Source organism: Eublepharis macularius, chromosome 12, assembly GCF_028583425.1.
Source record: "Eublepharis macularius isolate TG4126 chromosome 12, MPM_Emac_v1.0, whole genome shotgun sequence".
Taxonomy (NCBI): Eukaryota; Metazoa; Chordata; class Lepidosauria; order Squamata; family Eublepharidae; genus Eublepharis; species Eublepharis macularius.
In genome coordinates, this window is record NC_072801.1 from 14,456,944 (window position 1) to 14,578,839 (window position 121,896).

Here is a 121,896-nt window from a genome sequence, read left to right on the forward strand (position 1 = left end):
TGAAAAGAACTAATGTGATCTTTTCCTTGGATTTCCGAACAAGCAAAACTGCTGCCACCACTTACTACGTGTTCCTCATCCTGATGGTTTGTCCATAATTTGGGAGGTGTCCTTGGTGGAGACAAGAGTTGTGCAAGCCAATGAACATCCCTCTGTCCTGCCTTCAGTTTCATGAATAATGTGAAGGCAAAAAAGGGCTGAAGAGCGTCGGTGACAGATGAGATGATGGGTAAGTTGCTCAAACATAATAGCGCAATGATAGTATTCACCCTCAGAAGTTCAGAAGCATAGAGTGATAAAATGAGCCCATATTTGGAACGCTGGCAGTTGATGAGAAAAAAATAGAAGCTATTCTATATCCCTCCTCCCTTTTTTGTGTCTGCCCACCCCCATAAAAACATTAGAAGACCCCGGGGAATCAGACCAAGAGTTCATCTAGTCCAGCTTCCCATTGCTCAAGGTGACCAACCAGAGCCCCCTAAAAGACCCATAGGAGAAGCAAAAAACCTTTCCTGCCGCTGCAACTGGCAGTCTGTGGTATACTGCCCCACAGATATAGAGGTAATTCAGCTGTCATTGTCAGGGCTTTTTTTCAGCTGGAACGCGGTGGAACAGAGTTCTGGAACCTCTTGAAAATGGTCACATGGCTGGTGGCCCCGCCCCCTGATCTCCAGACAGAGGGGAGTTTAGATTGCCCTCCGAGCCGTTGAGCATCTCAACTCTCCTCTGTCTGGAGATCAGGGGGCGGGGCCACCAGCCATGTGACCATTTTCTCTGAGGGCAACCCACTGAGTTCCGCCACCTCTTTTCCCAGAAAAAAAGCCCTGGTCATTGTTAATAACCATCTTCCATGAAACCCATGTTGTTTTACATTGTATGTTGAATCTAGCAAAAGCAGAGCTTTAGCACAAGCGGAAATGCAAGACAAAGGCCACTGTTGCTGCTTGTGCTAAATAACAATAACAATAACAATGATAAATCAAACTTGTTGTAGCCCCATTTGCGTTTTTACTTGTGCAAGATCTCGTGCAACCAATTTCTGGGCACTATAATATGTAGGAAGGAAAGTGTTACATGTTGCACAAGTTCTTGTTCAAGGAGAACTGCACTAAATCTGTTTATGTTTCTGCTTGCATGTTGCTGGATCCAAGCCTGAAGTTTCTAGGGGGGAGGGAATTGGCTTTGTTCTTTTAAAAATCTTTATTGGGTTTTTATTTTGAGAATGTTGTTAGAAAAGCCCATAGATTATGGATCCACATTGAAAGTCTCATTCCTTAGTGAGAGCTTAAATGGCTCAATGGAAGGAAGGAAAAATTAGGATATGTGTGATTGCAATTGATCTGCAATTAGCCACTTTATCTCATTCTCTCCCTCCCACCCCTGGCATGGATAACAGCTGAATTGCCCATCATGTTAAACAGCGATACCTCCACTCTGGAGGATATTTGTCTGTGTTAATGCGCAAAGAGCTAACCAGATTTGTTTTACTTGGCTGTGGAGGGGAGGGTATGGGCTGATGGTTTGTATTTGAAAGAGAATGTGTGCGTGCGTGCATGGATGTAAGAACCCTCCTTGCACACCAAGCCTCCCCTCAACTCCCAGCGAGGCAGAACCCAGAGAAAGTGGATCAAGGCAAACTTCTCTTCACATCTTCCAGGCCTCGAACGGGACTTGAAAGAAACTGCCAGGAGCCACAGATACAAAAAGAAGGAATCCAAAAGTTTGGGTCAGGCAGGGATTTCTGTCTTGTGGGGTTTGCACTGGGAAATTCTCTCCACCTCTCTTATGATTAAAGATTCCCTTCTCTTTCTCTCTTCCCTCTTTCTCCCCCCCCATCCCACATCCCACATATCTCTTCTGTTCTATGTCTTCTTTCTTTTTCTCTCCCCCCCCCACACCCCTTTTCCTATTTTGCCATACGGATAGCTGGGAGCAGCAAGGCATGTGACAGAATCTTCCTTATAGGGGCAGAAGTAAACCACAGCCGTGTGATGGACGCCCTAAGGCCACACTTGCAGACAATATATACCTACCGCACAATCTCAAATGCTTCTCATTTTCACAGAGAGAACATCAGGCAGAGCGCAGAGAGAGAGAGAGAAGAGACCAGCACAGAAAGTCCTGCTTCAAGGTAAGACTCTTTGCTTTTCTTAAGAGGCTCCACGAAGGTGGGAATGAGACCAAATTTGGGAGGGGCGGAAACTGCAGCAGGTGAATTAAGCTCTGGTTTTTGGCTAGGATATTTTGGGGGAAGAGACTCTGCCCCGCTTAAAGTATGCGTGGAACAGGTTTGAGATTATGTGAAGCTATGCAAACATGTTATAGAAGGACATCTGGGGTACCTTTTGATCATTCACAGTGTCAGAAATCCCTTCCCTTACTTCGGGATATGCATAGCTTCAGATTTCTTATTAAATGCCGGGGAAACAATCTGTCCTAACTTTCTGCTTCTGACACATACTCTTGCCAAACCTTTTTCTTAGGGTGCTCAAACAGCACAGTCAATTCCTGAGTGCACAGACTTTCTTATTTTGTAGACGGGATTGCCACTTCCTTCAAGGATGTATAGGAAACTGCTGTTTGGGGGCTGTCGTAATTTAGCCAAGGAGTTTCTCTAAATCGGGAACTGTCTGCTCTGAACTATACCAGAAGTCCCACTCCTTGAGAGCTAAGATTGCTAGAATGTGTATAGCTGAGGACTTTTTGCAAGTGACTTTTAATTTTATTTGTTTTACATTTTCTGCTTTGATGTTTCAAATGCAAAATCTTAACGTTTGTTCAAATGCTCACACTTCACTTAAAAATGGAACTCTTCATTCATTAACAGTATTCACAGGTGCTGGACCCGAGACTTAAAAGGCATTCTTAGCACGTCCTCGGAATATAAACCCAATCAGGGACTGGAGCTGAAGTTTTGTGTATGTTGTTTTAATTCCACTTAAATCAGTAGGATTTAAGCAGCTTTGCTTACGTTCAGGAGCGCAGGTTTGGACTGTTCTGTTCTGGAAGGATACTTTTCTTAGTTTCCTACAGTAATGTGCGTACAGTTCAAAAACTTACCAATACTTTGGTCAGAATAGATAAATAAGCCGTAGCTGATCTGTAGCTTGCAAGTCTTCTGTGGCTTCTAAGAAGTTCATGGGAGTGAGCAGAAATGAACAAGTGTTTATGTCCACAGATCCACATTAGCTACATGTTGGAACCGAGGGAACCTCAAAAGGAAAAGGACATCTTGGCCGATGCACATTTGGGAGGGACTAAGATTTGTGGGTGCTTGGGGGTCATGAGCTGGGGTGGTAGGGAGAAGCGGCATTGTGCTTGGAGCCCTGGAAGGGGAAGGAAAGAAAGGGGGTGCACAGATGACATACATACACACACACACCTGCTGTGATGAATTTCATACTGGTTTTAATTAATTCTGGGTTGCTTCTCCAGTGTGGAGGAGACTGTAGGAGAATGAAATGAAAGCACATAGGAAGGGGCATTTGTTTGGGAGGGAGGATTGTGGAGTCTTTTAGGGTGTCTTTCAGTGAATGAGACGGAATAGTTGCGGGAACTGCCGATCATACGAAAAAAGCTCTTGTAGGTATGTGGGTGTGGGCGTAGAAAGTGTGACAGCCACTGCCTTAGATAACTTCCAAATGCACCGCTATCCACAGTTGATAGATAAAAGGGTATTAGAGAAAATCAAATATCCTGGACTCTCCAGTTTCAGTGGCAGCGTACTTGTGAATGCCACTTTCTGAGAGACAAGTGCCTGCAGGTTTCCTAACAACAACAGGTCAGCCACAGTTGGGGAATGGACTTAAATGGGCATTTTCTTTATTAATTTTCTGATCTACAGAAAGGCGAGAGGTGCACACGCTCCATGAATAAGAGAATTGTTTCAACAGACATACCCTTAATAACCGTATCAGCACATTGTCTGAGCAGCGGCGGTGCACTGTGTTTGCTTTCTCCCAGGCAGCATGGCAGAAGTCCTTGGTTCTGAGCAATGGATGCTGTGCCGTGTTTTCTGAGCTGTTCCAGATGATTTGAGTTGGGTGCAGAACTGCTGTGGATGTAAACAGGCATACTAAGTAGTAAACAAGAGGTGTTGTGATTCTGTGTGCATGTATGTGTAGAACAGGCAGAAAACATTTTTCTGCTAATCCCTGAGAAATAACACAGATTTGTGGCAAATGAAATAACAAAAGTAACCACACTTGGCTCTTTAATGCTTTCAGCTCCGACTTTGTCTGCACCTGTTGAATTCACCTTTGCTGCTATTTATTCCCATACACTTAAACTTGTATTGGATATTTGCCTGCAAAGCCACAGGTTGCAGTAGAAACTTGACAACATACACAGCAGATGGAGGAAAATCTTTAAGAAGCATGAATTGGTAGGCGATGCCCTCCACCCCGGCCATCAAAAAATAGCAGCTTGTAAATGCTGCTGAGCCAGATTCAGGAACAATTATTTGAAACCTGTTATCTTGCATGTAATTGTGAACAGTCAAAAATTGGCTGGATGCTAAAGGAAGCCCCATGTGTGGTGGTTAAAAAGAAAAAAAAAGAGGGAGGAATTGGTAACTTCCTTTCCCTAGCAAAGAGGTTTCAAGGTGATACAGCTTTCCTATTCATCAATGTCTGCTTATGATTTTGGGGATTGCATCTGTCTTACTGAGATGAATCTGGTGTGGTTCCTATTGCTGGCATTTAAATCTTTTGCAGTGCCTACCCCAAGTGTAGTGCAAAAGCTCAGGAGCCACACTGGGTTACAGTCCTGATTCCAGAGGAGTTAGCCGGGTTAGTCTGTAGTAGCAAAATTGAAAAGAGTCCAGTAGCACCTTTAAGACTAACCAACTTTACCGTAGCATAAGCTTTCAAGAATCACAGTTCTCTTCATCAGATGCGTGACGATGCACATCTGACAAAGAGAACTGTGATTCTCAAAAGCTTATGCTACAGAAAAGTTGGTTAGTCTTAAAGGTGCTACTGGACTCTTTTCAGTCCTGATTTAAACAGACAAACCAGGGCAGATGGCCGATAAAATGAAGTTACTCAAATTTTCATCTTGCCACAAAGAGATGGCCAAATTAGAATCTAGGTCAGCGTTAGGAAGACTATTGGAATTTGACCCCCAGAATAATACAAAGAGAAGAAACAGAGTCCTTCCCTTTCAGAGACTCTCATATTGTATTTTATCAAAATTCTGGCTGCCAGTTTCCAGGATAAGGGCATTCCTTGCTTAAAACGTACAGCAATTTACAGTTCCTGGTGACTCTGTTTTAGTCAGCAATGGGCAGAGCAATCGCAATAACATGTTAGCAAGCTAAGCACCACCATCTTCTTTCTGGACCTGCTTTCAAACTTATCCATTCCTGGAGAGATCAAGACATTTTGAATACGTTGATAAAAGCCAATCAAATAACTCGTGAATCGGAATAATGCAAAGACGTTTGCTTGTTATGAACCCCAAACAAACTCTCTCTCCGCTAGCTCTTAAATGCTTGCAACTGGATATTTCTGTGCAAAGCTAGTTCCAGGCTGGTTTTGGTTCATTGGTGTTGCTTTGGAATAAAGTGCCAGGGTTGGTTAGTTGTAGATCGGGAAGGAAATATCGACACTGTTGTAATTGTCCTGCAATGGCTTAATTCTACTAACAGACAACCCACTGTGTTTTGCATCTGCTATAAGTGGCATGCTGTGGGGTCTGTGTGTGCTTGTGTGTATTTTATGCCAGATGTGTGCTTCTGTGTCTCCCCCCTAACCTATTCATTCAAAATCAAAAAAGAGATTAAAACAAGTGTCACTGAATTTTGGAGTATGGGCTGGGTTCATTTGGTCTCTTTCTGGAAATACAGCCCTTGTTCTAAATGGCTTTTTTTTTTTTTAGATTTTTAGCACGTTCATCCTAGCATGTTTTCTGAGCTGCTTGGTTGGGCAACTAAGTTTAGGTGGACGGGCAATTCTTTGCCACAGTTTGACAGGGAAGCCTCATTCTTACCTCTAAACAGCTTTCAAAATGTATCAAAAAGGGTTTTAAGGACAAAATTAATGAAGGATAACTCTGTTGGCCTTATGGCTAAACAGAGCCTCCATGTACAGAAGCAGTGTGCCTCTGGAAGCAGGGTGCCTCTGAATGCCAGTCACTGAGGGCGAAAACATCAGGGAAGGGGAAGTGTCATCTTGCCCTGCTTCCTGGCTACTGGCAGATTGCGTTAGACATACCTTTTGGTGTTGTCCAGTGTATGTTCTTAATGTGGGAATGTGCCAATGTTTCTCCTCAAACTCTTAATAAATCAAGACGATTGGTTTTCCAGCATATATTTCAAGAAGAAAGCAGACACACCCATGCCCTTTTTCTCCATGCCATATTTTTTCTGGTAGAGGTCCCCTGTCCCTTAAGAAATAACACTCGGTATGGTAGTAGTAGTTTTCCACAAGGAGGTCTTTGTGATGGTGACAAGCCAAAAACCAGAGAACAGGATTTTGTACCAACCCAGATCTTTCCCAACAAACTCCCTTCCCATCACACCCCACACTGAAAGATGACATGAATCTTTGCTGGGTGAGGAAAAGACAGTATCCATGTTTTGCCAGCTTCTCTGGTGATCGGATTTTACGAAGAAATGGAAAGTATGTTCTGTTAAAAGAAGGTGGTGTGGTTTTTGGCAAGAGAAGAGAATCCAGCACATGCTGGTTACTTCAGCAACTTTTTTCAAAAATGCATGCAGATGTTGTATTCCAGCATAACCTCTTATTCTTTTTTCGGCTGCGTGCCTTGTGCATATTCTTCCATGGAGGAAAAGATAGATCTTCAAGGGCCGGTGTTAGTGGGAAGGGAACATTTTCTCCCGCATGAGATGTCAGTGATGGAAGCTGACACACAGTATACACTTTGTATACACAGTATACACAAAGTATACACTTTGAAAAATAAGAACAATCCTGGTAATCTTTGGTTTACAAAATCTCTTGATAAAGAGACTAAATATTTTTGATTTTCCCATTGTGGCTATAATAAACTGTACTGTTTATTCTTGTTTTAATGAAAGGTGAAAGAATACATATATGGGGACACATTTCAAATTAAATTAAAGAAAAAATCTCTAGCCATTTTAACTGCACTATAGATGCTAAATACACTGAATGAATTCATGAAGTCTTAATTTTGCTTTGTTAATTACTGACTTAGGTGCTAAGTCAGGGTATTTCTTGGAGTAATTTTATTTCAGTGTGTTTTGGTTTTTTATTATGGCATTTTAAAGGAATATTTCTGTTCATTCGCATTGGTTGGCCGGAAGGGGGAGAGCAGGAAAAATAGAATCTTTCTTTTTAATCTTAATTTTTTTCGCTTAGATTAGATTGCTATAATTGGGGCTCCATATTACCAATACATGTTATTTTAAAACAGGAATTTGGGACTAATTTTCTTTTTTCCCTTGGCAATGAGAAAAAGTTGTTTTATATCTACTTCGGAGGGTAGAGATGTCCCCAATATATATCATGCCGTGTTGAGAGTGTTGTTTCAGTGTCTTCTCGCTGTGATCTTTGCTTTGCTATCGTTGAATGGAAAGCTGTCCAAAGCGGTCCAACAAGCATCCTTCTTTGCCATCTGGGGAGGGGGGGTGGATTTCTTGAATTAATTTTATTATGAGCAGAGGTTGTAATTTGTATTTGGCTAAAATGTAATTTGCTGAAATGCGTTTCCCCATATTTCTATGCTGCTTTCTTTTTCTTTTAAAATTCTTTTTTTTTTAAAGTCCAAATCGCATTCTGCGATTGACTTCAGTCTTATGCAAAGATACTCCTGTCTAAATCCATTGACATCAGTCTGCTTACGATGGGAATAACTGCATACAGCTGCAGTGCAAAAATGCTACAACTTGCAGGGGAGCGGACTATAAATTAGATAAAATAAATAAATATATGAGTTCTGCCTATTCTCTTGTTTACCAGAGACAGCCTGTTTTTAAAAACCAGGTCCAAAGAATCATTATCCTTATTCTGTCCTTAGTGTGGCAAATGCGGTATAGTGGTTAGAGCACTGAAGTAGCATCTGAGAGTTTGAGGTCTGAGTCCCCATTCTGCCATGAAAACGTGTTGGATGACCTTAGACCAATCACGCTCTTTTAGCCTAGCCTATCTCACAGGATGGTGGTTGTGAGCAATAAATGGAGAATGATGTTGCAAGCTGCTTTGGGTCACCATTGGGGAAAAAGCAGAGTATAAATTAAGCAAATAAATAAATTAACATTGGTTAGTATCAGTTGCTTGAGCTGCCAGTATCTAGGATGTGGCTTCCTCCCCAGGGTCTCTATAGAAGTTACATTTTCTCTAGCAGACATATGTACAAGTCAATGCCATGAACACAAAAGCACCCTGCAAAGGCCTTCCATACACTGCAGATACAGCGGTAAGTTTTTTGAATTTAGGATATAAGTCTGTATTTCTAGCACATATTTGTCCAAAAGAATCCTCACATATTTGTCCAAAAGAAGCTATTTCAGAGCAAATGAACACAGCACTCAAGTGGCTGAGTGGAGACTTCCAATGACATATGGGGGGAGCCTGTACAGTGAGCCCTGGGTTATAATGGGGTTAAAATTATGTTCCTGTGAAGGAGAAGTGGTACTCCCCAAGTCAAACAACCCGTCCTGTCCCCTGTCTGTTCACGTGAGGGCTGTGTGGAGGTCTAACCCTTTGGCCTTTCACTGCTAATCTATAGTTGGCATTCAAAGCTAACTAAGCCAAAGTCAGCCAGGCCAAATGCAGCTTAGGTTACTAGACCAAGATTGCCATGCCTTAACTAGCATGAAAATATTTTAGTGGTTTTGGATTATGTGTTTTCTTTTTGAGAGAGAGCAGTACCAATCTGAAATCTCCTTGGTCAGGACTAGATCTTCCTTGTAAACAGGATTTCTTGAATTATGTATGTGTCGACTCTCAGGTTTCTAAATTATGTTGATCTACCCAAACATTTGGATACCCCTTATGTCGATTTGCCACTCGCGAGCAGCATTTGTAGCACGCACTCAAAGGATCAAAGCATTTCCCGTACATTAATTTGTTGTAACCAGGGGTCATTTTGTAGAAAAAGAGCTGGAGGAACTTATTAGCATAACTCATCAGCATAACTCATTAGCATATGTCATGCCCCTTGCCATTGCCTGAAGTGTGTCATTGGCATAACTGATTTGCATATGCCACACCTCCAGGTATCACCTATCCTGGCTGTTTTGGACCCAATCCTGGCCATTCAGGGCCGAAATTGGGCCCAAAATGGGGAAAGGGGGCTGAAAATGGCCGAAAAGGGGCCCAAAATGGTCAGGAGCGGCCCGCTGCTGAGCGGGAGAGTGATCCACCACCCGTCAGAGGCCCGATCTGGCCTCTGATCAGGTGGGCGGGGCCACCTGACATGTGACCTCTTGGGGGAACTGCCGGAACTGCATTCCTGGGCGTTCCCCCTCAAAATGAGCCCTGATTGTAACCCTTAACAACAACCTTATAGGAGAATCATAGGGTTGGTAGGGACCTCTAGTGTCATCTAGTCAACCCCAAGAGGTAAATATTTATCATCCCTGTATTGCAGATGTGGAGGCTGAGCCTGAAAGGTGGTGGCTTGCCCCTAACACTCTATGGCCAAACCAAGAGTAGAACAAGCAACTGCCTGATTCACAGCAAATCCTTTTTGGTTAGCTTCTTTAGGCCTCTTGTACTGGAGGGAAAAACAGGATATACTTTATACTGACGTGAGATTCAGGCCGATTTTGCGCAAAACTCCCGAATAACAGCGTCTTCCTGGTGCGATTTCGCACAAGAAGACGCTGTCTTCCGGATTTTTCGCACAATGTTCCGCAGGCAGGTAAAACATGTGGAAACGGCCTCAGTTTACAAACTGTTCTTCAGTTTTTCTTGGTATTCGTATCTTGGGGATAGGATTTCCAACCAGATGGTGATTTGGTGGTCTGACCATAGGGAACTTGTTCTTACAAGCCTGAGAGCCAAGCTACAAGAGATGAATTACACGAGGAGGAGCATGTGAAGGGAATAGTTGCAATGTTAGCCGGGAAGCTGAGTTTTAAAAGAGATTGGAAGGCTTTGTTAATTTCCCCTCTCTACAGATCCAGGGAGATCTCTGCTCAGAGGATTTGTTAATTTCCTTTTTGCCTCCCTAAGGTTCTGTCAGTTTCACCTCCCCTTCTAAGAGGCGAAGAAGAAATAAACAAACCTTCTGAGCAGAGATCTATAGAGAGGGGAAATACAGGTCCCAAGTTGGCTTCAAACCTCTGACAGGCCAGGTTCTAAAACGACACCACCCCTGATGGGTTCCAAGATGGTTCCACCCATGACAGACCAAATTCCAAAAGAACTCTCCCTGTAAAGGTTCCAAGGTGGATCTGCCCAGGACATTCCAGATTCCAAGATGGTTCCACCCATGACTGGCCATAGAGATACCCTCCTATCCAAGTATGGAGTGCAATGGCTCTTTTCCCATACGTAGGACCATGAACAATACTGATCCAGAAAAAAGAATGTACTCATGTCTGTGTATGAATGCCAACAATAGAATGATGTCACTTAAGAAAGGGGGATTATATTTACTTATTTATTTATTTATGTCATTTATAGTCCACCTTTCTCACTGAGACTCAAGGCGGATTACACAGTATGAGATTAGTACAATCAGTATCAAGTACATTTCAATACAGTATCAAGGACATTTCCATAAACAATGCCATAGGGTAAATAGATACAAGTTTAAAAGATATAGTATTAGCAAGAATCCAATACAGAGTAGAAAAAAATACTGAAGCAGAACATAATTCTAGGACTGACATTAGGCAACATGGAGCACTGGTGGTACATAGGAGTACATATTTAAAGCAGCAGATAATAAGGCAACATAGTGATGAAGTCTATGGTCTCTAATTAATTAGCGAAGCATCTGAGACCCCATCCCTAAAATGCAGCCCTCCCATTTGAGTAAAAAGCCTTTTTTTGAATAGTTCGGTTTTGCATCGTTTACGGAAAGCCAGCAGAATGGGAGCTCTTCTGACTTCCTCAGGCAGGTCATTCCACAGGATAGGGGCCACCACAGAGAAAGCCTGTGTATGGGCTGCTGCTGACTTCACCTGTGTGCAGCCTGGCACCTGCAGGAGACCCTGTTCAGATGAGCAAAGCTGCCGTGGAGGAACACAGGGAGGGAGGCAGTCCCAAACCAAAGCCGTGCAGAACTTTGTATGTAATAACCTTGAACTGAGCACGGTAACTGATGGGTAGCCAGTGGAGCGACTGTAGGATGGGAGTGATGCTCATGCTCCTGATAACAGTCGAGCTGCAGCATTTTGCACTAATTGGAGCCTTCTAGTTAACTTAGATGATTATATAGGTTAGTTTGGCTCAGCATTGAATTGTAAATCTTTTTAAAAGGATACTGCCCCAAAAGATATAGAATCTCATCCCAGGGATTTTATAACATTGCTTCTTTAAACACACAAACTTTTTAAAAACCTGACACGTGACTCAGATTAAGACCTAAAAGTTGCAAAGGATCGAAAACAAATTATCTTAACAGCAACACTGAGGCTATAAGCAAGCAATATCTTATTATGCCAGTTTGAAAGTGGCACAGGAGAGGAGACCCATTACTGTTGAGCTCACATATATTTCTTTTCTCTCTGGCCAAATGGGTTTTGTGGGTTTTTAAAGCATTATCAAAAACCTGCAGAACCTGTTGAACCAGTGATAACAGAGAATGGGGGAGAGAAATAAAGACTGCGCACATCACAATCAAAGATAACTCAAGCCATAATTTCAAGCTAATATTTTATTTGTGTGTTGTCTCCAGATTGAGGTCACCCGCCTGTCCTCTGCTGTCCCCTTCCTGGCAAAATTTTCTTCAGTTTGGGTGGCTCGGCTGTGCAGTTTCACAGAATAAAAACCCACCGTCCACCTCTGAAATTGATAAAAACAGCCATGGTACAAAATGCAAGGAAACCGGCACAGCTGTGTGGCCTTTGGAGGTAGTTGATCGATAGCTTCTTTCTAGCATCCTACCCTTCTCCGGATCCTCACATACATTTTTCATACTAACCCCTCCCGGGCAATGGCTGTCTGTCTCAGAAATAAAATAAAACACCACGCACACAAAAAAAACCAAAGCATACTTTGTTTCTCTGGGCCCTGGAGGTTGTTTTCGTTAAAGGGCCAATCTATACATTCCAGGCTGGGAATTCCTTTACTGTGTGAACAAAGAAACCACGTAACTCCCCCGCCCCCCCCCGCCCCCCCATCGTGTTTCATTTTTTTAAAGAAAGCTCTTCTGATTAGCCCCAGGCTATGGATTGGTTTATAAACCAAGCAAGGCCATATAAATATAAGCTTGTCTGTGTGGGCCAGCGTCAAAGAAGGATGCAAAATGTAAAGGAGTCTAAGTGGGTTGATTCAACTGGTTGCTAGTTTGGGGGTGGGGGGGTGTTGCAGTTGACAGGTTTGTACTTTGCCGCATGCCAAGCACCTTTTTGTGCAGGGAGCTCTCTTTTGTTGTTCTTTGTGTGACTGATGTAGGAGATGAAGCAGAACTGGCAGACTGCGATGCAAATGAGCATTCTGAAGGGCATCTGATGTTTCTCTCTCGTGACAAGTCCACATGAGAAGGGAGCCACCTGTGTGGAGAAATATCCTTGGAACAACTGAATAACTGTGCTGTGTACAGAAGAAAAAAAACAGTTAGTGGTAGATTCGGGTTAGGCAAAAAGGAAGTACTTCTTGCACAGTGTATATAGTTAAATCAGGAGCCCCCAATTTGGTGCCCGTGGGCACTGTAGTACCCACCATTGCCTTTCCACATACCCTCCCAGTGTTTTTAGAAAGTGGGTGAGGCTTTTGCCCAGCAAGGCTTCTGATTGGCCATTGGAGATTTGATTGACTGTGCAGATTTTTAAAAACATTGCATTGACCACAGTTATCACCACTATACAAGGATCTTCGTTAGGGTTACCAGGTCCCCCATGGCACAAACTGTGGGACAGGGAGGGGCATGGGGACCTGCGGTAGGAGTAATTACTTTGAGTGGGTGTGTGCCCCAGTATGATTCTTCATTGCACCTGGCGTGACCCCGCAATTCCACATTGCACCAGGAATGATGTCAGGAGGAACACATTCCGGGGGGATCTTGACCATTTCCATGCCTTTCCGCCCTGCTGGCCAAGTGAGAGGTGGGGGCAGAGTGGCAGATTCCCCCGCCCCCACCTGGGAATGGGAACTCTAATCTTCACTGTGTGGCTGAAGGTAAGCCGCGGCAGCCATTTTGTGGCAGCCATTTTGTGGCTGCACCCACCACTCTATGTCACAATTCCAAAAGTACCCACAGGGCCAAAAAAGTTGGGAATCCCTGAGTTAAATGATGGGATTTACAGCTACCGGATACAGGGGTGACAGGTAGTTGAGATGGCTTTGACAGGGGGAATCTGATGGCCGTTCATGAAGGAGACGTCCACCCATGGCTATCAGCCTGGATGGCTAAAATGGGAACTCCGTGTTCAGAGGCAGAGTATTGCTGACGCTGAATCCCAGTTGCTGGGGTCAACATGGCAGGGCTTCTGTTAAAGGGAAATGTAGAACTGCATATCGGTATGTGATTGCAATTCATCTACATAATGCACACAATGGCGATGCCATAGGGCGCTTTCCTGCTGTGTACATGCGTTTTGTTGCTTATAGTCACATTCTATGGCATTTGGAAGTCTGTGTCGGCCCTTTTCAAATGTTTGATTTTGGTGCAATCAGAATCCCAGGTTTTCCAGAGAATGTGTTTGCACATGCCAAAACTGTACTCATATGGAAGATACACGCGTCACCCCATTCACACAATATGGCAGCTGTGCTTATTTGGTGGGTTGCATGTAGCAGTTGGAGCACCAAAACTTTAAGTCTGAAAAAGGGCTTTAGAGCAAGAGAAAATCCCCAGAACAAATAATTTAACAACAGTAACATGGAAGGATGGTCATATAGTCAAGCAAACATACTGCAAGTTGGTTGTGGCATGAATTGTTTTATATGCAAAAATGTTATTTTGCATGTGACAGAATGTTGTGGAACCTGGATGGAGTGTTAGGAACAAAGTTCATTATTATTTGCCATGTACATGAGAGGCCTTATAACAACAACAACAACAACAACAACAACAACATTTGATTTATTTGCCACACTTCAGGACAACCTAACACCCACTCAGAACGGTTTACAAAGTATGTTACTAATATCCCCACAACAAAACACCCTGTGAGGTGGGTGGGGCTGAGAGAGCTCTGAGAGAGCTGTGACTGACCAAGGTCACCCAGCTGGCTTCAAGTGGAGGAGTGGGGAATCAAACCCGGTTTTCTAAATTAGAGTCCCACGCTCTTAACTACTATGCCAAACTGGTTCTCTTACCCAGCACCCCCTCCAAAGTCAAGCCCCTGACCCAAGACATTTACAATCTAAGTTACGTTTCTCTCTCATTTGAAGAAAGATTCTGAAACCTGCCAGAAATGTCACCTGATTGGCTGGCTGTAGCAGACCCTTGATTTTTTTATACCTGCCGCCTTCTTGGCAATTCTGTTCTCCCTCCAGCTTGATTTTAAACAGCAGGTATGGTGAGTTTTGCTTTTCCTCTGCCTGAAAGGTTGAACCAGCAGGGCCAGTCAGAACCGAGTCATTAAGGAACATTCAGAATGGAACGTATCTCCTCTCAAAGTACAAAGGGCACTGTGTAGAAAATTGGAGCGGGGAGGACACCCTGACCTTTCAGGCAGTTGGAAAGGAAGAAAACTTTTGAGCGACCTGTTCTGGAAATGTACCCAGTGAGTTTCGATATCATCTCATCCAACGGCAGCTTCCCCGGGCGACCAGCGGCCCCACCGAACCTCCCCTTTGGGTTTATCGCGCAAACACTGATGGGTTACGAATTAACTCAATTTAGCTGCCCAATGCAAGTTACAGATAGAAAGCTATTTAAAAGCCAACTAAGAGAGCTATGGGTAGAGTGGGCTCTCTGGGGGAGGGGAAATATCATCCCGAGAAGCCATCATCCAGGTCAGCTTGTGGAGCTGAACGAAAGAGACGTTCTTCCTCCTGTTGGGCGTGGGTGGAGGTGAGTCACAGGCCCAAGAATAAAAACAAGCAACAGACCTGTGACACCTTTAATGAAAGATTTTAATTTTACTGTTAGCTTTGAAGTCAATTCTCTATCAATGGTTATTGCAGTGTATTGTCGAAGGCTTTCACGGCCGGAGAACGATGGCTGTTGTTTCGCCAGCAGCTGGGGCTGGCATCTTCAGAGGTGTAGCACCGAAAGACAGAGATCTCTCAGTGTCACAATGTGGAAAAGATGTTGGCAGGTCATTTATATCTACTCAGTAGGGGTGGGGGTTCAACAGGAAAGAAAAGACTTTAAGAATGAATAGAGCATGGTTTCCAGTCCTGAAAAACACCAGGCTAACAAAACATTCTATCCCCGACAATAGCCCTGCAGAGAAGATTAGCACATCAAGCACCAATCCATATACAAAAGAACCTCCTCAGGATACAGTGAAGCCTCCTGCCATTAGCCTTCCACACCCTGGGAAACTCTTACAGGATGACTCAGCTCAACCACACCCCTCCTGAATAGATATAAATGACCTGCCAACATCTTTTCCACACTGTGACACTGAGAGATCTCTGTCTTTTGGTGCTACACCTCTGAAGATGCCAGCCACAGCTGCTGGCGAAACGTCAGGAACTACAATGCCAAGACCATGGCAATACAGCCCGGAAAACCCACAACAGCCATCGGTATTGCAGTGGTGTGAATGGCCATCATATCTTTTCTGGATCTCATTTGAATTTTAACATGATAAAATCCTTGCAAAATTCTGGCATGTCTTGCACTTTCCAGCTCATTTGCAACATTTTGCTGTTTGCAGTTCCCACTCCCCACTGTTCCATGTTCATGTACGTGTCTGCCTCCTGAAGATCTATCTCCTGCACCTGATGAAGTGAGCTCTAGTCTATGAAAGTTTATGCTAGATTTTTTTTTTACTATTAATAGTTTTCAAGGTGTCATAAGAGTCCTGTTTGCTTTTGCTGCTGTAAACTAACATGGCTATCCTTGTGGAGCTGGAGGCAGGAATGAAAGCATCACCCAAGCAGGGACTGACTTCCACTCTAAATGGTATGCATGCAGTCGACAGCTACATCCGTGGTTTAGTTCCGTGTTCTAGGAATCCTGACATTCCTTAGAAACTTAGCTATGTCACTGAGTGAGAGAGGCTCTCTCAAAGCTAGCTTCTCTGCCAGTAACAATCTTCCTATAAAATATGCAGTTGCAGGGCAAGCTGGACATATTTTAAAGGGTACGTGGGTAAGCTTCAAAATGTAGGCATGGTTCATGCCCTTAAATCTTCTGCCATATCCAGAATTTGTGTAATCTGTTTTTAAAAAGCTGCCTACGCTAATGGCCTTCACTGTATCTTGTGGTGGTGAGTTCCGCAAGTTAATTTTGTGTTGCATGAAGAAGTCCTTCCGGAGTCCATTGTTCTGTGCTATCTGAAAGGCTGGAATAAATGCTGAGAATATCTCAGAGTTCTGGCAAGAGGGTCTTATTGGTGGAGGAAAAGGACCCTGAAATTTTGATACTTCAGATTAAAATCGCAGGTTTTGGCAACAGGATTTCTCAGCGACAGGCTTAGCTTGAGCAGTAATTGATTGAGGAATGTAAATACTGATATTTCAGGGAGATAAATCGCCTTGTCCTTGGAGGAAAAGCTTGCCCTGGGGAAGGGCAGGAAAAAGTATTTCTTGAAATACTTAATGGTTTCCCATCAGAAAGGAGCTGACAAGCCCAGTTATGAGAAACAGAAAGCAGAGCCAGCTTTGCAGCTTAGAAATGGACCGCTAAAAATAGCAAAACCAAACGATGACCACCAACACCAGCGTTCGCTGTTCTCCTGAGTGCCGTTTGTTTACGGATTTTGCCCACCTTTCCGTCTTTAAAGTTGTCAAAAGAAGCCTTTGTATACGTTCGAATAAAGTCTAGGGAATACGCTTTCACATGGAGGTCTTCAGAACAAACTATCACACTTCCTTGCCATCCCCTGCAGTCCGCACACTGGAGGGCCATGCCCAAGGGCCCAGGCTCTTTGACATCACCCTTTGGCAATGCCTCTGCCGCGGCATTTAGATGAAAAGTGAGCCCTCCCCAAAAGCATCCATTTGTCAGAATAGCCTGGAAGTGAAGCAGATAATGTCGAGGATGCGGCTGCTGACACGTTCTTCCCATAGATCGCGGGTAGAGGACCGAAGTCATTTTACTGTCTGGTTCCTTGCAGCCAGACTCGTGTGCTCTGTAGGTATAGTTAGAGCAGCAAGGAATGTTTGTAAATACTTTACTCAGACTGCTGAAATTTTGAACTTCAAAATACAATTTTGCATTTTTAATGTGAACATTTTTATTGGAAATTCAGATACTCTAGACAGGCTGAGGTCTCTTGTTTTGGCAGGCATGAAACATGGGCTCTCTTAAATCAGGAGTCTCCGAGTTTGTTCAGCCTACAGGCCCTTTTGGAATTGGAGAATGTTGAGTAGGCAGTATAGCAAAATGGCTGTCACGAGGGGGGGGACCAATCGCAGAACGGCTGCCGTGTGGGAGGTTCCACACATTGATATGAAGTTCCAGGCCAAGCATCCTCCTATGAGGTGGAGGCAGCTGTTTCCAAATGAGCGCTCCCTGCAGAGATTAAGGTGACATCCTGAGATCTTCAGAAGCATTTCCTACCCCAATTAAGTGGGTGAAAGTCAGGCTCATTGCTTTGAGGCACAGATTCTTTTGTCAAAGAATCCAGTAGATGCCAAGAAAAGACAGTCGATTCCGCACGGCTTACCTGAAGCCGGAACGTTGCGGAACATGGTGGAAAAAACCGATCTTCCACGTTTTTTCCGGCATGTTCCGCAACGTCCCGGCTTCAAGTAAGCCGTGCGGAATCGGCCATTGTTGGGCGCCGTAGGGGCCAAAGGCATCACACTGGAGATTGTTGTCTTAAATTCTATATGGCAGATACCCCAAACTGGAAGCCAGTTTGGTGTAGTGGTTAAGAGTGCGGGACTCTAATCTGGAGAACCAGGTTTGATTCCCCACTCCTCTACTTGAAGCCAGCTGGGTGACCTTGGGCTAGTCACAGTTCTCTGGAGCTCTCTCAGCCCCACCCACCTCACAGGGTGTTTTGTTGTGGGGATAATAATGACATACTTTGTAAACCACTCTGAGAGGGCGTTAAGTTGTCCTGAAGGGCGGTATATAAATCAAATGTTGTTGTTGTTGTTGTTATTGCATGGTGGTGATGGAGAATGCCCTCAAGTCATAGCAGGCTTACCCCTTGGCGGGGTTTTCATGGCAAGAGACTAACAGAGGTGATTTGCCATTGCCTTCCGCTGCAACCCTGGTTTTTGTGAGAGGTCTCCCCTCCAATTACTAACCAAGGCCTAACCTGCATTAAGCTTCTGAGATCTGACGAGATCAGGCTCATCTGGGCTATATTATTTCATATAAGCCATCAAATTCTAAAACTATTGTATGTCAACCATCAAATACTATCCGTTTTTTTTTAATGAAATCAAATGTCAAAGGCCCATCCTGAGACTTTTTGGTACCTGAAGCAATCCAAATGACATCTGCCTCTATACCAATGAGTAAGCATGAGACATCATAATAATTGGTAGCATTTCTGTGTTAAAGTGTTCCGAATGCTTCATATACATTAGCACAATGATTTTTACAACAACTCTGCAAAGGAGGCCAATACATATTGAGGCAGCAGCAGGGGCTGAAGCTGAGAGAATATGTCTTGTCTAAGGGCCAAGCTACAAGTGACGAATGACACTTGCCTGGCAAGTGAACAGACTCACGTCACGTGTATTCCTCCCTGTTCACTTGCCATTCGCTTGCGCTCCACTTGATCATGTGGAGCGCAAGTGAATGGCAAGTGAACAGGGAGGAATGCACGTGAGTCTGTTCACTTGCCAGGCAAGTGTAATTCATCACTTGTAGCTTGGCCCAAATATTATCCTTGTACATTTGTGAATGAGATTCAATCTGTTAACTTCCCAAATGGCAGCTCTTTCTCTTTGTAAATATTCTCCTCGGTCAATCTGTTTAGAAGTTGTCTTGCACACCCCTCATGACGGTGGTCAGGAATGGCACAAGAACTATGTGGTGTTCTTGAGCAGTTTCTGTATGAAACCGACTTACACCAGGACAGACAGTTTGGTGCACCTATCTCAGTATTGTCTGTTCTGACTGTCTCTGGAATTGTAGGATCTCAGGCAGAGATGGATCTCCTTTTGCTTGCAAAACTTGAGTTCCTGTCACTGATCCACACCTCTTTGCCTCTTCCTTTCATCACAATGGGGCTCATCCAGGGGACAGATTTTGTCCCAGAGTTCAGATGAATTTGCCTCCCGCTGTGCTGCCCTTAATAGCCCCTCCCCGATTTTATTACCAACTTAAGGATCCCTCACCTTGGAAAGCTTCAGCAGCAGTTTGAGATCCTTACCTTCGCCCTGTTTGTGTCCCTCATTCTCTGGTGGGCTTCTGTAGCTTATTACTGGCCTCTGCCCCATTTCCTTTCTCCTTTGGGCATCTCTTCTGCCAAGCTGTCATAAGGCTCGGCGAGAGCTCCTTCCCGGACTGCACAGAAGCTCCACTTTTTTGCCAAGCTGTTGCTGCTTGGACGGCCACCTGTGCTGGCTTAAGGTATGCCATCTGGGAAAGTGAAGGTCAGTAGAGAAGGACTGCCACTTCACTGGGACTTTGGAGTCAGTACAGTGTTAAAGGATATTGCCAGTTTCATTGACAGCTTTGTTCGTTTGCTAAAACAGATCAAGCAAATGTATGGAGGAGCCATCCAGGCCTATCTGCACCTATTGGCCATGATAGCTGCTGAGAGACCTCTGCTCGAAAAAAGCAGCCATGATAGCGTAACAGAACTTCCATGTACAGAGGCAGTATACCTTTGCAAATACCACTTATTGCAGACAAACATCTAGAGAAGACATTTACCTTCATTCTCTGTTTGCAAGCTTCTAAAAACATCTGGCTGGAGTAGATGGACCTCAAGCCTGTTCCACCGCTTTATGTTCTCACTTTGGGAACCATAGGTTTTGTTGACAGGTATATTAACTGGTGTAAACAACAAACCGCCCAATTCCTTCCCTGATTATTATTCCACATACCAATTTCTATATTATTGATACAGAAAAGAAGCAAATTATGCAAACTATAAATTGATGAATTTTCTCATGCCTCTCTGTCTGTTGCAGCTCAGGACTGCAGATATGGTTCTCTCTTCCCCATTTATCCTTACAACAACCCTATCAGGTAGGTCAGGTTGAGAGAGAGCGATGGCCCAAGTTACCCAAATCAAAAAGAGTCCGGTAGCACCTTTAAGACTAACCAATTTTATTGTAGCATAAGCTTTCAAGAATCAAGTTCTCTTCGTCAGATGCCTGATACAGAAACTGGTCAAATATAGAAGAGGAGGGGGGAGGAGGGGAGGAGAGAGAAGATGCAATTAGGGGGGGAGAGGGAGGATGCAACCCAAACATTCCTTTGCTAGTAAATGTAAACATCTCCTTTTGGTGTGAGGCTTCAAAGGAGTTTGCTGTGCAGTAAAACAGCTAGACCATCCAATTCCAATGCAGTATAAGCCTTCGATAACCACAGCTCTCCCCGCCAGTTTCTGTACCATGCATCTGACGAAGAGAACTTGATTCTCAAAAGCTTATGCTACAATAAAATTGGTTCGTCTTAAAGGTGCTACTGGACTCTTTTTGATTTTGCTACCACAGACTAACACGGCTAACTCCTCTGCATCTATGACCAAGTTACCCAATCAGCTTCCCTGTCAGAGTGGGGATTTGAAAAACCAGTTCCTGATAACACTCAAATGCCGAATGCATCAACGCTGACTACCTGCACCCCCTGCATAGATTGTATTCTCTATGGCCTTGAGGCACCACCGCGTGGATCCAAAGTACACAACTCTTGTAGCACATTTCCTACCTGCATATATAACAAAACCCTAAATTCTGTTCCACTTTGGAAGGTGTGAGATATCACTTTGAACATTGTTTTTAGAATGCGTGAGTGTGGCTACCTACGGATTTCCTTATGCTTGCGGGGAGAGCGGAATATAAATTGAATAAAATAAATAAAAGTCATTGCCTCATTAAAGAACTATTGTTAACCTTTCCCATGCTGACGCTCCTGAAATCTACTGAAATGGAAGCTCTCAGATCCTAGCCAAAATCCTACCCCTTTACCTTGGGGTATCCAACTTGTGTTACTGGCCTGTGTAGGGCTGACCATTGGTGCCCTAGGCAAAAAATCTAACATCCCCCCCCCCCGATCACATTCAATATAGACAAAAATGAGAATGAACTTTTACCTTTATTTACTTGGCATTCGAAAGGAATACTGTAAAAATAAACATAGAAATTCACTTCTGTTGAATTTGGTGCCCCTGAAAGCTTGTTGCCCCAGGTGGCCCTGGGTGCCTGCGTTATTAAAAGCACAGGTATAGGCCTGATTCCACCCCCCACCCCCCCAATTTTTGGCCTTGGGAACCTCATTCCACTCCGCTATAAGGCTTTTCAAATTTGGCCGGGGCAGCATTTCCATAGGGCTGAGCCGGTCCTGAGCAAGGTCAACACCAGATCAGCCTGGCCTCTCCACTCCACTCCTGCCCTGGCATTCAGATGGGATCCTGCACCTTCTGTGTCCATGAAGGTACTTTGCTGGATCTGAGGGCCTAGCTAGAAGTGACAAATTACACTTGAATGGCAAGTGAACAGATTCACATGTATTCCTCCCTGTTCACTTGCGCTCCACTTGCACTCCACTCGATCACTACGTGATTGCTACGTGACCGAGTGGAGTGCAAGTGGAGTGCAAGTGTACAGGGAGGAATACACGTGAGTCTGTTCACTTGCCATTCAAGTGTAATTCGTCACTTCTAGCTTGGTCCTGAGCTGCTGCTTCTGACAAGTGAGACTTCTGTGTACTGAGATGTCTCTTCCTCCCTCTCCCCGCTGCCTGTGTCCTTCTGACAAAATCACAAAAAAGCCTAGAGGGCAAATTGGTACAAATGGGTGCTGGAGGAAGAGGGCAGATCGGTTGGCTGCTTTTGCCCTTTTTAAAATTTGGCTTTGTGATCTAGACTTGATGGGATTCTGCCAACAGCCATATCAGTGTAACAAAAGGCCTGCTCTTTGAGGTCCTTCACAAAGCCCACCTTGCCAGCGGAGCTCCATGGAGGGGGCGGGAATGTCTTGGCCCTCTCTCTAAGCCATCTGCAACTTTTGCAAGTGGGGAGAGCTAAAGAATCTGCCTGCTGTCCAGAGGAAGCCACGAGCCAGTTGGATTGTGGATCAAGCCGTATGTGTAAGGCAAGACAATTTAATTAGGGCTTCCCTCCCCCCCCCCCCGCCCTGGCTCATGGGGAGGTGAATCAGTCCGGCATGAGACGGTTTCTCCAGGGCAAGAAGGAAAGTGAAAAGTTTGCAGAAATCGTCACAAACACAGTGCGGGGAGTTGTTTTCCAGGAGAGCTTGTGCACCTGCAAGGTAGGCAGAAATGCGGAGGGCGAAACTTTTTCTCATTACGTTATCCCTATGGCAGGAGAAGCTTTCCCTGTCAAATTTCTGCCCATCAGTCAGCTTAGGAAAACACTGGGGACTTTTAAGCTGCACATTGCAAGCTGCATGTGTGGGCATGGAGACTGGGAGTGCATTTTTGCAACCAAGATGCCAACAAATCAAAAAGGACAGATTCCTTAGGTGGAAGAGACGTAGGGCTGCTAATCCAGCCAGGGAAATTCCTGGATATTGGGAAGTGGTGCCTGTGAAGGGGGGATTGGGGGATGGATTTCATCTAGAATCTATATTATATGATAGAGTTTGTTCCCTGAAGCTGCTGTTTTTTTCAGGGGACCTGCTTCTGTAGTCTGGAGATCAGCTGTAATTCTGGGAGAACTTCAGGACCCACCTGGAAGCACCATAGATAGCAGAGCTCTGGTGCCTTTCATAGAAGGGAGATTTGGATAAGTGCTGGGAAGGATGATGGTGGTTCATTATAGTTCAAGTATCTCATTTGGTTGATAGAACCTCTTGTGTATTGGGACGGAGCATTGTTGGTACACAGGGGTCATTTCATAGAAAAAGAGCAGGAGGAACTCATTAGCATAAGCGACACCCCCTTGACACCACCGAAAATGTGTCATTAGCATAACTGATTTGCATGTGCCACACCCCCTGGCATCATCTATCCAGGCTGTTTTGGACCCAATCCTGGCCATTCAGGGCTGAAATTGGGCCCAAAATGGCAAAAGGGGGGCTGAAAATGGCTGAAAAGGGGCCCAAAATGGTCAGGATCAGGTCACTGCTGAGCGGGAGAGTGATCCACCACCCATCAGAGGCCTGATTCAGGCTGTTTCAGCCCCAACCCAGGCCGAAACGGGCCCCAAATGGCCGAGAGTCAGGTGGGAGGGGCCACCTGACATGTGACCTCTTTGGGGAACTGCCAGAACTGCGTTCCTGCATATTCCCCCTGGAAATGAGCCCTGTTGGTACTACAGGGTGGCATTCTGTAAGTGGGTAAGGTTGGCGACTGCCTGTACCTGAGCATTCTCTGTTACGGCTCCCACCTGATGTAACGGCCTGCCTAAGGAGGTTAGGAAGGCTTCCACCCTTCTCTCTGCCTGCAAAGTGTGTAAAATGGAGCAGTTCCGGAGGGCATCCTCACAAAGGGGTTAAAGCGATCGTGCAGTGGAATGTTCAGGAGGGTGCTTTTTCTAACAAAGGGAATAGGATTCCATTTGAATTCTGTGTGAAAGGTTTTAGGCGGTTCTTTCTCTGTCTTTTTCTTTCTCCCCCTTCAGTTTGCATCGTTGATACTATTTTATTTCAGTGTCTCTCTAGCGGTGCAATCCAGTTTTACTTTATTTGGCTGGTATTTATTGTGCTGTGGTGTTATAACGCCATCACCCGTCTGGAGTCTCACAAATAAAGGCAGGTGAGATGAATAAATAGGCCATTCGAAAGGGGCTTGTGCATTCCAGCGGCCCTTTGGAAATTCAGTGTATTCCCGTACCTGTTTCAAAGGGTGATCTGACTGCTGTATTTGTGTGGCCATTTGGCTGGGAACCACTGCCTTGCAGTGATCGTTGTCAGTTCTTTAGTAAGTAAGCAGGAGACCAAGTCCATCCGTGAAGGCAAGGAGGCCCAATCCTACCTGCCCCAATTTTGGCCGTAAGACATTATTGCCTCTCTATATATTTCAGACCCTGCTGGAATGGCAAGAGTCTTAGAGGCAAGATGTGTATCCCCTCCCCTTAAAGGATTTTGCCATCACTGCCAGAGCCCTCCCCCCCCCATTCTGCTGCTGTAGACCACCCCCTCTATTGCCCATTAGTCTGTCCCAGGACTGAATTTGGAACATTCAAAAAAGCTGCCCCACCCAGGAATTCCGCAAAGGTTTTTAACTCCTTGTGGTTTCCGGTTTGTGGCACAGGGGAGGTCAGCTTGGATCCTTCTGCTTGAATTCATCGCCTAATGATCTGTCCCACTGTTTTATCTGATTGTTTGCTCACAGGCGAGCTTTCCGCAGAAAAGTCCCCCCCCCCACCCCGCAGGTTATTTCAGAGAGATGGGGCGGGGGGGGGGGAAGCAACGTTTCCATTCATCTGGAAGCACGTGTGTTTATATAACCACATTTTGCATATAACCTGATACCACTGCAATCAATTATAGGAAATGTAAGATATGCTTTTTCATTTTATTTATTTAATGTGGAGCTAGGAAATTAGACTAGGACTCCAGACTGTGTACGAGATGAATATGTCTTGGGAGAGAGTTCCATAATGAAGGAGCCATAACTAAGTAGGCCTTGTCATGTAGCTGCCCACCCTACTTCACAAGAGCAGAACATGCTCTGTCATCTCTCCTAGGGATGCAGGCCTCAGTTTGGGAAATTTCTGGAGATTCGAGGCGATGCCTAGAGAGGGGCAGAATTTGCAGAAGGGAGGGAGCTCAGCAAGGACGGAGTGGCATAGAGTCTACCTTTTGAAACTGCTATTTCCTCCGGGGGAACTGATCTCTGCCGTCTGGTGATCAAGTTGTACTTCCACAAGAAATCCTGACTGAAAAAGCTAATCCCGCCCATGCACATATATTCATCTATCTATCTACCATATGTTTATCGGGGCATTCTTCTATGGAGCTCAAGGGGATCATGCATTATTCTCCCTTCCCCACGTTGTCCTCACAACAACCCTGTGAGGTAGGTTAGATTGTGAGAGTGTATGACTAGCCCAAGATCTCTCAGAGAGCTTTGAGAAAGGGTAGGACAATATAGATGTATTCCCTTATTGATGGAAAGGTGAGGTTTTGCTTAGAAAACTGAGAGCCTGTTTGGTGTAGTGGTTAGGAGCGGCAAGACTCTAATCTGGAGAACCGGGTTTGATTCCCCACTCCTCCACTTGAAGCCGGCTGGGTAACCTTGGGTCAGTCACAGCTCTCTCAGAGCTCTCAGCCCCACCCACCTCAGGGTGATTATTATTGTGGGGATAATGGGCATTAAGTTGTCCTGAAAGGCAGTACATAAATCGAATGTTATTAAAATGTTCTATTAGAAGAACGTCATATGATATATATGATATGATATATGATATGATATGATATATGACATGACAGGGGTGGCCAAACTGCAGCTCGGAAGCCACATGTGGCTCTTCTAGACATATTGTGCAGCTCCCAGTGATCTCTGAGTATTGCCATGGCCATACATTTTATTTTAGTTCAGTTTATTTCCCTCTCTCCCTCCCCTCCCTTTCCTCTTTTGTTTCCATATCTTTCACTCCCTCCTTTTCCTTCTTTCTTTTCATGTCTTTCATATTTTCAATAAAAATGTTGGGGTCACCAGGTCTGACTGAGAAAAATACCTGGGGCCTTTGGGGGTGAAGCCTAGCAAGGATGTGACATCACTTTTGTGATGTCAGAGGTCAGGTGATGGCTCTTCCCAAGCTCCACCCCTTCTGATGATGTCACTTCCAGCATACTGCACCAGAACCCCACCCCTTCCTGTGATGTCACTTTCAGGACACTCCCCCAAACCCTCCTCTTCATCTGAAGTCACTTCAATGCATCACGTCTTGCGGCTCTCAAACATCTGACGTTTATTCTATGCGGCTCTTACATTAAGCAAGTTTGGCCACCCCTGTGATATGATATGATAATCCTGCATTGCCCCAGACCCTGAACCACCCAGGAGTGCATTGTTGTCCTGTCCTATGTAAGGAAACGTCAGCAAGGCAGGCTATGCATGTAATCCATTGGTAAAGGATGTTGCAAAAAAACAGGTACCCTTTCCATGTACCATTTCCAGTTTGGCCATCTCAGCCAGGGGTATTTAGTGCCCTGGGAGAATGACTTTGCTGCCCCTTGTTTTGCAGAGAAGCTGCTGCCTGCCCGCCCCCCCCCCCCCGCCCCGTGAAAGAAAGAGGCAGGCTCCCCGCAGTCTGGGGTCAGTGGTGTTGCCCAGGGATGCCACTTGTCGTGACAGAGCCCAATATCATGGGTGGCCAGGCAGTGTCAACACAGTTGGTTTGGGCTCCCCTCCCCCTCTGCCACCATAGGTGCTCCTAATGGATGGGCTGGCCCAGATCTTACCCTGGGAAGGCTGAACTCCCACAAAAAAGGAAGGGGCCATCCTGGAGTGAGGAACTGAGAGATGGAAGGGCCATAACAGGGTCAGGCGGCCGGAGGTAACAAGGAGGCGCTCACTGCATGCACTGCCTAGAACTGGTGGCAGCATCTTCTGCTTGAGCACATGGAGAGCTGCAAATGTAGCAAGGCACATTCCAGAGCTCTAATGGTGGCTAGAGTGGTTGCTGTTTCTCCCTTTCCTTGGCCCTCTGTCCTGCTTATCCATAGGGCCAGGGCTTTTTTTCTGGGAAAAGAGGTGGTGGAATTCAGTGGGTTGCCCTCGGAGAAAATGGTCACATGGCCGGTGGCCCCGCCCCCTGATCTCCAGACAGAGGGGAGTTGAGATTGCCCTCCGCGCTGCTCGGCGGCGCAGAGGGCAATCTAAACTCCCCTCTGTCTGGAGATCAGGGGGCGGGGCCACCGGCCATGTGACCATTTTCAAGAGGTTCCGGATCTCCATTCCACCGCGTTCCAGCTGAAAAAAATCCCTGCATAGGGTGTATCAAGGCAACCACTTGTAGGATCAGCTTTCTTGTAAGCAGACAAAATTAGAAGCTGGTGGGTGATTCTCTAGTATCTGGTTTAAAACCTGTAGATCTGACCATCAGGGACAAAGGTGGCCGAACTTTCTAAGAAGGCATCCGTTTCTTCCCAAAAGCAATAGCATCCCCAGGCACACACACCCAGACTCTCCCTTGCCAACCAGCCCGATCAAGTGCATAAGTCCTACTATACCTAATGAGTCTCATTTCCTAATCACTTTGTTTAGGGTTGCAGATTTATCCTCTTGACTATTTTTTAAAAAACTACCAACCCTTTTCTCTCCAACTCCACGTCTCCAAGCAGGTTGGGATGTGTCCAGTAGCTGGTTGTCACCAGCCATCAAAGGGCCACTGCTGCTCAGGTAAGTGATCATCTTATAACCAAGGACCCATTGAATATCGGTTAGCTAACAAAGTATACAGAATCTTAGAGAAAAGTGGACTTCTCTGTTTTGCAGTACAGAAAGGCATTCCTATTACCAGTATATAATGATTACACTGGGTACCATGCGCCTGTTGAAATTTGGAATGGATCCCTGCCATGGCTGCAACTCTTGTCATGTTCCATTTGCTCATATCACAGCACCTGGAGAGATCTGTGGAGTGAAGGTCTTAAATAAATGCTTCTACCATCTGAACCGAAATTTTCTGCTCGCCGTTTCAGCCCTCTAAGCTCCATCCATGAATGGACTAGAGCAAATTTTACCATTTTATTCATTTACTGCATAGATTATCTATATTTCCTCCAGAGAACAAAAGGAGACATATATACTGCCCATCCAGACACTGCCAAGATCCTCTTAACTTCAACAAAGTTAACGCATTATACATCTTCAGAGCTGGCTTCAGGTTGTTTTCACCCTTTGGGGTTTCCCTCTGTTTATTCTGTATTCTTCCTGTGGGGGAGCAGAGGGCTCAGTAAATCCTTGAGGGCTCTTTAATCCTTATAGCATCCCTGCAAGATAGGCTATAGCATATTATCTCCATCAGGAACTTGGGCTCAGATATGCTGGTTTTGCCAAAGGACGCACTAGAAAGCTGAGATTTGAACCAGGCTCGCAAGTCATCCTCTTACCTAGACTCATCCCTGCTCAAACCCATCAAGGTCCACATTGCGGAGCCTCTTGTTTCCTGCAGTGGCCGAAGAGATGCCCCCGAGACCATCATTTTGCCCCCAGGAACTGGTGGTGGCCAGAAGTAGCAGGTTCCATTTAGCCGTATGGTCAACCCCTTCCAAGGGATTCTGTAACAGGTTATTAACCGTGTGTTCCTGAGCAGACTTACACCCTTCCAAGTCTATGGACTTCAGGGAGCTTGGGTGTAACATCTTGCTTGCTTACATCTAGCCTTCCTCATGGCTCAAAGTGGCTCATGCTTTAAAACATGCAGAATAAAATAAAACTCAAATAATCCCTCCTCTCCCCCTAAAAGATACCTGCAGCCTATATCCCATTAAAAACTCTGGCAAATAATATGGCCTAAATTTTTCTTTAAAACGTTAGGGTGGCATTCTTATCTACCTTAGCCGGTAAAAGTACCTCTGACTGGTGGTAGGAATCTGGGGTCTTCTGCCTACATTCTCTTACTGAAACATTGGCCGCTTTTATGTTTCAAGACTGGGGGTCTGAACACAGGCTGAAGGCAACTGCAGTATAGCAGTGATCTTCAACCCATGGATTTCAGACCTCGGGTGGGCCACACTCCAGAGCCCTGTCTGCTCTGTTGTAAACCTCTTTAGGGTCACCTTTTGCAGGGAGCTCCCTTAGCAGACTGGGACCAGCATATCTGTGGTACCACCTCTCACCATATGTTCCCGAGAGGGTGCTTTGTTCAGCCAAAAAACAGCTGCTGGTTATCCCTGGCCCAAAAGATGTTCATCTGGCCTCGACCAAGGCCGTGGCCATTTCGGTCCTGGCTCCAAACTAGTGGAACTCTCTATCTGTTGAAGTTAGGGCCCAGCGAGATTTGCTAGCCTTCCATCAGGCCTGTAAGACAGATATGTTCTGCCAGGCATATGGTCGAGCAGGGCTTTTTTTCTGGGAAAAGAGGTGGTGGAACTCAGTGGTGGAACTCAGGACCACACAATGACGTCACTTTGGGTCAGCTGGCACAAGGTTTTTTTTTTTTAAGTTTAAATTGCCCTTGGAGAAAATGGTCACATGGCCGGTGGCCCCGCCCCTTGATCTCCAGACAGAGGGGAGTTTAGATTGCCCTCCACGCCAGCTTCCCTCAAGTTTTGCTGGGAAATGTAGGCATCCTGGTCTTGCAGCTTGACTCTCTGACTGCTGTCCAATGGACTTTTCAACTGTCACTTGTCCAACATTCCGCCAAGCTGCCTACATTTCCCATCAAAACTTGAGGGAAGCTGGCAAGTGTCCAACCTGTGTCAGGCGTCACTTGTGGTCCCGCTCTCAGATTGCGCTCCACACCCCACCTCTCTGCTGATATTTAATATAGTCTGCCAGTTCCCATCTCATGGGATAATTGGGCCGGGTTAAGCAATACGGGCTGCTGCTTACGATTTTATGCTCCCTGAATCTTAAGTTTTCTTTTAATGTGATTTTATTGTCATTATATCATACATTGATGTGATCTGCTCTGAGCCCGCTCACGGGCACGGCGGACTATACATTTAATAAATAATAGTAATAATTATTGTGGGAGGACTTGTTGGAGCCCTGCATGGTGAGCAAGGGTGCCAGACCTCCTGACTCTCTGTCCATGCATGGATGGCAAAATGAGGTCACTCAGGGCCAAGCTACAAGTGACAAATGACACTTGAATGGCAAGTGAACAGACTCGCGTGTATTCCTCCCTGTTCACTTGCCCTCCACTTGCGCTCCACTTGATCACAGTGGAGCGCAAGTGGAGGGCAAGTGAACAGGGAGGAATACACGTGAGTCTGTTCACTTGCCGTTCAAGTGTCATTCGTCACTTGTAGCTTGGCCCTCAGCCATAGAGAGGATTTTTCCATGGGTCTGGCCCTATTGGCCTGTTTCTCACTATAGTTCATCTTCTGATGCTCGTCCTCCTTTTCCTATCCATGGTTTCCTTGGTCTGCTACCTACAGCCCTGGCCGTGATGCTGGGGAGGTCATAACCCTGGCTCCTTCTCTTCCTGTCATGCAACAACCACATAACTTGGTGGGTCCGTGTTGCTCTCTAGGGGTTGAATCTGGGTCCTGGGTTTGGAAAAGATCACTGCTCTAGGGTAATGAGAAGCTGAGAAGGTTTTTGCATGGAGTTCTCCACAACTAATAAGAAGAAGGGAACACACAGCTCACTGGTCAAGCACTTGTTTTGCCTACATAAGGTCTCAGGTTCCAGCCCTAGCATTTCCAGTTTGAAAAGATCTCCGAGCTGGCACCTATTAGATTAATTCGTCCAGTGGCCTGACTCTGCAAAAATACAGCAGCTTTGTCTTCTGCTGCTCTTCCAGCTACTGTAACATTCTCTGTAATCCCCCCCTCCCATCCCTTATGTCTGTTCTGTTTAATAAACCACACTTTAAGGCCAATAACTCTTAACTGCCTCCGACAATAAACACTTTAAAAGCTTGATTCGTTTCCACCCCAGGCTATGAAAACAGCAGGAGTGGAACGTTTACTAATAGCTCAGGAAGACCCATCGGCCAAGAAGCCCCACAACTCATTGGCACAAATGGTTGATATTGATCGGCATTTAATTCAGCCGAGTATCAGTTGGAGGAAAAAAGCCCTTCCTGCTGTTCCTATCCACTGCTTGGTGTTTTGCTTTTGCTCTAGAAATTGAAGAGGAAAATGACCCCCAGAACGATCAAAGGCCGGGAGATGTTTCTTGACTTTTGGCGGGACTCCTTGGAGAAACGGTGTAGATAAAAATGTTATAGGATAGACATTACCTCTGATTAGGGAGGTAATGGCTGATTACCAGGGCTTTTTTCAGCTGGAATGCAGTGGAACGGAGTTCTGGAACCTCTTGAAAATGGTCACATGGCTGGTGGCCCCGCCCCTTAGAGGTTTGTCCTTGATCCTCCTCACCCTTCTGAGAACACGGAATAGCTGCTCTATTAGGCCTGCAAAAAAACACAAGGCAATTATAAGGTGATGAGCCCTGCAGGATCAGACCCAAATGTCCATATAACACAGCATCCTGTATCCCAATGGCAACCTACCAGTTGTTTCTGGGAAGCACATATGCAAGGCATGGCCCTTTGTGCACGCAGGCGGTTTAGTAGTTCGAGTGCCACACTAGGACCAAGGAGACCCAAGTCTAAACCCCCACTCAAGCCATGAACTTAGAGTGGCCAACCTCCTGGAGATTTCCCGAAACTACAACTGACCTCCAGACTTCAGAAAACAGTTCCCCTAGAGAAAATGGCTGCTTTAGAGGGTGGACTCTATGGCATTATACCCTGCCGAGGTCTTTCCTCTCCCTAAACTCCACCCTCCAAAACCTCCAGTAATTTCCCAACACAGAGTTGGCAACCCTAACCATGATGCTCACTGAGTGACCTTGGGCCAGTCACCATCTCTCAACCTGACATACCTCACAGAGTCATTGTGAGGGCAAAAGAGAGGAAGGGAGAAAAATGTAGTCCGCGCTGTTTTCCTTGGAGAAACGGTGTAGATAAAATGTTATAGGATAGATATTACTTCTGATTAGGGAGGTAATGGCTGATTACCAGGGCTTTTTTTCAGCTGGAATGCAGTGGAACGGAGTTCCGGAACCTCTTGAAAATGGTCACATGGCTGGTGGCCCCGCCCCTGATCTCCAGACAGAGGGGAGTTTAGATTACCCTCTGCGCCGCTGAGGGCAATCTCAACTCCCCTCTGTCTGGAGATCAGGGGGCGGGCCACCAGCCATGTGACCATTTTCTCCAAGGGCAACCCACTGAGTTCCACCACCTCTTCTCCCAGAAAAAATCCCTGCTGATTACTAATGATAAGCCCTGCTCTATGAATTTGTCCAATCCCCTTTTAAAGGCAGTGGCCCCCACAATTTATGACAGTGAATTAATCTCAAATATTATCATCAGCATTTCCAGGATCCGGCTTTAACCACCTAATTTCAATATGGGAGCCATCTCTTTCCAAAGATCTGAGAGTTTTACTCAGTGTTAGTAAATTAACATAGTAGCAAAGAGTCCAGTAGCATCTTTAAGACTAACCAACTTTATTGTAGCATGAGCTTTTGAGAGCCACAGCTCTCTTCGTCAGGTGCATCTGATGGTGCATCTGATGAAGAGAACTGTGGTCCTTGAAAGCTTATGCTACAATAAAGTTGCATCTGATGAAGAGAGCTGTGGCTCTTGAAAGCTTATGCTACAATAAAGTTGCATCTGATGAAGAGACCTGTGGCTCTCGAAAGCTTATGCTACAATAAAGTTGCATCTGACGAAGAGACCTGTGGCTCTCGAAAGCTTATGCTACAATAAAGTTGGTTAGTCTTAAAGGTGCTACTGGACTCTTTGCTATTTTACTACTGCAGACTAACACGGCTAACTCCAGTAAATTAACATACTACATCTTTATTGGACTGATTGGTAAGGGGGGCACATTTTAACTGGGAAAGCTGAGAGTTTAGGGCACCTTTGTTTATTCTGTTTAGAATATTTGGGATTTTAAAAATCTGTACCATATCCTTGGATGTCCAAGACAGCTTACACTGAGCGTCTCTCTACATGAGACATCTTACACGGGGATGCTGACATGTAGAGAGACGTAACGTTAGTAGAAAAGCTTAGTTTAAAAAGCCAGAGCTGGCAGAGAATGCTCCTTAGAGGGTTGGTTAATTTCATCTTTGCTCCTGGAATGCTCTGTCAATTTCACCTCCCTTTCAGGGAGGCAAAGAAGAAATTAACAAACCCTCTGAGGAGTGATCTCCACTGGCTCTGTCTTTTTAAACTACACTTCCCTGCTAACATTGCGTCTCCCTACACTTAAGCATCCCTGTGTAAGATGTCTCATGTAGAGAGAGACTGTGAGAAACAAACAGTGGATCTGATGTCACTCTCAAGGCATCTTCATCTTACAGAAGGGCCATTTTGCACCTCTTGTTAGTATGCTTTGTGAGAAATTTGACACTATACCCACAAATGTATGTCTGGAGGGGGTCTCAGATGTTTCACTAATGAGTTAGGAACCATAGACTTCACCATTATGCTGCCTTACATATTATCTGTTGCTTTAAATATGTACTCCTATATACTTCTTGTGCTTCATGTTGTCTAATGTCAGTCCTAGAATTGACTATGTTCCAGTAATTCTTCAACCCCATATTGGATCCTTGCTAATGCTATGTCTTTGTAAATATGTATTCATTTACCCTGTGACATTGTTTATGGAAATGCCCTTGACACTGTATGGAAATGCCTGCCCTTGTCCTTGCTACTGACTGTACTAATCTCACACTATGTAATCCGCCTTGAGTCTCAGTGAGAAAGGTGGACTATAAATGACATAAATAAATAAATAATAAAGATCTTCCAACAGCATATCACCTGCTTTGACGGCAGAAAGCCACCAGTTTGGTCCCTGACATTCCCAATTGAAGCATCTCAGCCAATGCTTTTTAGGAAGGGCCTTTTTCTGCTGCCAGTCAGATCAGACATTACTGATCCAGATGGACCAATGGCCTGACTCCATGTAAGTCAGCGTCATGGGATATGGAGGAGCCCTGTCTTAGTGGCAGGTCCATGTGTGCTGCTTGTAGAAGGTCCCAGGATCAGTCCCTTGCATTTCCACTCAAAGGGTCTTGAGCGGGAGGTTTTAGAAAGACTGTATTCTACCCTAGACCCTGGAGAGTTACTGCTAGCTCAACTAGACACGGTCTAAGGCGCTTCACACCAACAGAAGGGCAAGAACTGCTGCAGAAGGCTTCCTATTGCAACGTCTCCCAAGCTCTGGAACAAGCTCTTGCCACAAACGTTTGGTGGGAAAGCTCTAGAAACTGTTTTCCTTTGGCTCTCAATTGCCTGCGTGCAGTCTCGTTTGAAGTTTCTCTTGCAGAAGTGGCAGCACAGCTCTGTAATTGTGGGAGAAAGAGATCATGACAGAAGGAAACAGAGGAACTCTGATACCAAAATATGGAGAGTTGTTGGTATTATTACTTCTAACGAAGCAGCTGTCTTATCTGAAGTAGGAGTGACATCTAGTGTGCAAATGAGGTTGGAGACTGCTCTGATTCGAACTAGCTTCCTCCGAGACATCAACTTCCTTTGAGTTATGTCCCTTTAAGAGCTGCTGTACCTATCTGTTGTTTTTTTAACTTCTGCACTAGTGGATGGGGTGACTTGCTTCTAGAAGACCAGATTGCTTGGAACAAACATTCTAGTCCTTAAGAAGCTTGAAAATAAAAGCTACACATTCTGGAGAAGCGGCCACCAAGTTAATCCTTCACAGCAAAAACTTGAGGGGGATCTTTAAAGACTAACAGATCTATAGCATAATCCCAAACCCTGTCCCTGAATGGCTTAAGATACCAACTAAGCATGCCACTGGTCACGCCACACAGATGCATCCAGGGCTCATTTCGAGGGGGAACGCACAGGAATGCAGTTCCAGCAGTTCCCCAAAGAGATCACATGCCAGGTGGCCCCGCCCACCCGACCCTCAGCCATTTTGGGCTCGTTTCAGCCTGGATTGGGGCTGAAATGTCCTGGATTGGGCCTCTGACGGGTGGTGGATCACTCTCCCACTCAGTAGCGGCCCAATCCTGACCATTTTGGGTCCCTTTTCGGCCATTTTCAGCCCCTTTTTGCCATTTTGGGCCCAATTTTGGCCCTGAATGGCCAGGATTTGGTCCAAAAGAGCCAGGATAGGTGATGCCAGGAGGTGTGGCATATGCAAATCAGTTATGCTAATGACACACTTCCAGTGATGGCAAGGGGGCGTGGCATACGCTAATGAGTCATGCGAATGAGTTCCTCCAGCTCTTTTTCTACAAAATGACCCCTGCCTACATCTCAAGGGTAGGATGTACGACATGGCACTACGTCTTTCTGTCCTCATATTGGGCACACTCAGAACACCCAAAGGGGGTGGGAGACTTTGGTGATGGGGAACCCCATGGAAAGGGCACTTGGCACCAGCAAGCCAAGAAACGGAACCAATCTTACTGTTGCATATTCCAAACACTGCTCTGCTCAGACCTCTTACAGGTACTCTGCCTCAAGGTGCAAATACCAAATTGGGAGCCTCTCCTTTCTGCAGCTTGGTTGGGGTGCAAGGGTAATGTACCCCACAGAGGTAAGCAGTGAGTGTTTCCCAAGGACCCACTCTGTGTATTACCTAGTGACCCTTCCTCAGCCATTACTAGCCATTACTAGCCGAGAAGAGAGCGGTGCTCTGGCATATACACTGGCAGCAAATCACTGTGATGTTAGGTCTGTATAACACACATGTCCCATTCCATCCTGCAGATGGGAGGCACAGGGAGGCCGACCACAGCCTCTGGTGTCACTCTGGTCTAAATGGTCCCACTTCAAGGTGTACATTTATGGCACCCGTTGCCTTGTGGGTGGGAGCCCCCCCCCCCCGGAGCATCCTGTTGGGCAGACAGGTTCTACAAGGGATGGGTAAGCATTGGCTTAAAGGGAGACGGAATGCACGTGAATTGCAAAAGCAGCCCTTGCAGGGATGGAGAACTCAGTTTCTGTTTGTGGCGGCTGCAGATCATGACTCATTACTGCACTTCTGACTCTTCACAGGCAGCCTTTCAACAGGGTCAGAGACCAGGATGGACTCCATTGCAGTGGTTGGTACAGTGGCCGACCACCCGCTGAGCTAGCAGCAGGACCAACAGCGGTGTGCTTCTAGTGGCTCCACAGTGTGGATGCCAGTTCTCTCTTGTTCTACCTTTCTCCTGCTCACAGCGAGTTGCTTCACAGACCATTCTTTGACTGGTACTGCTTTCCTTCTTATGGGCATTCAGGGACAGCTCTGCCTGTGGCCCTGCAGTCTGTCAGTGCAGCTTGAAAAGGCACAGGAGACATGCCAAAACAAGAGAGTCAGCAGCCCCTGATGCCACTTGGTAAAGTTGCAAATTGTTTCTCAGCTCTGCCTCTTTGGCAGATAGGAATTGTTTCTTGTGCCTGATGGACCGTGGCTGTTGTCCAGGCGGGGATTGAGCATGGCTGTGAGGGGGACGAGGGCATCGTCCACTGTCTGAGCAAGGGGGAAGCAGGAGGCAGTATCCTCCTCCCCTCCATCACAGCTGGGGTCCGATAAGCCATGCGGCCTGCATGAGAAGGTTGGAGGGGGAATGGAGTGCAACAATTGCTCTTGAATAGGAGCTCTTGAATGGACCCCTGAAAGCAGCAGAGGGATTGTGCCCAGGAGATTCGCACGTGGGGCAGCCAGATGGCAGGAGCAGCCCCTCACAAATGATCATCTTTGGTGCAAAACTTCAGCTATGCCTTGGATTCCTTCCAGGGCTGTTGGGTATCTTGTCTTATACAGGGCTTGAACTTGGGGCCACTGGGTGTGCCGCACCTGTGCATTTCCACTGCCTTTCTCTGATGCCCTCCCTGCCGTGCTAGAAACAGTTGGTTTCGATTTCAGGGCTGATAGGGGATTTCTAATGCCCTGTGCCGTGTCTGCAGCTGTGTGGGCTCCACTGGGTGTGTGGATGGAGGACAGCTACTTCTGGGTGGGTTCTAATCTGGTCTCTTCCCTTTCTACCTGCAATTAAATTAAAATATAATCTCACATGTGGCATGATGATCCATGTGATGGCTGCACACCTGAACAGTTGCATACAACCAAAGTGACATTGCTAAGCAATGAGGACTAGTTTGTGCCTTGGCGGTGCATGCACACGTAACAGTTTACACATGAGAAATTAGCTGCAGCATTCTTTTGGATCTTCTTCCACGTTGGTTAATAACAGGAGTCCTCAGAAGGAGGACAGGAAGTGGCCGAGTCCCCCTTCCCTTGGGCTGGATCTAGTCCAACTGGAAACCGCCTCCTACCACACTGCCAGAACACTTAGGCCGTTTTAACACTGCTTTCCGGCCACGGAACATCGTGCCGAGCTCCCGGAACGACAGCGTCTTCCTGGTGCGATTTCGCATGAGAATTCTCATGTGAAATCACACCAGGAAGACGCTGTCGTTCCAGGAGCTCAGCGCGATGTTCCATGGCCGGAAAGCAGTGTTAAAATGGCCTTATACTGAATTTTAATGTTGTTTGCATTTAGTTCTGTATTCCAGTATGTTGCTTTAGAAGCCAGTTTTGCCCCCAAACAGGATAAAATAAGGCTAAGTAAATGAAGAATTATTGCTTGGAGAGTAGGGAGGAATCCATGTGGAGTTACTGCTGCAGGCACCAAAATATATTTGCACAGCTCTTGTTGGGGGAAAAATAGCCCAACTGAGTGCCCTGAAACTGCAGAGAAATATATACTTGAACAATTCTCTCTTTCCTCATGTACTTCCTGCCTGCTTCCCGCATTTTGAGTCTATTTTTTGTGCCCCGTTCTGTAACCTTCCCCCTCTTGCCCTTGCCCTGCTTTGCCTTTTGGGGGGGCTCTTTTCTCCAGGCTGCTCTTGGCAAAGGGATTCTCTAATTCCCATGCACAGGTGCAAAGTCTCCTGGCATGGTGCTGGCCCCTGGGCATGTCCCCATAATGCCGTGTCTCCGCAGCCCAGTGGAAATAACATGTTGTGGCAGGTAGAGGAATTCAACAGACCACAAATATTTGCTAGTGTGGGAATCGCTCACAAAGCAGGCCTCCAAACACCTGTCTCTCTCTGCGCCGTGCCCTCTATGCTTGTTCTTAAAGCTACGGGTAGTCCAAGGAAGACCCCTGCAGACCGTGATGTGGCGCAGTTGGCCTTCTTTCCCCTTCTATTCATGCTTGCCATTCTTCAGCTATATTAAAATTTGCATAATGGGTTGAGTAGATCCCTGGCAAGGAGCTTATCTAGGCTTAATTCAGACATGGTTTATAAACCCCAGTTTAATTGTGACATCTGAACGCAGACTGTACAACGAAACTGGATTTGTTTAATGGCACTAAAGCAGGATTTCCAACTAGGGATTTTGTGGCTGGTTTGTTGACTGTAGCAGTTTGCTATGACATCTGAATTCACAAAGCACCGTTTTATGAACAACACCCCCCTTGCACGCACCCCTCCCCACCACAGGGATGGCTGCCCTCCCTCTTGGCAGGCAAGCGCAAGGCAGGAAGCAATCAAACCTGAGTTTGCGCAAAAGCCAGGATTGCTTGCTTGTTCTGGCAGGCTAGAGTTTGTTATCATGCTGTATGAATGCACCCCTATTCTGAATTTGACCATTAATTCATTGACCCCAGTATTTACTTATTTATGTCTGTCTACCTTTCTGCAAAAGCATTCAGAGTCTTTAATGTTTTTCACTACCAAGCAAGGTAGGCCAGATTCTAGGAAGGCAGCTGTTCTCTGGTCAAGACAGGATTCGAACTCAGATCCCCTGATCCCATTGTAGTGTTCTGACCATTACAGCATGTTCAGGTCCAATCTGCATGTTACAAAGTCCACCTGTTGGTTGAGGGATTACACAAAGACTGCATCAGACATGTGGTGGGATTTCTGTGCCTCCTAGTTTCCCCTGGCCCTTTTCTGTTGGGCCCACAGGGAGAAACAGCTCCCGTGCCATTTTCACGTCTTCGTACTGCCTCATGAAGTCACTATTGGCTGTGTTGTGAAAATCTCAGTCCTTACATGGTGACCTGTCTGATACCAAATCTTTGTGTTGTTCCCCCCAACAAAGCTCTGTAATGTGTCAGTTGGCCCCAGGGCTTTTTTTCAGCAGGAACGCGGTGGAATGGAGTTCTGGAACCTCTTGAAAATGGTCACATGGCTGGTGGCCCCGCCCCCTGATCTCCAGACTGAGGGGAGTTTAGATTGCCCTCCGCGCCACGGCAATTTAAACTCCCCTCTGTCTGGAGATCAGGGGGCAGGGCCACCAGCCATGTGACCGTTTTCTCCGAGGGCAACCCACTAAGTTCCACCACCTCTTTTCCCAGAAAAAAAGCCCTGGTTGGCCCTAATCATACTGGTAGGATCAACACAAGCAGGAATAGAAAAATGATTTTAGTATGAGGACCTGAAAGGGGAGGGGGTTCCCAAATTCCAATATTTGTGATAAAAATCATACTGTTTTTGGCAGAGAGTTTCTGGGCTTAGTTTCCCACCATGCCTGAAATGGCAGAGGTATGTGAATGCTGATATTTCAGTAAGATAATCACCTTGTGCTTAGAGGAAAAGTTTGCCCTGGGGAAGGGCATGAAAAGTACTTCTTGAAACGATCAGGGGAACTGTATGGTTTCCCCTAGGAAATCTACAAGGAGCCTGAGACCAGTTGCTAGCACAGCAATGGAAGTGTAGGCTGAAATGGACCACTGTAAACACTATATGAAGATAGGAAACTATGCTTATGACCAGCTAGACTGTTGAGCCATCTAGCCAGCTGCAGTTTTCCAAGGTCCAAGGCTTTTCTTGTCAGAAAAAGGAAAGTGAAAGAAAGAAAGAAAGAAAGAAAGAAAGAAAGAAAGAAAGAAAGAAAGAAAGAAAGAAAGAAAGAAAGAAAGAAAGAAAGAAAGAAAGAAAGAAAGAAAGAAAGAAAAGTGCTGGCCTTGGTCAAATGGTGGAAACCACGGCCTGTGTGGAGCAGTTTAGCATAGTGACCTGCAATGGAACTGACACGAGGGCTCTGCCTTTTGTGCTTTTATTTTCCTGGATATTTCCACAGCATTATCTGCAATGGTACACCCTGTTCCCCAATGCAGCAGCATTCCAAAGCGTAAAGACAACAGCATCAGTTGATAGAGGCCTAAATTATTGTTGCACACAATGTGCAAAACTTGGTTTCATTACACAATGGTTTGGACGGTTTACTCCCTGCCTTGAGTGTATATCTGTGTGTATTTGCATATTCATTATCGATATTCACAAGTGTGTGGCCTGTGGGTGACAGTTATCTGCAACAGCATATGTGTGGCTTTGGAGACCAGAATATTACACATTATCTGTGATGTTGCTGGCCTGTTTCTTTACATTGTAGGCTTCGCTGACATTGCATGGTGGCAGATAGAAAGTGCAGCAGTTTTGTCAGGAGATGGTTACCGTTCGTTTCAGAGGGACTTTCCCAAGAATCCAGTGGACTGCAGCTCATGTTAACGCGGGGAGGAGGAATTCCATTTGAGATTTCTACTTCAGAATGATAGCATAATATCTTGGGACTGACCATATCTACTGGCCAATACCAGCAAAAATATTGTCAATAGTCTGTCTGTCTGTCTGTTGCTGGTTATACGAGTGAAATTGAGGTTGTCTCTTCCCCTTGCTTCTGCAAAGTTGCCCGCCTAGTAAGTGGAGATGTTGGGAAATCCAAGGGAAGGTCAAGTTTTTGTGGTGTGAATGCCCACCTAGAAGGTGACAGGAAATTCGAGGGAAGGTTAAGTCACATGAACCCAGGAAGCTGTCTTGTACTGAGTCAGACCATTGGTCCATGAAGATCAATATTGTTTACCCAGACTGGCAGCTCTTCAGGGTCTCATGTAAAGATTTTCCACCTCACAGGGCTTTTTTTCAGCGGGAAAGTGGTGGAATGGAGTTCTGGCACCGCTTGAAAATGGTCACATGGCTGGTGGCCCCACCCCCTGATCTCCAGGCAGAGGGGAGTTAGATTGCCCTCCGTGCCGCTGGAGCAGCACAGAGGGCAATCTAAACTCCCCTCTGTCCGGAGATCAGGAGGCAAGGCCACCAGCCATGTGACCATTTTCACCAAGGGCAATTTAAACTTTAAAATACTCCACCCTTGTTCCAGCTGACCCAAAGTGACATCATTGTGCAGTCCTGAGTTCCACCGCTGAGTTCTACCACCTCTTTTCCCAGAAAAAAAGCCCTGCACATCACCTATCACTTGAACCTTTAAAACTGGAGATGTCAGGGATTGAACATGGGATCTTCTGCATTCAAAGCAGATGCTTTACCCCTGAGCCATGGCCTTATGGTCCATAGTGTGAATGTCCACCTAGTAGGCAAAATAGTAAAGAATCCAGTAGCACCTTTAAGACTAAACAACTTTATTGTAGATAAGCTTTCGAGAACCACAGCTCTCTTCGTCAGATGCATCACCTAGTAGGTGAAAGTATTGATAAAGTCTGAGGAAAGGCTATGGTTTCACAATATGAATACCCACCTAAGGAAATAGGGTGCTGTCTTGAATCTCAAGTTGTGGTGCCTCTCTTTTCAGATTGCGCTTCAGCTCTAGGCATGAAAAGTGATCGAGAGTGAAAGCACGGTGCCCTCCAACCAGTTCCTTGAGATCCACTCATCCGAAACAGCCATGTCTAAGGAAGAAGTGGGCTGTAAACTGGCATCGGTCTACAAGCATAAGGAACGCAAGCCCAAGAAACCCCACTACATCCCCAGGCCATGGGGGAAACCCTACAACTATAAGTGTTTCCAGTGTCCATTCACCTGCATGGAGAAATCCCACCTTTACAACCACATGAAGTACAGCCTCTGTAAGAACTCCCTGTCTCTGCTGATTGAGTCCGACTGGCCCTATAAGAAAGGGAACCTTCTCCATCCAGAGCTCCGGCTCCTGCATGCCACGGAAGGATCTCGGGCCCGAGGGAGGCGGGACGAGCCTGAGGACTCGGTGGCCGTGGCTTCTGACACTACTAGCCCCAAGCAGGTTACGGACCAAGACAGCGGTGGTCATAAGCCTGCCTGCCCAGAAGACTCAGCTTCAGACAAGATGAATGAAGAAACCAACCAGTTCCAGGAGGAGGAAGAGGAAGAAGAGATGTCTGGATCTTTGCCAGAAGCAGGCGCTGCTGAGAAGGAGAAGGCAAGGGAGGCTGGCTGTGGCGGGGAGACTTCCGAGCCTGAAGTGAACACTCTGCTCTTCAGGTTCAAAAACAAGAGGGACAAGCCTTGCAAAGACCCTGCACCCGACTTCATCATTACTGATGTCTTCTCCTTAAAGAACCATGTAATAAAGGGAAAGGAGCCAACCCCCTTGGAGTTAGAAGCCAAACCAAAGCAATGCAGAGTGCCCAAAAAATGCCCAGCGAGCAGTGGGATCCTCATGGAACAATGGAAGCTGGTTGCCAATGGGCAAAGGAGAGGCACCGGGGATGTTCCAGCGCAGTGTCCTGATGGGAACATCATCCCTTGTTACCCTCCTCCAGCATATGGGGAATACCCCGAACCTCAAAGTCTTAACCTTTCTTTGCTGGGGATCAACTACCCACTCAACCCCAACCTCTTCTCTTATCTTGGTCCTTCTGTAGCCAGTAGCACAGCTCCACACTCACACCTGACCCAGCTACCCTTCCTGGCCTCCACAGCCCAGCTGATGCACCCGCATTCTGCTCACTTCCAGCCCCTGCAGAACTCCGAGAGGTCAGCCTTCCTCCCGCGCTTCTACTACCCCTTGCTCTTTGAGCACTCCTTCAGTTCAGCAGAAAACAAGATGGCCGCCATCAAGCCCGAGGCCCAGCAACATCTGGGCGTGGCTGTGCCCACTCCACCCCAAGCCAAAACCCCCACAGAGCCCCCGAAGGCCAGCCTGCTGAAGGTGCCAGTGTTGAAAACTAGCCTTCCTTGGGCGAAAGGTTTCCACGAAGAAGTGTCTCCTGACTCTGAGCAAAGTCACAAAGCATTGCTGCTCCAGGACGAGGAAGAGAAGTGGCTGACCCACCAGAAGGAGAGCAGCTCTTTGCCGGGTGCCAGCAACAGCCCTCGCAGAAGGCCAACAGCTGATGCCTACCGGAGCATTGTGGGTGTAAAAGATGGCACCTCCCTTCTCCCCAACAGAAAGGCTGAGCTGCCGGTGGCCTCTTGCTTGGATAGCGGCAGAACCCTGATCAACAACTTGAAGAGGAAGTTTTCCGGAAGCGGATTTGATCTTGTGGGCTCTGATGCACCTGTGGCTGGGAAAGTCACCTACCAAGCCAGGTATTGTGAGTCATGCAGCTTCCATCCCTAATTAATGTCCTTCTCTTTGGCTTGGAAACCGCCCTATCTTATATGGTTAGCCAAGCCCTCCCCCATCTCAGCCATTTTGTGGAAGCACCCAATACTCATAAACAGGGCTTTTTTTCTGGGAAAAGAGGTGGTGGAACTCAGGACCGCACAATGCCGTCACTTTGGGTCAGCTGGAACAAGGGGGGAGTTTTTTAGAGTATAAATCGCCCTCTGCGAAAATGGTCACATGGCTCCCTGATCTCTAGACAGAGGGGAGTTGGAGCGGCACAGAGAGCAATCTAAATTCCCCTCTGTCTGGAAATCAGGGGGCAGGGCCACCAGCCATGCGACCATTTTCAAGAGGTGCTGTAACTCCGTTCCACCGCATTCCAGCTGAAAAAAAGCCCTGCTCATAAAGGTTGGGAACCCCTGAAATAGACAACAATGAGTGTGAATATAAGGCGATATCATCTGTTCAAGTTGGTGATACACCCTGATTCCTTTAACAAAGAAGGGAAGGCAGAAAGCTCTGCAAAACCCCTTTGGAGAGAAGGCCCCACTTGTCACTTCCCTCCAAGCAAGTTTCCATGCTGAGTTCAAGGGCATGCATTCACTGTATTCAGGGCAAAAGGAGAGACCTGTTGGCACGTTAAAGACAAACTGGGGCCACTCAGTTAGATGCTTCTTCAGCTTATGCTAAAGACACCCTAGTCTATAAGGTGCCACCAGTCTCTTCTTTTGACCTCATTGCAACAAACCCACATGATGAGCCCATTGGATGTTGGTTGTTGTGGCAGCTGTGGCTGGCATCTTCAGAGGTGTGGCACCAAAAGACAGAGATCTCTCAGTGTCACAGTGACACTGAGAGATCTCTGTCTTTTGTGCTACACCTCTGAAGATGCCAGCCACAGCTGCTGGCGAAACGTCAGGAACTACAATGCCAAGACCACGGCAATACAGCCCGGAAAACCCACAACAACCATCGTTCTCCGGCCGTGATAGCCTTCGACAATACCATTGGATGTTATTAGATTTATCTGGAAAACACCCTGGGGTGGGGGATAATTTTGTGTATATTGCTTTTGTCGTGTTGCACAAGATGGCATAGACAGAGAATCCCCAGGCACAGCTACTTCTGTCCAGATTCTGTCCAGATTCTGATCTGAGAGCCAAGCTATAAGTGACGCCTGACACAGGTTGGACACTTGTCAGGTTCCCTCAAGTTTTGATGGGAAATGTAGGCATCCTGGTCTTTCAGCTGTAATGGAGAGCCAAGCTGCAAGACCAGGACGCCTACATTTCCCATCAAAACTTGAGGGAAGCTGACAAGTGTCCAACCTGTGTAAGGCGTCACTTGTAGCTTGGCTCTGTGTCAGAGTTATTTATCTTTAGCCAATCTGTTTTGTCATATATCTTCTCACCATATCCTGGGTCAGTTGTGCTTTAGATGCCACAAGTTGGGTTGCGCGGGTTTCTCAAAACCAGCACAGCGGCTGTTTTAATGATTAAAAACGCTCAGGATCCCCGTTCACAATCTTAATAACAGTTTTGGGAGGCTAATTTTTATCAGAAAAAATGTCCCTTGGGGAAAAGGGTCAAACATCTCTATTGCTATTTTTCTTCTAAACTGACACCAGGATATCTATTGCTGCATCTCCCATACCAAGTCTAGTTTGGCCCCTAAGAAGCCAGAGGGGCTAGCCATCTTTTCCTGCTGTCACAGGGAAGTAGGACTTTTTCACCCAGCCCCTCTCACACTTCTGTGCAGAGGTGCCATGTGCTTCTTCGTTTTCATTAGCCTGTTATTTTGCTCTGCTTTATTTAACCATTTTCTTCCACTCTGCCTCATTTTCTGCTCTTCCACCAGCAGCAGTTTGCGATCCACCCCAGCTCAGCTCTCCAAGTCACTGGACCACTGGCACGTGGAGCTCCATGCCTGCCCACCCGAAGAACGAGAGAAGAACAATGGCTCTGATGTTTTATCCCCTTTAATCTCAGCTTCAGACCATCTCCTTTTGAAGCCCGGCAAAGAACAAGGGGTACGAGACCCAGAGGTGACCACGGTGCTCATTGGGGATTTGTCAAAAACCTTGGAGGAGTATCAGGAGGTGGAGAAGAAGCTTTCGGACCTGGCGAAAGAGGACACCCCAGCACAGAAACAGCTACGGGAGCAGCTGGTCAAAATCCGGCAGGAACTCTTCCATATCCACCAGGCGCTGGAGAAGGCTGCCAAGCCCAGTGAGGGTCCTCTGGATCTCTCCGTAAAAAGGTCCTCCAAAGGTCTAGAGAGATACCACCAGGACAAGAAAGAGCCCAAGGCTAGCCTTGGTAGTGAGAAGCTCCTGAGCAAAGATCCCAGCTCCGTCAATAGATGTTTAGTGGCAGGGGAGGAGGACGAGTCTCCAAACTGCCTTCTTGAGCCCCAGAACAAGACTATTGACCTGCTGATCAAGATGAGCCACACGGAGCATCTCCAGAACTCCTCTTCCGACGCCCACCTGGGAGCTGTGATTAAAGCAGAAGTGCTGCCCCTCAACGTCCCGATAGAACTTAGGCACGTGATGGAGCCCTACTACAGCCGTACCACCAAATGTGAGGCAGATTCTAGTGTCCTGCTGTGCACAGATGGGAGGCCCAACACCAGCCAAGTACCTTCACTTCCTATGACAGAAGAAGCTCCACTCGGATGTAGGGCCATCCCACGCTCACTGTCATGTGGTCTGCCCAGTGAGACTGATGGGGTGTGTATCCACAGTCCCTTAAACACAGAACCATGATCCCCTAATTGGTACACGCCCCCCCCTCCCCCGGGCACTTCTGACTTCTCTGAAAATCCTTTCTCACACTTTTCCTCCCAAGATTTTTAAAAGTCAGAAGCGTATCCCTCTCAGTTACGATAGCTTCTTGAACTTTGTGCTGTGGGACACGGGTGGTTGGCGAGACATTCTTCTTCCAGATGTTTTGGATGGCACTGCATGCATGAAGACAGCACACATGGGAAAGCGTCTCTTACTGTGTCCGTCACTTTTCAGATCTTGATATAGTGCAGGAAGTATGGGGAGCTTCTGCTCCACGCTCTCCTCTTATCCTGCTCTGCAAGGTACATTTTCCAACATAGTATTCTCTTTGGAACATTGATTTGAAGAAAGGCTTCTAGAGCACAACCCTGAGACCCCTGCATCTGCAAGAACCTCCCCTCCAAGCGAAATAGAACCTGAACTAATTCAGATAATGGATTTAACTGTAGCTCGCTTGGGCTTTTTAAAAAGAGGAGATGGAGAGGAGGTTTGGAGGTTGCCCTCCGTTCTGCTGAGAAGCAATTTCTCCTAGACGGGTAATATGAGAATCATCACTGAAAGCATTCCTTCTGCTGAAAACTCTCGGCTGGATCCTTTCAGAACAAAGCTTGCATTCGGGACCAAACGTTCGCTGCTGGTTTTTTAACCTTCTGATTGGATTCACAGAGTTACTGTTTAAATACCAGGAAACTTAGGGAAAACCTGTTCACACCAGCCTTGTTAGAACTAAAGCACAACTCTGTGTGTGTGCATGTGTGTAAATCTGAGTATTTTTCTTCCCTGACATTGTTACACAAAGCTCATATCAATGCCACAAATTTAAACTGAACAGTCATTATCCTGAAGGGACAGAGGGAACTGTAGTTTAGCATAAGTTACAGGTCCATCAGTCCACTTAGGGCTAAGCTACAAGTGACGAATGACACTTGAACGGCAAGTGAACAGACTCACGTGTATTCCTTCCTGTTCATTTGCCCTCCACTTGCACGGAGTCATTCGTCACTTGTAGTTTGGCCCATAGACTGTAAGTGTCTCCAATGAGGCAAATAGTAAATAGTTCCCTGGGGCCATTTCAGGTCACCCCATGCGCCCTGGTCCTGTTCTGAATTGGGCCTGCAAGTTCCTGAAAAAGTAAGCTTTTAAAAAATTACTGGGAGTTCCGTGCTGGGTGGACAAGGGTAATCAATTCTCAGAAACTCTTGGTCTATGCTCCGCTGCACTCGCCTGCTTCCCTCTACTACGGGGCTGCTCCCCAAAAGTCCCGCTTCAGGCCAAAATCGAGATTGGAAGTAACGGTAGAGTGCTTCCGGTGAAGGGGGTGGGAGATCCAGTAGTGGTTGTTGTACAAACTGCTGGTCCGTACTGGAAGTGACTGCAGCCCCCGTTGGAGATAATGGAGGTGGCGGCGGAATCCCCTGATTCCCGTTCATGCGTCCTAGCCTCTGGGCGGCGTCAAGTCCGTGCCACGTATGTTCGTGGTCGCAAAATTGCTCTCCATTCCCTCTCTGGAGGTGGTGTGGAGCTCTTGATCTTCTTGTTTCAAGTGTCATATTCTTACAGGTTGCATTACAAGTACTACATTTGCTCCTGAGCATAGGGAAAAAGTGCAAGGCATATAAGTGATATATAAAAGTAATATATAAAATCCTTTTCTTCAAATCTATATCCATCAAGACAGAACCCAGGACAAACCTGGGAAGAGCACTATGTGTAGTGAGGCCTTCACTAGTCTCAGGATTCTTTGGTGCAGGTGCCATAACAGTTAAAGCAACCATACATCTGTTGCGCAGATTTGCCCAATGGCGCCATCACATTCCCCTGCCCTCCCTTATTCCAAATACCAGATGATGCTCTTGTCTCTAGGTCATGAAACTTGACCTAGAAGGCCCTGTGATGAGGGGATGGAAAGGGAGAATAGGTGGACCCACCGTGAGACTGAACATCAGCATTGCATCACTGGCTTGGTGATGGCTATCCTACGTGTAGCAATACAAGAGTGTGACTGTCATGTTGCGCAAGAAGTGCTTGCTGTTTGTTTTCTTGAACATAGTGGGAGGAGCAAGGATGCCTTTTGCAAACCATCGGTGGCGGAAGGTATTTTGGGTAGAAAAGCCTTCTCAAAGGTGTACAGCAGAAGGGAAATGAGAGTTTGCAGGTATTGTTTTCCTCCCAGACAGGCCCAGTGCCACCATTGAGGCCATGAGACAGGGGCCGCGGGTGCCGCGGGGCCGGAGGGGGTGCCGGGGGCGGAGGCATGTGCCACAGAACTGGTGTGCCTGGCCCGTGCCGCCTGCAGCCAGCCCCACACGGCAGCCACACGCCCCTGGGAGGACGTAGCAGCCACGGGCCAGGGACGGCAGGGAGCCAGGGTGGCATGCGGAGTGCGGGCAGCCTCCTCACGCCACCCCAGCTACATGCCAGCCAATGGCCCTGGCTTTACTGCATGATGATGTCATCATGCAGTCTGGGGCGCGCGCATGCGCACTCTGCACACGCGCATGAAAGGGTGGCCACAGGCGCCAGAAACCCTGGCGCCGGCGGTGCTCCCAGAAAAGGGGCCAGAAGTAATAAAATGCATGCTAATGTTGTCATGGAGATGCTACAGAAGAGGGAGGGATCTTGGGTGATCCTTAATGCAGGTGCCGATTGGAACTGTTGGGAAAAGTAATACGCAGGAGATGAGCCAGCCTAACTGAAAGCAGAAGACATTTTTCACGTCTCGGCATAGCGCTAAACTCATGGAACGAGGGCATCTTCATGGCGCGGTTTCTGATGTCATCACGTGATGACATCAGAAATTGTGCCATGAAGACGCCCTCGTTCCATGAGTTTAGCGCTATGCCGAGACATGTGATGTCATCGCGCGATGACATCAGAAATTGCGCCATGAAGACGCCCTTGTCCTGTGAGTTTAGCACTATGCCGAGACATGTCAAAACGGCCATGGGGAAGTCACTGGCCTGCCCACATCACTGACTGGTAGCCAACATCACGTTTCACTGGAAGTAGTCGTTGTCTGATGAACCACTTGATTTATGAGCCGACCCCCCACCCCTCACTACCTCCACCGTTCCTGCCCGTTACACTGCCGCCCCTGAAATGCAGCCGCCACTCAGACACGTACCTGCACAGATGCGGGGGTGACTCTAAGTTGCACCTATGTCAACCGTGGACAATCCCAGGTGAGCAACTTCTGTGTGCTAAATTAATTTATTTATAATGGGGGGAACGGTGCTTTGGGGGGTGGAGGAGGGAAGATACGGGGATGGGGGAGGGATAAAGAGTAATTCATGTGTTATTTATTGTCCATGGTTCTAAGAATGTAAAAAATTAAAATGGTTGAAAGTGGATGTTCTTCTCGTCTTTTCCCCCCTCTCTAATTATGTTTCCCAGGGAAGCGCTTACAAATGAGAGTGCGCAACTAAGGACTGTTACTTCACCAACGTTCCTTTTAAATCAGGCCTTCTACTCTTGACTTTCTCTGTTGTTTCTCTGTGCCCTTCCTCTTTCACTCTTATCCCCCACTCTTCCTGCCCTATGGTTTCCTACCTTTCTTTTTAAGAACACTTAACAGTCATTCCACACATTCATAGACAGCCCATGCTCCAAACTGCAGCCCATCAAACAGCTTTCTTCATTCACTAGCTCTTCAAAATTAAAATTACCAGTTCTGGCTTGGGAAAATCCTGGAGAGTAGAGGGCAGTGCTTGGAGAGGGCATTGTTTGGGAATCAAAAGGAGCTCGGCAGGGATTTGATATAACTTTAGGACTTCTGTTTCTCTTAGACTCTATGGTATACCTCTTAAGTTGACATTTCCTCCAGGCAAGTTGATCTCTGTAATCTGGAGATCAGTAATAATTCCAGGAGAACTCCAGGTGCCACCTGGAGATAGGTAGGTAACCCTATTCAGAATGCTTGAATGCTCCCTGACAAGAGTAGTCCTTAATGAGTTGACTAGGCAAGTGTTTGTCTGAGCCTTGGGCACCAAAGGTGCATTGGCACAAAAATTGAAATTAGTGGGCTTTTGGCTGGCTAGCAGCGGTCAGTGATCCACCCCTTTTTTCCCAGAATCCATGACCTGTACATGTGCTTCTACAGGACTGGAAGAATTCCAGATTCAACCAACGCCACCTAATTACTTTCTCCGGATCACGTACTTCTTATATCAAGATAGCTTACAATTGGAAAGATCTGCCTTGCGCTCCAGGCCCAAGAACTATTTCTCTAGCCCCGGTAAAAAAAAAAAAACTGCAGTGCAGTCCCATGAGTCATGAAAGAAAAAAATATCTATTATTTCTGAAACATCACAAACAGATCAAATTATGGTAACAGACTCATCACCTAGAATATGACCCACTGGATGGCTAGAACCTTGTAAAGTGGACCGCCAGCACCCCACCCCGTGACTGGCCCCTACTCAAAGAGTCCCTTCTTTTACTTTTTCAAACAAAGATTTGCTATACTTGAACAGCAGGATTTGCACCCGGTGGCACCTCAGAGCCAAGCTACAAGTGATGAATTACACTTGTGTGGCAAGTGAACAGACTCACGTGTATTCCTCCCTGTTCACTTGCCATTCCCTTGCGCTCCACTTGATCAAGTAGATCAATGGCAAGTGAACAGGGAGGAATACACGTGAGTCTGTTCACTTGCCACGCAAGTGTCATTCATCACTTGTAGCTTGGTTCTTAGATACCAACAAGATTTTCAGGGTGTAAGCTTACGAAAGTCAGGGTTCCCTTTAGACACGAGCGGGAATGGAGATCTTTGAGCCTTTATATCTCAGCCAAAAGGTAGGTGGGGTGTTACAAGGGAGGGCATCAGGTACAATGCAGCTTGATTGGTGCAGAAATTAGCATCTGTAGTGAGATAAGAATCCTAAATCTCAGCCGGGGGAGGGGGCAGTGTTCTGAATTTATGAATGAACTCCATTTCAGCAATTTCCTGTTGTAATTGCCCCTTGAAATTTCTCTGACTAAGAACAGCCACTTTTAGGGCAGCAATGGAATGTCCAAGAAGATTAAAATGTTCTCCCACTGGTTTTTGTGTGTTGTGATTTTTAATGTCAGATTTATGTCAATTTATTCTTTTGTGTAGAGACTGACCTGCTTGTCCACCTAATTGTGCTTCATTGTACCTTTACATGCTGCTGCCCTCCCTTGTGAACACCCCACCCACCTTTGCCTGGGATATAAAGGCTCAGGGATTTCCATTCCTACTCACGTATGAGGGGAGCTCTGACGCTCGAAAGCTGACACTCTGATTATTATTGTTGGTCTCTAAGGTACCACTGGACTCAAATCCTGCTGTTCTACTACAGACCAACATGGCTACCCATCTAAAGTTATACTGGAATTTCCTTTCTCTGGAAAACTAAGGGTTACAGTACATTCTCCGTTGTCCGATCATTCATAATCTGATCAAGTCTTCGCCAACAGCTGGGAGCAAAAAACAAACAGCATTTACAAATATTGTATCATTAGCTTTTGCATTTTGAGACTCCAAAAGGCAAGGGGGAAGACTCCTCCCCCCTTCAGTACAGTTGCCAAGTCTGGGGTGGTAAATTCTTGGTTTTGGGGGTGGAGCCTCGGGAAGCCAGTGGGGGAGGGAATGAGGAAGGCTCGCCAGCATTGCACTCTGGCATCACTTTGGTAGCAAAACTCGAGTCTGGCCACCCTGATGAGATGATGCCACTTTCAGCTTTGCGCGAGAACCAATGTTGCTCGTTGACACAGGCAAGCCTGCCCAACCCCAATTTCTCCCAGTAGGTTGCCAGCTGCAGCTGGTTACTTTCCTATGTTTTGATGTGAAATAACTTTCCAGATTTGTTGTCTTTGACCTCTGCCATGAGAGAGGGGTGAGCAGCCATAGTACCAGTTATGCATACGTGCCAACGTAAGACAACTTGGCCAAGGTCACTTGGGAGTCCAGAAGCAAATCGGGAACAGAAAAACTCCTGCAGGGCTGGACCTTCTACCTTGTTCCTTTTGCTTATCTTATCCAGTCAGGGGTGGAGATTAGAAACAGCGAGGACATAGCCGCCAGGCAGACAAAACTAGGGAGAAATTAGCTTTTCCTGGTATAAGCAGGGTTTGGGGGCGTGGAACTAAGATTTCAAGTTCAAAAGGTGAAAGCATTTTCCTTAGTGTTTAAATAATTGGATGGGAGATGAAGAACTTGCAGGTCTTATCAGGACTAGAATCTGACCCTCCGGGTGCACCGCTCGCTCCAGTGCTAGTCCCATTACACGGTTATTTGGCCAACCTAAAGGCATCTGATAGCTAGCTGTTACTCCTCCGTTACGGGCAGCCTCACTGATATGCATCTGGGTTGGTCTCAGGTGAACGAAGAAGGAAACTCTCCTCTTTTTGAGCTCCCACATCAGGGAGGTGCCCTGTGCCTCCTGGAGCACACAAATGGGCCAAATCCAACCCATTCAATGGGCTCGGTGAAGGGTTATGGGATGTCTGCAAGGATCCCTCTGAAAGCTCAGGTTCTTGAAAAGCCAGGCGCTGAAATGGAAGGAGAGGCTATAGCATTAATCAGGGATTTTTTTCTGGGAAAAGAGGCGGTGGAACTCAGTGGGTTGCCCTCGGAGAAAATGGTCACATGGCTGGTGGCCCCGCCCCCTGATCTCCAGACAGAGGGGAGTTGAGATTGCCCTCCGCTGGAGGGCAATCTCAACTCCCCTCTGCCTGGAGATCAGGGGGCGGAGCCACCAGCCATGTGACCATTTTCAAGAGGTTCTGGAACTCCGTCCTACCATGTTCCAGCTGAAAAAAAGCCCTGGCACCAATTCTTGCAACAGCCCCCTAAGTTAGGCCACAATCTCTGCATTGCAAATGGGTATGGGGGAGACAGGGGCAGAGAATGAGGTCCACAGTGAGTTTGTGATTTGAACTAGTGATCTGGTTTGCTGCTGTGTGACGCTGCCCCTTAAAGGAGTGTAGCAGAGGGCCTTGAATCTGGTGTGTGCTTCTAATGGAACCAGGGCTAGTAGTCCACAGAGACTAGAGAGTATTGGACTTGGCTCTATGAGACCTAGTTCCTACTTGGCCAGGAAGCTCACTTGGTGACCTTGGGCCATCAATCTCAGTCTAACCTACCTCACAAAGGTGTTGTGTTGGGAGAAGTGGTGGTGAGAACCATTGGAGGAAGAGCTCAATAAAAAGGTATCTAGGTAGGTCAAGAAGACCGAGAAATGCCCTTAGTAAAGACAAAACTGCAATATATCTGAAAGTCCAGATGCCTTTGTCCAAAAGAGAGTGTCCTGTGCAACGTAAGTTTTATAGGATCAGAACAGAAAAAAGCATGGTTTTGGTCCTTCCTCCTTGGTTTTGGTCCTTCCTCCTTGTGCTTCTAAGAGCACAAGAGAAGCCTTTTCCGAATGTAGTCAGAAAAGGTGCATTTATGATTAAGAAAGGACCCATTCTTGCAGTGGGATCAAAAATCAGAATATAACCTCCTATGCTCGCTCATGCACATGCTGCATAGCACCCTTGAGACCCCTTTTGTGCTCTTTTTTTTGCAAATGAGCCATTTCTAAATTAGTTCCATTTAGTCAACATGGGCTTTTACAATCAAATGGCAGGCGTGGGAAGAAAAGAAAGAAAATGCTGATCAGTGTGCAAGCTAACTTTTGGAGGAGTCCTCAGATGTTGCTCACAGTGAGTCTCTCTACACTGTATAAAGGATTTTTAAAAAAAGGAAGGCAGTCACACAATGAAAGAAATCTTAATTCATATTATTCAATGAATGGGTTAATTAAATCTGCATACATTTGCAAATGAGAGAGAACTGTTTTAAAGAAAAGTGTATGCTCTAGTTATGCTTAGACTATGCACACAGCAGGAATCTTCTGGGCGCCAAACTACACAGGACTGGTCCTTCATATACATTTTTATCTTTAAGATGACAGCAGGGTGGGGGGAGAACTGAGTATGGATTAGGGCCAAAGTGTCCGGAAAGCAGGGCCAATTCCAGATGACTAACCTTAAGGCGCTTCATGCCGCCCTCTTCTGGATCGCGACGGGGAAAATGCGAAATAGCGCGTTTCCTCGCGCGAGTTTTGTGCGACGACGCGCAAAACTTGCGTGAGGAAACGCGATATTTCGCATTTTCCCCGTCATGATCTGGAAGAGGGCGGCATGAAGCGCCTTAAGGTTAGTCATCTGGAATCGGCCCAGGTATTAACTCTCTCTGTCCCAGTACTGTTTCTTTGATTGAAACTGCCCCTTTCCATCTGTTTTCTAGCCCCAGGAAGGAAAAAAAGATGGGTATTAATTTCAGTCTTTGTTTCCTTACCTGGACAAAAAGCCGCACTGGAAGGAAAGGGAAGTGAATAAACATTCCTCTTCCGTTGCTCAGGAATCTTTCATGCAAATTGCAGGTGTAGATTTCATACTTTCATTAAAAAAATTGCACATGTTGCATTGCTCTGGAAGTGGCTTCTAATTTGTGATATTTTTAGGCCATCTATAATGACACAGTGTCCAGTAAGCATGCAGGGTATGTCCTCACAGGCAGCATTTTCTTGTTTTCCATGCATCAGGGAGCAATATTGGAACCCAAGAGTCCAGAAGAAAATCTGTCATGGTGTGGTCGCAGGCAGGGCTTTTTTTCCAGCGGGAATGCGGTGGAACGGAGTTCCAGAACCTCTTGAAAATGGTCACATGGCTGGTGGCCCCGCCCCCTGATCTCCAGACAGAGGGGAGTTGAGATTGCCCTTCGCACCATGCGGTGCAGAGGGCAATCTAAATTCCCTCCTGTCTGGAGATCAGGGGGCAGGGCCACCAGCCATGTGACCATTTACTCTGAGGACCACCCACTGAGTTCCCCCACCTCTTTTCCCAGAAGAAAAGCCCTGGTCGCAGGCATACTGATTTCTATTCTGTCCTTGGAGGATGAGCGAGAGCAGAGGTGAGTCCAGGGACCCAATCTAGTCCTCGAGGAGCTTGTCTGTTTGACGGGAGCATCGTCTAGTTGGCCAACTGGCCTGAAAAAACCACTCAAGGACCGCTGAGAAGAACCACTGGGCTCAAGGGCCAACAGGGCTTGGAGACAGGAAGCATCAACATCCAACTCAACAAAGTAGGCAGCAACTCCGATTTTATTTATTTATTTATTCAATTTTTATATCGCTTCTCTTCCACTAAGATCTTGAAGTGGTTCACAACCATTACAACATTTAAAAACCAATACAAAAATATAATGCATTCAATAAAATCACAATAAAACTACAGCCTCATACAAATAATTAAAAATCACTCCAGTCCCACCCCAGCCTATGAAACCTTGTTAATAACATAAAATTATAGACACAGCTGTGGCCATAGGGCTGAAAAATTTGCCATCCCCTGAGCTAGAATATCTCGGCAGTTAAAATCTCTTAGGAAAAAGCCATTATTTCCAAGCAAGAGAGAACTTTGTGCCCTAAAAGTGGGCTAAGTGTGTCAGCCCGTTCCCAAGCATATTCATATTCCATTCTAAACTGATCAGTTTGCTCCACTAATTGTCCTCAGCTGGACATTTCAAAATATAGTGAGCGATTTTCTCTTTATCTGCAAATTAAAATTCTGCATGCATGGTTAATAATGTCTACCCTCTCCTTAAACCTCTGTTTTTGCTTTCCGCCACGCTTCTGATTTTAGAACACCACGTTATTGTGGAGTTTGGAGCTCTCTTCGCAACCCTACTTGGCACTCCTAGGCTTTTATTTTTCGAACTGCTTTTCTGAGTTCTTTTCTATTGTTGATTATTTGGACAGAGAGAGCCTCCTTGTGGTTGGCTTGTAAAACTGCAAGAAAACATTTCTTGGCTACTAAACTATAGCAAAACTTGAAGCTTGCAAGGCGGGTTAGTTAGTTCAAATCAGGGCTTTTTTCTGGGAAAAGAGGTGGTGGAACTCAGGGGGTTGCCCTCAGAGAAAATGGTCACATGGCTGGTGGCCCCGCCCCCTGATCTCCAGACAGAGGGGAGTTGAGAATGCCCTCTGCGCCGAGAGCAATCTAAACTCCCCTCTGTCTGGAGATCAGGGGGCGGGGCCACCAGCCATGTGACCATTTTCAAGAGGTTCCAGAACTCCGTTCCCCCGCCTTCCTGCTGAAAAAAAGCCCGGGTTCAAATCAACATGTGAAATGTTGCCTTCTGCTTCTTGGCTTTTCTTACCTTTTGAGAAAAGGGTCCAAAGCTCAGTGGCAGAGCGGGTTCAGTTCCCAGTCTACCTAGTAAAAGATAGAAGATCCCTCCAGAAGAGCTGCTTCTAGTCAATAGTAGACATCAAACAACCGGAAAACTTGCAAGGGCATTTGAGGAAGAGGGGTTCACTTCAACTTCCCCTGTATTCCCTTCCCCACACTGTTTCCTTTTTCTTTCCTCATGGCAGTTCCCATATCCCCTCCCCACCCTGCTTCTTTCTCTCCTTCCCACTTGGCCGACCAACTTTCTTTTATCTCCCCCCCCACACACCCCAGTCTTCACCTTTCTTTGTTATTTTTGACTTCGTTTATACCCTGCCTTTCTCCCCAATGGGCACTGAAAGTGGCTTAAATTGTTCTCCTCTGTTTCATCCTCACAATAACGCTGTGAGATGGGTTTGGTTGGAAGTGCATGACTGGGCCAAGGTCACCCAGCAAGCTTCCATGGCTCAGTGGGTCTCTCAGATCCTAGTCTGAAACTCAAACCACTACGCTACAGTTCCCTCCCCTGGAACCTCTCCCTGGGAAAAGTCTGGCTGGGCTGCAAAAGCTGAGAGGTAGCACGTCACTCAGGTGAGTTGTATGGTGACTGCTGCTTGGCTCAATCAAATCTTGCAAGTAACAACAACAACAACCACCAGGGCAGGATCTACAGTTGCCAGTGTCCAGAGCAACCTAAGTCTGGCCCCCTGCATGCGCATGCGCTCCTGGCACTGCGTGATGATGTCATTTCTATGATGTCATCACACAGGGCGGAGCATGCCACCAGTGCGGCAAGCCGGCTGCCCCGGCACATGGTGTGCCACGGAGCTGGCGGCAGCAGCGCGGGCGGCTGGGAGGCTGCCTGTGCCATTCGCCTGCCCTGCTGCAGGGGTGGCCAGATTGCCACGTGCTCCCTGTCCTGTGGAGCAGGTGAATGGCGTGGCCGGCCTCCCCCCTGTTCAGCTGCCCGTGCTGCCACCAGCCGCTCCCGGCAGCTAGCAGCTGCGCCCAGCACCCCCTCTTTGGCACCGCCAGGGGCAGACTACTCCCCCTGCCCCCCCGGTCAATCTGGCCCTGACAACAACAACATTCAATATATATACTGCCCTTCAGGGCAACTTTATACCCACTCAGAGAAGTTTTCAAACTATGTTATTATTAATGTGGGATCAAACTATATTAATATTAATGTGGCATCAAGGCATAATCACCACAGCACCTGGGTAAGTTGCATAACTTGTATAGTTGCCTGGTGGTTGCTACTTGCCTGCCTTGATGAGTCAATATAAAGATTAACTCAGTGGCTCTTGATGAAGGTTCTGGATTTTACCCTTGGTCTCTCCAGGTGTTGGAACAAACCTTTCTCACTCTGTTTGAGATTCTGAAGTTACTCTGCAGTTAGCCCCTCTGCTCCCACCAGGTCTGCAAGACGGTTCTCATTACAGGCTGGGAGAGGGTATCTGGAAAGGGGCTTTTGCCAGTGCCTGCAGGGTAGAAAGGTGCATGAAAAAGTTGTCCTCCACCCAGGAAAGGCAGTTTGTAAGGTTCCCCCAAACCTGGAGCCTGCCCTGTACATCAGTTGAAGGCACTTTCAAGTGATCTCGGGAAGATGGTTCAGTAATTTGGATGGAGACAGAGTGGTAGGGTTGCCTGCCCCCTAAGGATTTTGCATTGGATACCCTTGCCTTAGGAGTGCCAGGAAGCCATTTGGAACCCTGTTGATTCTGAAGTCCCATCCTGTGGTACGAACCCTGGCAGGCCCACCTGCAGTTGAGATGTACCTAGAGGGTTTGAAACCACCCTTGACAGCCCTTCCATCCCAGAAAGGTGAATGGGCGCCCAAGGGCCCATGGGCGAGTTTGTTTATCTCGGTGATTAAAGCAACCACAGCAGCGCATTTAAAGGTCAGAGTCCGTCGCCGTGGGAGATGCTTTTTTTTCCAATAAAAGGCTTCCCACTGTCTTCCCACTGTCCAGCTGACAGGGGCCCTATTTACTTGTCAAGTTGAATTCTACAGTTTATTTTGACATTGCCAGAGGTGTGGGCCCAAAATGAACCATCTTGGGTCCCGGACCCAACAACGCCTGTTGAATCGAAGGGTAAAAGTGACTAGCGATGGTTCTGATGCACCGGCATGCCAGATCATGGCTGTTTTCACACTGTTTACCGTCCACGGAACATTGCGCCGAGCTCCCGGAACGACAGCGTCTTCCTGGTGTGATTTCACGCGAGAATGGTAGTTCTCGTGCAAAATCGTGCCAGGAAGACGGTGTCGTTCCGGGAGCTCAGCGCAATGTTTCGTGGTCGGTAAGCAGTGCGAAAATAGCCCATGTCATGGCTACTCCTGAAACCACCCCATTGTACTCACTGACAAGTTTTTTTTCCCTTCTGTTTTTTCCCTTCTCTTCCCTTTCTAAGAGCTGCATATCATGTGTACAAAACACAGGGAATATTAGCATGACCCATTTTTTATTTTAAAAATCCTAACACCCTGAGCACGTGTAGAATGCCATTCTCTTGAAGGAATCAAAGAAGTCTCTTCTTTCTAAAAAGACATAGAAGACACACTGTATGGGCAACATTTTCCTCTTTGAAGTTATTTATCTTCTTGTTTTTCTTGTTTTTTAATAGAGCCGGGGGGGGGGAATAATTCCAGAAAAGTGAATGAATTATGGAGACAGAACAGATGAAAAGTCCTGTAATTTATATTATGACATTAAGGTTTTGGGGTTTTTTGGCTTCGAGACTTTCTGCTACATGCTGTGACTAAAAGATCATGTGTTGCTTGCTTGTGTGTTAATAGAAAAGCATGTTTTAATGGCTTTCTATTCGCCATTGCATCCAGCATTGATCTGCTGGCTGAGCGAGTAGCATTTTGGCTGGCTTGCACCCCAGGTCCATGTTCTGTACAGTCAGCCCAAGATCTGGTAGAGGTAATTGACTGTGCTACTGTCAGAAAGCTCCACTAGGGTGTGCATTCTTTCTCTATGCCAGCGTGTGTGTTTGTCGAAAGAACAATCCTATTGACACAAGCATTGGCCCGCAAAGCTGAGTGGAATCCTGTCACTAACAACAGAGCCCTGGGAACATTATTTCAGTCACTTCCTGCTTTGGAAGCTGTCTAGCTGACCCTCCACTGGGAAGTTGGAATCGTTCCTACAACTTTAATTAGAGGTAAAGAGGTTTAACTCATTTTCTGCCCTCTTTTGCTAGAGTTTGGTATTTGCTTATTAAGGTAGCTATTGTTAATACAAAAGCTTTCAGCTCCATCACCGTTGAGACATCCGGATCAAAACTTCCGGAATTGCTTAGAGCCAAGCTACAAGTGACGAATGACACTTGAACGGCAAGTGAACAGACTCACGCGTATTCTTCCTTGTTCACTTGTGCTCCAAGTGGAGCGCAACTGGAGCACAAGTGAACACGGAGGAATACGCGTGAGTCTGTTCACTTGCCGTTCAAGTGGCATTCGTCACTTGTAGCTTGGCCCTCAGTCTCACCAGGGAGGGTTTATCTCCTTCCTCAGGTAGATGGAGAAGAGGATTACTTTTAAGGCCATTGGTCCAGGGTAAGAGTGTGCCTGTCATATGCCACAGAACAGCTCTTTCTGGATTTTGAGATTGGGATTTCATATCGAGGAAATATTTCTTCCTTGATAACTTAGAATTGGGGAGGTGGGGAAGAGATCCAATCTTAGCTAGAGCTGATACTACATACCTCTTCTTTCCTTCACATTAAGGGATATGGGAGAGGCTGGGTCTAGTTTTCCTGGAGGGCCACTTTGAAAAGAGGAAAGAGCGAGCTTGTGGGACAATATTTCCATCACCAGAATAGATACAGCCAGCTAAGATGTTACTCAGGACTAGGGCTGTTCCCACACGGCTTACCTGAACCCGGAACACTGCGCAGCATGCAAAAAAAACTGCGGAAGATCGCGTTTTCTCTCGCGAGTTTTGCGCGATGTTGCACAACATTGCGCAAAACTCGCGAGAGAAAACACGATTTTCCGCGTTTTTTTCAGCATGCTGCGCAGCATTCTGGGTTCAGGTAAGCCGTGTGGGAATGGCCCAGGGCTTTTTTTCTGGGAAAAGAGGAACTCAGTGGTGGAACTCAGGACTGCACAATGACGTCACTTTGGGTCTACTGGAACAAGGGAGGAGTTTTTTAAAGTTTAAATTGCCCTTGGCGAAAATGGTCACATGGCCGGTGGCCCCCACCCCCTGATCTCCAGACAGAGGGGAATTTAGATTGTGGCGCGTAGAGCAATCTCAACTCCCCTCTGTCTGGAGAACAGGGGGCGGGGCCACCGGCCACGTGACCATTTTCAAGAGGTGCCAGAAGTCTGTTCCACCATTCCAGCTGGAAAAAAGCCCTGCTCAGGACCTTTGCCAGCCCTCACAAGATCAAAATCTGCCCTCCTGAGCCTACAGTTTTATAACTGCCTTTGATGATATTTTTGAAGCAGAGAGAGAAAGAGATGGATTATACTTTGGAGGACACACAGCGCAAGGAGAAACTCCTGAGAACTGTTTACACCCTCCAAGTTAAATCCGATTCCACATTTCAAAAGGCCAGCCCACTCCTGAGCAATCACCGTGGCATGGGGATGGTGACGGAGCATCAGGTTCAAGAACTGGCTGAGAAAGCCAAAGTCATTTGCCATGACTTGGACAATATCAGAAACCACCTCTTCTATCGGCAGAATGACCTAGTACAGCAGATCCCAAACCCCAACGGTAGCTGTTACAGTGGTGTAAGTGGAATCCATTGTACACTGGATGGATCTGTTTATGTGACTTGTGAGAGTGCCCCAAGGGTCCATGTCTTCAATCACTCAGGCCAAGTGGTTCAGTGTCTACCTTGTGTGGAATCAAAGAAGAAGGAGACCTTTTTGCCAGAGGATGTGACCCTCACCAGAGCAGGGATGGTGGCTGTAACCGACATGGTGAACAAAACCATCCGCGTTTTCAACCATCACTCAAAGTTTTCTAAGGGTGAATGGGTAAAAATTGGCCAGTTCTGTTCCCCCCGGGGAATTGGAGTGGACACTTCTGGCAAGTTACTGGTGGCGGACTACACAGAAGGCAAAGTTCATAGCTTTGCTTTGGACCACGCATTCAAGGTGCAGAGCCCTCACTCTGTATCTGACCTGTGTGGGCCGCGTTATGTGTGCGCCGCACCAGAAGGAGGGTTTGTTGTGAGTGAAGAGTGTGGTGATGTCAAACTGTTCAATAACAGTCACAAACTTCTCTTTTCCATCTGCCACAAATTCAGCCATAGTTTTGGCAACCCTGCTGGGGTATGTGCTGACAGAGAGGGCAACATCATTGTGGCTGATGAACAGCACCGGAAAATCCACTTGTTTCCCCGAAATGGTTCCCCTATTTGCTTGGTTTCAAAAGGTCTTCAGAGACCGACTGGAATAGCTTGTTCCACTCAGGGGTTGTTATATGTTGCCGACTCTGGAGATGATAATATCAAAGTCTTCAAGTATCGGGTGAGACCCCCTTTCAATGCAGACCTTCTTTCTGCGTCCAGTGAGAGTCCAAATCTAACTCCCAGAAGGAGGGTAGAGTAGGAGTCTCCATCCTTCCATATCCTTTAAATAGTTTACCATGTGACCTCACCTGAGGGGGCATTCTTTTGTCACATATATTGTACTGGTGGAGAAATGTGCTTGCCATAGATGACTAACTCGAGAAAGAAAGAAAGAAAGAAAGAAAGAAAGAAAGAAAGAAAGAAAGAAAGAAAGAAAGAAAGAAAGAAAACCAGCACCCCTCCCCAAATAACACGGGAAGTCAAAAGAGAGCTGAACCACTAACAGGAGCTGAGTAGAGAATTTATTGAACAGAATTTTTAAAAATCTCAACATGGTTTGGCAATATGTTTTTTCCCCCAGGCAACATGTTAATGTATTTCCCTATTCTGAGAGCAGGGTTCTCTCAGAGTGCATCTGAGGGCCAAGCTACAAGTGACGAATTACACTTGAATGGCAAGTGAACACTCACGTGTATTCCTCCCGTTCACTTGCGCTCCACTACGTGACTAAGAGCGGGACCACAAGTGACGCCTGACACAGGTTGGACACTTGCCAGCTTCCCTCAAGTTTTGATGGGAAATGTAGGCAGCTTGGCGGAATGTTGGACAAGTGACAGTTGAAAAGTCCATTGGACAGCCGTCGGAGAGCCAAACTGCAAGACCAGGATGCCTACATTTCCCATCAAAACTTGAGGGACGCTGACAAGTGTCCAACCTGTGTCAGGCATCACTTGTGGTCCCGCTCTGAGTGGAGCGCAAGTGGAGTGCAAGTGAACAGGGAGGAATACATGTGTGTCTGTTCACTTGCCATTCAAGTGTCATTCGTCACTTGTAGCTTGGCTCTTATATGTGTTCTCTTACTGAAGCTGAAAATGAGGCCTGGTTCATACATGCAGGAGAATAAGGTAGCAGGGACCCAAAGTGGTAGAATAGCCTACAACAGTTAACTCACAGGGACTATCTCTCAATAAATGTGTGTTGAATTTGGGTTTCATTTTTGTGGGTCTTTGTGCAAAGGAAGACATGTTGTCTCCTACCAATATATTATTACAGAGAATATTTAATCTTACTTTGTATATATTTGATGAATAAAAAGTAAGTGAATGTGTTTCTTCTATCACTGACACTGAGAATTAGACCTCATTTAAGTTGTTACCTTATCCCAACTAAGACAATATCAGTGTGTTCAAAAGATCAAAATAATAAAAGAGTATAATGAACCCTATTTTCCTTGTTTGATATATTTAATTTATAATTTTTCTTTAAAATACTCGAGGCAGAAAATAAAAAGCCATAGTACACCAACTTACCCATTTGCCACACTATTCAGCATCTCAGATGTCCTTCAAAGCACACTTTGAAGAGTAGAATTTAAAACAAATGCCACATGATCAGTGTATTTGTTTACTTCTATTTGTAATACGATCTTTGTTTTGTCATGTGCTTAGTTCTTATGGCCCCTTCTTACATGCCCAGGGTAATGCCGATCTCAGATAGCAATTTCCCCCAGCTCAGCTCGGCTAGGGATCCTGACGGTGTTTTGCCGTCTTCTGGGCCATTGGGAGTGTGGGGAGGGGGAGGTAGTTGTGAATTTCCTGCCCTGTGCAGGGGGTTGGACTAGATGACCCTGGAGATCCCTTCCAACCCTATGATTCTATGTACCTCATGGTGGTCTCATAACCTGTCACCGATCAGACCCCGACTGGCTTATTGCAAGGTTGCAGCATCACAAATCTTCCAACCATACCATGAGGCCCTCTATCTAACTGATAGCCACGTATGTGTAACTCCCAGAGTCCTGAGTGTCAGGTTCAATGTCTAGAGTTATGTTTACAAATTCAAAATGTAAATACAATTTATTTAAATATAACAGAACACAACTGTGAAAACATTTCCAAAGTTATCAATACTTGGTCGGTAACCAGTGACCCCAGAGCAGAGTCCTACGCACAATCCACTTAGTAGTACAGACAGTTCTGTGGTCTTGGCCAGAGGCTATAGCCGTAACAGCATCCCAAATATCCAGAAGGCCTTGTAACAGCAGGACTCTGTGAAGATGCTGTATGAAGCCTGGAATTTGGTTGTTGCCCTAGGAGCAGTTCCCCTTTCTTCCTGGCAAAAGTGGGGCAGCTCTGTTCCCAAGTGCTGGTCTCAAGCAGTCAAGATGCAATTTCAACTCTACGACCTTCTTAGAGGCAAGGCTTGAAAACAAGCTTTGCTCCCAAACAGCAGTAGCTTCAGCACTTTTCCCTCTTTTCCAATCTTTTCAGCTAGCCTAGTCCTGCATTATACCACTTCTCCTAATCATGTCGACTTTTTTAACACACACCCCATGAACCTTTGCTGAACATGCAAATTAATACAAACCTAGGTACACCTCAGTTATCTGCTGGTCCTGTCTGCTAGTCTAGTATATCTATATATCTGCAGTCTACTAATCAGACCTAGGTCCTAGACCCCAAACCTTTTTTTCAGTACAGGCTTACATTCGCCTCTCTCTGCATGGATCAAAATATCTGCACGAAGGGGGCCATACAAGGCTAGGGTTACATGTGTCTGCAATCCCAGAGAAAACCCAAATGTGCAGAAAAATTATTTTATTAGTTATTATTTGCTTCTCTTCAGGCTCCGTCCCCAAAATCTCCAGGAATTTCTCAGCCTGGACCTAGCAACCCTATTACATTGTGAAGAAAATGCTGTGTGTTGATCCATTCCAAAATAGCACCAAGTGCTACTGGTTGTCACTGGAGGGAGAAATGCTGGTGACAGAGGAGGATGGCAAGAAAGAACAGCAGGACACAGGAAAAAAGAAGGGACTCCAGTCCAAAATGAAGGGATGTCAATCCAGCAAGCTAGGAAAGAGGGGCAGATGTTTGCTTGAAGAAACATGTGGGCACCTGGAATCTCATTGCTGGGAAGGCACTACAAAGGAGAATCACTGACCCACAATATGGGTGGCAATATTTTGCACATGAGAACAACATGAAAGGGAAAAAATACACCCAGCCACCAAGATACCAAAAGTAGATAAGCTATTAGAAAATATCTCAAGTGATACAATTATACAATGATAATTAACAAGAAATGTAAATACATGAGATTACACAGCAATGTATTTTCCTAAGTAAACAATTGCGACCTTGATAAACAACATGTAAAGAGTATCAAAGGGCCAGATGTCAAATTAATGGCCTGTAGCTGAAAGTCAGAAGAAATATATGGCAAATGCTAGCAAAACATTTCCACTATATCTGTCTCAGATATATCAATTTACTTGTTCTCACACATGTGGAATGAATTGTTGTTTGTTTATAGTCCACATTTCTCACTGAGGTCCAAGGCAGTGAATAATGCAAGTGAGTACAATTTAATACAATACAATATTCAATAGCTAGGACATTCACAGAGCAACATACAACATGGACATTCAATGAAAACAGATACAATAGGGTCCCGTAGCTGCAAAAATGAAAAACTAGCAGTTCAAAACTGAAAATAATTCAGTTTTGTTGAATTATTGATGCTCGCTTTTTGTGGATGGTTTGAGGGGTTCCTTTTGCTTTAAGTTGGCAATATTTTGCACCTGAAAGTTGGAGAGATGGCATATGGATCTACTTACTTTGGATCTGTCTATAAAAGCCGTGCATGTAGGATTGCCTACCTCCAGGAAGGGCCTGGAGAGATCCTGAAATTACAACTACTTTCCAGACTACAGAGATCAGTTCCCCTGGAGAAAATCAAAAAGAGTCCAGTAGCACCTTTAAGACTAACCAATTTTATTGTAGCATAAGCTTTCGAGAATCAAGTTCTCTTCATCAGATGCATGATACAGAGACTGGTCAAATACAGAAGAGGAGGGAAAGAAGGGGAGGAGAGAGAAGAGGCAATTAGGGGGGGAAACCAAAACATTCCTTTGCTAGTATATGTAAACATCTCCTTTTGGTGTGTGGATCAGTTGGCTTCAAAGGAGTTTGCCCTGTTAGTTTGTAGCAGCCAAACAGCTAGACCATCCAATTCCAATGTAGTATGAGCCTTCAATAACCACAGCTCTCCTTGCCAGATGCATCTGACAAAGAGATCTGTGGTCCCCGAAAGCCCACGCCAGGTGCCACTGAGAAAATGGCTGCTTTGGAGGGTGGATTCTATGGCATTATACCCTACTAAGACCCCTCTACTCCCCAAACCCCACCATCTCCAGTTCCACCCCAAATCTCCAGGAATTTCCCAACTCGGAGTTGGCAATTGTACATCAGGAGGGCCTAGGTGCCATTCTATAGCTATCAGCTTTCTACAAAAGTAGTCCTAGACGTAGTCCTAGGAATTGCACAGGCAGATCTAGCCACACTTTACAGAGGAAGCTTATCAGGAAGAGGCAGGCTTCATATTGGAGCGGGGAAATGTGCCCCACCCAGAGGTGTGGGACTGTGGTGGGCAACGGCTAGTTTTGTTTTGTTTAGAGGAATTACTTTCTGTGAGCAGCTTAGAGAGGTTTTTGTTGTTTTGGAGGCCTGTTCTTGTTTTATATTTTCCTTGGCTGCTGCTTCATCCCTGGGAAACACTCAGGTGAGTACCTCAAAATGAATGTATATGGGGCAAAAGGTTATCTCTAGAGTTATTTTCTGAGACATATCCCATTGCATTTCTCATTGTATTTAACATTTCTTGCAAAATTTACCTAATCTTGGGACAAAGCCACAATATATGTAACAATTAGGTTACAATTACAACCATGGTTTACTTGGAAGTAAGCCCCCTTGTACACAGTGGAACTTAATACCATATAAACATGCTTCGTAATCTGTCAGACTTTCAAGTGCCACAACACAATTTGTTAATTTAAAAAACTGTATTTTTTTAAGCCTCCTTAACAGCTGGAAACTCTGAAAAGGTTGAGAAAAATGGTGACAAAATAATAATTATGATAATAACTTGCTTTTCGGGGGGGGGGAGATAAAAGCTATTTTCAGCCATATAATAACAACATTTGATTTTTCAGCCATGTGAGAGACTGGGAGCCAAACTACAAGTGACGAATGACACAGGTTGGACGCTTGTCAGCTTCCCTCAAGTTTTGATGGGAAATGTAGGCAGCATGGCGGAATGTTGGGCAAGTGACAGTTGAAAAGTCCATTGGACAGCAGTCAGAGAGCCAAGCTGCAAGACCAGGATGCCTACATTTCCCATCAAAACTTGAGGGAAGCTGACAAGTGTCCAACCTGTGTCGTTTGTCACTTGTAGCTTGGCCCTCTAACTGGGGAGTGTGTGTGTGTTGTCACTTGTATTTCAGATTGGTATACCTTGATGATGTGCAAATGTATGTTTTCTTTGCAATGTTGTGAGCTTGTGGTTCTGTATTTTAATTTTTTAATGTTGCTTTTCTGTTCCTGTGGTTTGGGGATATAAATAGATATTTAAAATATGTGTTGGGAAGCTATTTTGAATGGATAAGAAAGAGCCCTTCTATCAAATCATTCCCACCCTGATGGGGAAAAAAGATTACCAAAGGCTAACCATCTTCAAACTCAGATACTTAGTCCAGTGGTGCTTCAAAGACTAACAGTCCAGCGTCTCTCTTCGTGACTCAGAGCTCGTTCACTAAAGCTTATGCTGGAATAAATTTTGTTAGTATTTAAGGCATCACTGGACTCCTGTTTCATATTACTGTTATGGACTTAACACGACCCAGCCAGATTTTTTAATAGATGAGAGATTTAGTGTAACGGAACCCCAAGCCTAGACGTCAGGATTTTGCACGGAAGAGTATTGAGAACGGACAACAGGGACCTCTGTGGATGAAGGACCGCGTCTCCTAGCAACCACGCACTAACACCCGGAAGTGATTTGAATGTCTCTAGAAGCGGGCTGTTTTTTTCTTTTCTGTTTTGTGTTGGTTAAAGGTGCCTGTTGGAAGGAGGAGGAAGAGAAAGTAAGTGCAGAGGGATGGAGGGCAGTCCTTCCCTGGAGGCTGGAAGAGAAGGGTGCAAAGTGCTCCGGGGGAGGGATTGGGACCTGGGTTGTCAACTTTTGAGACTAAATCCTGTAGATGGACCTTTAATAGTGTTAAGATGTGGAGACGTTGGCAGGTGGCCGTGTGTGTCCATGCTCATTGCTGCACATTACTTCAAAAGCAAAGCAGCAATCCAGGTCATTTGACGTTCCCTGTATGGACATAAAATGGTGCGGGGGTGCATGTTGCTGTGTGGGCTGTTGTGGTAGTGGTGTATAATATTGGTTAGCGTGTTGGTTTAGGACTGGAGAGACTCGTCTTTAAATCCCTGCTTAGCCATGTGAGTGTCCTTGGGCCAACCTGCCTCTTCTTGTGCATGCTCACTCTCTCACATGCAACCTGACCTGAATAATTATGCTTCCGGGGTCACCTTGAGACAGTCACCCTCTCTCAACCAAACCTCTCTCTCAGGGTTGTTTTGAGGGCAAACCAGAGAAAAGGATAATTATCTGAGCATATTGAAGGAATGGGTGGGATAAAAATGTCTTAAATAGAGACAGCAATTGGCCAGAGGTCACCCAGTAAGCTTTTGTGGCTAAGCAGGAATTGGGGTCACCCCAATGGAAGGCCATCTCTCTAACAACTCATGGCCCTTGCTTTCTTGGATTTTATAGTTAATATATTTATGTTTTCTCAAGCATATTGTTAATACAGATTGGTCACTTTCAGATCCTCCCAAATTTCACAGAAGTTACAATGTAGCACTGGGAGCTGTGACACCTGGAATCTCGTCCTCACTCTGTCATGAAACTTGCTGGGTGACCTACCTCACAGGGTTGTTGTCTGGATTAAGATGACAGAATAGTGAACTGTTTGTGCCACCTTGAGGTCCTTGGATAATAATAATAACTGTGCTTATATACCACTGTTTTAGACAGATTAGTGCCTCACCCAGAGTAGGGAGCCAGTTTGGTGTAGTGGTTAAGAGCACGGGACTCTAATCTGGAGAGCCAGGTTTGATTCCCCACTCCTCCACTTGAAGCCAGCTGGGTGACCTTGGGCTAGTCACGGCTCTCTGGAGCTCTCTCAGCCCCACCCACCTCACAGGGTGTTTTGTTGTGGGGATAATAATGACATACTTTGTAAACCACTCTGAGTGGGCATTAAATTGTCCTGAAGGGTGGTATATAAATCGAATGTTGTTGTTGAACAAGTTAGTGTTATTATTATCCCCACAATATAGCTGGGGAGCTGGGGCTGAGAGAAGTGGCTTACCCATGGCCACCTACTAAGCCCATGGCAGTAATGAGATTTGAACCAGTAGAGTGCTGATTCGCTGCTGAACCACTTAACCACTGTGCTACAACAGGATGGTATAAAAATATGTTACCAGATGTCCAGACAGACCTTTAGATTCCCCTCGTAGCAAAGTTTACTCTGTTTCCCCATCTCTATAGAATGGGCTGCCAGTAAGGGTAAGAACTGCTTCTTCCTGTGATGACACATCTTCAGGGGCCAGATTGCATGTAGTAGAAAACACATGGCCAAAATTTCTGTCTCCTTAGCACCATTCAGTTAAATAAACTTGGTGGTGTGATTTACTTCCATTGTGCTCAGTGTTCTCCCATGCTCTTCTCCACTTCAGGGCTCCTGCTTGTAAGCTCCATATCTTTAATTAAAGTGAAAGGAATGAATCCCTGAGCGAGCCTTGAAATTGGTTGGTTGTAACCTGCTTTTCTCACTGAGACTCAAGGCAGATTGCACAATGTAAAACAGTGCACTCAAAAGAGTGTGAGATATCTTTTTTTTTTTTTTTAATTTTTACACCAGACTATCACAAGGAAAGGGAAAGGACAAAGGGGGGTGGAAAAAGAAAAAGGGGGGGGGAATGAACTACAAACACTAAACACTACACTTCAATGTTTCCCTTCATACTGTCATAATACAAAAATAGCTCCATAGAATAATGATGGAGTGGTTAATCATACAGAAAATAAACATTTCAAATTCTGATTAAACTTTCCTCCCCCTTCTAGGTCCCGGACGCAATTCTCTCTGTGCAACTGCTGTTGCGATGCTCTCCTCCTCCCCCCCCCCTCCGGCTCCTCCTTTTCTTCGTTCTTGGTGCAGCAGAGTTCTGGGTTTTTATTCTCAAAATCCTTTAGTTGATCTTCTGATAATATCTTATAGGCCTGATCTTTATATCTGAACCATATTCCTTCCGGGAATAACCATTTGTACTTTATTCCATGGTCCCTCAGAAGAGCTGCAAACTTTTTATATTTAAAACGCCGTTTCCGGACTAGAAATGGAACGTCCTTCAAAATCTTGACTTTCAAACCCATAAAGTCCAAATCCGCATTGTATGAGTTATATAGGATGGTGTCCCGAATCTTTTTAGTTGAAAAGTCAATAATGATCTCACGAGGCAACTGTCGCTTTGTTGCATATTTTGAAGAAGCCCGACGGACCTCCAAAATGGCGCTTTTAACCTCTCCTTTAGTCGTCCTCGCGGGTGTCGCCAGTAGTTCCGAGACCAAATCCCACAGATCCTCATTTTCCTCCTCTTTCACGTTTTGGAGACGCAAAATTGTCTGCGTTCGTTCCACCTGTAGCCCGATCAGTTGGTTCTCCACCAACTTCAGCTCCTTTTTTGTAGCCTTCACAAGTGACGCACTTTCCAGAGCAGACTTTTCTGCCCCCCCCGCTGCTGCCTTAATGGTTTTCACCTCGCTTTCAATTAAGCCCACCCTTTGATCAGTTTCGTTCAGCTTGTCAACAAAGGGTTTTATGGCTTCCACCACCGCCCTGCGCACCAACTCTTCGAGCGACTCCCCTTTCTGCAAGGTGGCCGAGATTGACTTACCGAGAGCGGGACTTTGCTTCTTTGCTGCCATTTTTGGGGGGGGGGGCGCCAACAAAATTCTGGAACTCCACGAAGGGGAAGAGCGAGTCTTCTTCAGATCAACCTCTCCTTCACAAACGCTTGTAGAACAGAAGGGATTCGCTTGTTTACAGGCTTCCGCCTGTTTCTTTTACTTGCCATTTCTCGTTGCCCGGCGGCACTCGAGGCGCCGCGCACATCTGCCGGCCTCCATAGGGACAAACGGGCAATTCCCCCCCCGCATTGATTTTGGGGAGTTCTTCCCGCCGCGTCCCGGACCCTGGCTCCCTCCCTGGGAGTCCTGGGGGCTAATCCTTACGGATCAGCCGCCCGGTCAGGGTGCCCGGTCGTTTCCTCCCGGACCAGCCGAGAGGAGCGTCCGGCATGGCTGAGAAAACGAAACCGAATCCAAGAGTGTGAGATATCTAATAATGCAATGCAATAGGAGTAAGATTACAAAATTAGAAACAATGAGGAAAAAGTATCAGACAAAAATAAAGTGTAGTAACAGTTGTATAACAGATACAAGAAACAAATAATTCAAATCATGAACAGGGAAATAGCCTACACACCTGTTCCCTTTACAGTAGCTCCATCTTGACTCATTCTGCTATGCTATGTCCTTGTCCCATCAAAAAGCCAATAGCTGTTCAACCAGAAAAAGACAATATAACTGAAAAGTGATTGCTGTTCAATACACATTGAAAACAGCAATACGACTAAAAAGTCATTGCTGTTCAATATTCATTAAAAACAGCAATGTTTAATTGCTGCAGCTATATATTTACACGTATCCAATGTTGTATTACAATCCATGTTCGCTAACAGAGTAATTAAATGATAGTTAGAAGAGCTAACAGGCTTCTTATTCAAATGAGGATGAAGAAATGCTCAATAGCTTGTACTGAAGATTTGTCACAAGTACAAACTTTGGATCCCCTTTCTTGGCCTGTAAATTGTCCATATAAGTCAGCAAGTGGAAGTGAGTTCGTTCTAGCAAGGAAAAAATCTATGATAACATGCTACCATAACACTATAAAAACAATATGGTAACTGGTATTGCTTAAAATATGAATATCCAAAATACATGGGCGAGCATACACGCCACCTCCCTGCCTGAAGACCATGCCATTTTTCTGCCGAAAGAAGGCTGCTAACCAGACTATAAGCACCAGTCTTCCCTAAAGCCAACAGAGAATCACAATCCAAATCAAATGAGTTCAGCTTATCTATGAGCAGGTGAACCCATCCAGGTTTATAAGAATCTAATATTGACAGTGAGTGATTCCTTACTCTCTATATTAATTACAACCCAATATTTAATAACTGTTAACCAGGCTATAAGAGAAACAGACTTCTGGCCAGTTTCCATTAACAAGGAAGATGAAGCAATACATCTAGGACATGCTAAAATCGATCTAAGAAAATTTGTCTGAATTATGTCTGGGCATGTACCCGGAATACCAGTACACACCGGAATAGCATACAAAAACAGTGAGGTTATTTTTGCCTGAAATGCATCCTCAGAATTGCCTCTTAGCTTTTCATAAATATCTCCCTAGCGTGCAAAGCCCAAGAGAGTGAGCATTGGAATGTAACTCCCAGATATTTATAAGGTTGGACTTATTCCATAACATGACCTAAGATATTCCAGCGTAATAATTTTGGCCTACAAGATCTAGCAAAAACTAAAACCTTGGATTTTTTGAAATTAATTACCAAGTGTTCATCAACACAATATTGAATGAAGATCTCTATTGATTTATGAAATCCCACTCTGGTTACTGATACCAGAGCTGTATCGCCTGCATATAGCATGACTAGAATCAGATGAGTCCCTAGCCTTGAAGGGTGCAAAGACAGCAAATTCAATCTAGGGGCTAAATCGTTAATGTAAAGATGTATGTATAGTCATTACATACTTTTTCTTATTTTTTATGAATTTTGTTAGCTGCATTAGATTTAAAAAGTGTAATGTAAATGAAATTAGACAGGGATTTCAGCCTGGACGGTTAGGACTTCTTTTCAGGCCAAAAACAGGCACTAGGTGTTAGGGAAGTATGTTTATTTTGGTTGTTGTGGATTTTCCAGGCTGTATAGCCGTGGTCTTGGCATTGTAGTTCCTGACGTTTCGCCAGCAACTGTGACTGGCATCTTCAGAGGTGTAGCACCAAAAGACAGTGATCTCTCAGTGTCACAGTGTGGAAAAGATGTGACTGGCATCTTCAGCTGTGACTGACATCTTCAGAGGTGTAGCACCAAAAGATCTCTCTGTGTCACAGTGTGGAAAAGATGTTGGCAGGTCATTTATATCTATTCAGGAAGGTGGGAGGAGTAGATATAAATGACCTGCCAACATCTTTTCCACACTGTGACACTGAGAGATCTCTGTCTTTTGGTGCTACTCCTCTGAAGTTGCTAGTCACAGCTTCTGGCGAAACGTCAGGAACTACAATGCCAAGACCACGGCCATACAGCCCGGAAAATCCACAACAACCATCGTTCTCCGGCCGTGAAAGCCTTCGACAATATGTTTATTTTCTTTGGGGTAAATGCGCATTCTTCTGGTCCCACTATTATGTCTGATCAAACAAGTTTTGCAGGAAGTGTTTTGAAGCACATTAAACTTTCAAGGAAAAATCTGTCTTCTGTGCTGCACCAAGCAGATGACTGAGCCTTGGATAGCCTGTATGCCTTGAGAAGCATGTTGTAATGCTAATTTGGGGTGGCAGATCTGGATTTCCTTTGTTTCAGTGAGCTGCATTGTTGATTCTTCTGATCTTGTTTATTTTTTTTTCCCCCCTGACCCTTTCCTCAACTCGTATTAATTTCGGCCCCCTCTTTTTGCTTTCTGCATGGCATTCTTTTGTAAATCCTGGACATTCCACGGGCAGACTCATGTATTTTCAGTGGTGTATTTTCAGTGGTGTAAGATCCAAAGCATCTTACGACATTGTCCTCCCCTTCTCCATTATATTCTCACAACAACATCCCTGCAAGGTAGGGTTACGCTAAAATAGTATGACCGGCCTAAGGTTACACCCAGCGAGCTTTCATGGCAGAGTGGGGATTTGAACCCAGGTCTGCTAGTTCCTAGTCTCACACTGTAACCACTATATCACCCTAGTACTTAAATGCAGAGCATTTCTAAGAGGGCTATTTAACACTTCCACCATCCAACAATCCTCCCCCACCCTGGACATTTTTTATTGCTTCTCCTCTGTTGGAATTCAACGTAGCTGAGATTCAAAGGTATTGAAGGGAACTGGCCCTGCAGGTCAGCCACCCCTTCCTCCTGAGTTCTGTCTGCCTATTTTCTTTTGCAGAGCCCGCCCCACTGCAATCATACAATTGTGGGCCTGCACATTTGCCAAAGTAACATGTGGTTCCCTCCCTACTATGCATTTTGGAAAGCTCTGGTTTGTCCTAGCAGCCAAAGGAGAAGAGTGGCGACTAGACTAGTCTCACTATTTTGTCTCGCTATTTTAACGTTCTTCAGAGGCCAGCGAGTGCAGTCCACTGGAGGGGGGGGGGCCTTTCACATAAGAGTCCTTTCCCTTTCTGAGCATACCCTCTGCCCCAGCTGCACTGCCAAGCTGTGTGACTGAATTTCCCCGCTAAGAAAAAAAGAGGTCTGCATACACACGTATCTGCTTTTATTGAATGTCCTTCAGCAGTTATAAAACGAAAGGGTTGGAGGAGAGTCAGCCCTCGGTGCCACTAACCGTGCTCCTGCGCTCTCACTCCCAGTTTGTAGGACGTGTACCAACAAGACATCCCTTTTCTGCCTCGAGGGGCTGAGAAGTCATCCATGAACAGACATCGCCTCCTGCGGCATTTGGATAGTCTGGTGTTTTCTGTGGAGTAGATCCACCCAGGCACAGAGGTACATCCTGAATGCAAATCAGCCACATCTTTTCTGGAGCAAAAGGTCAGAACCCCAGCTGCTAAATAGATCAGTCACCCTTTAAAAAGAAAAGTTCAACTGGGTCCTCTATGATAATAGCATGTCCTAAGCAGACAATAAGGAGTTCTTTTCCAGTCAGCTGAGTCCATTGCACAGGGGAGGTTGGGGGAGGTTGGATTTTTCACATCACATCTCTGCTGAAGGACAGAGAAGGACAACGGTCGGTCGGGCTGTGGCTACCTCTGAGCTCCCCCATCCTTATGGGCATGATGCTTCTCTGAGATGCTTCTGAGTTATTTAAAGAGACAGCATCAGTTATTTCTCAGCTTAACATTTCATTTCTATTTATAACAACGGAGGTTTGGGTGTCACCTTAAATTTCCAGAGTTGCTCAGAGGTGTGCAGAAAGATTTATGTTAAAATGAGGCATTTCATCCTTTTCTCCTTCCCTCGCAGCTTCCATTTAAGGAATCACATGCTGTAGAAGTCCCGTTTGCTTCCTTGGTTACCAGCCCTAAACTTAAGCCATTTACCCAGGAACGGTGTACATGTACAGGATGATTTGAGAGCGCCGCTTGACTAGCTAGGCTCTTGGGCCTTTGGCAGCCTTCTGACATGCCGAAAATGAGCCAAAGCTGTTCGTGGCAGGGTTGGAAAGTGGCGGGGAAAAGCTTTGCCTGCTCTGTTTGTATTCGTGGCTTCTCTGCAGTCCTGCGTGGGGGACTGCACATATGTAGGCCAGCCGCAGAGAGGACTTCTATAGCCTTTCCCCCACCTGGTGCCCTCCCTCCAAATCACAGACGTGGCTAAGGAGGGAAAGCACACCTTACCTCAGTTCTCTCTTCACTGCTGTGGAGTCAGGATGTCATCAGTGTGTGTGTGCGTGTGTGCGTGTGTGTGTAAAAGACTGTTTTGCCTCAAGCATCCCAAATTCTTTTCATGCCCTCTTCAATCAAGTACTGGGGGAAAAAATGACACGAAGGGACTGTTCCCTCTGAATAATGGCACAGAAAGCCATATGGAAAAAATGTTCTAACTGTGACACTAAAATGTCTCGAATGGAGGAGCACAATTTGTGTTTTTTGTGCCTTGGGGAGGGCCATGATGTGGGGACTTGTCCATCTGTAAACAGTTCACAGGGGTGATAAAAATGAACCATACAGTAAATGCATAGTAGAATCCATTAGGGCAGCTTTTGTGTTATTTCTTAACCGTTTTAGGCAGGCAGCTTGCTCAGCTCCATCTTTACACAACAACAACAACCACGTATATGCCTAACTAACAACTTCAGTCATTCATTTATTTATACATCCATTCATGCACAATACACATAATAAAAGCTATTTATACATACAAATCTTCACTTCCCACATGGAAAATCCTTTGCACAATTGCTAAAAACAGGTTACCTAAGAATATTAAAGTGCTGGTGCTACAAAATTCTATACAATTTTATTGCACATATAGTCCATAAAGTGCAAATGCATAGTAACAACTCAGCATAATCCCTAATTACAGGTCCCAATTAGCAAAAGTTCAGCTGGTATGTGAAGACTACAACCAAAGTAGGGAATAATTCTTCTTGTATGTCAATCCCAAACAGTTGTGTAAAGTAGAGTCCAATAAAATTGGTATGGTCCTCCGACGGGTTATCTAGATCCTTATGTGGCCCGTTTCATACAATCTTTATCAAAGAGTACACAGTCAATGAATCCCTCATAAATCCTTTTCATACGTTCTCATTCCTGAATCCATTCAATAATCACCACTATCCATCTCTACACACTCACGTCTGCAATACTAGTCTAATTTACAAGATTGCTGTAAGATAATATATCTGATTGGCTTTGCAGGGCAACCCGAAGCAGAATTGTGGCTTTTCAAAGTCCACTGAAGTCAACAAGCTTAGAAGGGGCAGCTTTGGTTAGGATAGCAGCGTGGGACAGTTACATTTCTACATCAGTGCTAAGATTAATATTTCTGTTTGCTTTTCAGAGTCACTTCATAAGTTTTGAATCATGTAGCTATCCTTATTTTGCTCTTATCAGAGAAACAGTATTGAGTCTTAACAATACAAGTGGCTGGGTAGACTTTCTCTTGGGAAGCCTAGACTAGTAGACATGGGCACAAACCAAAAAAATTTAATGACTCTGCAGTTCGTGGTTTGATGACGATCCCGAAGTCGCGAACCGCAACGGACATTTCCTGTTGCTGAACCGGTTCGCGGTTCGTGGTGCTCAGAACAGCCCCCGTTGCACTTAGAGAGCCCATATTCACAGGGAGTGTGTAGCAGGCTCTCCTCCAGCCAGCACCCAAGTTTGGTCAAGATTGCAATAGGGATCTTGGAGTTATACCATCTCCAATCCGAAGCCCCCAGGAAACTCCCACAAAAATCCAAGCTCAATTATACTCTCTCTGTCTCTCCCCAAAGGCTAGCGAGTAGCAAGCAGCAGCTCTGTCACACTCCACTGCTAGCTGAAAGTGAAACCCAGCCTGGGAGACCACGGCTATTTATAAGCTGAGGACTCATTGAGAAATGCAGGAGGTCTGTGTTTGGCCATCAGAGCTGCCTATCAGGGTTTGCAGGGATGAGATTGGAGTGCCCATGGCTACAGAACACCCCCCTCCCTCCCCCAGGTGTCTTCTCCCAACTTGTAACTGCTTTACAGCTCCATGGTTGGAAGGAAGACCTGCAGATCAAGGTAAGATGGGCTTCCATTCGGGTTTCCAGGGCGACAGAAGGAGTGCAGACAGAGTTCAGGCATTCCCCTAGCTCCGTTGCCAGGGGAATTGATTGATGGCGCCTGACTGTCTGGCTTCCCAAACCAAACGCACCGAACCAGGCCTCTTCCGAACGCTGGTTCGTTTGCCATGGACAATCACGAACCGCCAGACCGCGATCGCCAATTTCATGGATTTTTGAAGTTCGTAATGCAGTTCGTGCCCATCTCTATAGACTAGTCTCACCATTTTAACACTCTGAATTTGCCCTTGCTTAGACTCCAGGTATGATTTTTCTGTGTTTCATCTCTAGGTGTTCAAAGCTTCCCCACGTCCTTGTCATGGTGCTTAAGGTCTTCTTCCCTGCCTGCTGCTCATTGGCCGAGAGCGGCCTTTTGGTTGGGCGATGGATCCCGGAGCAGAACTCTGCTGTGATCCTCGCCGTGGTCCACTTCCCGTTCGTCCCTGGCCAAGTGAAGCAGTATCTTGCCGAGGTGCATCATGTGACACAGGTTGAGGTGTCAGTGTTGGGTTCATGGACCAACAGCAAACAAGCCAAGGAGGAGAATCTGGGCAGGTTCCTCGAAGACCTCAGCACCATTTTCTCTCACGACCCCTGGATTCAGCTCAGCAGAAAACAAGGCAGCAAGTTCTGGAGCTGTAGCACCATTTGGAAGCATCCCAGTGGCGACGAGGGAGATGAAACAACCCTGGTTTATTATGACCAGCGCAAAGTCATGCTGTCACAACTGCATCCGCCACTGGACTCCGAGGTGGCAGCTGCTTCTTCTCTGGACCGGAAGGTAGAAAACGCCTCTAGACTCATGGCCATGTTTAACACTGTCTCCCAGAGCAAGGTACTCTTCATGAAGGACAGGTACGACGAGGGACCGATCAAGCTCACCCACTGGCAGTCAGAAGGAGTCGAAGCCAGCATCATTGTGGAGCTGATGAAGCAGGCCTCTGTGCCTGCCTGCCTGCTGGTCACGTTCCTGCTTTCGCTGGTCTCCCGAGTCTGTCAAAGCAGGTATGTCAAACGGGATTTATGCAGTGTGATGTGAACTCATGAAGCTGCCTCATACTGAATTTAACTATTGGTCCATCAAGGTCAATATTTCCTACTCAAGACGGGCAGCAGTTCACCCAGGTCTCAGGCAGCGGTCTTCCACAGGTCCTCCTAACTTATCCTTTTAACTGGAAATGCTGGGAATTGCACCTGGGACCTGCCCCATGACTCACCAGAAGACCTTGATTGGGACTGGGATGCTGGTGTTATCTGTTGGTCAGCTTGCTGTGCAACGTGGTTTGTTAACAGGGGGATCTAAGCAGGTAGCCATAGCCTTGACTTTCTAGAGTCCCCATGTGACAAATGCAGGATAATCAGTGGTGACACAACCAACTAGGGGGTGCCCCTCGTCTTTGAAAAGCTCTTGGGTTTGCTAGATATGTCACTTTTATACCTTGAAGACATCTGCCCTCTCTTTGCTACCCCTCGGGCTCCAGCATCAGCCATGCGCAGGCAGGTAAAAAGAAGGGGAAATCAACCCAGCACGAGTGAGAAGTAGACCTGTTTACTGTCCATGCCTCCATACTTTATATAGCAGTTCGGTTTTCTGCTGGTAAACTGATACCCATTTGTTTGGTAGTGACATGCTGTTGTTAAATTCCCTTAAATTCCCTTGCATACACTCACCTGTAGGTCTTCATGGAAGCAGGGCTGCCTGGCATGTGTATGAGACACGTGTATGAAGATGTTTAAGGATGTGAGCCTGTCTTTTAACGCATCATGCTTTTTAATAGGAAGCCTATCACAGGTTACCCTTCTTTCCACACCCAACGTGGTTCTCATATAAATTGTTGCACCGCTTCAAGAAGCCCAGTAGCCCAGAGTCAATGACTGATCTTTCTCTTACATTTTAACCTTTTCTTCTTCCAAGGAGCTCCGGAGCAGCTTATGTGGTTGCCCCTCCCTATTTATCCCCACAAAATTTCTGTGAGATAGGTTAGGCTGAGAGAGCGCAGCTGGCCCCAAACCAGTGAGCAGGCTTCACGCGGCTCTGCACCTGTGTCTCCCCTGTCCTGGTCTAGACCCGCTGGCTCAGCATCTAACATGGGTGAAACTTCTTTCGAGGGACTACCCTGGCAGAATTGCAAAGGGCTGGTTCTCATTTGTAATTCTGAGCGGATGTGAAGTTGAAAAGCTCGTGCCTGTAAACCTCTGCATCGTCACTGGGCAGCCGTCGTGGTAGATCATATCGTGCTGCCAAAAAAAGGGCTGGGGTGGGGGAAGGATTGAAGTTTTGATGTCAAGCTGGCAGCGGGCAGTTTGATTTGTTCCATTTAGACAGTAAAGGTTTGTGAGCAAACCTCAGCAAAACGTAGCCTCAGGGTATGGGGAATGAAATCCTTCAGCAAGTTTCCAGAAGAACCAGACTGCCGTGAAAAATTGCAGCCCGATTTTTCACTCACTCAGCGTTGCTTTAATTTCTGGGACTCTCTGTTTTGAGCATGTGTTTTTGTCACACTTTGTGACAGTGGTGGCTGAAGAGGCAATCTAAAGTGGGGTCTAGTCAAAATCCTACTTAGGGCTTCTCTGTGAGGGTCAGGGTTTTTTTTCAGGGGGAACGCGTGGGAACGGAGTTCCAGAACCTCTTGAGAATGTTCACATGGCCGGTGGCCCCGCCCCCTTATCTCCAGACAGAGGGGAGTTTAGATTGCCCTCTGCGCCGCTGAGCAGCGTGGAGGGCAATCTAAACTCCCCTCTGTCTGGAGATCAGGGGGCGGGGCCACCGGCCATGTGACCATTTTTGCCAAGGGCAACCCACTGAGTTCCACCACCTCTTTTCCCAGAAAAAAAGCCCTGGTGAGGGTTATGCTCAGAATCGTGTTCTTAGGATTGCACCATTGGTTTGGATATTGCTTAATCACTGCTGATGTATGTGGCCGTATGGCTCTGTGATCGAGCATTTTCTTGGCATGCTGAAGGAATTCGGTTCAACCCCTGGTATCTCCAATTCCAAGGTGATTAAAAGACCTCTAGATGAGACCCTGAAGAGCAGCTGCCGGTCAGAATGGATGAATTGACTGTGATGTAGCAATGGTCTGACTAAGTATAAGGCATTGTTGTGTCTTAATATAAGTTAACTAGACCTGCTAGGCATATTGTATAACCAATTCCTCGTAGGTTAATGGGGTTGTTAGATGATAACTGGGTCAACGAGCTGGGTCTCTTGGTACCTCTTGGACTTCTTAAAACACGTGTTAGAACAAGGATTTCTGTATTTGCATTGGCTTTTCCGTTCTTTGGGTTGTGCTTCTAGAGCCAGAAGTGTATTTTGCTGCATAAGCCAACCTCTTCACAGAAAATCAGGCTTTGTAATAAAATCAGCATTGCCCAGCAGTAAGAGCATCCCAGTTGTGGAGCATATGCCTTTGGACACAGCCAAGATGCTTAATAAAGGCCTCCCTGCAAACCCCCACAACATTTCTACGCTGTAAACTCAAACCAGTTTTTCTAGTCTCGCCCTCTTGTTAGGGGACTTTGGTAAATGTAGCTCTGTGCAAGAGGGCTAAGTATCTCCTGTGAGAGCGTCAAGAATTCTATTTAAAATTTGGAAAGCTTCTCTTTTTCGGAATCGTGTGAACTCTTGGGGAGGCTTGAGCAACTGCTTTCTCCTCCTCAACCTTTAACTGATTCTCGGCTCCAGCCAACATTCCATGCTCAAGTGGGCCAGTTGAGTATTAGATTTAGTGATTGTCCTTCATAGAACAAAATGACTTCTGCTGACTCCCAAGCAATAATATAGCTCAAATGGTTATTTATTTTAAAAAACAAGGTGGATTCCACCATCCTCCAAGGAGCCTTCCTTTAATTTCAGTGGCTCTTTCTCTGAGAGCCGAAACAGATGTGATGAGAAACCTAGGTTCAACTCGTGTTCTCTTACCTCAAGGTTTGTCGGGAAGTGTAGGCGTCCTTGCAGCTTAAAGTTTAGCATTTACAGAGCAGCAGGGAGGGAAGTGCAGGCGACGGCAAGCTATGCAGCTCCGAGCTGCGCGGCTTCAGGTGGGGGCCAGGCGAGCGAGGGGGAAGATGCAGCGATGCCCTCGCCCAGCCCCTGCAGAGCGATGCCAGGCTGCACGGGGAGAGCAGGAGGAAAGGTGCCCAGAGCATTGCTGTATCTCCCCCCACCCCGCTCACCTGGCCCCCACTTGAAGCTGCTTGGCTCGGAGCTGCATAGTTCACCGTCGCTCTGCAGGGGCTGGGCAAGTGGTGGGTGGAGTGACGGTTCGTGCGATCGGGGTAAAGGCAGAGCACTCCAGACTATGCAGCTCTGGGCCATGTGGCTTTGGGCAGGGGCCAGGCGAGCAAGGGGGGGAGATGCTCTGGGTGCCTTTCCTCCCAGATCTCCCAGTGCAGCCAGGTGTCACTCTGCAGGGGCCAGGCCGGGTGAGGGGGGGAGATGAAGTGATACTCCGTGTAAGCGGGAAAGGTAAGATGCCGCGATGCACCTCGAGAGAGGAAGGAAAGGTGCCCCACGCCTGCACTTCCCTCCCTGCTGCTCTGTAAATGCTAAACTTTAAGCTGCAAGGACGCCTACACTTCCCGACAAAACTTAAGGTAAGAGAACACGAGTTGAACCTAGGTATCTCGTCACGTCTGTTTTGGCTGTGAAGTTGGAGGAAGGCTCTTTATGTTGGAGGAAGGCTTCAAACATTGGTTAGTGAAGTGATGGGTAGGATAGCCTGCCTCTGTTGGCCCATGATGAAAACTAAAATCTGCAAAACAAGATGATCATAAAAATAAATGAAGAAAGAACAGAGAACTTTTGGAGAGGATATTAACTGCAGTGACATGGCAATGTGATAAACTTTTACATTTGTTTTTATTTGTGGGTTTGTTCCCTTGCTGCCCAGACCTTCTTGTGTATTACAGCAATTACAACTATTCCTAACAATGCCTTTGATGCTTAATCAGGTATGCCCACCCAGCAGGAGTTAACAAGGCGGGTGGTACGCCACAGGTATTCTCACTCCTGTCAAAAATGGTTATGTATAAAATGACGGATGTGGAGTTACCAGATTCCCACTGGTGAGAAGGTGTTGGTAGCAATTAGGCTCCCTCCTTCCCAGATCTGGAGCGGCCCCCTTACTGGGGCTACGGGGAGCATCTGTTTTCTTCCTGCACTACACTGTTAGCAGCAGGAGCTTCGCTAGTATTATTATAACTACTCTGCTTATGTAAGAAAGTAGTTTGTGGCATCAGTTATGCCTCAGCTGGGTTATAACTGATTTTCAGGAGTAACATAGGAAGTGAAAACAGCCTTGGAGCAAGCCAAGTGGAGCAGCTGTCCTCCTACTCTGACCCAGCCCTGCAAAAGCTACTCAGCTGAGACCCAGGCCGGGGACTCCTATGAGGGGCATTTATTCCCTCCCTCCAATCGTTGGTGACGCTGAAGGTGGCACTGCTGAACTGACACTGCACTCCTGGCTCTTTGCTCCTGACTGACAGCTGACCTCCAGGGCAATGGCCCACGGGGGAATGTCCCAGCTAGTTATGTGGGTGGTCCACTGCAGTGTCCATGCCTTGATATATTTATTTAAATATTTAAGCGCCCCCCCCCCCCATTTCTTCTAATTGAGGGTCCAAAATGGCCAGTTTGGTGTAGTGGTTAAGAGCGCGGGACTCTAATCTGGAGAACTGGGTTTGATTCCTCACTCCTCCACTTGAAGCCCTCTGGGTGACCTTGGGTCAGTCACAGCTCTTCCAGAGCTCTCTCAGCCTCACCCACCTCACAGGGTGTTTTGTTGTGGGGATAATAATGACGTACTTTGTAGACCGCTCTGAGTGAATGTTAAGTTATCCTGAAGGGCGGTATATAAATCAAATGTTGTTGTTATCATCATCATTTCCCCCTGCTCTCTTTTATCCTCACTACAACCCTGCGAGGTAGGTAAGGCCAAAAGAAAGGTCACCCAGCAAGCTTCCCTGGTGGACTGGGGATTCAAACCTGGGTCTCTCAGATCATAGTCAGACACACTAAGCTTCACTCTGCATTGGCTCCTCACTCTGCATTGGCTGCTTTGGTTTTTCTCCTAGCCCATTCCTCCTCTTTAGTACAGGCTGCAATAAAAAGACCTGGTGTGGCATCTGACTGGCCACTGTGAAACAGGACTGGATGGTCCTTTTAGGACATATTCAATTTGTAGCAGAGTAGCAGAATTGTGCATTGGACATAATGAGAACATACTCCCAATGTTTAGCTCTATAAAAACGGTTTACTACATTAAAGAATTTTTAAAAGGATACACTGGAATAAAACAAGAAATGGCTAACTGGCTACATTTTGCTAGCTTGTAAACTAAGCAGAGACTGGAACTAGACTGAATAAAGACCAATAAACTTCAGTATATCTTTCTAGTTCATTACTCCCCCCCCCCAATAAACTGGTTGCCCAATAGAGAATCCTAATCTTACTTCATTAAGCATAGAGGCACCCATTCCTATGGCGGGAAACCTCAACCTTAACAGCTAAGTGGTTACATGCAATTAAGTTTTCTAACTAACACAAACAACAGTTTAACTCTTTCGTGACTGAACGTAAACACTTGCTAATTCCCCACAGGTCCATCTGATGTAGTAGCGGCACTCTAAAAGAGGAATGCTTGGCTTTCATGACAACATCGTTTTCTAGATGGGTATCTGAGAGTGACAGAGGAGCCGTAACTGTTACCAGTATTTCATTAAAATATTTCACATTTTCCCCATCATATTGGATGGGTGCCGTATTTCAAATGGATGTCAGTTTACAGTGAATCAAAGTGAATGAACGTCACAGGCTTTTTTCCTTTGCTTCTACACAGCAACAGTATAAGCTGCCCCTAGTAAGGTGGGGTTGGGGTGGGGGGAGTTTCTCGTGGCTGTAGAGTCCTCCTGTGCCTGTTTGAAGTGTTGGCAGCTCTTTGGCACCATCATGTGGCTAACGATGGTAACTGTGATTCCGGCAGGGGAAGCAGGCATCTCCTCCCTTTCCGCCCGTAGAATATTTAACAGCGCAGACAGATGGCCCACCTAGTCCCTTTTCACATGGTGGCCTGAAAGTAGGGCACGGAGGCCAAAGCCTCCCCTGTGTTTGCCCCCTTCCACAACTGCTGTTCACAGACATGCCTCTGAACAGGGAGGCTCTTGAATTCCACAAGATTACAATGGGTTGGGTAAAGAAGTACTTCCTTTTCTCCATCCTGAATCTACTACATTTCATCATTGGGTGCTCCTGGCTCAGTTCCTGTAAAATGAGAGAGGAACAGGGCTCATTTCGAGGGGGAACGCGCCGGAACACAGTTCCGGCAGTTCCCCAAAGAGGTCACATGTCAGGTGGCCCCGCCCACCTGACTCTCAGCCATTTTGGGCTCGTTTCAGACTGGATTGGGGCCGAAAGTGCCCAAATCGGGCGTCTGACGGGTGGTGGCTCACCCTCCCACTCAGCAGTGGCCTGATCCTGACCATTTTGGGCTCCTTTTCGGCCATTTTCAGCCCCCTTTTGACATTTTGGGCCCAATTTCAGCCCTGAATGGCTGGGATTGGGTCCAAAACAGCCAGGATAGGTGATGTCAGGGGGTGTGGCACATGCAAATCAGTTATGCTAATGAACCACTTCCGTTGATGGCAAGAGGTGTGGCATATGCTGATGAGTTATGCTAATGAGTTCCTCCAGCTCTTTTTCTACGAAATGACCCCTGGAGAGGAAAATGAAGTTCTTTGGTGCACCCAGGTTCATTCTTTTTCTTTTAAAGGCCATATGTATGTGTCCTGGTGGGCATGATAATACTTTAACAGAATGTGCTTCCCCTGGCCCCTACCAGTTCACTGGAAAGGAGGCAAAGAGGTGAATGGGCTAGACTGAAGGACACAAGGATTGCATAGGATGGCGTGGGCCCATGTCCAAGGTGGACGGAGAGGGTCTTTCCCTGCTCTTGCAGGAGAGGTGTTGGTGAGTTTTAAAGTGGGGGAACCATAACAGTGGCTTTGTGCACATTCATTGAAATGGGGGCAATTCTTGTTTTACAGCTGCTCAGTGGTGTTTGATGCTAGGATTGCAGATAGACTTGATTTTTTAAAAATTGTTGTTCTTTTCCTTTATCTAGAGCGCTGACGTTTTGGCCTTTGTCCTTCATCTGGAGCAAACTTTCAACTTGCCAGCAGTTGAGGCACCGGCTGCAGCACCTCCAAGTCATTAGCAGCCCCAAGAAGGCCCCAGATCAGTCCCAGCTGATGAGGTGAGTTCTGAGCGTGCCGGTGGGGAGCCCATGCTGTGTGTAGTTAGTTCTTTGTCCAGGCTAGCCTGTCTCCTTCACGTTATCACATTCACACACACATCCACAATATTTATTATCAGCAGAAGTGGATTGGCCATTAAGGCTAATGGGTGGGCTGCCCTGTCCTGGTGGGCTGCCCAGGCTGCCCTGGCCCCAAACAAGGGACAAGTGCAACCCACTGTCAGCGGGTGCCTCTTGCCCCACAATGCCTGGGGAAGGGGGTGCCTGGCCCTGCCTCACTCACACAGCGAGTGATGGTCCCGGCCTCATTTGCCTGGGGGATGAAGGGCTGGCTCAGCTCAGCCTTCCAGTCATGCATGGCACCGTGAAGGTCTGCGTCAGCCTTGCTCGACCCAGCCTTGCTTGCAAGTACGGCATAGCAAGCAAACAGACCCGTCTTGCAGTGGAACAAGGGACCAGACCGGCCTTGCTTGGCATATGGTGAGAAACCAGCCCAGCTCATTCTCCCTCCTTTGGGAGGCAGGTCCGAAGTAAGCAGGGGGAAGGGGCAGGGGGAGCTGGGGCAGGGCTCTTTTCCAGGGCTGTTTTTTCCCCCTAGCCCATTCCTCCTCTTTAGTCCAGGCTGCAATAAAAAGAGCTACTTTTGAAGCACTCAAAGGCTGGGCGCAAAGGCCGCTGGGATTTTTCACTGTCTTTGAACACCGACTCTTGTGTCCCTACCATACTGCTAACTACTTTTGATAAACCATTCCCTGGCCCATTTCCAAAGACATTTGCTGTATAGCTGGGGGCGGGGGGGAAGGGGGCACTATTTGATAAGAGCACATCTAAACTTCCCAGAGGCATACGGATGTTGCAGTGCGGTTCTTTTGGATCCCAGTCTTCATTCAATACTGTCACCATCTAAAGCGAAGATCCGTTATTGATTCCAGTGGGAGGGCTGAGTGCACTTTTGGCTTTCTTCCACCGGAATCAGTGGCCTTTGAAAGTGCTTTTCCATAGCTGAGACGTACTTTACACATTTATGCCTCTAATTTACTAACCCCCACAAGGCAACAATACAATCACAAAACACAGACCAAATTTCCCCTGTTGAAACCCCAAAGGAAGTTTCAATCCTGAGGCCTGGGTCCAGCAAGACAGGATCGTTCAAAAACTTCCCAAGCAAGAGGAAAAGGGTGGGTTTCTTTTGAGGGGGGGGCATCTGCGCAATTTCCATACATACCCACATCTGAGAAGCTGCCCTGGAACAAATCAGGCCATCGGTTTGACTTTTCTGACAGGTAGGATCAAAAGCAGAGTAAGAACTTTCCCAGGCCCTGAGATCTGTCAATGGGAAACGCCAGAGATCCAACCTGCATCCAAACCATGTGCCCCACCATTCAGCCACGGTTTCTTCCCCCGTCCCTGATAGGTCCTTCCTTCCCGCCCACCCCAGACTTCAGAAGACAAGCCGGAGGGTGAGAAATACCCATGTTCCTTCCCCTTCTTGTCCCTAGTCTAGAGCAGCCAAGAAGATCCATCCTTCTTGGTGTCACATTCGTCCCCCTGCCTCTTATGGGCAGATCTCCAAACCCAAGCCCATTTCCTCCCTTCTGACTCAGGAGGCTTCACTCTGGGTCAGCTGCCCTGAAACGGGAGAGTGAAAACTACCAGCCTATGCTGATGACAAGCAATGTGGTGGGCTTGACCTTTGGAGGGCTGCTGTTTTTTTTCTTTATGGGCAAGGTAGAAAGTTCCCTCCCCCCCCCTATCAACATAGTCGGCTTCTGTTCCCTGGTGTTTATGTTCCACGCGGCTGTTTCTTGAGCCAGAGCAGATCTTTTGTTTGGGCCCCCCACGTTGCCACCCACATCGCTTCCATTTCTGTCTCGAGGAAGAGAGGGTTGCCAGGAAACAAGCCTGGCATGAACTGGCACAGCTGTTGGGGATCGCGGTTCTGCACCTGCCTCACTCTCTGCCCCTCACTGCCGTTGCCTCAGATGCCCCTTCGTCTCTTGACAACATCCTCGCTTTCCTCATTTGCAGCCCTTATTTTTGTAGGAATTTTTCCTTTTGAGTCGGAATCAGTTTTGTAAAGAGTCCGACGACGCATCTGATGAAGAGAACTGTGGCTCTTGAAAGCTTATGCTACAATAAAGTTGGTTAGTCTTAAACTGTTTACTATTTTGCCACTACAGGCTAACACGGCTAACTCCCCTGGAATCAATTTTGTTTCCCAAGTCAGTGTTTCAAAACTTTAGATTCGATTGCCTGCTCCAGAGGAGTTTTATTATTTGACTGGCATCAAATGAGTCAGTGGAATCCTTCAGACCACTCTGTTGAATGTGTACCGCACCTCCTGGCCTCACACAATTATTAGGACTGACACACTGACAGTTGGACCAAAATCAGTCTTCAGCCCATCTTGGCGCAGCCAAGTGACAATTGGTCTGTTGAAACCGCCATGGCCTTGGAGACTGGCTTGTGATTGAAAATGAAACCTGGATGGGCAAATCTCATTGCAAGGGCAGTACATTGTACTTTACTTACCTGAGATAAGCCATATTAGTTGGGTAGCACATGAAGCTATTACTGTTCTGTGGCCCCTCAGATTGGGCTGAGATTCTTTTTTGTAGAAGAGCCAGTTATCCTTAATAGACCCAGTGACAACTCTATCCTCCAAAAAGAGGGGAAGAGGTGAAACAGATGAAGATCGGAGGGGACACACTAACTACATATTTAAATTCATGGATTTCATTTCTTGTATAATTGTAGAGGGCGCTGTGGTAATGGCTTGATCCAAATGTCTCATCAAGCCCTGCGGTTAATAACAACAACAACAACAACAACAACATTTGATTTATATACCGCCCTTCAGGACAACTTAATGCCCACTCAGAGCGGTTTACAAAGTATGCCATTATTATCCCCACAACAAAACACCCTGTGAGGTGGGTGGGGCTGAGAGAGCTCCTAGAAGCTGTGACTGGCCCAAGGTCACCCAGCTGGCTTCAAGTGGAGGAGTGGGGAATCAAACCCGGCTTTCCAGATTAGAGTCCCGCGCTTTTAACCACTACACCAAACTGGCTCTCAAGTTTATGGTTGTCTTCGGAATTGAACAATCGTGGCTTTCGTAGTCAGGCAACAAATTGGCTTCAGAAAATTGAAGTGGTTTTTGCAAAGCCCCAGTTTGGGCCAACCCTCTGGTTTGGCAGGATTTTCTATTTCACAAACTGTTAATTGTTGCTCTTCCTCTACATCTTTGAGACTGGAAGCACTAAGCAGGCAGGGAAGGACAGCAGAAAAGTGGCTCTAAAGCATGGTCTGGAAATTCAAGCCATGGTTGGAATTATACACTATGACTAACACCAAAAACTGAAGTTACCACCAGCCTCCAGGTGGGGGCTGGAGTTCTCCTGGAATCACGAAACTGATTTTCAGACTATTGAGATTAGTTCCCTGGAAGTAAATGTCAGCTTTGGAGGGTCGTTTCTGGCATCGCATCCCCCCTGAGCTCCTGCCCCTCTCCAAAATTTGCTATCTCTGGGGACTGCCCCCCAAATCTTTAGGAATGCCCCAACCTGGAGTTGGCAACCTTACCAACAACAGTTTGTAGCAATGTTTGAATTGAGCAAATGTGGTGAAGGTGATGTTTATTTATTTTAAACATTTATTAGCCGCTTTTTTACCTTATGGCACTCATAGCTGCTTGCACAGATAGAAACGGGCGTGTCTCAAAAGAGAGGCCATCTCAGGCTTTCTCGTCCATTGCGTTGTCACAGTAACTTATGCCATGATGACTTCTGGTGGTTTGAACCATTTTTAATTTGCTGTCAGCATCCTTTAGAAGATGGCGTTCCTGTCCTGAGTTTTTATCATTTTTTTAAAAAAAATTCAACTAAATTTAACTCTTTCTGCTTTGGTTTCAGAAAAGCCAACATATTTGTCTCCATCCTCCTTGATGTGACCTTGGGAATCCTGCTAATGTCCTGGCTGTACCGGAAGAATCGGATCGGTCATCTTGCCAACGCTCTCATCCCGATGGCTGATGTAAGTTTGATTGAGCTTGAGGTTGTAGCTCTAAACATTAACCAATGTGGCCTCCATGGAGGATAGGGACCGTAGCTCAGTGGCAGAGCATTTGCTTTACATGCAAGGAGTCCCAGGTTCGATCCCCAGCTCCACCAGTTAAAAAGATCAGGTCATAGGTGATGTGAAAGATCTCTGCCTGAGACTTGTGAGAGCTGCTGCTGGTCAGAGTGGACAAGTCTGACCTTGACAGGCCAAAGGTCTGACCCACCAGAAGACAACATCATGCAGAAGGGCTGTGTGTCTGAGCGGTAGAGCATCTGCTTTGCATGCAGAAGGTCCCAGGTTCAGTCCTCAGCACCTCTGAGAGCTTCTGCCATTCAGAGTACACAATACGGAGCCTTGAGAGATGGGTGCACTATAACAGTGTAAGGTGGGTAGCCATGTTGGTCTGCAGTAGAACAGTAGGATTTGTGTCTGGTGGCACCTTAGAAACCAACAAGATTTTCAGACTGTAAGTTATCAGGAGTCAGAACTTTCAAGAGTCAGAGCTCCTTTCTTCAGACATGAACGTTGTGGACTATGCAGGTTTCCAGGGATCAATCCAGATTCAAGACAATGTCCCCAGAGACAGCGGTGGTGCAGTCACTGCCCCAGCTTCCCCTGGTCCCCTGGGAAGGGCCCCCTCATCTCTGGGATGCCTTTGGGATGGAGAACTCACCTGGCCGGTGCAAGGCACCCAGTGCAAGCACCAACTCCAGCAGAGAGGTGGGCAACAGCATTGAGGGGTGGGCCCCCCCCCACTCAGCAGCAATGCTGGAGGCATACAGGGAGGACGGCCACACAGCAGCGGGCCCAGCACCAAGGCCTGAACGAAAGCACAGCTCCACCACCTCTGCAGTGGGGTGCAAGCCGGCAGGGTGGGGCAGGATGGGACAAGTGGCAGCCAGAGATGCTGCAGGAAGGGAGGAGCCCAAGAAGGAGCCCTGAGAGGGAAGCTGCCCAGTCTCTGGGGTTCAGCAGCCCAGGAGAGGGCCTGCAAAGGTGGAACCAGGGGGTAGGCTGGGCCTCCTCCAGCCCCTGTCCCTAATGATGGCACATGCCCCAGGGGCAGGACCAGGGAGCTGGGGCTGGGGATGAGGATGGGGGTGGAGAGAGAATAAGAGGGTGCTCCAAGCCAGAGTTGGGTTATGTGGGTTTCTCTGCAGGCACCTCTCTGCAGTCAGTAAAAATTTGACCCTGAACTTCCCTGGACATGATTTAACTTGGGTTCCAAATGAAAACCAGAGATTATGGTCTGACCATTGCATATGGAGAGGTTGGTGATGGTTTGCTTTCCAACCAGATGGACTTTTCTGCACTGCCAGGCCCAGCTGCTGAATTATGCATCTTGTTCCAGAACTGGAGCTCTCACAAGATGGCTGTGACTTGCCTAGCTTGTAGACGTTACTCACAAGTTCTTTTGCCGATGGGTGGCTGTGCTCCAAAGATGTCTCCTTTCTGACACGTGTGTTGCTCATCTGAGCTGTACAGCCACCATTTCTTGCTTCAGCTCATCTGAAGTGGGCCAAAAAAGAGCAGATGGAGTGGGCCATCGGGTTGCAGAGATCCAAGTTCAACTCTCACCTGAGTGGTCATTAGTAAGCATCTTACAGGACAGGTCTGCCTCTTTGGGCTGGATAGGGAATCCCACGTTACATTGCGCTCTCTGGAGGAAGAGCAAAATATGAGCTGAATAGCTGTCCCCATCCCATTGCAGAACCAGCTTTATGTTGATCTTTGCTGTGCAAGACACACTTTTCCGTATTTTCTCTTCTTGGGTTCACAAAAAGCTGTTCTGCCTTCCTTGCTCCCGAGGTCTCCGTTCAGATGCCTGCCTCCCTCTCTTCCTTGCAGCCTTGCACCTTCTGATTACAGATGGACTCCCCGATGGCTCTCTCCCTCCTTTTCCAATAGAGCTATCCCCAGAGATAAAGAAGACCAATGCAAGGTCACTTCTCACAGTTTGTCTGCTTCGCTCCACTGCCAGCTCTGCAGTTCAACTTGGCATCTATAAAAAAAGAGAGAGAGAGCCAAGCTGTGCTTTTCCTGGCATTGGTTGTCCCTGACACTGCTGCTTCTGTAACCGGTGCTGAGCACTGAAGGAAGCTCTGAGAGCTCTTGCTGTCCTCCACAGCTCATCTTGGCTCACTCTTTGCAGGGCACGTGTGCTCTAGACCCCTGGGAAATCAGGCTAGTGCAGGAGCAAGAGCCAGTCTGAGGTGTTGCGTGAACATATGAAGCTGCCTCCTATCAAGACAGATCCTTGGCCCAGCAATCTCCGTATTAACAATTCGGATTTGCAGCAGTTTTCCAAAGTCCCAGGCAAAAATATACCTTTCCCACCGTTCTTTCGGGGAGGGGGGTGTTGCCAAGCATTGATCCTGGGACTTTCTGCACCTGTCGTGGCAGTGGCTTCTCAAGATCTCAGGCAACCTTTCCCAGTCCTGCTAAGCTGAGATCCTTTAATATGGATGGCCTGGAAGTGACCCTTCTGCATTCAATGTCATGTGCTGTAATCCGGAGTCACAGATTTCCCTGCAGTGCAGTTCACGTTGTGCTGCAGCTTAGCGTCTTCTGCCCCCATGCTAGACCAAAGGAGCCTGTTTCTTCTTCTTCTTGGCTTTAAGTGGCAGTAGTGGAATAACTTTTCCGGGTTGTGTATAATTTTACAAACCATTGCCACGTATCTCTGTTCCCTGGTGTTTTGACATTATCAAGTGTAATTTTACCTTCTGTGACAAAATAATAATCTCATCCTGTTGATGAAGATTGTTGCATAAGCCAAATACCTTTACCCTTTGCAGTGAAAACATGAAACTATTCTTCCATTTCACAGGAGAACTGTTAAGACTTTGGATGAACTCAGCTGTGCCCTCAGAGCCTGTGTAGTGTAGGATTTAGTGTATCGGAACAGAACTTTGAAGACCCTGAGTTCAAATCCCACTTGGCCACAAAGCTCATGAGGTGACCTTGGGCCAGTCACTCTCTCTCAGTCTGCTCTTCAAAGAGGAGTTGTGGGGATAAAGCAGGGGAGGGGGAGCCATATCTATTCCTCTGAGCTCCTTAGAAAATGGGAGGGATTAAAATGTACACATAACATAGAATTTACTTTTGGGGAGCATCTGTTATGCATGCAGAGGGTCCCTGGTTCAATCCCTAGCATCTCTGTTTAAAAGGATGAGGCAGTAGGGGATGTGAAAGGTTTTGACGTGAGACCCTGGAAAACCACTTCCGGTCAGAGTGGGCACACTGGGCTGGGTAGCTCAACAGTTCGAGATAATACAAGGCAGGTTGATGTGTTCAGACATACATTGTTGTAGAGCATCCTTAGCTTAGTGGTGGAGCATGTGCTTTGCAGAGAGCAGGAACGAGATTCAAGCCCCAGCATTTACAGTAAACAGATCTCCAGTAGTAGGTGCTGCCAAAGACCTCTGTGGAAGAGCCGCTGCCTGTCCAGAGCAGATCATACTGGGATGTGTCGATCGATAATTTGACCCAGCAGAAAGCAGCTTGGCATGTTCACACGGGCGGAGGAGCTGCTTTCTGCTTACCGGGGCTGTTTTCTCTCCTCCTGGGCGGCAGCACGTAGCCCAGCAGCTTCAAGACCTCTTGCAGTGGCTGATGGGCGTGCCAGCTGGTTTGAAAATGAACAGAGCGCTGGACCAAGTCTTGGGACGGTTTTTCCTCTACCACATCCATCTGTGGATTAGTAAGTGCATCTGGGTTTTTTTCTCATCGTCCATTTAAAAAAAGTTTACATGCACAATTTTTTAAAAAATTGTGTGTTGCAGATCAGAGAAATCAGGGTGTTTCTTGGAAACTGAGCTTTTTTTCTTATAAAAAATAGATTCTCCTTGCTTCTGAACAGCCGCAAGCATATGGTACTGTGCTTGGGGCATTTGAGTAACAGGGCTGTCTTTGGGAGGCTTCGAAAGGTAGTTGTGGAGCCAAAACTGTGACTCACGTGACCTCAGATGGGGAGTTGTCTTGTATTTTTGGAAGCTCTTTGTGCTTATATGGGAAATAGGAGTCTACAGCCCAGCCACAGTCTTTATGACTGGCAGGCAGTTGATCTGGGTTCATATATGAGGACAAAGCCAGTGTCTTGAGGGGCGGGGGGAGAATGTGCTAGCCCTTGTCCTGCTTGCAAGAGAGTGCACCACCCTCGATCCTTCCTGAGTGCGTTCAGAGATTTAGTTTATAAGCTTTACATATGCAGGGTGCATCTCCATAACTGGGGATGTTCAGAAATCACCATTCACTAGCACAAGAGTGGACGTCACTTGCCTAGGCGCTTCATGTCCACATGTGATTGCACAGAGGTGGGAGGGCTGGAAACTCATTGTTGCTCCCCCTCTGAGCACATCAGGTCTGCCTACGGTATGGTGAATCTGGGGCTTTGCGTACACCCCTGTCACCTGTCCAGGGCTAGTACTGGGCTTTTGGGTTGGCCTCTGTCCCTAGTCAACAGAAAAGGACTTTCTGCCCCACTGCTGATGCTGGGGGGAACCTGAGGTTTTTGGGGGAACACATGAATATTGTTACCTGAATTGGTCTCCTTGCAAGTAAGAGAATAGTGGGGGGAATTAGCAGCAAGGAAGACGGCTATGTGAGAGGCGGTAACTATGGGATCTTTTCCACCAATTTTTACAGAGTCCTTTCCCAAAATAGCAAGTGAGGCTGGTGTTTAAATTTTAAAGAGCAATGTTTTATTGAAAGAGGAAAATGCACGCACACACACACAGAGTAAATAGCAAAAATGGTTACACACACACAGACTCCTAGGAAGCTAGGCAGAAGTTGGTATAGAGTGAGGGAGGGCAAAGTGTATCTACCTGTCCTGAAGAGTAGTCCAGTTCATGGAGGAAGAGAGTAGCTTCAAACGTCCAGCATCCTCGGCCAAGAGAGCAAGAGGCTTAGAGCAACCTCAGGGAGCAGCACTTCAGATCCAATAAGTGTGCACAATTTGAATGGGGCCAAGGCACTACTTTTATCGGGTAAAACGAGCTCTGAGGTGGGGGAGCCCACCTAGCAGTTGGAACAAAGACTCCAACGGTCAGTTTCTGGGAGTAACAAATGGTTTTATGACCTTGATTAGTAGCTGCTGGGGCACGTGAAAGAAAATGCAAATCTTGTCCTGGCTCTGCACAAAAGGGCAGTTAGTTAATGAAGTACACTGGAGCTAAGTTGATGAATTTAGTTGAGGAATGTACTTTCCCAGGAGTGAATTATAAATGTTTATGAATGCTAGTTGATTTTCTCCTCAATCATGGACAGGAGATCTCATCACGGAAGGAGGGAAAGGCATGTGTAAAGTGGGATGACTCTACGAGACCTTTGTTGCGCTGGATTCCTTAGGGGCTGGGAGACTGCAAAACTAATCACCGCAAATCTCTCTGCATTTACATGTGGCATTCGATTCATGCCTTGATCTCCCGGGCGGGACTCAGCAACTGTTCACTAGAATTTCCCTGGATGCAATCCAAACTGCCATTTTAAATCCAGGGGCCTTGTGATTTTATATCACAGGTAGCCATATTAAATGGCTATTAAAGATGGCAGAGGCCGGGCCAACTGCTTACAATTTGTTCAGTGTCTAGATTCCAAGCACTGGGTGAGTTTCCAGGAACAATGCCAGCATCGCAACTCTGCCTTGGGAGTTGTGTGTTGACTATGCTCAGAGAAGGCGTCAGGGTTGTCATACCATTCCTCAAGAGTGCTGAGCACCCAAAAGACACTCCTGCCCTCTGCCTCCACATCTACTTTTCCTTTCTCATGTTATTCCATACTGTTGCAAGACCCCTATGGGGTAACTATGCTAGTGACTTCAGAGGGGGAGAGCGGAATACATCCACTTTCCCAGGGCTGTGCCAAAGCATGAAACATCCCCATAAGAAAAAATAAAGGGGGTGGCACTACCGGGAAATACGTTTTGTGGCCAGAATCCTCCCAGCTACATCCTGTGGCACATCAGCTAACTTCTAGTGGTTAATAGTTTCCAAGTATGGTGAGCCAATGTATGCACTGCACTTTTGCAGGCTGTGAGTTGGACGCTGACTCTTCCTTTTTGCTGCTTCTGGCAGCCCACTAATGTTACCATTTGGGCAAGCTGGTAGTGCCGGAGAGCCACCAGGAATGGCAACTGCTGGGAGACCCAGACATAGCCCTCTTCTCTTTCCCTCCGCTGCTCTTAAAGGCATGTGGCCCTCAAGGTACTTAACAGTTTTTCAGAAGTATCGACACACCAGCAGATGCCACAGTCCCGTGGGCTGATGTGCCTGACCAATCACTAAAGAAGTCAGGGACTGCGTGAAAAGATCCCATGAGCCAGATGTCTGCAGTCCTCGGCTGCCATTTGCCCACCACTGCTCCAGCCCCAGGAGGGCCCTACCAAGCTTGAGTCCAGAATAGGAAAAAGGCTTTCCCCAGAATTTCACTCATGGCCAAACGTCTTTTTGAAATGCAAGACATGGCAGCGTTCCATGCTTCATTGTGACCACCTCATCCAAAGCTGGATTGGCTCTGGCTACCGTGTGCCATTTCACGTGGAGCGTGGAAAGTAGACTTAATTTTGAGTGCCACAATTACGGCCTTACCTCTAAAAGGCAGTTTGCGGAGCCTCTTACTTATTCCCCCCCCCTGCATGAAACGTCCTTGTGTTTGAGCTGCAGGGTCCTGCACTCAGGGTTGTTACTGCAGGTCTTAAAGCACTTAGGAGCTTTTTCTGCAGATTTCCGCCCTCTCCTTGAAATCCTGTGGTGGTCACAAACAGAGCGTGGAGTGCTAATCCCAGAATGCCCCTTTTCCTCCCCAATCAGCACTTTATCTGAATGCATTTAGCTGAATGCCCCACCATCTCCCTCCCCAGTATTGACACGCAGGCGCTGTCTGCAGTTCCTTGTACCCATCACTTTGGATGAGTGTGTGCCAAATGCATGGAGTAATCGCCGCACTTGAGCGGTGCTGTGGGCCTGTGAGGATGGCGGGTTTTGTGCTTTCGCAGGGGGCAGAGATTTGGTTGCTTGGGGTTGCCTGAAAGGGTTCCTGCTGTGTATGTTTTAGCAAAACCCCAATGAACAGAGGAGGAGATGCTCTTTTTAGTACAATACATCGTTCTTCCTTTCCCCCCCAGGCTATATCCACCTGATGTCTCCATTCATTGAGATGATCCTGTGGTACGTTGGCTTGTCCGCCTGCCTCGGCCTGACTGTGGCCCTTTCCATCCTCTCTGACATCATTGCCCTCTTGACCTTCCACATATATTGCTTTTACGTCTACGGAGCCAGGTGGGTGGTCATTATTTGGTAGCTGCTTGGCTCATTCAGCACTCTCCCGTGTCTGAATGGGTGAGTGCCCGCTTTGCATTCAGAAGATCCAAAGCTCAGACCTCGGCATCTCTGAGGATCTCCAGCAGCAGACACTGAGAGCTGCTTTCAGGCAAAGGAGATGGCAGTATTTGTACCACGCTTCCAAAACCATCTCTGGTGTCTTTGGCCCTTCCAGTTGCATGCGTAAAGTTAGCACACTGCTGAAAAATCAAATACAGAAAATAGCCAACTCTGAAAGCACTTCTGAAGTCACTCTTCAGAAAGTTTGTGTGGTTCTTGTGTGACCCATGAGAAAATGCTACACCGTCTAGTATAATGAATAGAATAAAGGGATGTGTGAGTGTGTGCATATGTGTAGGCAGTCAGCACATCCTTGAGTCGATCAGAGATGATTTTGCACACAAAATGGTCTTTGTTACATTTTTTGCATAAAAAGAAAGTAGGACAGTTGGGGGCGGGGGACATCACAGGGAAACAAACCAAAGGCTGATCAAGATATTTTCCCCAAGTATATAGAGGTGACATTTGTCCTGTAAAGGGTGCCTGGGATGTCAGAGGTTGGAGAGTCAGAGGGACAGAGCATTGGATGCCCAAGAGGGCCAGCCTGGGAGAGGCTTTGCTCAAGAAACCCTCCCAGCAGGTAGTTTCCGATAGGTAGCTGTGTTGGTCTGTGTAGAACAGCAGGATTTGAGTCCAGTGGCACCTTAAAGACCGACAAGATTTTCAGAGTATAAGGTTCTGAGAGTCAAAGCTGTCTGAAGAAGGGAATTTTGACTCTCAGGAGTCTATACCCTGAAAAACTTGTCCGTCTTTAAGGTGCCATCGGACTCAAACCCTCCCAGCAGGGTGTCCTGACTTGCTGGTAATCCAGCCTTTGGGCTCCAAAGGTGTGGCTGATTTTGTTGAGCACTGGTCTTCAGCTGGTGGATCCAGACAACCTGCGCCTCCCTTCCCTCATTCTTTCCTTTTAAAGGGATTTTTTTGGGAGGAGACAAGTTAAAATGGACACAAGCTGTGAAAATTTTTGCAAGAGCATTACTTGGTCTAAAAATGCTGGAGTTGTTGCTGCGTGGGGTAGGTGTGAACTGCGATGTTCTGACTTCAGCCTTTGGGGAAGCTTTTCCACATTGCCTGCCAAAGAATCCCTGCACATTTGTCCCCAAACTCTTAGGGGAGCTGCAGAGGATTCCCAAGCATGTTCCCAGAGAGCACAGTGAGGGAAAGCCCAGTTCAGGCCCACGTGAGTTGCAGATGAGAGCTGGTATAGTCTCTATGCGCTCTTTAGGCTGCACGCATGCTGAAAGATACGTGGGGCTCCCCTTGCCGAGAATCTCTACTTGCAAAGCCACCACCTTAATCTGTCTTTCAAAGACGGCTGCTGTTACCGACTGCCCCATTGAAGAAGGTGGTACGAAAAACATTACTGCAAGAACTGAACTAGTCAAGAGACTGGATGATTTATCATTGGGTAGCCAGTCTGACTTTTTGAAAATATAATTGTCTGTTTGGGTTGTGGCTGTAGAATGTGCGTGTGTGTGTTGGGGGGGGGGGAGTTGATTAACCCTCTCCAAACCTCAGATATCCCTCAGGAGTTGCTACAATATTTACACCAGTGCAGGGCTCGGTTTTGTTTCCAGTTACGCCATAAAAAAATGGAAGGGGGGGGGGTCATCTTACATTCACATACAAGTTACAGTTATGTCCAATGCTTTAAAATGTTTATGTAATAGGGGTGGGTGGGTGTTGTCTTACATTCAGGGTCGTCTTCCTTTTCAGTAAATACAGTCTTTGCCTGTGCAGCCATACAGACTGAAGTTAAAAATAGAATGGCAGCATATAAATATTGCAAATAAATAAACAGCAAGGCAGAGGACAGCATCTGAGTTGGCAAAAAGGTGCAGAGGGAAATGGTGACCTCCCCCCTGCCCTCGCTGAGTCCTGTGGCCCTCATTTTCTGCTGCTATTTAACAATAAGAAAATGCACTTCTGGCATGTCATCTTGTTTGGCAGCTGAACAGCAGAAGAGGCCTGTTTGCTAAACTATGTCTTTGAGCCCTGCTATGATGCCTTATTTATACCTCTTGAGAAAACTCTGCCCCCCCCCCGCCCGAAGGCTCAATTTAAACATGATGCTAGCAAGGCGAATGCACATACAACCTCTGGGAAGGGGCGGGGGGGGGGCTTGTATTTGCATAGTATCTGGACTGCTCCCCATACAGAGTAGCAACATGTAGAAAACGACCATTTCAGTGGATCTGGTTGTTGATCAGCTAGTTGAATAGCACCCCCTAGGGGCCAGGAGGGACTTGGATTTATGCACTTTCTCTTTTTCATGACTCTGCTTTTTCTCTCTCTGGGTCCAGGCTCTACTGCTTGAAGATCTACGGCTTGTCTTCTCTGTGGCGCTTGTTCCGTGGGAAGAAGTGGAATGTCTTGAGACAGCGAGTAGATTCCTGTTCCTATGATTTAGACCAGGTAGAATCTTTGGGGGGAGTAGGTAGAGAGGAAAAGGGGTAAATTTCACGTGTTTCCGCAGCCTACCATGCACATGGGTGCGTACCTCAATGGACTTAAAAGGCAGATATTTCCAACACCAAATTGCAGAGCACCAACAGCAAATCTGCAGGTATACCTACCGAAATAGCTGCCTTGGACTCCTGCGTATTCATGTCTGATATGCACTCAGCGGGAAGTGCCACACGTACCAAATGCCATTCCTGCTGGTGCAGCTCAAAGCCAATAATGTGGCCAGATGCAGCCCCACTTTTTCAGTCTTGAACACTGCACATGTTTGCTGTTCTCTGCCAGCCCATTTTTTATCCGTTCTTTTTTCCAGGCAATTATAGCAGAAGGAGGTCTAATCCTGAGAGACCCCTCTGGCAGGTGTTTGGTGCCGCACAAGTCAGAGTACAGTAGTGATAATGGGAGCTGGGGGGGGGGGAGGAAAACAGGAGGAGGAGAAGGCAATTTGACTAAAAGACACCAAATAATTACAGCTGTACCCCAACGGGGTTGCCATAGTTACCTGCTGCTTGGTGGTTCTATTAAAAGGGCATATTTTCTCTGGCAAGGGATGGAGCTCAGCCTACACATTCTCATCAGGATGCAAAAAAAGTGTTTCCCCCCCATTATTATTACTTTTGTAAAGTCTTTTAAATGTCAAGGCAGCAGCATAACCAGGATCGAGGGACGGGGCTTTTGTTCTGTCGCAAGGTGTTGGGGGGGACAAGAGCGAGCTCCTACTTTGAGAAGCTTCCTTATTCCTCCCCCTGCCCGTTTGATCCCTTTTCCTGCCCGGAGGCACATTGCAGGAAGAGTGGACAGCCAAGAGGGCCTCTCCAGCCTTCACTGCTCCCTCCCTCCCTCCCTCCCTCTCTCTCTGATCTTCATGGGGTAACTCCCCCATGTGGCACATCTTGTCTGAAGATGGTCAGATATTTCGGAGCTCCAAGCCAGCCCAGGTGGTTTTTCCTGAAGTTCCTTGGTGTTTGGTTGACACTGCCCTACTAGCACACACTCCTCCTGCAGAAATTAGGACCGTGTGTCCATATTTTTGAGCCCTCCCCGCTCCGTTTCAGAGAATGAAATCTCAAGTGGAAAGTTGGTTGTGTTGCATTATGGTTTTACCCACTGGTCAAACTGTGACCTGAGCAGGACTTTTTTTCTGGGAAAAGAGGTGGTGGAACTCAGTGGGTTGCCCTTGGAGAAAATGGTCACATGGCTGGTGGCCCCGCCCCCTGATAGTAGCCCTGTGCGGGAGAGCGGTGTTGTCATTCCCACATTGCAGGCAGAGGACTGAGGCCAAGAGAAGAGTGATTTGCCTCCTGTCCACCTAGTGATTTTGTGGCCAAAGCACGTTTTGAACTTGGGACCTTCCGGATCACAGGTCATTCTGTTAGCCGCCTGGCTGGTCGCCCTGCACAACTGTCCTTTTAATGAATCTCCAGGTTCTGACAAGCCCCTGCGGCTAACCATTCTCAATGGTCTCCTCATGTGCAAACGTAGCTTCATGGCTCAAGAGGTCCCCTGGAAAGATCCTGGTTCAGATGCTCTCTTTGCCACAAATTCCCATGGTGGTTGTCGCTTTCTCGGCTGGCATTCTCTCTACCAGTCTTCAAGATCAAGGGTGTGTGTGTGTGTGTGGGGAGGGGGGTGTTGAAGGGATTTCTGAGTTAAGGAGCCTCTCTCCAGCCCAAGTGGTTCTTCCACTGAAGGAAGAGCTACTTAAACTGGAGGAATGCTTTAAACTATGCTCAGGGGAGTTACAGGATACAGGCCCATGTAAAAATGCTAAGCAGCATTTCCCTATTTGTGAATCTCGGTTGAATTTGGATCGCAATTCTTTTCTTCCCCCAGCTGTTTATTGGCACTCTGTTATTTACCATCCTGCTGTTTCTTCTGCCCACGACAGCCTTGTACTACTTAGTTTTCACTTTGGTAAGTTTGCTTTTTTGCGGGTGGTGGTGGGATTATAGTTTGCAAATGCGTTTCTGTAGGGCCTGTCTCAAGGCCAGGTTCAGAAGTGCGAAAGGAAGAGGACAAGTCCGCAGTCTGAACTGAATGAATCTGGTTTGTAGCGAGTGGGAGAATTTTTCCAGGTGATTCAAAAGTGCACCCAATGAAAATGGCGCCTCTGAAAAATCGAAATCGATGACAGCGGCAGTAGCATATGCAAAATCCCTTCAAGCAGCCAGTCTGTGCTCTAATGACAGTTTCATATGCAGTTCCATGACCGTTCCCTTCTCGTGTGTCGTTACCGTTACCATTTCTCCCTCTTTGAGGGCTGCTTCTTCACTCAGTCCCCCCGAGCAGCTGCCTTGGGCACCGTGATGAGAGGAGGGCTTGGCTTGCTCCCAGTCATTGGTGGCCCAGGAGGCAACAGGCATTGTCTCGGGGACCTGCGCCGCTGCCAGTTGAGTTCAAGGTGAGCTGCTAAGCTCAGATCTGGCTGGCAGAGGGGGGAGAAGAAGCAGTGGGAGTACCTTGCTTGGGGCAGCAAAATGTCCTGACTCAACCCTGATTTCTCCCCAGCCCTGGTGCTTAAATCAGGCAAGATTTTCAAAACAAAACAGAATCCAGTCAGAAAAACAAATATACCCTATTAATTCTCTATACCAAAAGTGCAAACAAGTTCTCTAGTCTGTCCCTGACTTGCAAAGTGCTGGCAGGACTTGGCTGGATAATCTTACCTGTTTGTTCCTTGATGCAGGGCATTTTTAGCCCACCTGTCCTTCATTGAGCTCAGGGCAGCACACGTGGTGCTCTCTCCTCCAGTTTTATCCTCACAACAGCCCTGTGAGTTAGGGTGCCTGAGAGGCAGTGGCCATCACCCAGTGCGATTCAAGGCAGAGTTAAGATTTTGAACCTGGATCTCTCAGGTCCTAGCCTGGCACACTAACCCACTTTGCCGCACTGGTAGAGTTCAAGGCTGGCGGTGGGTGGGAGGACTCTCTGCCTGCCCCACCAAGGGTTGAGGAGACAGATGAAAGCCACAGCATGCCCTCCAAAGTTCACAGGTGATCAAGGAAGGTTAGTTTGCACCCTCTTCGGTTCTCAAAAGAAGCCTGCTAACTGGCACTGCTTGTGGGCCTAATCCACAGTCCGCTTCCTCCTAGCTGCGTCTGCTGGTGGTGCTTGTGCAAGGTGTAATCCATCTGCTGGTGGACCTCATCAACTCACTGCCCTTTTACTCGGTCCTGCTTCGTCTCTGCCGGTCCTACAGACTTGCATGTAAGTTTCCCTTTGTAGATGTGGCGTGAGCTCGAGGGCGACGTGTTGCCCAGGGTGGGGGAATTGTAGACTTTTGTTCAGAGGTGAAAAAAGTCATGGATTTTCAAGCCAGAATTCAGTCACTCCTCGCTTTCTGAAACAGAATTAGCACCTCTGAAACACACTTCCTCTTCACCAGTGTGCTCTGCAGAAAAGACGGTTACGCTTCCACTAGTTTGGTGTCATGGCCTCCTCTGACTCCCTCAGTGACTCTGGCTCAGAAGCCACAGAGAAGGAGCCCGAGGAGCTGAGATCAATGGACCAGAGAGGCCAGGGAAGGCCCAGCACTGGATTGGTGCCTGCCAATGTCTTATCAGCGCCGGTGCCTGTGAAAGACACCTCACCATCAGCTCCCGAGATCGTTAGCAGGCCTCTGCCAGGCAGGACTTGCACCTGGATCTGTAGTCCCCCAGGACTCTCTCCCAGTCTGCAGGAATGCCGGTGGCAGAAGGCCTGGGCTGAGGGGGCACAGAGGAGGCGAAGTGCCAGACTAGCTGCACGTAGCCCCGTGGTAGTGCTAGAACAGTGCAGGATCCTGGCCAGTGCGCAGAACTCCAGCACCTGCCAGCAGTGCAGCTGGGGCCAACTCCCTCCCAGCATACTTAAACCAAGGCTTGGGAAGACAATCTTTGCTGGATCAACCAGTTTGCAAGGCCACAGCCTTGAGTGCCAGCTCCAGCTCCAGGCTCTGCCTGCTCCTGTGCTCCCGATCTGTTCCACAAACACCTGCAGGGTAAGTCCCGGCTCATGAGGAGACCCAAAAGCTTGAGGCCAGAAAACTCCGCATATTGCAAGGTGCTGCATGCTCTGAGCAGCAGGTGCAAAGCTCATCAGGGTAGCAACAGCCCCATGAACCAGACAAAAAACATAAGTGTGGCGCCGTCAAAGAAATAATCACACATTTGTGAACAAAGTGCCATTTTAAAAATAAATTGCTTGGGTTATTTTCTGATTGCAGATAACGCTTCCATCTCCCGCATCTTCTTCTAGCGATGTATTTTTTCTCAGTCCTGAGCAAAGAGTAGCAGTTAACCTAAAGTTGGTGGAGTCTTTTTTTCTAAAATCTCTCCTGTTGATTTTTTTTCTGTATTAAAGCAATGAATCCTAATATGCAGTTATTCTAAAAAGCTGCATGGATGAAATCAGGGCAGTCCAATGTATCCGAGTCATAATATTGCAGGCAGTCTCGGCATTAAATACAAGGGCTTCATTCTACCTTGGAGCTTTTAAATAATTTCTGGTACATTGTCCCAGTGCCATATGGTACTGATAGAGCACTCTCATCAATCTGCACCTCTTTAAAAATAATTTAAAAGCTCCAAGATGATTTGCTTGCCCTGTTCTTTTCCGGTTTAGTTCATCTGGAAATCTTTCAAGAACAAGTTCCCTTTCAGGGCCCGTTCCTCGGCTGGTGCAGATGAGAATTGGTCTTTTGAAGTTGGCACCGCTTACTCATTGGCATCCCTTGAGGTTTCTGCTGGAGAGCTTGTTTCAGGCCGAAGGAGTTCTGGATGCTTTTAATACCAACCACCACTGCAACAATAATAATACTTGCGTGTTTTCCGTGTTCAAAGCATTTCAGATACATTATCACGGCAGCGTTTTCTTTCTCTCACTATGCTGCACCAGCTTCTGAGGTTCATGCTCTTTAATGAGGAAAAGCTGGTTGCAGGTGAGGAAGGCAGAGAGGTTGTTAGACTGTAGGGCTAAAACCAGATGCTTCCTTTATTTGATAGCTGCATTTACTACATTTGTTAGTCACTTTTGAGGACTTCAGAATGACGTACAGCAGTTAAAATCCCAGAACTCAGTCATAAAAAACCCATAAACGGATAGTTAAAAACCACAATTAAATAGCTCGTCATTATAATTATTATACTATCACAATGATTTAAATTATTAAATGAGATCCAGCATGGCGTAGTGGTTAGAGCGTCAGACTAAAAGAGACCCAGGTTCAAGTCCTCACTCTGTCTGGCAAACTTGCTGGCTGACCTTAGGCCAGTCGCACCCTCTGAGCCTAACCCACCTCACAGGGTTGTTCTGAGGATAAGATGGGGGAGAAGAGGATGATGAAAGATGTTTTCTCCCAATGGAGAGAAAAGTGGAGTATAAATGAACTAAAGAAGTCAACTATATAAACAATGTTGGCACTAGAGCAATTTCAACACCGTTAGACCTTGCAGTCTCTCGTCATGGCAATGTCGTTTGGACGGGACATTGACCATGCCATCCGTTTTTCAGTGGGGATTTGAGTGCCCAAGTTCAGAGTCGTTGCCTTTTGTTTCAGCTCCTCGCCTTGTTTTCCAAGCCTGGCTTTGTTGCGTCTCTCAGAGAATTCCCTCTTGGCTCCCTGAAACTGTTGTCCAGTGGGGACTCTGAGCCCCGCCCCTCACGTGCCTTTCTTCTGTCTTTTTAGCTGGTGTGAAGTTCAGAGTCCTTGAGCAGGAAGCCGGGAAACCTCTCCGACTTTTAATGCAGGTAAATCATATTATGTGTCATAATAGAGTCTAGGGAAGGCTGCTGCTTGGTTCTGATCCCCCTTTTTTCTACCAGACTGTGTTTGCCAGGGACCTCTGGAGAGACTGCATGCTTGAGTCCCCAAGTTGGCAGCATACGACATTTGAAGGTTCTCAGATCCACAGTCTGCCGCCACTTGTTAACAAATAATGAACATGCGTGACCTGCAGTAACTTATTCACAAAAATTGTGCATGATGGAAACACCAGAGGAACATACAAAGGCTGTCTTAGTCTGACTAGTGGCTCATGTAGTCCAGTGTTGCCCACTCCAGGGGCCCCTACCCATGCCAATCCTGCAGGCAGTTTTGGAATTCTGAAACAGCACAGGAGTGCAACCACAAAAGAGGCAGAGTCAGCCACTGAATGTCAGAAAGTGAGATCGTGGATAGCTATAATAATAACTCTTGAATATTTCAGGCAGAAGCTCTGCTTAACAAAATGCCTTTTAAAATGAACATATTGTTTTAAAATCTTTTCTTGCACTGATCTGACTAGCTCCTGATCATCTACTTTGGCAGAAGCTCTCTTGGGTCCTGGCTGGAGAAAGGTCTTCCCACTAAACTACATATCCTTGTCACTGGAGACTCCAGGGATTGAATTTGGGTACATGTGTATGCAAAGCATGTGCTTTGCAAGAGAATTCCCTAAATCAAAGAGTCCTTGGGTTGCAGCCAATTCTGGGTGCACTAAAATGCCATCGAAGTTTGCACCAGAACCTTTTTCGTATTTCCTTAATATCTTGCCAGGAGTCTCAGCTCATCAGGAATCTCACCAACAGTGGAATATAAAAATAGATACAGGGAATCTGCTTGCAAATCCAGGTGCAGAGATTTAGAAGCGAGAACTTAGGCATGCATGTGTGCACCTCATGACTGCCATTCTAAGAGCAGTTGCCAGTCTGGTATTAAAGAAAAGACAAATAGGAACCAAAAGGTAGTGTCATTTATTGGACTAACAGCAGGCTTTGAACTGGCAATCCATTGAGTTGCACAGAACTCTTCTTCAGTTTTCTGTGAAACAGTCCCAATTTGCTACCTCAACCATGTTTTGGCCCCAGTAAAAGATAATTGGCATTGCTGTTTCGGCTCAGATCCAGTTCTAAGAGTATTTAGCCCCTCCAGTTTGCTGAGCTAAGCTTGATTTAAGTGGTTTGCTGGATCAGGGCCCGAGGCGCTTCTCCCCCTGTGATATCAGACCGGCAGTCTGATACTTAGTGGAGTATTCTGTAAGAATGCCAGATAGCTAAGTGCTCGCATCCTCCGGCCATTTCCAATTACTTTATGTCCCTGATTCACACATCACACTTCTTACAGCCACTTCAGAGGACCCAATCTTAGCCCTATTTATTATCTTTTTTCCCCTTCCCATGTCAGAGGAGAACCATCTGTATTCTTATTCTCTAAGAGTGTAAACAAACATCGGGTTTTCTTTGTAAGCGCTGAGTGCTGTGCTTGGGGAGGTCCCGAGAGCAGTAAATCTTTAGGCAGGGAAGAATATTCATCCGGGTCTGTAGCCCCTTGGGACCTTCCTCGGTCCATAGGGGCAAGTCACATTTCCAAGTCGGCTTCAGAGAAACAAATGAAAATGGGCAACCAGCAAGAACATTTTAAATCCCCTCTCTGAGCCCATGTATCCACATTTAGTTAAAATCAATGAATTGTTTCAGTGCTGAAACACAGCTGAATATTCAGTTTGGACGCTTTCACCTGCTAACTACAAAACTTTGCTTAAATAAACACACTGTCCCCTTTTAAACGCCCTTCTGTGCTCACCATCATAGTAGACAACCCCTCCCTTCCCCTGCAGAATCACTTAAGCAAGAGGGCGTCGATGATGATTTTGAGCGTGGCGGAGATCTTGCCAGCAGAACTTATAGGATCCGGCCAGGGAAGTTCCGTGCACTGCCCTTTAAAGAGGGGCACGGGTGGCGTTGCCACTGACCATCGCTGATTTTTCTTTTTCTAATCACTAGAAATGTTCCTATTTGGAAAAAAACCCCAAGATCTTCTCCTTCAAATGGAAGCCATCATGTTCTGAATTCTTTTTTAAAAAATTCCTGGGGTGGTGGTGGGGTGGGGGGTGAATAATTGCTCTAGGTGGCTAGCAGCTGCTGTCCTCCTCACCCTGCTATGGCCTCCCCTCCTCCACTGTGCGTGACTCAGCTGTGTTTAGGTTATTGGCGGCGGCTGCACCTCTGGCTTATTTATCACCCCCCCAGATCAATCCTCTGAGTTACGGTGGTGTGATGCAGGCATACCGGCTCCCGACCTACAGCTGCTACCCCAAGGACTCCTGGGGCTCCCTGTGCAAGAAGCTGTTTGTGGGTGAGCTGATCTATCCTTGGAAGCACAAAGGGGAGAAGCAGGACTGAGCAGAGGCTGCTGCACGCCGGGCGGAGGGAGCAAGCCAGACTCGACCGTTTGCAGACCGGTTGTTCCTGGGCCACGAGCAGCCTTGGAAAGGCCCTTGCCAAGCCAGTGCAAGAGGGACATTACCAAGAAACTGGATGATGTGCAGGGATGGGGTGGATTGTAGAGAAAAAGGATACGGATGCATTTCAGGAAAGGTCTCTTTTTTCCTACGGCATCAATCAAGTTGTCTATTGCCATGCGGTGTTCTTTGTTAAATGATTTTTTAAAAATCTGAATTAGAATTGCCTGCCGGGAAGTTTTCAGGGGCTAAATCTAATCTGTGGTCTCTTGTTTGTTTGTTTTTTAATGGTGGGATTTGTGAATGCTGCAGTTCTACCAGGACATGGGGTAAGCACTAGATTCAGAGTTTTGAGTATGGGGTAGATCCATGCAACTGTCCCCTCTGAATCTTGCTCACTTCTCCCACTTTACTCCAGCCTTTGTTTCACGTGGCTTTTGTCCATACAGGTCTCATGATCTATAGCATAGCCTTTTTCAGGGGGCCAAAGGGGACTTTTCTTCCTTTTTTCATCTGTGGTAAAGCTGGTTAGATCTACCCCACTATCAGAGTTTGGGTTCTCACCCAACTTCTCCCACCACCAAGTTTCTAGTCCTTAGGATTGCGGATAGTTGAAAGTATATGGGCAATACCTGTTGGAATCAAAGAAAGCTAAAGGATGGGTGGCCAGATTAGATTTCTGATGCTGGTGAAGGTCTGTTGGTATCATGTAAGAAACAAACCAGCAAGGGACAGTTGTAGCCACTGGATTGCAAGTATACATGAGGCCAGGGCTTTTTTTCTGGGGAAAGAGGTGGTGGAACTCAGTGGGTGGCCCTCAGAGAAAATGGTCACATGGCTGGTGGCCCCGCCCCCTGATCTCCAGACAGAGGGGAGTTTAGATTGCCCTCCGCGCCACTCAGCGGCGCGGAGGGCAATCTCAACTCCCCTCTGTCTGGAGATCAGGGGGCGGGGCCACCAGCCATGTGACCATTTTCAAGAGGTGCCAGAACTTCATTTCACCGCATTCCTGCTGAAAAAAAGCCCTGCATGAGGCTATCTTATACTGAATCAGACCATTGTTCTATTAAGGTCAATATCATGTACTTAAACTGACAGTGGCTCTTCAAGGTCTCAGGTGGAGTTCTTTCACATCACCTGCTTCCTGATCCTTTTAGCTAGAGATGCCATGATTGGACCTGGGACCTTTTGCCTGCCAAGCAGGGGCTTTGCCCCGAGCCACAGCCCATCCACCTTTCTCACTGAGACTCAAGGCGGATTACACAGTATGGGATTAGTACAATCCATATCCAGTACATTCAATACAGTATCAAGGACATTTCCATAAACAATATCACAGGGACTGACATTAGACAACATGGAGCGCAGGTGGTACATAGGAGTACATATTTAAAGCAACAGATAATATGTAAGGCAATATAGTTTATCTCAGAGGGCAACTTTTTTTTTTAAAGAAACATTTTATTGGATAGGTTGAGAACAAACATAAGAAAAAACATATACACTTCATTATTTCTTTCTCCTACTAAGTACAAATTTATTCCCAACCCTCCCTTCCCCTCCCCTCCGTCAGACCTCCAACAGCACTTATACCCTATAATTCATACAATGTTCCCTCTAATTCTATAATTCCATCATCTTCAAAGGTAAAGTTACAATCAATACTAAATTCAACAGATTACATGATACTCATCAAAAATTATTCATAGACCCCAATTGGTCTTTTAAATCCCAATTCTTTTCCAGATAGTCGTTCAGTTTTCTCCAGTCCGTCAGAAAATCATTTGAACTTTGTTCTTTTAGCTTTCTAGTTAATTTGTCCATTTCCACCATATACAAAAGTTTTTGTATCCACTGATCAGCTTCTGGTATCTTGTCTTGCTTCCAGTATTGTGCATACAGCAATCTTGCCGCTATAATCATATACCATAATAATGTTCTATCCCTCAAATTTATAGTTTCTATATTACGTCCTAACAAAAACATTTCAGGATTTTTCTGCAAGTTACATTTCAAAATTTTCAATATTTCAGCGTGAACAGAAGACCAAAATTGTTTTGCCTTATCACCACATATGGTAAAAGGAACCTTCAGAGGGGAACTTTTCAACCCCACTCTGGTCACAGGCAGAACCAGACCAAAGCAGAAAGCTTGGGAATTCCCGCCTCTGTTTCAGACGCAACATCCTTTTGAGAAGCACTCGGTGGAAAGAGTATCAATACCTTTCCCTTGTAAAGGTGCCCCAGACCTGCCGATTCCCAGTTCACAGCCTCCTCAGCTGTTTTCTTGCTGTGCAAAGAGAGTCGCTTGCATTTTCATTCTGAGAAAAGCCGCTTTTGATTTCCTAATGCCCCAGAACTTAAAAGAGGAAGTTTAAACACTTTGGTCCTCTCTGCTTGCATGTTTCAGTACCTGCATCTTTAGGGTTCTGGCTGGATTTTCTCTTTTTGTCTCTGTTAACAATACCACTGCAAATAAAAATTTTCTGTGTGGACTTTTCTCTAGACGTGATGCACAGCGGTACATTAAAATCCTCATTTTAAGCTTAATAGAGACATCCCCCACCCCCAGCTTTCCTTGCTCTACTGCCATGTGATATTGTCAAAAGGAAATAGTTCTCTCCTTATATTATTAAAAAAAGACCCTGCTTGCGGTTTCTGGGGTTTTCCTTCTAATGCAATCCGGCTGTTTGACTCAAACCTTGACACAAAGGCACTAGTCCAGAAAAGCTTTCTTGCATGTACTTTTAAGTGCACTCTTCTGTATCTGGAACTGGATAAAACAGCATCTGCCCTGCTGGATACTGAGAAAGGCTCTCCCTCTGTCCTGCCTCCACTGCCAATTGATGCCACGTCAAAGTCAGCTCGACAAGCCCTGGATTTCTGTCTGATCGGGTTATTCATAAGTAATTCTTTTCAGAAAATTAAAATTCTAGATCAGAAGCCACGACCAGGCGTTAGGATAGAGAGAAGGGTTCTGCTCAGGCCAACTTTAAAAAAAAAAAAAACTACTGCTACTTCTGAGTAGTGAGAAAAATATCCTGAGCTACTCCCACCCCAGCATATTACCACGTTTTCTTCTGTCCTAGGATCAGAACACAGACTAGGAAGAGCACCAAAAATAATGCTATCTGCTAAGAAGCTCAGAGAAAAATCCTGTGGAACAAAACAAAACGAAACTGGTTTTGTTTGAAGCCTTAAAGCAGATCTTTTGGTGATTTTTTCCTGGGTCTTCTTGAGGATGCAGAAGCCACTCTGCAGCAGCTGGCGAGCTACCCTGTCGGTGCCCTCCGGTCTCATCCACGCAGTCTACTGGTGGCCCTGCAAGAATATAAGTGCCGTGTTTGTGTCGAGGCTGTCAGGGCAGAGAAACTCTCCAGCAGTGTGAAATCTCCCCTGCTTGCACTCATGGTTGGGGTAGCAAATGGCTTTCCAATAGTCCTAAGCCAATTTTGTGCTTAATTGTCTCGTGGGTAGTCAAAACTCTTGGCCGTGTCAAAAAGGATAGCCTCTTCCACATGGTTGAAAACAAGGGGATTAGGTTGTGCTGTATGGTCCACTGAATGAGAAAGGCGTCTGAACCCTTTCCAGCCTCTCATTTCCCCCCCTTCCTTAAAAACCATTCTCTTGCTTTTCGGTCTGGATTGGATTCAAACCACTTTAACCTAACTGGTGATTCAGAACTGCAGAACCAGCGCATCTCGTGAACTTTCTGTTTGTTTGGGATATGCATCCAAGGGACAGATGTGCTGCTTGTTACAGGACAGAATGTTTGTTTTGTGTGTGAGGATCGCCAACATTTAGCTCTGTCGTCTTTCTCTGGGACCATCTTGCCACCCATTTTGCAAAACCGAAACAAACTCTTCAAATCTTCTCAATGCAAGGTCACCCTATCCGGCTGCGGGAACACGTTCGCAGGGGGGATTTCACAAGAGACCCTTGGTCACAGCTACCTGGCGGCAGCAGGGAACAGGGGGCTCACTTCTTCCCCCTATGCCATTTCCTGATCAGAAACAGGCCTCACTCCTCGCTACACTTGTGGTGGACAGTGCCGGCAAGTCATAGCTGACTTATGGTGACCCCTGGTGTGGTTTACATGGCAAGAGACTAATAGAAGTGGTTTGCCATTGCTAGCCTCTGACACTCCTGGTACCTGCCCCTTTTTCTCTCTTGTGGCTAAAAGCTGTCTGGGAGTTATCCCCTAGACTTATCCTCCCCTTTCCTACCACAGTGGCACAATCCCTCCCCCATGGCTGCTGCTGCACTTTAGTCACATATCTGGGGATCTGAACATTAATCCAGCGTGGTGTGGTGGTTAAAGTGTCAGACTAGACCTAGGTTCAAGCCCCCACTTTGCCCAGAAGCCCATGGGGCAGCACGGGGCCAGTCACACTCTCTCCCCACCTAACCTACCTCATAGGGTTGTTGTGAGAACAAAGCATGGTCAGGAGAGCTAGGTATGCTGTCCTGAGCTCCTTGTAGGAAGAAGGACAGGACAGAACTGTACCAAGTAGATCCTTTCATTGCCCACGCAGTTTGGCCCTTACAAATGGGTCATCGTAAAATACTTCCGAAAAGCTCAGCATTACGGAAATGCATCCAGTTTCCCCTTGGAGCATTTTCCGTGGCACCCTTCCTGTGTGGCGAAGCGTCTCTCCTACGGAGCCTTTTCAAAAAACAGCATCAGTCAGTTTTACATCCAGTCAACCTCGTTGGCTGCTAAGCGCTGGCAAAGAGGTTCACATGTGAACAAGAAGGGTATTTGTTTTGAAAGGCCGCTCTCATTCCTGTTCGAAGCCCAGACTTCCTTCCTGGCTTGGCCTTGTTTTAAAATACTGCTTGGCATTTGACAGTTCACTGAGCAAGTCCAGCATGGCAGGCAGAAAGGTCCGGGCTTCATTGCCTTAATCTTTTATTATAACAGCTGCAATGTCTGCCCGTCCCTTTATTGCTGGATATGATAATCCAAATTCTCATGCATAGATGAGGCTAAAGAGGGCTTTTGCTAGAACTGCTCACAGCACCAGCAGTTACAACCCCTGGAACAAGGGATGAGTCAAAAAGTCTTGGGGGGCTAATTTTGTATGTTGTTCATCTCACGTCCCTACCCCACCCTTTCTTTTTCTTCTCCTCCTCCTTCTGCCTTCTCTTTTCTCCCTCTAATTTTTTCTTATGGTACATGGGAGAGGGAGGGATAATCCATACTTTTGGCGATTGATGTTTCCCAAACTCCTGAGGCCCTGTTTTGTTTGGGAGAGGTTATTGTTCCTGAACTGATACGGGATCATCAGCACCCCCTTGCTTTTATATCATGAAAGAGTAAAGCTTGCCATACATTTTCTGTACTGTTAACATAGTTACTGTTCTAGGCACACCTCTGGTCTGGAAAAGGAAGAGCCCCGAACGATGACTGTCTAAGAAACACAGTGGGCAGCCTCCATTGGGGGCAAGGAATTCTGCCATTTATTTCTATATTGGTCATCACTAAGTGACCTGATTGTGCAAACATATAGAATTACCCTTCCTTCTGATTAGAAGGAAGCTAGTCCAGAGCAGTGACTCATACAGAGACAGGGGAGGGGGGCGTGATTTGTGCGCACAGGAGCCTTGATCATCATTATTATTATTTTATTAATTTCTACTGGCATCCAGATCAGGAATTACTGTTGTAGATGATAGGATGGGCACATCTGAAATGGCTTTTTTCCTTCACGGTTGTACGCTACTGTACCCTATGCTTTTTTGAGAGGGGGGATTAACACATTTTTAAAAGACACACTGGCGCGCCTGTAATCCCAGCCTGAGCACGGGAGGCTGGGGCCGGCGGATTGCTTGAGCTCAGGTGTTCAGGCCTGCAGCAGTGTAACGTCAGTGAACAGGAAACTTACGGGGAATCTTCTGGGGTGGGCTTGGACCAATCGCTCTCTGTGTCCCAGCCTAATGTACTTCATAGTATTGTTGTGGGGATAAAATGGGAGAGAACCATTGTGTGCTCCTTGAACAAAGGGCAGAATAAAACAGTACTAGGAAAAAAGATTAAATCCTTTTCGATACCGTCAAGCAAGACATTGACTGTTGGATGGTCATTGGCAAAACTAAGGCCTGGAGCAATAAGGATGGTGGTCAGAAACGTCCAGGGGCAATGCAGGTACAGAGATCCCATTCCTCACTTTGGCTCCTAGTGCAAATCGGACATAATTCCATTGGAGACTTAATTGGGTAGAATAGTCATTTATTTCCTTTCTCACAGAAGACTCTAGAAATACAGTTTTTAGAGATGGGACTTGACTATCCAACAGAGAATTCTCAGTTTCCTGATACAAACTACAATCCCCACGATCCTTTGGGGGATCCACAGCACTTAAAGTAGTATAAAAGTGGTATATATTTAGAGTGATAGGCTTTTTCTGGAGAAAAAATCATGGTCTCAACCTTTTCCCTTCTACTACATGACAGGAGAGGCCATGTATCGAGTTCCAGGTTCATTCCATGGCATCTTGTAGAAGGATATCAAATATCAAGTGCAGAGGAAGACCTTTCTCTGCTGGAGATCTTGGAGTATCTGTGCTGCCCAGAGTACTCAACTAGACAGACCGATGGTTTAACCTGGGATTTGGCAGCTTCATTTTTCCAAGCAGCCGTAACTGGGGCTTATGTTCTGGTAACGATTCTGCTAAAATCCTTGCAGTCTTCGACAAGTTGTGGTTTCCATTTGGAATGTGTTGATATCTCTACGGAGAACAGATTTCGATGTGCAAGGGCATGAGAAGGACCCCTTGGAAATCCCTTAGCCCTGAACAAAGGCTTTCCCTCCCTGTCTTATTATCTGCTTATTCAAAGCAATATGCTCTTACGGAATGAGGCTACGTTGACTGGGATGAATTAAAAAAACATCTTCTTCCCTTTCCTCTCTTCTTTCCCAGACCACCCTACTCTGCCTGCAGTTTCCGCATCTTGCTTTCCCTGCCCACCCCTATATATCTGCGAGATTTTTATCTGTTGTGGTCTTTAATTTACAATACCACAACTCCCTAGGGAGAAGGCAATCAGCAAGAGAGGAAAGGAGAGGAAAGTAGTCGAAACAGAGCCAGATGATCCCAGAGGAACAGCTGCTGTCTTATTTTTTTCTGTTGTCAATGCTGCAGTCGGCTGACGGATGGACATTTTGGACTGCTGTCATAGCTGGAGTGGAGAAAAGAAGCGGCGTGTGCTTCTTGTCGGTCTTGTTCCTTGGTACGGTAACTCACAACACACTTGAGGGTCCATTCCCAACTGGAGGGTCACTGATCTGAGCTCCCATCTCTCCCAGGGCAAGACGGCTGACAGTGGTGGTGGAGGAGGAGTGCCAGAGAACTGTGATTCTGGTGCTTCTTTCAGGTTCCTGTCTCTCCACAAATGGGGGGTGCTTCTCGAAATCCTTGTGCCATCACTGGTGGAGGTCAAAGGAGTGCTTGAGAGTTGCGGTTTCCGGTGCAGTTGCAATGTGTATGTTGGGGGTAGTAGAAGGGATCCATAATTCGAGGGAGAAGGAAAGGTGGTAGCAATGGGAATAGCCTGTGAACCAGAAACATCTACAGCTGGCTTTGGGTAAGTAACAGCCAGTTCCAGTTTCCTTTTGATGCAGATATTTGCCTTTTCACTTGTTACGTGGCAGCAAACCAATCAACCCTTGGCCATTCATTGGGGATCCACAGCCATTCCCTGCTTCTGTTACGTGTACCTGTCTCAAGCGGGCTCACAGCTAGGAGCATCTGCCTTTGCACCCAGACACCCACCTACCTTTTTGCAGATCTCTCACTGGTTGTTCAGTAATACCCCCTTCCCATTCATGCAGCTTCTTTGAGCTGAAGGATCATGTTCGAAAGCTGCCAAAGTCACCTCTTTGGGGGATTGTCTTGATTTCTTCTCATCAGCATCAAAACAGAACAGGCCATGGGAGAGAGCGCGTGCCAAGCAATTGGCTAGGAGCTGGGGAAAATCTGTGTCATCCGGTTAATGGAGGGTGGATCTCTGCTGGCCTCTGCTTTCCTGTCACCCTTCTCCCTGAAGGATTTTCATTGAGGAGGAGGAGAATGTCCAGTTTCCTGTTGTGGAGGAGACCATAATTTCCCTGTCTGCCTCTGAACCCATGTGCCTGAGACCCCTTTAAAGACTAAACTAGTTACAGATAAAGCAGTGTGACTACAGGAAATGGCACCCCCGTGTATAATCGTCTCCTGATTCTCATAATGCCTAGGGAAATGTGTGGTATGATGTCATTACGCTGTGAGTTTGCCTGCCCAGCCAGTGATATGAAAAAAGTGGACAGGGAAATCCACAGCAGGCTCAAGTGACATTCCATGTGAATAGTGTGTTGCTGAAGGTACCATATGCAGGGCCGTATTAACCCATGGACGGGCCCCTCGGCTTTCAGGTATATCAGGGCCCCTCCGGCACTTCAGTCTTTCACCCCACTACAGTTGACAGTCTGACCCTGGTATGGTAGGTACTAGACTGCAGTATGTTGCCCTATATCCACTTCAAGGGTCTCCTGAAGAATTCAGTTCACAATTTTTAAAATATTTTTATTGCCCGAGTAGAACTCTTCAGGAAAGCGCATTTTAGGGGTGTAATTGTTCAATACTGTAATATTTTGAAGTGAATAGAATGTTTATTATTTATTAAAAATATATAATTTATGGATAATTGTTTTAATATAAGAGACAATTTGTTTCACTTCAATAAGGAAGCAGTTAATTGTCTTATTGATAGAGGTTATATAAGAGAATCAGTTGTCATTTATATGGGGGTGTGCCTCAGCAAAAAAAATGGACGGGCCCTTAGTCCCTGTGGGGTCCCTGGGCTTTAGCCTAGTCAGCCTTATGAATAATACGACCCTGACCCATATGGGCTCCTGCACGTCTCATTGAAATGCACAACTCTGGACCCTTTGCTACAAAGAAGCACCCCCCCTGCCCCCCGTTCCCTGAGATCCGAAGTTGCCTTTGGTGTTCCTGAGTGCTTCTCTTGCCTCATAAATCATGAATGGTTTGGAGGAATAGCCTGTAGGGAGCATCTGTGCATCTTTTTAGTGGACACAAGCAGGGCTTTTTTTTCAGCGGGAATGCAGTGGAACGGAGTTCCAGCACCTCTTGAAAATGGTCACATGGACGGTGGCCCCACCCCCTGATCTCCCGACAGAGGGGAGTTTAGATTGCCCTCCGCGCCATTGGCGCGGAGGGCAATCTCAACTCCCCTCTGTCGGGAGATCAGGGGGCGGGGCCACCATCCATGTGACCATTTTCACCAAGGGCGATTTAAACTTTAAAAAACTCCCCCCTTGTTCCAGATGACCCAAAGTGATGTCATTGTGCGGTCCTGAGTTCCACCACTGAGTTCCACCACCTCTTTTCCCAGGAAAAAAGCCTGGGCACAAGAATGGAAAGAGGTGCACCTGAAGAAACAGGGGGATGTGTTTAAGGTAATGGACATACAAAACTTATACCGAGTCAGGCCATTGGTCTGTTATGTGAGTCCCAAAGAGCTGAAAAGTTCCAGGGGTAGCATTTACCTGAGTTCGTTCTCTTTGGAGGAGTGATTGAGCTTCAACAGCAGTATTTTCTTTATTTACAACTACATAGGTAGAGTTCAGGTGGAGACCCTGAGGACCTCCTATGCTGCAACAGATCCCCTACCCCACATCGGATTCCCAGAGACACTGCATCAGGTGCTTCAGTTAACCCACAGCAGCGGCTGCTTGTCTCTCTTGGAATCTAAACTTTGCTCTTTTTTTATGCAGACACACACCTGCACTCTTCCCTTCAACTGGGAGGTGGGGTTCACCTCTGCTTAGCTCTGGTGGACACTTGACCCCAGAGACATTTCCTGGCCCTTCAAGTCTAAGATATCTATAATCACTGATACATTTCCCATCTGAAGTACAATAATCAGAATCTGAGCCCTAACAATCTAAAGTAGCTCACAATTGTGTGTCTCAGCTTTGGAGCAGCTCTCCAAGGTCTCCAGCAGAGAATGATCCCAACAACTACGGACTGAGATCAGCAACGGGCATATTCCCCCACTGGTAGACCTGAAATTGCATTTTTACAAGCTTCTATACTGGACACTTTCAGAAGTTACATTTCAAAAATGTAATTCTTGGGCTCTGCCTAGATGTTACAAGCTTCTATACTGGACACACTTTCAGTTTCAGAAGTTACATTTCAAAAATGTAATTCTTGTGCTCTGCCTAGATGTTACAAGCTTCTATACTGGACACACTTTCAGTTTCAGAAGTTACATTTCAAAAATGTAATTCTTGTGCTCAGCCTAGATGTTACAAGCTTCTATACTGGACACACTTTCAGTTTCAGAAGTTACATTTCAAAAATGTAATTCTTATGCTCTGCCTAGATGTGTTGCTGCTGGTCTAGATTATCCCTGGAAATTGCTACAGATCAAAAACCTTCCTCCTATAAGGTTGCATATGTACTTTGGATTTGTTTAGGGCCAGCATGCACCAAACTTGTGCCAGCTGCACTATACCAAGCAGCCTACCCTATATCTGCCTGGCCTTGTTCACGGGCATGGGCAAGCCGCTTAGAACAGTCACTCCTGCACACTCCTGCGGTACAGTGGGAATTGTTTTCCATGCAGGTTGGGATTGTACTATCTTTTGGCTAGTGTAAAAAATGTGCAATAGTTTGTATTATTTTGGATTGATTTGTAGAGGAAAAACAAATCCCATTTTGTCCAGGCACCAATATTTAGATGCCACGGCAAACTGGAGTTTGGTTGAAGGTTTCTGAAATCAGGAGGCCCTTCTGATCGCTCTCCCTGTGTGTAGGGAAAGGAGGGAGCCTGCAAGCAGGGCAACAAGCCAGGTTAGCACGTGTCAGGGAGAAAACCCTGGTTTGTTGTAACGTCTGAATGCAGCTGTGGTGCCCAGCACTTTCTTAATCCACCGTTGACACCATGTGGGGTTAAGAGAGTTTACTAATCCCACAGGGAGAAGAGGTGTACAGGTTGGTATCGGACATTTTATGTTCAAAGCAAAAATTCAAAATGACATTCTAATGTAAAAAAAAAATAGTGGCACAGAATGATGGGTGTTGGAGTCAGGAAACTGAAATTGTAGCTCCAATGCAACTGAAAGTGAACAGTTTGAGAGGCTGAGCAAAGACTGCTGTTCTGGTCAAAACTGGCTCCATTTGTCCAGCAAAGCTAGAGTCCCTGCTGCAGCCTGGGCGCCCGTAGCAGGTCTGAGTGGCTTCCAGGGGCCGGCCGCGCTCAGAACTTCTCCTATCTTGAGCCTCCTGCTCAGGCATTCTTGAAGTTTCCTTGCTTGAGAGGAGGAAGGTGAAACATTGCACGCAGCAAAGACTGCTCTGAGCAGCAACGATTAATATTTCATATGAGTTTTTACAGCACCAATGTTGTATTGCTGGAGGAAGAGGGAAAGAAGGAAAGCAAGAAGGCTGGGTGGAAATCAGAGGCAGGAAATAGAATGGTAGCCTGGAAGGAATACAGATAGACTCCAAATAGGGCACTTGTTAGGGCGTTTTTCTCTCAATATTCAGAGTCGAATTGTCTGTTCCTGTTAAGTGCTTACTGTTATTGCCAAAAGGAGGGGAGATTCACTTAGCGGTTCTCTACTCTCATTGATAGGACTGTTCGAGCACGTATCTTGTCTTCGGCCAGTGTGCCGTCTTCTCTTTAATCTTGCTAGGGTCAATTTGCAGTCTGAGGGAAGGCACAGGAGATTTGTGATGCCTTTGTAATGAATGGATGTTTATAAATATACGGGGCTGAGAAGGTATCACTGAATGCTAGGAGTCCTTCTGTTCCTTGCCCCTGCCCCCAGACTACACGATAGAGGTTTATAAAATTATGTATGGGGTGGAGAAAAAGTGGATAGAGAGAACTTTTCCTCCCTGCTCCATAATACTGGGGCTTCAGGGCACCCAATGAAGTGGGTAGATATTCGAACGGATAAAAGTAAGTGCTTCTTTATTTAACGGCTGATTCCGCACACGTTGGATAATGCACTTTCAATGTACTTTATCAATCGATGTATTGTCGAAGGCTTTCACGGCCGGAGAACGATGGTTGTTGGGGGTTTTCCGGGCTGTATTGCCGTGGTCTTGGCATACTTTATCAATCGTTTGAGATGGATTTTTTGTTCCGCACACAAAAAAACCCGTTCCAAATGATCTATAAAGAGGATTGGAAGTGCATTATCCAACGTGTGCGGAATCACTCAACAAGTAGTTAAATTGTGGAATTCACTGCTTTTGGATGTGGTAATGGCCGTGAACAGGTATGGCTTTAAAAGGGGGTTCGACAGATGGAAGAAGAAGAGGTCCATCCATGGCAACTCTATGACCTGTTGTAGGCCCTCCAAAGTGACTGGTTGGCCACTGGGTGAGCCAGGATGCTCCTGGTCTGATCCAACAGGCTCTGCTTATGCTCTTACGTGTAGGGAATGGAGTATTGGATGAGGACTGAGAAGAAGATTGCCGGGCGACTTTGGGCCAGTCACGGTGTTTCTATCTGACCTGCCTCGACAGAATTGTAGTGAATCCAGAAGGGTGAGAAGCAAAAGGACAAAACTCTGTCTTGTCTGTGGCATTTTGATCTCATGGACAAATGAACACACCCCTGTTGATATATGCAAAAGCAGGCGATGATGATGATGATGCAGTTTGCACTTCCAGAAGCTGGCAGTGAATTCTTCCGTGGGGCTGCATTTATAAGTATTTCATGAGCCGTCAGGTCACTCCTCTGCTGGGTTATTAATAATTCACTTCCACAATGCTCTCTTTAGCATCCCCAACGATCCCCTTCCTGCCGACTCCGGTTTTGAGCAGAACCAACAAAAGCCCCAGGCCTCCTCTCTGGGCAATTCTGTGTTCTGTATAGCCTCTTGCCTTTCGTTTCTTTCTGTGTGGCAAGCCACTGGGGTTTTGCTTAGAAACATCAAGCTGAGAAGGGACGCGGGAGAGCTCCTGCAGGGAGAATTCGTGCTCCCGGGGGAGAGGCCTTGAGAATTCTCAGAATCTAGCCAGCCCCGTGCCAGCGAGAGTTGTTGCAGATCAAACAGGCATTTAAGTTTGCAGGGCCCTCTTCCCAAGACTGGCCTGCAAATCCAAACTTTCCGGTTAAGCCAGCTTTAAAAATGCAAAGTGATAAGTGGCTCCTTAACCACTAAACAGACCCTTGGAAATTATCGTTCCGGAAGCTTGTTAAATGAAAAGGTCAATTGCTTAGTGCCCCACTTTCATACGAAGATGCAGACCCCAGAACTACTCCTAAGGCACCGAAGCAGGGCCAATAACTGATTTATTGTATTTATTAGGATATTTATACCCTCTAGAACACTTTACATCATTCTCCCCTGCTTGGTTTTATTCTCACAACAACCCTTAAGATGGTTAGGCCCAAGGTTATCCAGAAAACTTTTCTGGCAAAGCAGGGATTTCACAACGCGTTTCCCAGATCCTAGTCCAATGCTGTAACCACTGCACAATTCTTGCATCCTTACACAGGCTGTAGGACGGGGCAAGGAACAAACTGAATCAAATGTCCAACAATTCCCAAGTTCGGGAGGATAGATTACTTATATGGCCCCGATTCTCCTTGCAAAAACGGTTACCTGACCACAGAGGCTTCTGGCAGGCTGGGTCTAAGTGAGCCGGAGCTGCTGAATCAATTCTTGGCCTGCCTTCATCCCGATCAGCAAGGCGAGGTTGGCCAAGGGAAAGATCTAGCCAGCTTGAGGCGTGCTTCCATTCTTGTCATCTTCTTCCAGTCACAGTTGCCTCTCTTGCATCTGAAGAAGAGAGCTGTGATTCTCGAAAGCTTATGCTACAATAAAGTTGGTTAGTCTTAAAGGTGCTACTGGACTCCTTTCTATTTTGCTACTACAGACCAACATGGCTAACTCCTCTGGATCAGTTGCCTCTTTGCAGATAAACTCTACTTCCTTTCTTGCTAGCTGAACCAACTGATTATTTCAGCTTTGCCGATGTGAGTTCCTGATGCAGGCAGACATGCCTGAGCGTGCAGAAATGCCGTGTTGGTGAAAGCTGGCAGCTGTCCTTGGGAGCCTCTGTCCCCCACAGGATGGAATTATTCAAGGAGAGAGAACCGAAAGGAGCACCATGCAGCAGCATTCTACATGGGCAGGCGTACAGGCAGGTGTGCAAGAAGGTAACGGCGTTTGAGGCTTATTGCAAAGAGCCTCTTGGGTTGAAGTAACCAGCCATTCAGCTCTCCTTCAAACATAAAGCATCTTTTATCCCACCACACCCAAAT

At 46.6% G+C, this 121,896-nt stretch overlaps 2 protein-coding genes across 7 annotated transcripts; both read left to right on the forward strand.

Moving 5' to 3' along the window:
* The first annotated feature begins 59,316 nt into the window (after nt 1–59,316).
* On the forward strand, nt 59,317–62,992 carry NHLRC4 (NHL repeat containing 4). 2 transcript variants are annotated; one of them, XM_054994972.1, is made up of 2 exons: nt 59,317–59,403; nt 60,692–62,992. In XM_054994972.1, exon 2 carries the CDS (start codon nt 60,707–60,709, stop codon nt 61,805–61,807), a length of 1,101 nt encoding a protein of 366 aa, XP_054850947.1. In that variant the 5' UTR covers nt 59,317–59,403; nt 60,692–60,706; the 3' UTR covers nt 61,808–62,992. The 2 variants fall into 2 exon arrangements, with proteins under 2 accessions (XP_054850947.1, XP_054850948.1); XM_054994973.1 differs by having other exon boundaries at nt 59,326–59,403; nt 60,695–62,992.
* A 3,242-nt stretch (nt 62,993–66,234) lies between these two features.
* On the forward strand, nt 66,235–108,428 carry PIGQ (phosphatidylinositol glycan anchor biosynthesis class Q). Of its 5 annotated transcripts, none has more exons than XM_054993347.1 (12): nt 66,235–66,330; nt 74,349–74,529; nt 77,540–78,253; nt 85,369–85,500; nt 89,412–89,532; nt 93,136–93,262; nt 96,686–96,839; nt 99,245–99,356; nt 101,238–101,318; nt 102,497–102,611; nt 105,070–105,131; nt 107,391–108,428. In XM_054993347.1, the coding sequence occupies exons 3-12, from the start codon at nt 77,568–77,570 to the stop codon at nt 107,541–107,543; spliced, it is 1,743 nt and encodes a 580-aa protein (XP_054849322.1). In that variant the 5' UTR covers nt 66,235–66,330; nt 74,349–74,529; nt 77,540–77,567; the 3' UTR covers nt 107,544–108,428. The 5 variants fall into 5 exon arrangements, with proteins under 5 accessions (XP_054849322.1, XP_054849324.1, XP_054849326.1 ...); XM_054993349.1 differs by having other exon boundaries at nt 74,349–74,484; XM_054993348.1 differs by lacking the exon at nt 66,235–66,330 and adding an exon at nt 67,608–67,693.
* The last annotated feature ends 13,468 nt before the right edge of the window (nt 108,429–121,896 follow it).

What these genes read in the sequence shown, in the direction of transcription:
- NHLRC4 (XM_054994972.1), top strand. Translation starts at nt 60,707, where the DNA reads ATGGATTATACTTTGGAGGACACACAGCGCAAGGAGAAACTCCTGAGA.
- PIGQ (XM_054993347.1), top strand. Translation starts at nt 77,568, where the DNA reads ATGGTGCTTAAGGTCTTCTTCCCTGCCTGCTGCTCATTGGCCGAGAGC. An exon ending in TCCCGAGTCTGTCAAAGCAG is followed by an intron (nt 78,254 to 85,368) that starts GTATGTCAAACG and finishes TCCTTTATCTAG; the next exon opens with AGCGCTGACGTTTTGGCCTT. An exon ending in CCGGTCCTACAGACTTGCAT is followed by an intron (nt 102,612 to 105,069) that starts GTAAGTTTCCCT and finishes CTGTCTTTTTAG; the next exon opens with CTGGTGTGAAGTTCAGAGTC.